Source organism: Gouania willdenowi, chromosome 21 (genome assembly GCF_900634775.1).
Source record: "Gouania willdenowi chromosome 21, fGouWil2.1, whole genome shotgun sequence".
Classification (NCBI taxonomy): domain Eukaryota; kingdom Metazoa; phylum Chordata; class Actinopteri; order Blenniiformes; family Gobiesocidae; genus Gouania; species Gouania willdenowi.
Window position 1 is genome coordinate 22907905 of NC_041064.1, and position 120363 is coordinate 23028267.

The 120363-nt window shown below is 41.4% G+C and overlaps 1 protein-coding gene and 2 pseudogenes across 3 annotated transcripts; 1 reads left to right on the forward strand and 2 right to left on the reverse strand.

Annotated features, from left to right (window-relative positions):
• Nucleotides 1–29393: 29393 nt before the first annotated feature.
• LOC114454640 (uncharacterized) lies at nt 29394–33178 on the reverse strand (annotated as a pseudogene).
• Nucleotides 33179–37530: 4352 nt separating this feature from the next.
• On the reverse strand, nt 37531–113337 carry LOC114455454 (beta-galactoside alpha-2,6-sialyltransferase 2-like). Of its 3 annotated transcripts, none has more exons than XM_028436699.1 (7): nt 113179–113337; nt 90212–90258; nt 89514–90128; nt 69828–69925; nt 66886–66987; nt 63875–64049; nt 37531–38575 (listed from the first exon to the last, which is right to left on the reverse strand). In XM_028436699.1, exons 1-7 carry the CDS (start codon nt 113223–113225, stop codon nt 38328–38330), a joined length of 1332 nt encoding a protein of 443 aa, XP_028292500.1. In that variant the 5' UTR covers nt 113226–113337; the 3' UTR covers nt 37531–38327. The 3 variants fall into 3 exon arrangements, with proteins under 3 accessions (XP_028292500.1, XP_028292501.1, XP_028292499.1); XM_028436700.1 differs by lacking the exon at nt 113179–113337 and adding an exon at nt 110772–110870 and having other exon boundaries at nt 63875–64004; XM_028436698.1 differs by lacking the exon at nt 113179–113337 and adding an exon at nt 110772–110870.
• LOC114455768 (uncharacterized) lies at nt 65488–65605 on the forward strand (annotated as a pseudogene).
• Nucleotides 113338–120363: the final 7026 nt, after the last annotated feature.

A 120363-nucleotide genomic window follows, 5' to 3' on the forward strand; every position in this document is an offset into this window, starting at 1 on the left:
GTTGATTAATACTAACATTAGGAGGCCATAGTGCAGTGAGAGCCGCTGGCATGGAGGTGAGGACATCAGTTTTAAAGTATGAATCAATGTTAAAACAGGCCAAAGCGATGTTAAAAAAGGTCAAATTTTTTTTGTATGTATTTTGATTATAAAAACAAAGTTTTGGTTCTTTTTTTGGTTAGAGTTCAGGTGACCACTGCTTGGGGTTGATGGGTCAATGACGTAAAAAGATTTCACAGCATGGTTTCCATTGATATTATGATGGAAATAAAAATACTTTGAAATTGTTCTGGCTCTGGCGTCTTGATCTTAAAGCTGGGGAAGAAATCGACCTCCTGATTAAATCACTGGGCCCAGAGTCAGTCAAACATGCGCGTCATATCAAAGCAGTGAATATAAGTAAGCCATCAGTCGCATTACAACTAATCTGGGACAGGCTAGAAGAGACCTATGGTTCACCAGAGGCCATAGAGGGTGCTCTCTTTGCAAAACTTGACCAGTTCCCCAGAATAGGACCAAAGGACCACCAAAAACTAAGAGAGCGATTTACTGTTGGAAATCAATTCAGCAATGCAAGAAGGATATTTGCATGAACTGTCCTATCTTGATACAGCAAGAGGCATTGCTTCAATCGTGGAAAAGCTGCCGTATGGACTACAGGACAGATGGATGATGGAAGGTTCACGCTACAAACAGGAATATAAAGTAACTTTTCCTTCCTTGACTTTTTTCTGCAGTTTATCAAACACAATTAAAGGCACGCAATGACCCAAGCTTTAATATCCAGTCACTATCCATTGGCGGAATAAAAAAGGACAGGTTTGGAGAGAACCACAGTATCAATCGCAGAACAGTTTCAGTGCATAAAACAAACGTAACAGCCGCACCCACTAATGAACCAGACAAATGGTGTCTTGTGCATAATTGACCACATGCACTACAACAATGCAGAGGTTTTAAGGAAAAACCACTTCAAGAAAAGAAAAGACTGCTAAAACAATACAATATCTGTTTTAAGTGCTGTGCGACATGTGGCTCGTAACTGTGAAGCAGCAGTTAAATGTTCTGAATGTGACTCTGACAAGCATCCTACTGCCCTGCATCCGTATACACCTTCCCTCCCTCCCAAGTCCTCCTTACCTCCAGCAGATTACGGTGGGGAGCAAGAAGATGGGCAGGAGGAAACAGTTGTTACAAGTTGCACTGAGGTATGTGGGGAGGGATTTTCAAGAAAGTCATGTTCTAAAATATGCCTGGTCAGCGTTTACCCAGCTAATGACCACAGCAAAAGCAATAGAGTGTATGCCATGCTAGACGATCAGAGTAACTTATCATTGTCACGCTCTGAGTTTTTCGATATGTTCAAAGTTAACAGCTTTGCAGCACCATACACCCTGCAGACCTGTTCTGGTGTAGGTCTCACAGCTGGTCGGAGAGCCTTTGGTTACGTCATATAGTCCATAGATGGCGCCCCTGCAATACAGCTACCAATGTTGATCGAGTGCAACATGATACCAAACAAAAGAGAGGAAATTCCCACTCCAGCCGCTGCACAAGGTCATCCTCACCTTGAACGTATTGCACACAAAATACCACCTCTAGATGACAGTGCTGAGATTTTGCTATTACTCGGAAGGGACATTCTAAGAGTGCATAAAGTTCGCAGTCAAATCAATGGCCCACACAATGCCCAATATGCACGGAGACTGGATCTCGGCTGGGTGATAGTTGGAGATGTATGCTTGGGCAGCACTCATAAGCCTTCAGAGGTCACCAGTCTAAAGACTCACATTCTAGAAAATGGTAGACCCACTCATTTTCCTCCTTCTGAACACCACTTCACTGTCAAATCAGAGACTAGTCTTCCAGAGCGACAGCTAGCTCTCAGTAGCACAAACAGTAAACAAAATACAGGCAATGTAAGCTTGGGAATGGATGTGTTCTGTCAGACTAAAAATGACAACAAGCTTGCACCTTCAATGGAGGATCTGTTATTCTTCAAGATTATGGACAATGAGTTCACACAAGATGATTCAAAGAGCTGGGTGGCCCCACTACCCTTTTGTGAGCCAAGGAAAATACTGCCAAACAACCGCCAGTATGCTGTTAGTTGCCTCAAGTCACTGCAATGCACACTCAGAAAAAGCCCAGAAATGCAGTCCCACCTCACAGACTTCATGCAAAAGATGATGGACAATGGACACGCTGAGCTTGCACCCCCAGTACAGGAAAAAAAAAAGAGTACTGGTATTTGCCCTTTTTTGGAGTCTACCATCCGCAGAAGCAATCACAGATAAGAGTGGTATTTGACTCCAACGCACAGTTTGAATGTATGTCACTTAATGACGTGTTGCTCTCAGGGCTTAACTTAACTTAAACAACAGTCTATTCGGTGTACTAGTGAGGTTTAGGAAGCATAAAGTTGCAATAACCGCAGACATTCAGCAGATGTTTTACTGCTTTCTGGTACGAGAGGACTGTTGGGATGTTTTGAGATTTGTGTGGCACAAAGACAATAACCCCAAAAATGAAATAGTGGACTACAGAATGCGCGTCCATGTCTTTGGCAATAGCCCCTCCCCTGCAGTAGCTACTTATGGATATAGGAGGGCTGCACAACAAGGTGAGGAAAATATGGGGCAGATGTGCGTCAGTTTGTTGACAGAGACTTTTATGTGGCTGACGCCTTGAAGTCTGTTCCCACTGAGCAAGACGCCATCAATCTAGTCAAAAGAACACAAGAGATGATAGCAGCCTCAAACCTCAGGCTCCTCAAAATAGCCTCAAACAAAGTTGAGGTGATGGATGCTTTTCCAGTAGAGCACCGTGCCAAAGATCTCCAGGATTTGGACCTGTTCAAGGACGACCTTCCTGATCAGCGGAGCCTTGGCATGAAATGGAATATAATGTCAGATTATTTCACCTTTTGCATCCCCCATACAGACAAACCCTACACACGCAGAGGGGTCCTTTCAACAGTAAACAGTGTATTTGACCCACTCGGGTTCCTGTCCCCAGTCATCATTCAAGGGAGACTCCTTTTGAGAAAACTTTCACTGCACACTACAGAGTGGGATTCAGCTCTGCCCGAAGACATGAGAGGGAAATGGGTAGAATGGTAACAGTCCCTACAATGCCTCAGTAATCTACAAATCCCACGCACGTACACAAACATCCCACTTTCTCAAGTCAAACGTGTAGAACTATGCATCTTTTCAGACGCGTCTATGAAAGCAATTTGTGCAGTTGCTTATATTAAAGTTACTGCTGCTGAAATTCTGACTACATTTCTGCAGAAGTCACGGCCATAATGAATGCCCGCCTGCTAGACTTTACATAGGGGCCTCTCATTTTCAGTGATCATGGAAAACTGAGAGAAATCACAGAATTAATTTCCTGTATATACCCTTAACTTGGATTATACCTTCCCTTACATGTTTTTCCAAAGAATATCACACATTTTCATCATATTTATCCACGTAAAGTGAATGGGTAAAATGTAGCAAATGTTTCAGAGAGAACAGATTTGCCAAAAACTGTGCCAAATCTAATGCTACAAAAACTTGCGAGGCCATTCAGCTCTGGAGCCTCATGTGGCTCGTTTACAATGGCTCTCTATAGCTTTAAAAAAGCTATTGAAATAAATAGTTGTTTTTTTTAAAGATGCTATTAATGATTAATGACAAATTAAATCAAGATTTAACAATGTGTTAACCTAAAATAAATTACGTTGCGCAATGACTCAGCACCTTCCTACTTCACCTCCTGCAACATCTACAGAACATCAACTTTCCTGCACCTGTGGCTAACCTTAAGTTTTTAATCCCTGGTAAGATAATTAAACCAACAAAAACACTATTCTGGAAGAAAATAGAAATTTAAATTGTGTGGGAACAGACTCATTTAACCACCAATGTGCTGGTTAAATATGCATGCTTTATGTGTGGCAAGAAATTAGCAATTAGCATGTGTTGACCGACATGATAGTGTGTTGTCAAATTCAAGCTACTTTTTGTAGCCTTTCAAATACATTAACTAAAGAAAATATTATTTATATAACATTGTGTTCATGTAAACTAAGATACATAAGAATTTGAAGATGCAAAATACTGTTTTATTTCTAGATGTAAATGTATTTTATTTTGAACTGTTTTTAAGTTTACATTTACATGATCAATATAAATCAAATTAAATCAAACATTATTTTATATAATTCTAACTGTATAGAATGTAATACACTGCATTGTCTTCATTGAGAAGGTATGTTTTGGGCTCCAGGTGAGATGAGGTTAAATGGCTCCTTTGAGAGTAAAGGTAGCAGACCACTGACCAGGGGAAGAGGGTTAGGAGACCCCACTATAAGAGCTGGACCCTCTGAATTCCATGGGGTGAAGCAGTGCAGATGCTAAGTTGGTTATGCTACTGTTAAGTTAATTCAAGTCCAGCATTTCTGCAAAATAAAAATAAAAAAAACAGAATACGTGTAACCTGTTGTTATGGTTTGCTGTTACTTTAAAACAAAATGTTATGTCTTTTTTTAAAATAAATGACCTGTTATTTCAGCCACTGCTTGTTGCAGAAAAACTTAATATTGACACTAAAACAAACCTGAAAACATTTAGCAAATATATCTATATAGTCATTGTCAATCTTTGTCAAATCACTGCTGTTCACCATTTGACCACCAGAGAGCAGCAAAACGAAGTGAATCACTCTTCAGCAAAGACTGAAGTCACATCCTCAGTCATCTTCATACATCAGTGTATTATAATAAATATTAATTTCAATAAGACAGTTCAGCACAAACCTCTCAGAAATGGTTGAAACATTAGTTGTTTGTTGAGGTGAAAGTAACTCATTACAAGTGCTCACGTTACTGTAGTTGAGTTGCTTTTATGGGTACTTTTTTTTCTAGAGGTGTCCCGATCCAATATCGATATTGGATATCGGTCTGTTATCAGCCTGAAAACGGATATCGGATTCCAATTTCCAATTTAATTTCTTTTTTTATATTCATTTATTATTTATTTGATTCATTTGTAGAAAACTGTAGACATTATGTTGAGGGTTAAAATTCATGTTACCAATTGGTAAATTATAAATGGGACAGTTTTTTTCATATATATAAAACAGTATTTGACCTTCTACTTAAGTACATTCTAAAATAATTTATTACATTTCTACACCAAATTTTTACTGAGTGATTTTTTTTTTTTTTTTAAATCATCAACGGACATTGTGTGAAACTACAAAAAATGAAATAACCAGATAACAATCAAATGCATCACATCATAGTTGACCAACCTGATTAAACATAATGCACCACGCCAAAACAGCATTGAATGGAGGTTATTTTCTTAGTTTTAGAGTTCATAAATGTAGCTATACTTAGAGCCTGTGACATTTTTTGATTTTTAATCAAATTCATTGGTGTTATTTTATTTAAAAAAAAAAGGATTGAGCATTTTGACAAAACTTTTATTTTATACAGATACCTTTGTGAAAAATAAATTTAGTTACAACTGTGCAATATATATATGTATATATATATATATATATATATATTTGGTCTCTTCCTTTTTATACATGAGATGTTTACTGAATATATATATGAACCCTAACCCTAACCCATATATATATATATATATATATATATATATATATATATATATATATATATATATATATATATATATATATATATATATGCAAAGTGTTTCTATTTGTCACATGACCACAGGTGTTTTAGATCACGTTACCTATATCTACTTTTCTCATAATTTTTCCAGTCCAGCACCCAGTCATCCTCAGGGATGTGCGTGCCTATGAACTTTTCATTAATACAAAAAATTAACATTGGGTTCAAAGTAGTAACTTTTATTTTGAGTACTATTGAAATGAGCTTGAAAAAGAAGTGGCTGCTCGAAAATGATATAAACTAATCCAACAAGCAATGCTGATATGTAATTAATTGAATGTTCAGACATACTCTTCAAACAGTTAAAACTAAAGTATATTGCAATCTTTAAAGTTTCTAAATAGACTGAGGGAAATTCCTAGGTTTTGCAAAGGACTGGACAATATGGTTGGTTCTGCCCTAACAAAGCTGTGATAAGCACTACCATTCTCCCTCCCCAAACTAACATATATAAAACAAGGACTAAAGAACGGTGGCTTGGTTTATTTCCTGGTATGAGTGAACAGGGAAGAAAGAGAACAACAGATGACGTCTCTAATGGGACAAAGTGATAGAAGATCATGATAACCACTTTTTCTATATACCGAGTGTAAGTCACCCTGTTCACCACAAGATGGGAGCAGCAGATCATCAAACTCTAAAGAACAAATTAATATAAATCTTAGTCTTTATAGAATAATGCCAATGCCAAATTTCCACAATAACACACCAGCAAACACAGTATATATACTGAGTGAGGCCCATATATGACCTTTTTGGAAATTGAGTGTAAAACAAATAAAAATGTTGGCATCTTTAAACTTTAATTATCAAGTCTTGTAAATGTTCAGGTATGTCTGAAGGTCATGCAAAAGTTATAACAAGTTCTCCGTGTCATGTCAAATCTTCAAACACTTTATTACCTCAGTTGTTTTGCTTGAAAGGATATTGTCAATGATCCAGCTCATGTAACAAATATTTTAATCTTTTCTTTTCAATTAATGAAAAAAAATCTATGACAATTTACAGAAATGTTCAATTTCCTCTTAAGTGTGGTGAACATCAAAAAAGTGTCTATTCTAGAAAAGACTCACTAACAACAACAGGCAGGTTTCAATCAACTTAATATTTAATAGTAGACTGTTGAATCCGTGTACCATTAGTTTATTCCTTTTTCATTATGTAAATAAAACATGAAAAACAAAAAAAAAACACTCATTATTTGATATTTGTTTCCAAAACCAAAATGAAAAAATGGAAAACGCCTTGTTTTTTTTTTTTTTTTTTGGCCAATCGGTAATGGAGAAAACGAATAAAGGCGTTCGTTTTCCATTTTTCATTTTCTGTACCAACGCAAATAAGCTTGAATTTGAGAAACAAGGCGTTTTAAGTTTTTTTCATTTTGGTTTTGGAAACAAATATCAAATAATGAGTGTTTTTTTCATTTTTCATGTTTTTGTTACATAATGAAAAATGAATGAACGAATGATACACGGATTCTGTGGCAGTCTATTTTCCACACTCTGTTACATTGTCGGTAACAATGGAATAACTAACACATTGTAATATGGAGCAGCCACTGTGAGCACAATGCTGTCAGTGCATACAGGAGGGATGGGTTCATTTTGTTGGGGCAGAATAATTAGTTATGCTTAATAATATAATTACTTATATATTTTAATCCTTAAGCCTTGGGGTGTAACTTTCCATTGTGTGACTTTCATGTCTTAAACCTTGCTGAGTCAAACTGCCTTGTCAAAAGCACACAATATCTCCCCAAAACAATAAACGCACAAGGACGCATAGGCACTCTGTGTGCGTACTCACATGCTCACACAGTCACATGTCACATAGCACACCCCATACACATTCATTCACACACACAAACACAAACGCACACTCCTCCGTCTCTAAGACAACCGACAGATAACAGAACTGGTTGTTTAGACCCAAAAGAACAAACTTTCTTTCTTTTTTTCACCCTCTGTCCTCACCTCCTCCCTCTGCCTCTGCCTCTGTCTCAATCTCGGGGGGGGAGGAGGGAGGGGGGAACTAAGGGGAGATATACGTGGCTTTAATATTGTGTCTCGTCACTCTGTCTTTGGATCGCCTGGCCAAGGGGGTCACCATTTTGTTTCCACTTTGTATTCTTTTATTTAGTTTAGAATAAACTATTTTTTATATAAAATCATCAATGCTTCTCCTGGACTCCATCATTCAACCAGAGCAATGAATCATGTCTTCAAATGAGGTCAACCGTAAATTCAGCCGTAACAATTGGCTATCACGAACAGGACCATCTTCTGTCCACCCCTCGGACAGAGACTGGATTACGAACCATCGGTTGAACCTCAAACACCAATTCGGACTAAGGTAAAGCTGCCTTTATAAACATATATATATAAATTTTCATTTACATATATATTCGCTCTGTGTTGATTTTTTTTGGAACCAGTCAAGCATTGTATTGATTTTCAGCTTTGAGCTTTGATTTTGATCCTCAGCTGTTCTGTGTTTTGACAGTGAATAGAATGCCATGAGAAGGGCTCAAATGGTTGAGGTTCTATGCTTTTTAATGCTGTAGGTTCTCTCTGGTTTTCTTCGGGCTCGGATATTTTGTTTAGGCATAAAATACGGCTGGTCATTATTTACTTTGTTTTGTTCGGACACCCACAGCCTGTGAGGTCCTGACCATAGATAGACGGGCAACCAAAGTTTCCAAAACATCCCAGCGGTGCCATGATCTGAGTTCACCTCTGTACCGAAAGATTAAAACCCCGAATCTAACCTAAATTGTGTTTCTGTGAATCAAACAGATGAACAACCCAATAAACAAATAATATATGCATACGCATATACAATCTTGGTATGATGTGAACTCAGATCATGCTTTCAGGCGAGTTTTCCTTTTTTTTTATCTTTGTTTTTATTTTGTTTAAACGTGGAATCAGATTTCTCCCTTTGGCTTGGCTTTAATGCTTTCATTTGGACGAGTGTCAGCTTTTGGCTTCTGTGCGCCTTGGTTTTTTTCTCTCGCAAAGCCACACACACACACACACACACACACACACACACACACACACACACACACACACACACACACACACACACACACACACACACACACACAAGACAGAGAGCGAGAGGGAAGCGCGCGCACGCACACGCACAGGCACGCGCACGCACAGAGAGCCACACCCAACAGAGAGAGAGAGAGAGGTGGCGCCCCTCACTGGCCAGTTTAGTGCACTACACACTTGTGACACAACATTGTGATTTCTCACCTTGCCCCCTGCCGATAGAATAGTGCCATTACACACAGACACTATTTTTATTTTTATTTTAAATTTTATTTTGATTTCATGTTTGATGGGTTCACTCTAAAATGAATATGAGCAACACACACTCAAACACACATACACAGATGAATACAGTATTTCATTTCATTTTATTTTATTTTAATATTACTGTTACCATCATTATCATTTTTTATTATTTAAATTGTTAGTTTCTGTTGGCTTTGTGGTTGCCCCCCTGAAGAAACGACATCTTCAATGAAAGAATGAAATCACCTTCAACTCTTATGCTAATGAAATGTCAACATCATTCAAAGGACCAAGCATCAGAAGGAAATGGACAATCAAATCACCTTTCAGGACTCAAGGACTCAACTCCCATTCAGCAAAGCAATGCTGAAATAACTCGCTCAGTCCCAAGTCAACTCTTCATCGTCTATGAATGGGCCGCATGGATTAACACATCCTGCCCCATCATCAAAGACTGAGAACCTGTGGGCGTCGGAGTGGACACTCCCCCACCAATGAGTTGCGAGTTAAACGCCACGACTACTGCCTGAACGATGGGCAGCAACTGCAGACTGGTCACACGTCTGATGGAATATCTTCACCAAAAAAGACACTGTTTCAAAAGCCACAAGGATACCAAGCCACAAGAAGTCCACCACAGCCTTTGGTGGTAGTGCTAAATCACTTTAGCCTTGAACTTTGGCATGGAGGGGGACAACTAGCAAATAGCCAACAAGCTTCTCCTTCGCACAATACTAACCCCTCTATCTTCTGACTGTGCACTAGATTATTTTGTTTTCGTTTATTCTCTCACACGCAGACAGACCAGACATACAGTCACACACCCACATTCATAACTATGAGAAACACAGGACCACCAGAACTTCACACAGAACCCTTCTGTTTGCCACATGAGATCAAGTGTGCCCATCATTTATCTTTGCTTTTATTCATTATGTTGCTCATTTATTTACACTGCTTTTGCCTTTATGAGAAAAGAACAAACAAAAGGGGAAGAAAATAGTGTTACTGATAAGGTTGTTTTTGTTTGCTTTTCTTTCATTTTATACTCTTGCTGAGGGAGGCCCCCACAATGCAAGATATGGTTACATCCGCTGAAGACAGAGCCCTCTGTTGCCTCAGCTTTTGGAGCTGAAGTTTTAATTTTTATTGGCCATGATTTTTTTTGAGCTCACACGTTTTTCTCCTTTGTTATTTCTGAACGATTCTTCTTTTTCTCTTTTGTTTTTACTCAATTTCAGGAAAATTGAGACAGAGATTGAGGACTGCAGCCTCAACCAAGTTTAAATTTTGACATTTTTTGACCGATACCCTCGTAAACAATCTGTACCTTACCCTTTTTTGAAGCTGCTTGCGACAGACAGTCTAGTTCAACATTCATTGTTTTCATTTTGCGCGCCTCCCCCTTACCGCGTCGGACTGTCTGGCCGGCCCAAAGCCACTCGACAGCAGGGGGGGGGGTACCAAATTTTTCCTGAGAAAAAATGTCCCATTAGTTGCTATGAGTACATAGGCAATTACTTTTCAAACAAGAAGTCCTGGTTTAATGTGCAGAAAAAGGATAAACCTTGCTAGGGAAAGCACTCTTCAGGGGATAGTGGTCCACCTGATTTGATACATGCTTGGTAACCGAATACCGTTCTGAACAAATTTCTATGTCCTCTTAGAATGAGGGTTATTAGAGGTTGCGTGCTCCGTTCAATCTTAGAGGTGCCCAATAAAGTCCTGACAGTTGAGTTTCCCTCAGGTTGCAGACCGAGGTTGAGTTTCCTGCCGATTCAGAGGTTTTTTTCTTAGACTTCTGGAGTTTATGGTGGTTGAGTTATTCCCAAGCTCTTATTTTTCAAGAGTGTAGGTTGAGTTTCCTGCCGATTCAGAGGTTTTTTCTTAGATTTCTGGAGTGTATGGTGGTTGAGTTATTCCCAAGCTCTTATTTTTCAAGAGTGTAGGTTGAGTTTCCTGCTGATTCAGAAATTTTCTTTTACATTTCTGGAGATGGACAGCGGTTGAGTTTCCCCCGCGGACCGGGGTTGAGTTTGAGTTTGTGCACGAGCGTGCGATTTCTGCCTGATCAGCAGCTAGTAGACTGTCAGTACTGCAAGGGACAATACTCTAAGTGTAGACTCCGCCAAGGCGGAAGTAAAAAGGAGCGTACCTTTTAGTAATCAGATGATACCAGTAAAAAGCAATTAATTAACACTAAAAGGTTGCCAAGCATGGGGGGGCAATAAGAGCTCATTGACCCCGAGAGAGGAGGTGGACTGGCTATCGCCGCTGGTGGGTTAGATGAGACCTATATTCTACTTAGACACTATGCAACAAAACCTTGTGAATGCATGGACGTGAAAATTGTGGCATGAACGTGTGCGGTGCATGAGTGACTGAATGATGACACGTTACGTATGCCTGAGAGAACCGCGTTGTGAGTGCGAATGTGCCGTGGACGTGTCATTGAGTGATTGACCGATGAATGGCTGTTTGACTACACATGTTCCTCTGTTTCACCTTCCTTTCCTCCTGGGTTTTGATGCACTAGATCTTCTCCCTGTTTTTGCCAATTATGTAGTGGGGTGTTCAGAAAACACTGCTGCTTGTTAAAAAAATTATGGTTTTAGGCCTTGGGCCTTCTAAAAAGTTACCAGGATTTAAAGGTTTTTTTTCTGGGTGTTTAAAAACACCAAACAACATTTTTTATATATGATACCACTTTCAGTGGAATGACTGGCTTTGACCTTGACTGACCTTACATGTTCAGTGTCCATGTTTTTTGTTGTTATATGTGTATACTCGTTGTGGTGTGCACTTGTCTATGTCTTCGTCTTAGTTGTTGTTATTGTGTAGCTTTTTCCAAAATACAGGTCGCTGGCTGTATACTCAAAGGAGACAAATCAGATCCAACTAAAGAAAAGAGATATTTTAAATTATTCATTTAAGTCTTAATGTTTTCCTCTCTTTCTGTTTCTGAGTGTTTCCTAACAGAAAATGCCACCGCCTTCTCGACTCCGATCCTACCTCTTCGCCGCCATGCCTGGTCACTGCTCTTATGATGAAGGATGAGAATTAAAGGGAAGTATTGTCCATAACTGTAACTGGGAAGCAAAGGGGAAATAGAAATAGACACGTGACAATATGACATATTGTGGATGTTCTAACATAATATCTATTCCAGAGACTACAGAGACTTCCAATCCAACTGCAAAAGTGGGGACAGATCTTCAAATTTCCAAAGGGAGCGTACAGTTGACCCTGGCTTTGACCTTTTAAGGCTGAGGAGGAGGAGGTCGAGGAGGTTGGAGGGCACAAAGGCAGGCGGACACAAGAGAGAGGAAAACGGAGACACATCCAAAATGATCAGATAAGTGATTTTCCAATGATATTTATCATATGGTTTTAAGAATCCAAATGTATTCTTATGTAAAAAAAGGGAAGGGAGGGACCAACGTCCCTCTGATTTTTGATTTATATTTTATCATAGGAAAATATACCTCAAACGCTCCAACCATTTTCTTCTTGTTCCAACAGCACTTAGCGTGCAAGACCATAAAACACCTTCAGTGGGTTTAGACACGTTTAAGGGAAAAATTAAGTGTTCTCAACATTGGGTTGGTGGCCCAATCTGGGTCGCCTGAGATTTAAAAAGGGTCCTCCTGAAATTCTTGATAATTGATTGAAATAAGAGATAGTTTAAAGTTAAGTAACTTCCAAGCATTTAAGGAAGCTCTCCAAACCGTGCTGGGGCTCGTCACCCCTACGAATGGGATAAATACAGAGAGCAAAAGACAATATGATTGTTCGACTCAACTTAACTTTAATTCTGTCTAACCTTAAAGGGCCAATAATCTTGCTAAACTCTGGTTCAGACACAGAATAGGAGACACTTTTGCCACCAATTGACCTTCAAAATTAAGTAAATTACATCTCAAATAATAATTATGAGGGAAATGAATGAAATAAATGAACTGACAAATTCAGCTCTATAAAAGAATTAGGCTATGTGAATAGGTGTGGAGTGTTAACATTATTCAGAATAAATAAAGGATAGAATCCCAATTGTATGTATTCATCTTGAGAAGACATGTAATCACACTCCACACTTCTCCGTCCGACTTGCATGCCCTTGTAAACAGTGGTTCTCAAATTGTTGCTTCTCACCAGGTAAGTAGATGTACCACAGATAATCACTGCAACTCCAGCTATGCTTCTCCTTACTCCAGGAAAAGAAAATCGAATTAATACTTCCTGCTTTTCTTTCAGCCTCATATTTTCCCACTCGCGTGCGAATGGGCTACAGAGCTAGCATGGCTAAAAGCTCACTAACCCACACCTAACCATTGTGTGATTGTGCAGCAGCACCTTTTAGGATCTGAAAAGCTCTCAGATCCTGACCTCTGACCTGTCTCTGCCTTCCTGGCCATACTAACTATTCATTTAGTTAGTTAACTAAACCTAACACCCATAAACTTTTATTTTATTTTATTTATTTATTTATTTATTTATTTATTTATTTATTTATTTATTTATTTAATTTATTTATTTATTTTTTATTTTATTTTATTTTATTTTATTTTATTTTATTTTATTTTATTTTATTTTATTTTATTTTATTTTATTTTATTTTGTTTTGTTTTGTTTTGGGTGAGTGTTTTTCCCCCCCACCCCCTTTTTCTGTCCAGGTACCAGCTAAAGCCTACCAGGTACCAGGTACCAGCTAAAGCCTCAGTAGTGGGATCGCGCCTGTGTTCAGGTACCAGCCAATCCCAAGAGTTCTGTTTCGGTGTTTTTCCCCCTCTTCTGTTCAGGTACCTTCCGATCCCAAGAGAGGTTGCCAGGTGTGTGGAGACTACCCTTCCTCAGACAACAACCAATCATCTACAACGCCGACCGGAAACGAACGACCCACACGGCAGTGAAGGTCGCGGAGCGAGCCACGTGGATTCACGCATCACACTCCAGGAAGGTGCCAACAACACCACTGATCGTGGAACCGCAGTAAGGAGCGTTTCCTCTTTTCTGGATTAGGAGCAGTGTTTTGAGGAGCCTTTGTTTGCCCTGAAAGTTGCAACGAAGGGCAGAAGAAAAGTCCCCGGGGTTACAAGCTAATCTTTCTAACGGGGCAAATGGTCTGTTGAAACCTTTGAAATCCAACCTTGAGGACATCGTGGGAGATCACAAGCATTTTCTCGCTGTGATGAAGAGGTCACGAGCCCCTCTGTTTATGCCCCAGGAGCAGGCTGGAATTATGCCACTATTCTGTCGTTTCATGTCACTCGTGTTCTGGTCATCGATTGGCACGATGGTCCTGTCCGCAAGTCCAGTACTCCTCTGGCTCCTGGCCTCCAAGGGGGCAATCGAGGACACTGGACTTGAACCAATGAATACAAGTGTTGTTCCTAATGAATGCTTCTTTTTACAGGGTGACGAATGCAAGCAGAAATAAACGTTGGATAAACGACATCGTCCTCCACAACACTTTAGCTGCGACCAATGTTCACGAACACCTGGTACCGATACGCGCACTATCAAGCTAAAAGTAGGGGCCTATCCAACTGTTTTTGTTCTTACATGCCTGTGTCATCAACACACCCCCGCTTAACCGCGATACCAATGGATGCTTCCGACTCCTTTTGTTATTTGTCTCACTCTAATTTCGGCATGGGGGACCCCAACCGTTGTTCTAAACCGCCAGTAAAAAAAACTGACTACACTACGCGATGACACATCTTCCGCTATGTATATAGATTACACGCGATCCACACTTTTTTCCCTTCTGTTTCGCCAGAAACGGAACTCGCAAACTAGGCCAGATTCCCGGTCATAATTGCAATTTTACTTAGTCCTGAATGCGACACCGCACATAATTCGCACACATGTGCCCACGTTCATACACCCGGGACTAATAGTTTAATTTAGCGAACGGTTTTGACTATGCTCAACTATTCCTCTTTTGTCACGAAGTAAATGCAAATCCCACACTCCTTTGGACTTTAATCCACACGACAATCTGGGGTACGGCTGCGCGTCGAAACCTTAGAATACAGGTTTAAGTCCTTTGTTAACGCTTAATGGTCCTACAAAGTAGAATGGTCCTAGACCTACAGACCGTGGCCAAAAGAGGCGTTTGCGCAATGGTAGGTGCATCTTGCCACGCGACGCCATGAACAAAGACCGCCACGTCCTGTAACCCTTCCGCCGCCGGAAGCCCAGCCTGAAGTGTTTATGATGAGTGTTTTTGATGTCTCAGATGATGACTCTGCTTACTGAGGACACCTACATATATTTTTGTTGCTGTGCCGTGCTGACATTTATACCATGTGTGTTTTTGCTACTAGTGATATATATTCCATATTCATTGATCACCAATGATGTTAGTTGCTAAGGATATTTGATTTTATTGTGCAGATGGTCTTGTCTCACGTAATATTCATTATGTGTTCATGAGGTTCTATGCCTTCTCCTCCTTTTTCTTGCTCCGACTTTGAGGGATGCCTGTGTCCCCTGGAAAAAATAATGCTTATATCCATAGTGTTATAACGGTGTCAATATCATTTGTCCTACGGACCATGAGGTTGCGCTAGAATTACACTAATTTTGATTAATGTTTTATGTGTTTTGGGCTGTGCTAAAGTTAAACAACTTACTAACTAATTTCGCTTTTTTTGTGTTGGACTTTGTCCAAAAAGAGTGGATTGTTGGGGCAGAATAATTAGTTATGCTTAATAATATAATTACTTATATATTTTAATCCTTAAGCCTTGGGGTGTAACTTTCCATTGTGTGACTTTCATGTCTTAAACCTTGCTGGGTCAAACTGCCTTGTCAAAAGCACACAATATCTCCCCAAAACAATAAACGCACAAGGACGCATAGGCACTCTGTGTGCGTACTCACATGCTCACACAGTCACATGTCACATAGCACACCCCATACACATTCATTCACACACACAAACACAAACGCACACTCCTCCGTCTCTAAGACAACCGACAGATAACAGAACTGGTTGTTTAGACCCAAAAGAACAAACTGTCTTTCTTTTTTTCACCCTCTGTCCTCACCTCCTCCCTCTGCCTCTGCCTCTGTCTCAATCTCGGGGGGGGAGGAGGGAGGGGGGAACTAAGGGGAGATATACGTGGCTTTAATATTGTGTCTCGTCACTCTGTCTTTGGATCGCCTGGCCAAGGGGGTCACCATTTTGTTTCCACTTTGTATTCTTTTATTTAGTTTAGAATAAACTATTTTTTATATAAAATCATCAATGCTTCTCCTGGACTCCATCATTCAACCAGAGCAATGAATCATGTCTTCAAATGAGGTCAACCGTAAATTCAGCCGTAACAATTTTTAGGGACAACCTCATTACATTAAAACTTGGAGTTGCTGAATTTACTGTGAAATTTAAAGAGGTTGTGCATGCTGTTACAGGCATTGGGGGTGCATGTGGGGGGGGTTCTGGTCAGCCAGCTGCCACTGATTTTGCCACATGATCAAGCTTGGCCAAAAGTCTAGTAATAACTCGCACATTGAAATGCAAAGGCACATAACCTACTCGGCACACACTCAACTGTGAAAACAATTAGCTTGACGAGTTAATAAGAGAGAGCCGCGCAAAACCAGAGCAAATGCTAATCAGTCCGAGAGCAAATGGAAGTTTGTTGGTCTAAGGAACTTAGCATCTGAATGGGGGCACAATCCAAGGCCAGGGAACACAAAGTCCCTTTTTCTCTAAAAGGGTGAAATGCATATTTTGGTTGGTAGCTTTAACTTTTGGTGCTGCATGGGTCTTGTGATCTCATATAGTTAACCCACTTTTTACTGCAGAATACATATTTATTTGGGTATTAAAGCAGAACTAAGTAACTTTTTCACCTTAATAAATCCTTCTCATAGTCCCTGTGAGGGTAATACAAGTGTTTATGGGGTGACTGGGGGGTCTTTCATCTCTCCCTGCTGTCTCTGGCCAGAAAACCGCACTTGCAACTTTCCTGCCTTTATGACCAGCCCCGTGGCTGCTCACGATTGTCTACAAATTAACTTTTCTGGAACGTATATCATGGCGGAGCCAGCAAAAAAAGGCAGAGAAGACCTTTGTCCGAGGAATGGAGTAACTCCACGCAGTGACAGCTCAGCAGCGGCATACAGCAATCACAAACACTGTCGTCGCGGCAACAGGCATGCACACACACACACTCACAACCCAGAGCTCCATCAGGCAGCACACACACAAATCTCCATCCATCCTCAGAGCCGCTTTGTCAGCAACACAAACAAACATCACACACATTTCCACACTCCCTTCCGTATTACTCCCACATTCATTTATTTTACTTGTCTCTCTTCCTCATACTGTTCACATGGTCAGATTCACTGCCTAAATCGCACCGAGTCCACCGCACTATATGTGTGAAAGCACCCTTAGTGTCACTGTTGTATTAGGATTTTTCAGTGATTGGTTGCTACCGTGGGAGAGCAAAGCTGTGCATGTAGCTGTGGGGGATGCAGAGTATTTACGGCAGTGACATAGCCAAAAGGGACCTTTAGGGGGAGCGCTAAGCGCAAGTTACTTAGTTCTGCTTTAAGTAGTGCTGTTGATTGATTCTAGTGCAAACTTTTCACATTTTAGTAAAAGTATTTTAATTTTGCATATTTAGTTGTAAAATGTCAGAGTCACTGGCCTCTAAGGTTTGAACGCTATTACTATTGACAGATTCTGGTGACCAACCAACGGCCACCGCTGGCCCCGCCCCTCCTATAAAAGCTTAAAGGAGGGAGGAGGGTTTCCTCCAATCACAGTTTTTAATGAACCAAATGTCATTTTACTGAGCGCCACATGGGTGTTAAGAATTCAATGGACACTATTCTCTTTGACTAAATTCAAAGGAGCATTATTCAACGTAAAAGTGGCATCAAAACAAAATGTTTGAATCTTATTCCATTTGTAATTGGACAAGTATACAGACGAACAAAGATAAAAAAAAAAATAAAAATAAAAAAAAACATAATCAGACATACATTTTTATCTATAGAACAATTACAACTGTTTAGGAACATTAGAGAAACCAGCCATGATGTAGTTTTGTGTCCCTGTACTGTTCTTGTTTTGTTGCCTTTGGTATGGTGGCCATTGTTTAATGCAATTGTTGATCACACTGACCATTAAAATTAGCACTCCCAATTAGACTATAGAACTGTTTATTGACCAAATGTTTTGTTGTCCAGTGCTTTTAACCAAATAAATGTCCCACATTGAAACTAGAGATGATTAGTTTATTTTCAGTGTGATTTTCTTACATTTTTGATTCATCGTTAAAATACCTTGATGTTTTTCTGGTCTTCTGTTATTATTTTTTAGAATGTTTTTATCTTGTAAACTGTTGTAGATTATTTTTAGATTGATATCTTTACATTTAAATATCCACAAAGCTGCTGCATTTGGATTTTTTTTTTCTCTTTGCACTACAAGGAAACCTAAAACTTAGGACACTTTATTGGACTTTTAAGATGTGTTTTTTAGATTGTCCTGTAGATTATTATTTTATCATTTACCCCAAATCCTGTGATTTTATTTTTTTGTTAAACCAAAATACTGCTGTGCACTTTATTTTGGGCAAAGAGCTGAAAACAGCTCTGCAGTGTAACCTGTTGGACAAGTTTAGTTAGTTTTTAAAATGTGAAAAATGAAAGGCTAAAAAAAGTGATATAAATTAGTATTTTGGCCAGCAATGTTCTAAACTTTTAATTTATATTTGAGATCACTACCTAATGTGCAGTTAAAACAACACGTTCGTATTGTTTTGATGATATTGTTCAATGTTTTACAATAAAATAAATTTGGAATTTTCATTGTGTATGCTCTTAAAAAAAAATCTGCATTGGCAAAAATCGGAATCGGCAGGTCAGGCTTTTAAAAAAATTGGTGATCGTGATCGGCCAGAAAATTGCAATCGATGCACCCCTAGTGCACCCCCAACTAGGCAAACCGAGCCACACATCTCTCTCTCTCTCCCTGTGTGTGTGTGTGTGTGTGTGTGTGCGTGTGTGTGTGTGCATGCGTGAAGTGAGACTTCTCCCGCGTAACGGCCACAGCTTATCGAAAAAGAGGGGTTACAGAGCAAAATATGGAACTATTTTGCTCATACAGCCGACAGTGAGGGCAGGCCAAAATATACAACAAAGCCCTTTTGTAAAGCCTGCTACCAGCTCACGCTGACCAAGGGAGAAAACCATATTATGGCAAAACAAATCGCTGTCCACCATCTGCAATTATTTAAAGAATTTAAAGAGTGACAGGTTCCCAAATGTGACAGACATGCCCTCAAGTACAACTTTGGTTGCATTTAATGACTTAATTAATCAGTCCCTCTGGAAAAAAAATGTTGCTTTGTGATTGATGGGGACAAATATATCTGATTTCAGTGTTCTCCTGGAGAGACAGCTGAATCTTTATTGTGAGTAAATGAGTAGTACACAGCCCCAGTTATCACGGCGCATCATCAACCCGGAAGTTGCTATTTTGGAGATAAGCAGCCGGTTTACAAACAGCACACGAACGAGCAAATCCCAATTTTTGAGAGGAAATGGTGAATTATTGCCGTGTTTTTGGCTGTACTAATCTGTCAGACTGTGAAAAACATGTGGAGTTTTATAGACTGCTAAAAGTTATAACAGATCAGGGAGAACAATGTCTGTATTTTATAGCCAGTAGTTCTACATCAGGAGAGCAGTGACATGAGACCGTTGTTCCACCAGTTGTTATTGGTGTTTATGCAAACACCCGTCTTATATTGAAATCCAGCTTCAGGTAGGGAGCGGACATTAGAAAGCAGGATCGAAGGAAGCAACATTCTCTGAGGATTAGCTTTTAGCTTGGTTGCTAGCCCCGCTCCTGCTTCTGATCACACCGCTGTTCGGAACCAAAACACATCAAGCCTAAAGACCCTCTTTCTAACAGGAATTAACCAAGGAGCCTGTTTCTTTATCACAAACTGTTTACAACATAACTTCCCCAGCAACTTTGAGGTGCATAGCTAACCCCCACTATGCGGCCTTTGAACCCAATGACGTAGCCAAAAAGACTGGCCCAACACTTTGAAGTGTTCAGTACGAACTCTTTTTACGACTCCACAAGGGGGAAGAACATCCGTCTTCTCCCTCCTTTACAAACAGATATCTTTGGGATGCTGTAAGAACTGTTCCACTGACCCCTGACCCCCTGTGGTGAGCTGTCACACAAGGACACTGCCCAGGCCTTCTCTGAGATGTGTCCCGTGAAGACGTGAGAACAAAGAAAATGTATTATGTTTGAAAAGTTATGAAAACATTATTGGAATGGTTTCTGCAGAAATTGAAATTATTATTGTCTGTCCTATTCCACTCTTTTCAGATAATTTTATATCCACAGAATGCTATTTTAAATGTTTCATCATTTAAAAAGTGCTTAAAATACCAGAAAACATCACAAAAGTTAGTTTAAGGTATCTACTGCAACCATATAATAAAGAAGAGGCATAACATGATGTTTATGAGTAATTACAAGTAAAATTCATTAACCAGTTCCTAAAGTAATACTAGGCTATTTTCCAGTCGTGTTTGGTATCAAACTCTTTCGTAATACATGATATTTCAAGATATGATGTTGAAAAGATTATTTGAATATGCTGAACTCATTATTATGGTTCATATGTAAATCTAGGAATCATCCCTCCTGTTTGTCATTGTCCCACATACACACACACACCCCAGACACACCCACAGGCATCCAGCTGAGATGCTGACAACTTTAAACCAATCAACAAAGCTTCCTCCTTGAGGCAAGTCTCAAAGATAATCTTTTAAAAGGAAGAAAACCGCCCAAAATTTCAGTTTTGGGACGCTGGCGTTTCATGCTCAACGCGTTTCCCTTCCCCACCTTTTCATTTATTTCATTTTATTTTTAGTTGAAACAGTTCAATTTTTGGAACCAACAGCTGCTTGGTTCGGACGAATCCAGCATCTAGTGACGTGCGTAACAGCCGAAAATGAAGCCCGGCCTGCGACCCATCGGGGTAAGCCACGAGCCATTCTCTAACCCAGCTGCGAAGGCCAGAACCGCCTGAATCGGCTGAAGGTGCTATACTCTGTTGAAACGCAACAGAACTCAACGGTGGCACGTCCCACTGCATTTCTCCAAACAGCACCTCCAGGTCCAACCCTGACATCATCTTCAAGGTACCTGAACAAACTCAGATCAGCAAACTTGATCCACAATAGATCACATACATACTTCCATAACTACGCACTTACACACACTCACAACATGTTCCACACACAGTTCATCTCATTCGTGTTTGTTCGTCTTCCCTGTCTGTCTTCCCCATTGTTTTATGAGCTCTCTTTATGATTTTATTCTTTGATTTTATGATCTTATTATTCCAATATGTATCCTGAATTTTTATTCAATATTTACATTTGGCCTATACCTCCCCCCCAAAAAAAAGAACAGCAGGCATTGTGTAAGTATGAAAGGAGTGATGTGTCCTAATAGTGATGTGTCGTAAGTGGTGCGACTCTTCAGTGATGAGTGTGAGGAAGGTGTGTTGTGACGATAGTCGTTTTACAAGAGGTAGTTGAACCCAGAAAGGATCATTCCATGAGGAATGGAAATTGATAGGTAAAAAAGTGATTTTATTACGGTATTGTTTTCCAAGTGTGATCAAATGTGACTATCGAGTTGTTTCTTTTGTCAAACGCATCTTAAATCACTTCAGTGTGTGTTTGAAGGTAAATTGAAAAGTAGCTCTTTCTCCGAGCAATATGAACTTCTGCCATGTTTGAAGAGAGTCATTTTCTTTCCAAATTTTGGGATGCCTGTTTTAAAAGACACAATTCAGATTTATGAATAAACGAAGGTCCGCACCACTGCATAGTTTGCTCCCAAATTCAGTTTTTAATAAAACACCAAAAGATGTGACGTTTCGGGCTGACCGCCCTTCATCAGACATAGGTTGTAACTATCCGGCACACCTGTTTTTATAGTGTACATGATTGGGCAGGGTGGTCACATGATACATTTCAGTGTAGGCGAGTGGTCATTTGTCTCGCATATATTTACAATTGTCATGTGTACTAACTATATACACTATATAAATATATACAAAAATATATACACTACTATATACAAATATATATCTATAGAAAATAGACTATGTATATTTAAACTTTTTTTGTACTAATTATAAATATAACATTCTTAAGATACAATTTTATATATATGATCATACAACAAGCCCAAGGTCTATGGATCATGCCCACCATGGTCCACCTTTCTTATTTCGTCTTTTTGGGGATGTCTAGAAAGTTGTAAAAATGTTCATTCTGCACCCGCCAGAGACGTCGTCTCAACTTCAGGCCATCACATCATTTCAACGTTGGTCTGCTCAGCAGACGTATTCCAGACAACCCAAAAAAGACAAAATAAGAAAGGTGGCCCATGGTGGGCTCAATCCGTAGACCTTTGGCTTTCAAGCGCACCTTATCTATTCAGCTACGGTAACACATGTATACCAGGAGATCTCAGCATGTCACATCAAATTAACACACATAGATAAACTACAGCATTGAAATACATTTTAATAACTCTGTTGCACTGTTGTGTTGCGAGTGTACTGCGAAGTGCAGCTGGTACACCTGCAATGACCGTGCGCACGACCTCCTCCGCCGGGAGAGAACCAGCCCTACATATCACCCAGGCAAGCATCGGTGAAGAGGTGGGTGGGATCGGCTGTGTGTGTCTCTGCTTGTGTATTGGTTGAGGTTCCAAGGGGCGGGGTCAATTAGTATATGTTCGAAACATTTAAGTTCAACATTTAGATTTAGATTTAACATTTAGATTTAAAATTTAGATTTTACATTTAACATTTAGATATAAGATTGAGCATTTAGATACAATATATAACATTTAGATTAAATATTTAGATATAGATTTAAACATTTAGATTTAACATATAATATTTACATTTAGATTTAAACATTTAGAGTTAGATTTAATATTTAGATTTAGCATTTAGATATAAGATTTAGCATTTTGATATGATGACATTCCAAGCCAACTCGACAGGACCCACAAGAATGCAAAGGTATACGGCAGAATTAGTGCTTTCCTCACTGCCCGCAGTTTTAACCGCTCCGTGGACCAATGCAGGCAGAAGTTGAAGAAACTCCGCTGCCTGCATAACAAATACAGAGATGGCTCACGGAGGTCTGGGTCTTCGGCCAATGTGGGAGAGCAGTTCTGGTGCTACGACGCTATTGAAGCAATCTTCGGCACCAGATTGAAATGCAGGAGAGGCACCACAGAGAGTTTATGAAGACCGAGGAAGTCCGTCACACCCAGACCTTGGCCAGCATGGACAATCAGTAGGAGAAGCTGCAACAGACTAATGAGATGTTCCAGGACGTTCTCAACTCAATGCGGCGACAGTTTTTGTCGTCCTCTTCTTCCGCTCGGAATCAAGACAGTGACTGTTGTTACCAAGAACTGTGATGTTTCTTTCCTGTGCGGCTGTTTCACATGACGAAAGCCAAATCAGAGTTTTTGTTGACGATGATGTCAGGCCGTCAACACAAACACTGGTCTGTTCACCCATTCAACCATGGAGTAGAAGCTGTGTGTGAACACCTGGAGCTGTATGACTCGGCCTATATACTGTAACCGGGACCAGACTAGGAAGGATTTGGCGTGGAGGAGAATCAGCGAGGAGGTGGTAGTAGCAGATAAAAGTTCTCTCTGTAGTATTCATCTTTGAAAGTCGGCACTGAGCTAGGATAGCATTAGCCGCTAATCACACCCGCTTTTTTCACTGGTGGTTTATGTTTATGAGAGAAGAAAAAGGAGCACAGCTCCTCGCTTCAGCAGGCAGTGAAACTCACCGAGTTGGATGTGTCGTTGGTGGGCAGTGCTTCGCTTCACGCGCTTACGATGCGTATTGGGGACATTTTTTTCATCCTGCGGACCCTGCGGTACGTTTTGTAGAGCAGATCCGTCCGGTGCCGCAGAACACGCATTCGGTGTGAACGCAGCATTTATCTGCGGAACCAAGTTGAGCTGGTGATCGCGTCCACTGAACAGTGCAAGAGGAGGGACAAGGGAGGGGGGATACCTGCTGTGAGCTTGGAACGGCCCGAGTTTCCAGTGTGAGTACACCCTTTAGTCTCTCCAATGTAAAGGTCTGTGCACTCCTCACTGTTTTAGACTGAATAGACAGCATCACTGTACTTTGTTTGTGTCTTGGTATTTTGTCCTGAGGGTGAACCAGTTTCTGTCTCAAAGTTTAAAAATACTGAATCAAGCCTCAAGTTGGTTAAACTGCATTCAACTCAGTTTTAATCTACTTATTCTTTGAAGATCCCTGCTAAATCTTGGTGAAAAATACTCATTAGAATTATATTAAGGAAGGACGTGTGTTCACTCGCTCCGATAACACGACCTTGGGAGATTAACAGCTTACAGCTGCAGCTGGACAGCCTGAGAAATAAAACTTGGGCCCAAGACGAAAAGAAAAATGGTAAAATAAAACGCATGCAGGCCCTACAGAACCTAATCCGGGTTTGGAAGAGGTCAAGGAGATGATACGAAACCTCAAAGACGATCTATCTGCACGGATCACAGCCGAGATAAAGTCGTTGGAAAAGACGCTGGAAAGATCACTGGAAAGCCTTCAAAGTGAAGTAAAGGTACTGGAACAACAGATTGTACAGAATGCTGAAGAGCTAAAACTGCTAAACGCGAGGGTTGAAGAGCTGGAACAAAAGGAAAGAGAGAAAGATGTCATCATTACAGGCCTAAAGATAGCACCCAGGAGACAGACAACGGAAGCGAGTGACGAAGACACAAAATCAATTGAACAACAGGTCATTGATTACTTGGAGTCGAAGGACATTGTCCTGAACCCTAACAACATCAACTCCTGCCAACTCTTGCCAAGGCGTAATGACACAAGAGCTGTAAAAATCACCTTCACGAATGTGAAATTTAAAGGAGAACTATTGAAGCAAGGCAAGAAATTGAAAGAAACGAAGGTTTTCATGAATGAACACCTGACAAAACAAAACGCAAGCATCGCATGGAAGGCACGCCAAATAAAAAAAGGAGGAAAAATTCTGAAGACGTGGACAAGGAACTGCAGGATTTATATCACACCACTGGGAGAAGAGAACGGAAAACCAATCTTCATCAAAACGATGGAAGACTTGGGAAAATACGAAGGATCCACCTAAACAACAACATTACTGATGGTAATCATGGACATGGACCCAGATCAATAACACTGGAAACAAGACTCAGACTGTGCTTACTTTTCGGACACTGAATTCAATGTGGCACTGTCAGAAACTTGGCTAAATGAACAAAAAGGTATGAACTTTACGATAAAAGGCATTATACATAAAAGATAACAATGAAATGGAGAATGTGTAACAGTAAAAATAACGAGACCAAAGGGAGAACATATTAATCTGTTGTTTGTCTCCTGATTGACAACATCCACCCAGAAACACATGCAAACACATGCAAAAAAAAAAAAAAAAAATACATTATATGAAAAATATCTTAAAGACAAAACATTGAAAACAGAACTACATCCTATGGAAATTACAACAAATACTACATAACAAATCACTGAAGATAATCTATTCTTCATATCCACTTCAAAGGCTAACGGGCCGAGCAAAGCGCCCTGATATCAATAATGAGACGGACTGGCCTGCACTGGCTTCGCAGACTGCAGCCTCAACATCAACTCCCTTGTCTGCCCAGGCACAAAAGTGGACATCTGCTAAAGGCAGGAGTATCACCAAGTCACAAACCCAGTTTCATGGAGAACTGGGTAATCGATTCGCCCCACTGCTGAATGACCTAGGATCTGGCTCTAATGAGGTCAACACACAACCTTCTGGAACTGCGAAGACTGAAAGTACTTCAGGAAAACAAAAGCGACATGGTAGGCCAAAGCAACAACCTCACACACTGATAGTGGGAGACGTTTCTGTTAAAGATGCTCAGAAGATGTTTAGCAGCAACGTGAAAGTGATCTGCTTACCTAATGACACAGTATCAGACCTGGCTGACAAAATCTTGCATATCGTTGGAGATTACCCACATTTGAAAAATGTGATTCATTTTGGGTTAAATGATTTAGCCAAGGAGGAGTCTGAGGTGTTAAAGCAGGATTTCACCCATCTGCTAAAAACTGTGAGCTGTTTACAGCCTAAAGTGTTCATCAGTGGCCCGATACCTCCAGTCCGCAAAGGAGATCTGAAATTCTCAAGGATTTACTCTTTGAATAAATTTCTGTCTTCGGCTTGTGCTGCCCTTTCACTAAATTTTATAGAAAATGTTCCTATTTTTTGGGAACGTCGTCATCTTTTTAGAGCAGATGGACTGTGTCTAAACAAGGCTGGAGTAAAACTCTTCACATCCAACTTGTTTTACTTCACCAGTCACACTGCTATCAGTTCTGATAAAGACAGAGGACATGTACCATCGGAGAACAAAACAACAAGGAAAGAACATGGAGTCGATGAGCTTCCAGCAAGAAATAAAAATCGCCAAAATGAAGTGGTCAACCCAACTCCCACATCTCAGGACCCACCTGCTTCACCCCAAAATTCACCTACTTCCACCTCATCCAGCTTCTCTCCTACCCCTGCCTTCTTGGATTTAACTGCCCAGATGAACGAGCTGGTTCTGGCTGGCACAAGACTGACACCCCACCCTTTACCCCACCATGGTCCCATCTTATCTCCTCTAAAGAACCAATCTGCACCACCCATCCCTCCTCGACAATACCAGGCCCAGGATCACTAAGCAATAGCTCTATTTTTAGGAACAAACAGAAAAAGTCAGGGCCTTATGGAGTTAATGCAGCTTCTTTAATTCCTGTGGTGACAGGTAACACAGGTAAAATTGTGAAATTAAAGAAAAGCAAAAAGCTTTATAGAAATAAAAATTTGACTCCTATAACATGTCATCCAAAAAGTCCACCAGTGTCTCCAGTAAAGTCTTTAAAATTAGCTCTTCTTAATGTTAGATCTCTTGTTAACAAGTCACTACTAATTAATTATATTATTTTGACACATCACTTGGACTTTTTATTTCTTAATGAAACGTGGTTGAATGATGGTATCAGTAATACTATTCTCAATGAAAGTGCACCACAAGACTTTATTTATTTAAATAAGTGTCGTACTTGCAGGAAAGGTGGTGGAGTTGCTGCCATTTTTAAATCAATATTTCAGTGCAAAGAAATAACATTTGGTGATTTTATCTCCTTTGAATATATGTCATTCTTACTGAAGGGTGATTCTGTTCTGTTTTTAGTCGTTTATAGACCCCCAAAATATTCTGGAGAATTCATGGATGAGTTTGCTGAACTGCTGTCAGTTGTATGCACTGAATACAACTTTTTAATAATAACAGGTGACTTAAATATTCATGTAGACAATAACATGGACAATACTGCCAAAGAACTGTATGCTTTAATGGATACTTTTGGTCTTACACAACATGTGACTGGTCCGACACACATTCAAGGTCACACTTTGGATCTGGTTATCTCTAAAGGTGTTGATATCTCTGCTGTTGATGTAAGAGACTTAGCTCTATCTGATCATTTCTGTCTTTTTTGACCTAGAGACTGTAACATCTGTTCCCCCTAGTTATGTGTGTTTAAAGAAAAGGTACATAAATGAGAACACAAGTGCACAGTTCATGGAAGCCATAGCAATGACACCAACATTGAGTGCTGAGACAGTTGATAATCTTCTGGATGAGTATAATAGAAAAGTCTGTAATGTCATAGATGTGGTGGCTCCAATCAAAACTAACAGAAAACCAAACACACAGAAAACACCTTGGAGGAGGACTGAGATAATGCAGAATTTGAAATCTGACTGTAGAAGAGCTGAGCGTAAATGGAGATCAACAAAACTCCAAATTCATCTAGAACTGTACAAAATAAGTCTGCGAAAATTCAATGATGGCTTGTTCAAAGCAAGGCAGCAATACTTTTCTGAAATTATTGCCAAAAATGTCAACAACTCTCGCACGTTGTTTTCTGTAATTGAAAAGCTCACAACCCTCCCAGATCAGATAGCCCCTGAATTACTGTCAGCTGGAAAATGCAATGAATTTGCTGTATATTTCAAGGAAAAAAATACAATCAATAAGGTCAAACATCAGAACAAACCAGCAAAATCACAAAAAGCTTGAACAGCTTCAACCACTGAGGGATGAGTCAACTACAATGTCAGAGTTTATTACAGTGAACCCAAAAACAATAGAGGAGACTGTTCAGGAGCTGAATCCATCAACGTGTTGCCTTGACACAATACCCTCAAACTTCTTTAAAACTGTTGTAAAGTCAATTGTCACTGATTTGTGTCAGATAATTAACTGCTCATTCCAATCAGGCACCGTACCAAAATCCCTGAAAGTAGCTGCTGTGAAACCTCTGTTAAAAAAGAGAACACTGGATGTCTCTATACTCTTCAACCAACTAAGTCAATTCTTAACATTCAACAAAATATTTGATAAATTTCAGTCAGGTTTTTGTTCTCATCACAGCACTGAAACTGCTCTTATCAAAGTGATCAATGACATAAGGTTGAACACTGATTCAGGAAAAGTATCTGTTCTCATTCTGTTGGATCTAAGTGCTGCATTTGACACCGTAGACCATACAATTTTGTTGCACAGATTGCAAACATGGGTTGGACTAAATGGAAAAGTAATGCAATGGTTTAAGTCATACTTGGAGGAGCGAAGCTATTTTGTAAGCATTGGAAACTTTGAATCTGACAGATTACCAATGTCCTGTGGGGTTCCTCAGGGATCTGTTCTTGGACCTCTTCTGTTTAGCCTTTATACGCTTCCTTTAGGACAAATTTTGCAGAACTGTAAGGTTGATTATCAGAGCTACGCAGATGACACACAACTATATCTATCACTGAACCCAGATGACTATGGTCCCATTGAGGTGTTGTGTGACTGTTTAGAAAAAGTAAACTGCTGGATGAGTAAAAACTTCCTTCAACTAAACCATGACAAGATGGAGGTGATTGTCTTTGGTAACAAGGAAAAGAGGACACTCTTGAGACACTCTTGAGACTCTGTAACTCCACACTGAGGATCCCACGGACCTGCAAGACAAAAGCCAGAAGGAGTACAGGAGCAAACACACAAGGGAAGAAGCAGACATAGAGGGAGTGTTAGAGAGAGAAATGGGACCCTCTCCGGTCCCTCTCTAACCTAAATGACCTCTCTCAACGCCCTCTCCAACCTCTCTCCAACCGAGCGTGCCAGACCCCCCCGGCAGTCTATGCCTATTGCATCTTAACTATGAGCTATGAGCTGGTTCCTAACTAAAAGCTTTACCAAAGAGGAATGTTTTGAGCCTAACCTTAAAGGTAGAGAGGGTGTCTGCCCCCCGAACCGTGGTTGGTAGATGGTTCCAGAGAAGTGGGGCCTGATAACTGAAAGCTCTTCCTCCTATACTACTTCTAGAGACAAATGGAACAACAAGTAGGCCAGCATTTTGAGAGCGTAGTGTTCTGAGGGGATTGTATGGCACTACAAGCTCCTTGAGATAGACTGGTTCCTGTCCATTTAGGGCTTTATAAGTGAGAAGAAGAATCTTGAATTCTATTCTATATTTTATGGGAAGCCAATGCAGAGAGGCTAATACAGTAGTAATGTGATCTCTTCTCCTAGTTTTAGTCAGTACACGTGCTGCAGCATTTTGAACCAGCTGAAGTGTCTTAAGCGACTTGCTTGGGCAGCCTACTAAAAGGGAATTACAATAATCCAGTCTGGAGGTAACAAAAGCATGGACTAGCTTTTCGGCGTCGCTCTGAGACAGGATAGATCTGATTTTAGCAATGTTACGGAGATGAAAGATGGCAGTTCTTGAAATTTTGTTTTATGTGAGAGTTGAAGGATAAATCCTGATCAAATAGAACCCCAAGGTTTCTGATGCTGCGTTCACACCAAACGCGGTTTCTGCGGGACCGTTCGCGTCTGTCGCGCGAAACCTTCCGCAAAAATGTTTCCCTATTTGCTTCATATTTGCGTCTGAAGCGAAGCTCCGCTCACCAGACTCCCAAACGGCGACAACCAGGCTCTGTTTGTTAACACCATCAACTATGGAGGACCCCCGTCAATTCACTGCTCCTAACCTCGGAAGGGGAAGAAACGTCGGCTTTCCTGGCTTCACCAGGTTAACCAGCGCCACATCCAACTCGGTGAGCTTCACTGACTGCTTCAGAAGCTACACCTGGATGATGACTGCTTCCAGCGGTACCTGTGGATGACCAGCGCCCGATTCGACGACCTGCTGGGTCGGATTGGCCCACGGATGTCCCGGCAGGATACCAACTACCGGAGCTCCATCTCTGCAGCCGAACGACTGTCTGTCTGTCTCCGGTAAGTTTCATAAGCAACCGAAGATACCATGATTCATTAGACACATCTCTCAAATACACAATAAGATAGATAGATACTATATTAATCCCAAGGGAATTTAAAAGCAGAATTATTAAAATTATTGTTTTCTGGAGATACCTATTCTGGGAGATAAGGCCTGCTTTATTATTGTCTTTATCATAAATATATTACAACTAAAATAAAAGTTAATCATTATAATAAATTATTTACTATTGTTATTTTTTGTCCTCTGGAGACCTATTCTGGAAGATGAGGCTTGTTTCATTAATATTTATTGTTTTTAACTCTTATTAATAAATCATTATTTATTTACTACTGTTAATTATTGTCATGGTAACACATTCTGGGAGATAAGGCCTGTTCTCTCTAATCTCTCCACCTTATATGCACACGTACACACACCCACATTATATATATCTGATTATCAATGATCTGAGCTTTTCTATGTTGATCACTGTGCAGGTATCTGGCCAAAGGTGACTCCTTCAGGACCACAGCTAACAGCTATGGACGAGAGGTCTTCACATCGTACTTCTCTACAGGAGCCGTTCCATGGCTAGACATATTGCACCAGCACACCCAAAACGACTATTTTAAGAGCCAACCACATACTTCTATAGAGCAAACTGCCTATTGTATTAACATGTGTATAATAAATATGGAAGAATGGGGAGAGAAACGTCTGTCAGCTTCATTTTTAACCAGAAAGAAATAATCACAGAAACCTCACCTCTGAAATTAATTTAAGGCATTAAAGGTCTCACAGAGAATCAATATGAGGAAACTATATATTCTTGTATGAACAAAATATATAACCTTGATGTGGTGTACACATAGCTGTTAAGATGCATTGATAGAAATTAAAAAGAAAGCAAAAGTACACTTCAAAATGTGTTTTTAATCAACAATTCTGAAAGAACACCATGTACATTAACATAATACCTCAATTTTAAACAAACTATTTACTTCAATATTATAATACTTACATAATAAACAAACTAGTATAAACAACTATTCACAATGTGGTTCCTGCCATGCAAAGAGTGCCGCCCACCCCAGCCCAATCCAAAACCTAATTAAAATTTTCCAAATTTAGTGTTACCGGATGATAATCAAGAAGTTTAAAACTTTGAAATTTAACGTTCCCTAAATTCTGGTGGCACTTTTTCCAGGATAGGAAGCAGGTCTCTGAAAAACATCTCATCCTCAGTCAGAGTTGGTGGTGAGGAGGTGGTCTCCTGAAGGTCTGTAGGATAAGCTGCTCCACCTCTCTTGGAAGGCCTTGGCTGGACCTCTTCTTTGCTCTTTTTCCTTAAAAATAAACAAACATTATATATATATATATATATATATATATATATATATAAAAGCTTATCAAGTCACTGTTACTTAAATAAGATCATAGATATATTTTAATTAAACATTAAATGAGGTAATGATCAACATTGTCATCACTGATATACCAAGCATTTATAGATACATTTTATTTATAACAGAATGCAAAACAACTTCATATCAGATGGTTTGGCTGCACTTGTTTCTGCAGGAGATGCTGCTGTAGCACCATCACCATCATCAGCATCTTCTCCTGCTCCCTGAGCACTATCTGTTCCCCCTCCCTGTCCTTCTCATCACTCATCTGATTGTTTACCTCTGAGTGACAGCAAACACAATATATGAAACACATTACTATAGATTTTAAATCACTATACTAGATTTAGATCCCCCCACTAGAAGAAGCCCTGTGATGCATAAAGGCCTGAATATTAACCTGGTATATATTTCTATATGTCTGCACTGATAAACAAACCTCCAGTCTCTGATGGTTGACCATACTCTGCGGTCCTGTCTTCCTCAACCCTCTACCCCATGTTGCTGCTTGTCTCAAACAAAGGGGTCGATGAAGGACATGACCACAGGGTATTTCCACCGTTTGGATGTTCCTGCAGCTGACCCACTACGCTTCTCCTGCCTTTTTTTTCCTCTCATAACCCATAAGTGAAAATAGCTGGTGTTAGCGGCTAATGCTATCCTCACTCACTGCCGACTTTCAAAGATGAAAACGACAGAGAGAACATTTACCTGCTGCTCCACCTCCTCGCTGATTCTCCTCCACACCAAATCCTTCCTTGTCCTGGTCCCGGTTAAAATAACAGGCCGTGTCATACAGCTCCCGGTGGTCACACACCGCTACGATTAGCTTCTCCTCAATGGTTGAACGGGTGAAAATACTGGTTTCCGTGTTGCCTGCCTGACGTCATTGCCAACAAGGACTCTGATTGGCCTTCGCTTTCCACGCGCGAAACAGTCCGCGCCGCCCCACCGGCGAATAATTCGCCTCCCAGCGCGTCTAAACCATTGACTTTGCATGTAATCTGTTCGCTTGTGCCGCAGAAACCGCGTTTGGTGTGAACGCAGCATAACAGTTGTGCTTCGTGCCAGAGTAATGCCATCTAGGGCAGTTAGGTTAGCATAGGTTTCTCTAAGGTGTCGTGGGCCCAGTACAATGACCTCAGTCTTGTCTGAGTTAAGAAGAAGAAAATTTTGGTCCATCCAGGCCCTAATGTCCTTTAGACAGGCCTCAAGTTTAGATAGCTGATTTGTCTCACCTGGCTTCATTGATACATACAGTTGGGTATCATCAGCATAGCAGTTAAAGTTAACAGAGTATTTTCTCATAACATTACCAAGGGGGAGCATATAGATACAGAAGAGGATTGGACCTAGCACAGAGCCCTGAGGAACCCCGTAGCTTACTTTAGTGTACACAGAAGACTTATTATTCACGTGTACAAACTGGTACCTATCAGATAGGTAGGACTTAAACCAGTTTAGGGCAGTCCCTGTGATTCCAAGTAATTCCTCTAATCTCTATAGTAGAATATAGTGATCTATAGTGTCAAAAGCTGCACTAAGATCTAATAAAACCAGCACTGAGAGTTGTCCTTCATCTGAAGCCCAGAGTAGATGATTAGTTACTCGAACAGGCTGTTATTTTGAAGGAAGTCACAGAGCTGAGCCGCCACAACTTTCTCAAGAATCTTTGAAATAAAAGGAAGATTAGATAAAGGCCTGTAGTTTGCTAAAGTGCTGGAATTAAGAGTAGGTTTTTTGAGAAGGGGTTTGATTACAGCTACTTTAAAGGACTGTGGCACGTAGCCTATTGATAGGGATATAATTATTGTCTCCAACAAAGATGGACAGACTAGGGGAACAACTTCTTTAAACAGCTTTGTTGGGATCGGATCTGAAAGGCAGGTCGATGGTTTGGAGGATGAAATAATAGAGTTAAGTTCCTGAAGTCCTATATGTGTGAAACAGTTTAGGTTAGGCCTATTTACATTTAATGGTACAGCAGGCCCAGGTGAAGGCAGGGAGTGGCTAATTTTATCTCTAATTTTATGAATTTTATCGTTAAAAAATGTCATAAAGTCCTCACAGCTGAGGGCTAGAGGAATCATGGGCTCAATAGAGCTCTGACTTTGTGTTAGCCTGGCTACAGTGCTGAAAAGGTACCTCGGATTATTTTTATTTTCTTCAATTAGTGAGGAGTAGTATGTAGATCGACTATGTCGTAAGGCTGTCATGTATTTACTATGGCTTTCTTGCCAGAGTATTCGTGACTCCTCTGTTTTATTGGAGCGCCACATTCTCTCTAATTTACGGGTTGTTTGTTTGAGTGTGCGAGTTTCAGAGCTAAACCACGGAGCTTTCCTCTGACGTTTAATAATTTTTTCCCTCAATGGGGCAATTGAGTCCAAGGTGGATTTTAGTAGACTAGCAGAGCGATCGACAAGCAGATCCAGTTGAGAGGGGTTATAGTTAATATCATAGTTATTTATTGGATGGTGCACTGAGTTTAAGGCAGCAGGAATGGCCTCTTTAAATTTAGCCACAGCACTATTGGACAGATTTCTACTCGTAACTATTTTATTGCACAGTGCGAGATCCTCTAAGATAATGTTAAAAGATATTAAAAACTGATCTGATAGCAGAGGATTTTCAGGGTAGACTTTTAGTTCATTAATATCAAGGCCATATGTTAGAACAAGATCAAGAGTATGATTTAAACGATGAGTAGCTTCATTAATAGTTTGAAAAAAGCCAACTGAGTCTATTAGGGACATAAAGGCTGAGCTCAGGCTATCACTATCTTTGTCAACATGGATATTAAAATCTCCTACTATCAGTATTTTATCAGAACTGAGGACTTAAGTTTGATATCAACTCAGAGGCGCAGCAATGCCCGCCCCCCAAGGGAAGGCCACAGCCATCCCACCAGCATCCCGGGCTGACAGGAGCCACCCGCGCCAAACCCAACGGGAGAGCAGGCACACTGCGAAAATGGAGGGGGGGGGGGAGGACGAGACAGGGGGACAGAGGGCAAGAGGAAAGAGTGGCAGAAAAACATGCAGGCCCCCAGCCCCAAGGGCCACCCAGACATGCACGGAGTTGGCAGGAGAGCAACACCAAACCGCCCAGGGACCACAAGAGCACCCGAAAGGGACGCACGCCCGAGCAGAGGCACCCAAAACACCCCAGCAACCCACCCAAGCCACCCAGGTCAAGGCCACCCCACAAGCCCATGGAGGTCCAGGACTACAGTTAGATCAGTGTGTTAGTAAAGAGTGGTGCTGGCAGTCACTTGCAGGCTAGTTCATCAGGCTAAAAACGAAAAATCAAGATTCAATGCATTTAGAAAAGGAGTCCAACGCTCCTCAAAGCAGGTTTTTTTTATTTTTTCTCAGAGCAGACGTCAAATTCACTGTCACCTCCGATGATTAAAGATGAGTCTGCAGATAGGTCCGATAACTCTGAAAAGACTCTGTGGAAGAATTCAGGGTCGTAATTATTGGGGGCGTAGAGGTGTAGAATTGTGAAACATTTATTATAGATTACCACTTTGATAATAATATATCTACCCTCTGGGTCTATGGTGGTGTTGATTATGTTAAAGAGTAACCTTTTGTTGAAAAGAACCGAGACTCCTCTTTGCCTGGAATTGAAACACAAATTAAATATCGTGTTAAAATTTGAGTCTGTCAGAGATTTTTCTTCTAATTTAAGTAAGTGAGTTTCTTGAAAGAAAGCAATGTCTGCATTTAATCTTGATACATAATCAAATATTTTAATCTTTTTAGCCTGTGAGCGAATACCACGCACATTCCAAGATGTTATTGTAAACTGAGACATGAAAAGGAGTGTGGTTTAGTCCATACGAATGTGAGCATAGCCAAGAGTCTGTGGGCATTTGTGCACAGCTGTGTCGTTAGAGATTTCGATGCAAGAAAAAAAGAGAATAAATACTTATCATGCGATACCACCACGGGGTAAGGGGCTGGGTTGAAAAGGTTAGTGAGAAGCACAAACATGCAACAGCAACACCCAGTACCAAAAGAACAAGACACGCAAGGGGTAATTATATAAAGTGTAGGAAGGGGGGGTATTGAGTGGATGTGGAAGAGTTGACATGGGGGTAGAGACTGTCCTGTGAGACTGTACGCGCCTATATTTGTTTTGCCAACATCTGTGCAAGCATATATACATACACACACACACACACACACACACACACACACACACGTATATATTTACACATATCCATGATTTTATTTTATTTCTCTTTTGAATTATTTCAGTTATTTTATATAAGCATATATATATATAGATACACACATACATACATTTTTAATTATTATTGTTTGTATTTAATTTTTTGTGTTTTTTTTATTTTGTTAATATACATATACATGTATAGATATACATACACACACATACATATATATATATATACAGACACACATTTTACCTTTCAAATAGTGCTACCTTGACTACACTATGAGTGGAGAATTATCCTTTGAATATTAACTCATAAATCTCCTGTTGTTGTTGTTTTTTTTTTCTTTGTTTGTTTGTGTTTTTTTGTTTTTGTTTTTTTTAAATGTTTTATTTTATTTTTCTTAGTAGAGCCATGGGGTGACATTAGAACAGCTGGCCATCAATGTAAAGCTTGTCTACGACCAGTTTGAAATTACGGTCTTTCTGTCAGTTTTCTTTGAAGATAGGATATAGGGTTTTTCTGCGTTAATTTATTTCTCGAGGGAACTGATCATTCATGCCGAATTGTGTACCTTTAAGTTCCCGACCTTTACTTTTAACCTGGATTTTCTGCTGAAAGTGTTCAAATTTGGCAATAATAGGGCGTGGGTGATTACCTCTGCGTGGACCGAGACGATGGACACGGTGAAAGGTGATGTTTTTCACGGTTTATGCCGGGATTTTAAGCGCAGACGATTTTCACCAGAGCCTCTGGGTCGTCGTTGGGGGTTTCTGGAATGGAGAATATTACGTTGTCTCGCATACTGCGAGATTGGATATCCAGGACTGTCTCATTAAGAAGCTTGTTTTAATTTTTCAGCTCTTTTACCTCCGAGGTCACCGCAGATAAAGCCAAATGGATATCTTGATTGACTTTTTGCAAGTCCTGAATTTGTTGGAATGCAAATTACAGGCTGGTTTTCATTTTCTGAAAATCTTGGTGCAGTAAATCAACCACACCCAGCCTCTTATTGATGGATTTTTTCGGCGTTTTGCTGACTTACCTGATGTGCTCGCGGCTTTCGGTCCGGTTTCCATTACGTACTCGGTGTAATATCGGTCGATGAACTCTTCGAGATCCTCCACTCTGGCTGATGAGAGGGCGCGTGGTCGGCTCTCGTTTGTGGCGTGGATTTAACGGTAAGAATCGTGTGAATATGTGCAGGTTGGTAGACTAGTCAAGGCAGCGAGCCGCCATGTTAAATTTTCACAGATTGTCACGTGACTCTCAGAACATCCCGCGTGACTTACCCCTCTCTACCTCCGTTAAAAAGCCTGTAATTTAAAAAAAAAATAAATAATTGTAATTAAACTTTGGTAATTGAGAACGTAATTGTAATTGACTCCATTGGGAATATAATAATAATTGTATGTAATCCTAATTCAGTTGTAATTGAATATGGATAATTGAAGATGTAATTGTAATTGAAAAATGTAAGTGACCCCAACCCTGGTTTCCAATGTCCATACTTTATTGTTTTTTCCATTTTTTTATTGTTTTTTAAAAGCTGTCTTACACACTGTTAGTATTGCATGTGTGTGAACAGTGGTAACATGGCAACCTGGGAAATTTAAGTTACATCTGTTCCAAGTACCCCATTTACTTTGAGCTGACAGTACCCAACCAAACACGTCAACAGGTGGCAATAAACTGGTTGTAGGTTGGTATACACAGGAGAGTAATCAACGTGTTTAGATTTTGCAGTAATAAAATCAAAATGGACTAAAAATGGACTAAAATTTTACATATGCAACATATGCTCCCCGTCATATGTAAACTTGGTAAGACTGTATGTTATATTTCAGACATTCAGCGTAAGTTAATCGATTATTTACAACCCTTTAAACCAGTACAAAATACTATAAAGACTCTTACCACTACAAACAGTGGAGTTATATTTACTACTGCAAAAGAACTGAGATTTGACCCAATCAAATCACACTCCATTAATTAAAAATCACCTGTTCCCATTGTGTTGCTTCCCCCACAGCTTGGGTGGCTCAGCTAAAGCACAGTTTCTTCTTCAGAGACTCTTCCTACTACCAGTCTCTAGTCAAGTAAACTATATTTATTCATTCTTTGATTAAAGACAAGCTCTATCATAAACCTCCATGTTGATCCCTCCCTGGAGGGCTATGGCTTATCTTCTTCAGGGTCTAATTTGATACTTCAGCCTCCTGCTTTGCAGGGGCTTTATTGCACCTCTCCCTTGGTCAACCGGAAAAGGCCTGAGTTTTTGGATTTCATGTCTCAGAAGTCACAGTTAAAGGTGCTGAAGCCCGGCAGAGTGGCACGCCCTTTCATCCGAAGGTCGCTCTCCAGGCCCGTGTTGATCAGCTGGATCAGGCTCTTCTCGAAGGTGATGGGATGGTAGCCGCCCGTTGTACATTCAATGTTGTGATACTTCTCAAAGTAGTGGCAAAGGCTCGTCTGCCTCGTGGAGGGAATGTATTCGTACACATGAACCTGCTCACAGAGCGCCATCATCAGGATGATTCCTGTAATGTGAGCAGAGACACAATTAGGACATTTTATGTTAACAGGGGCAACATTTTTCACATAAAATATTAAACTTTTGTGGTGTATCAGGGACGGTTTGTGTGCGGGTCTCTGGCCCAGTAAATACGCTCCTCAATAGTGTCTGTGCGCCTTGCTTTGAGTCTAATCATTTGCAGTCAATTATTTATTTTTTTATTTATTCAGTTAATTTCCGACATGGTTGCATTCACAGAAATTCATTTGACATTCAGAGCAAAATCACATCATTGTTTTTTTTTGTCCTTTTTCATGCCGGAAAGGGCGACGGAAAAAAGCATTATGCTTATCCAGATCCGTCCCCTAATTTGAACACAGATAATTTTACATCCAACCTCGTTTCTTCCCTTTTTTTTTTTTTTTTTTTTGTCCTTTTTTTTGTGATGTGTTCTCGTCTGCAGTCATTTTTCCTGTTGTTACTCCTCTTCACTGTCCTTTTCCTCCGTATTTCCTCGGGCTTTCTTTTCCAGTCGTTGTTTACGTTCCTCCAACTCTCCAAACGTGAAGTTCTTCTTCTTTCGGAGAACCTTCATATCCTCTGAAAGTCGCCTCAGCTTACGATCCATCCGGAGGGCACATGCACATACACATACCCCCATCATTAGCAGGCCAAAGATCATGACTCCTAGCAGATAGATGTCCTCCACATCTGGCTTCTCCCTCGTGCATCCATGACATATCCACCTGGGTATGTGTCCTTTGGACACGGTATTTCGTGCTGAAGCAATTGCCTCGTTGAGAAAATTTTGTCAATGGCGCTCAATGACCAGTTAATGAGTTCCATGTCGTCGCTGTAGCGTTCAATGAAGAGTTGACTTGAGATCTGTACGCATGTAGAAATGTACTCCTCGTTTTCTCCTTAAATTGTTTCAGATTATCGGACTGTTGTGTCTCTTCGTCAAGGCTGTTCTAGAGGTTCATGGCTCTATACACAGTACTATGTTTGCCAACGTTTGATATGACCCTGTTTGGTCTAAACACATTATTATGTCTGAATTCATAGGGATTTTGATTGTATGTGAAACGTTTTTGTATTCGATGTGGTAGTTTTTTTGATGCAGCCCTAAATGCGTGTATTTGTGTGTTGTAGTGTATTATTTCTTGCAGTTTTAGGTATTTTGACTTCTCAAATAAATTGTTTGTGTGTGCGTTGTGTGGTACTTTATGTAAAATTCTTATAGCTTTTTTTTGTTGTTTAAATAGTGGTTCAAGATACGTTTTGTAGTTATTACCCCATATTTCGGAGCAGTAATTTAAATGCGATGCTATGAGTGAAGAATAGATTGTTTTTAGTGATTTGGTATGTAGGATTTGTTGAAGCTCCCATAGGATGTAACTGCTTTTGGCAACTTTGTTTTTAACTATTTGTATATGTTTTTTCCAGGTCAGCTTGTCGTCCATCCACACTCCTAGTACCCTATATTCTTTTACTTCTTCTATTATTTCCATTTTTAGTTTCATTCTTATATCTACCGTTTTTTTTCTCTTTCCGAAATTAATGAATTTTGTTTTACTGACGTTTAGGGGTAGTTTATTTATATCTAACCAAGTTTGAATTTTTAATAGTTCCTCATTTGTTGACTCTATTAGAGTTTTAATGTCTTTGCCTGAGCATAGAATGGTTGTGTCATCTGCAAACAACGTTAGTTTGAGGCTATGTGAGACTTTGAAAATGTCGTTTATGTATAGAATGAACAGTTTTGGCCCTAAAATTGAACCCTGTGGAACACCACATTGTATAGTTTGGCATTTTGATATGTGTTCTTCAAAGTCAACATATTGTCTCCTATTTGTCATATAGCTTTTAATTAATTTTAAGGCGTTGTACTTTATTCCGTAATTTTGAAGTTTTTGTTCAAGAATATCATGATTAATTGTGTCAAAGGCTTTTTTTAGGTCCAGAAAAATTCCGAATACAAATAGTTTTTTTCTAATGCTTCTCTTATATTCTCCGTGATGTCAATTATAGCCATTGCTGTTGAACGTCCTTTTCTGAATCCATATTGTCCTTCATGTAGTATATTATTATCTTCTATAAATTTGTCGAGTCTGTTCATAAACAGTTTTTCCAGAATTTTTGATAATTGTGGTAATATTGATATAGGTCGATAATTAGTGAAATTCCATTTTTCTCCACCCTTGTAAATCGGTCTGATTTTTGCAATTTTCATCTTTTCTGGGAAAACACCATTCTTGAATGATAGATTACTTATATGTGTTAATGGCGGGGTTATTTCAGCTGTTATGGTTTTTATTAGACTCATAGTTAGATTATTAACGTCTCTGGATTTTTTTGAGGTACAGGTTGTGATTATTCTATCCACCTCTGCTTCTGTTACTTCTTCGAGTACAAGGTACTTATCAATGTCTTTCTTCTCATTGTCAAAATGGTTCCATTTAAGTGTTGGGTGTTTATTAATCCCTTTCTCCGTGTTTTTTCCAGTATTTATGAAAAAACTGTTGAGTTCTTGTGCTATTATGTTTTTATTGTATTCTTTTACATTGTTTATTATAAAATGGTCTGCATTTTTTTCTTTGCATTTGCGCATGGTTATGTTGTTTATTATTTCCCACAATTTTTTGTTTTTGTTTTTATTTTCTTTTAATTGCTTTTCATAATATTCTCTTTTTTTTCTCTTAGTAAATTATTAACTTTGTTTCTGTATTTTTTGTAACGTACTTCTGCTTTTAATGTTCTTTCTGTTATATATTTTTTATATAATATGTTTTTCTTTTTGCATACGTTGGCTATTTTCTTATTAATCCATGGTACGTTGTTTATTTTACTTTTGGTTGTTATTTGTTTCAAAGGGCAGCATTTATCGTATATTGTCGTTATTGTGTCTGTAAATGTGTCATATGCTGTATCTACATCTCCTTCCTTGAAGACAGTTTCCCACGTCTCTCTTTTTATCTGTTGTTTAAAGTTTTCTAGTTGTTTTTCTCCTTCCAGTCTTCTGTATGTCTGTGTGTTATGATTTTCACGGTTCTTCTTCTCTTTTGTGTTTAGTATCATAAATATTGGTAAATGATCAGAGATGTCATTTATTAATATACCACTCTTTACATCTGTGTTTTGTATGTTTGTGAAGATGTTGTCTATCAGTGTTGAGCTGTGTTTATTAATTCTGGTTGGTTTCGTTATGAGAGGTTTTAATCCATTTGTGTACATGTAATTAGTAAAGTCTTCAATGTGTGTATTTTTTAAAGGATTTAAAATGTTTATATTGAAGTCTCCACATATCAGTAATCTCTTATATTTAATTTCTTCTATCATTTTAGTTAGTTTCTCATTAAATATGTCTATTTTACAGTCAGGTGCACGATACAAACAACAGATTATTATCTTACGTCCCTCTGGACTTGTAATTTTCACTGTTATACATTCCATTACTTCTTCCACAGTTAAACTCAAAGACTCTATAATCTCCATCTCTATATTTTCTTTTATGAATAGTGCCACCCCTCCTCCTGGCTTGTGTAATCTGTTCTTATAGACAAATTTATATCCTTTTATCATAAAATCCATGCCTTTTTTTTCTGTCATCCAAGTTTCTGATAGTGATATTTTCCACTTTGAAGTCATTCTCTGTGTAGTAATGGCTGTTCGTGTATTGTTTCCAATGTGAAAAGTTGTTTGGGTCCACTTCGTCTACTTGATTAATCTCCCGTTGTTGATGTTGATGATGTTGTGGATGATTTTTAGCGATTCTGTCCATATCCATGATTTCTATCAGTGTTCTTGGCTTTTAGGTACCTCATTCGTATTTTTCCAGGTCTTCCATCCTTTGGAGTAGAACGGGTTTTCCATTTTCTCCTCCTAGGGGTGTAATGTAAATCCTGCAGCCTCTGGTCCAAGTTTTCACAATTTTCCCTCCTTTCTTCAGTTGGCGTGCTTTCCATGCGATACTTGCATTCTGCTTCGTCAGGTTCTCGTTCATAAACACCATCGTTCCCACAAGTTTTTTTCCTTGTTTCATTATTTCAGCTTTATATTTCACGTTGGTAAATGTAATTTTCACATCTCTGGTGTCTTTGCGTTTTGGCAGCAGCTGGCAGTAGTTGATGTTGTCAGGGTTCACTTCAATACCTTTCGAGTCCAGGTAATCAATCACCTGTTCTTCAATCGATTTTTCGTCTTCGATGGTCGGATCCTCTGTTTGTCTTGTTGCACTGGCGTAGCTCCTTGGCCTTATCTTTAGGCCCGTGATGATGACATCCTTTTCTCTTTCTTTTCTTTCCAAATCTTCAACCCTCGCATCCAACGTTTTTATCTTTTCAGCATTCTTTACATTTTCTTCTTTCAGTACCTTGACATCATTCTCCAGTATTTTCAATGATTTCTCCAGGGCATTCGTCATGTTCTCCATCTCCATTTTTGTTGGCATGTTCTGGGCCCAGTTTTCTCTCTCTTCAGATGCAGCTGGTCGCTGCTCGCTGGTAATCAAGGTCGCGTTATCAGACGGGAGTATAACATTCACGGAGCTCTGAAAAACACGTCCGCTCTCTTCCTTGGCTCAGGAAAAAAAAAAAAAAAAAAAAAAAAAAAAAAAAAAACCCTGAAAAAAGGGTCTCTTTTTTGAGAAAAAAGAAACACGCAGCTCAGAAAATTGATGGGTGGATAAAGAGACTTGCTTGTTATGGTTGTCTGGGGATGTTTCTTAATGCAGCACATAAAGGCCATGCAACAATAAGAGCTTTAAAGTAATGAAATAAAACATGTACATGTGGCAATATGCACCTATTCATCTTGGTTGCTACACGCCAATAATCAAGAAAGAAGAAGAGACAATAGCAAAAGCAGACAATATATAACAACAATCACTAAAGATTGCACTTACAGCAGTTCATTCTCAAGCAAACACTTGTCAGTGCTCAGCAGGACTTCAAACCTCTCTGAGAAAAAGACATAAATATTCTATGAAGAATAAGAGCTTGTCTGCTGCGGGAAGTTCAAACACTGATATGTTGCTAACCTAAAGTTCAATGAGTTTTCTTATATAATATGCAGAATTGTTCTTATGTTGGTACTTTTTCATAGTGTTCTTGTACCATTACAATCAATATTAGTGGATGAGACACACAAATCATTTAAGTTGATCAGTTTAGTAACTAAGGGCCACCAGCCCTGAATGTTGCCACACTTTTTAGGACAAATCATGTACATCTAACCAGGGGCGTCTCACTCATGGGGGATGCGGGGGATGTGACACCCGCACTTTCAAAAAAACAAAAATGCATCCCCCTCACTTTTTACAGAGGGATTCATTGTTGAAAATGTATTAGTCTGTTCCGAAAAGGTAAACAAAGAGTTAATGTGGCAAAAACAGAGTAAAAAGTGATTAAAATGGGCCAAAAGCAGTCAAGAGTGGCAAAAAAATTACAAAAAAGAGGAAACAGGTGGTATGTAATGGCAAAAGGTAGCATAAATGAGCAAATGTGGCTAAGAATAATGAAGAAGGGCAAAAATGCAAAAATGTGGAACAAAAAGAGGCAAAAATGTAATAATGTTATTTATTGGGCAAAAGGTAACTTATTTGGATGAAAAGTGGCAAAAATGGGTTAAAGAAGTGACAACAATTGGATAAAAGTGTCAAAAAGAACTTGCAAAAGTTGACAAAAAAATCATGAATAAATGCAATATTTATATGTGAAATATTATTTTAAATGTGCTCGGATCGGGCCAACCATGGTTTCAACGGATAGGTCTGGTCCCCCCGAGTCCGAATATGTGCTTGGTTTTTGGCTAGAGTCTGAACTGGGCGCGGAAAGTTGGTGATTTCCCCCTTGAATACGCAGTATTTTATTTTGAAAATAACCTGGATATTTTATTTTGTGTCTATGTACTACTTCATGTCCCACACAGGCTTATTTTTGTTGACTTGCTGCAGCACAGCTCCAGCATCCAGCAAAAATAGAAGTGCTGCGTATTTGCTGCAGAGGGCAGCAGCATGACTCAGCAGTGACAATGCCGTGCTGGAGCAGATTTGCATGCTGTGGAAATTGACACATTGACTTTAATGGAAACCTGTCAGTTGTGTTGCTGTTTTGCAGCAGTTGCGCATCCAGTGGAAATCCAGGGTGACAGAGAAAATCATCGCATAGATATCATATATAAAGGCTCGATGTCTCGTATCTCCAATGGAGTTGCACGTCCGCACTGGCGGCCATCTTGTCCCGGTCAGCTCGCTCACCCATAATATTTTGTCGTAGTGGTGCATGTACTTTTTAAATAACAATAACTTTTCAAACGTTTTAGTTTGTTACAACACTGCACTTATGGATAATTATGTTACACTTCTGTTGAATAGTTTTGGATGACCTACTTATTTTCCCATTGGACTTCAGATAGGTGCAATGAATACACACACACGTTATTAATATGTCAAATCAATATATGAGCTAGCAAAACTTGGCGTACAGACTGGCAACAGAAGATATATGTATACTTTTATTATAGGAATTTTACTGTGATAATTTTAATTATTACATGTTTAGTTTAAACAAGTATTAATTCAAAACATTGTACCATAGTTTTATTTCATAAATGTGACATTTTTTTGCAATAAAAAATATCCTTTTACAAATATACATCAAGAAATACTGCATGTTGAAATCCCAGAAAAAGACTACTGTGGAGGTACACATGGAGGACAGAGATAAGAAATGACCCAAAAAACATAGTGGAATCAATAAATATTATTTATTACATAAGGATACCTCACGTGATACTTTAAGAATAACCACATTAAAATAGTAGTAAAAAAAGTGTTTGATTATTGTGTCAAAAACAATCTTGCAATTCTATTATGTCAGCCCTACTGTTCCTTTGTGACAGGACCTGTATTGTACATACTTCCACTAAGTAACTAACGATTATCCTAAATATAGTCATAATATTGTTATATCTTACATGTGAAATGTGATCCAACAGAATGCTGAATTGAGCATCTGTAGGCTGCACAACCTTCACTTCAATCTTTACTCAGCATTTTGCTAAAGGAATCATAATGTAAGATGTTTTTTAACAAACTTTAACAAGTTAAAATCTGGTGGTCTCAGCCTTACACAACTATGCTGCATGATTAAGTCGTTTTTTGAAGAGAGAAGCTGCGATTTTAACATTTGAAAACATCCAGAATGGTAGCCACGTTAATAGTGTTTGTTAGAAAACAAACCGTATGCAAATCCGTCGAGATTTTAGCAAGATAAAAGTATTTACGCTAGGCAGATCACTCACCTTCCCTCTGGTTCCACAGACTTCGCCAGAGAGCTGCCCGGGTCAAGATGGCCGCCGGTGATGCCATGGCAGAATCAGCCGTCTATGTATTATCGCCCGTACATTCCGCGGTCAGGACCCCTTAGCGGCATCTTTTTCTCTCATTTAGTGAATCTTTGTTGTCGTTTTGTGTGTTGCTGGTAATAGTAAGTGTTTTTCTCTCTTAGTGCTTGTGTTTTTGGTGTCATTTTGTGTATTTTGTTTGTTGCCTTTTCTTTTTATTATTAAGTATATTTCTCTCTTATTTTGTGTTTTTGTTGTCATTTGGTGAGTTGCTGGTAATATTTAGTATGATTATCATTTTTACCTTAAAATAAAAATAATAAAACCCCTTATTTTTAATGCTTTCATTTTTCAATTTTCCACTCTCTCTCGCTCAAAGTTCCTCCTGGACAGGTCTTTGGACTGAGGGAGGAAACCAAGCTTAGGAAAAGTGAATGGTCTTTTTAATGACATGATAGGAGAAGTTATCCTTCTCCCTGTTTCAGTTTTATAGGTGTTTCCTGGTTACGTTTCACTGCAACCGCTGGTCATTGGAGAATGGCAACCTCTCAATAGCCTCCAAGACGACAGTGATTCATCTGAACCGCCGCGTCTACAGAAACACCGTGGCCTGCACTGCCCACATCTCCATGGACACACTCAACCAGGGCTTCAGCAACGTGGGCACCAAAAACACAACCCCACCCGAAGCCACACCCTGAGGCACGAGTGAACTGAGCTCCATGGCTACATTTGCAGCTGTGGAATGTGGTCTAAGCCTCGCAGCATTTAGTTACTCAATGTACCTGATGTGTGATCTTGTGTTCCTTGCAAGGAGAATCATTTTGTGTCCTCTGAGTTTCTAGGTGTTTTTTCCAGAAGCAGGCATCTCAAATGCAACTAGATACTTGTCTTTACACTGTAATATTCATTTGGACTTTACTTTTTTTACCAACTTAACTCATTCAGTGCCAGCCATTTTCAGAATTTCTACCCCCCTCAGTGCCACCCGTTTTAGAACATTTTGACTGATTTTTAAAATCCCACAGAATATTTTGTACTATGACCATTTGAATTCTGACACCAAATTTTGAAAGATTGAAGTCTCTACTTTCATCAACAAAAAAAAGTTGTTGCTTGTTTCGTTCTTCCGGAATCAGCAGTTGAATACAACAAGTTTTGCACAAATTGCCAGTTTCAGAGGAAAAAGTTGAGTTTTTTTTTTTTTGCTTTATTGAAAACTATAACATCTGAACATTGGTTTCCTTCTAAAAAAAAAAAAAAAACAACACTGATGTAACAGTGTCAATTATATATGCATGTAAACTATTTTGTTATAATTACACAAAATCTGTCATCTTAAGTTTATTTTATTTTATTAGTTCATACCTGACCAGTTGGGCCTCCAAATCAGTATGTGGAACCTTAATTTATGTGTGTATCCCCACTTTCAGTTTTTAATGTAGCACTTCCGCCTATGTCTTGTTTTCCCGCGCCTTTACCTCTTCCCTTTTGTTTACAATCTCCGTGTGAGAGGTAAGCGGCTTTGCTGTCCAGATAAAAATATCTTTATTAGTTATGTTTCCTAGTTAGTTGGCTGAATTAAACCTGTTCTAAAGTGCTTCCGATGTACTGTAACACATGTTTATGTCATTTGTTTTGTATAGGGGCATGTTTATGGGGAAAACTGACTGGAGGATTTGTGTGTGTGTTTCTGCTGCTGTCAGAATAAAATATCTCTAAACACAACACAGAGTCTCGACCGGTTACACTGAGACAAAGCTTAACATTGTTATTATTTTGCTATCTGTGTTGCTTACTGTAATTTGTTGCTTACTGTAATTTGTATATTTGCTCCCCCGCGTCCATCACACAGACGTAACTTTCTCTTCCTCCCGACACACAGAGATGATCCGTTTAACCCAGTTAGTTGATCGTTCTCTCTCACCATCGCCACACTCTCAATAGTCCACTTGGGTCCACACATGTTCTGGTCGAGTGTGTGCGTTGCTGTGAGCTGGTGAGAACTTCAGCATCAGCTCTCATAGCACCATTTTCTGTTTCGCAAACTCCTTTCCTCTCCTTCTGAGCTCTGCCCATCACGGGTGATCTCTCATCTGCTACCACCTACACGTCATCTATTATTTTGCTATCTGGTTCACAGTTGAATGCTACTGTATTCTGTATCTGCCCCCCCCTTTGTTCTTTTGTCAAGAATGAGCGCTCATCAGAGGCTACACCTTACAGGCGCCTTCCGGGTTCTCATGAATGCTTATCCAATCACAGGACGGTAGATGTCAACTTCAGAGTAAGACCTCTGAGGTGGCCTAGGTGTTGCAGACTCAAGAGCTGAATGGCTATTGCTACTGACTGTGAGAGTGAATAGAGCATATACTCACATATTGAGTAATGAGTAGCTAGTTAACATGGCATAGATTGTTCATTGGAATTTTTATAGCATAGACTGGGCATGTCTTAACTGCTCCAGGGGCCCCGCCCATAATCAAGGCATTTTATCATTTTCCCTCCAAGAGACAGGTCAGGAGAAAGAAGTGGTTTAGTTACTCATTAAAAATACTTAAATGACGTGTCAAAATATACTAATCTGCGATTCCCTGATTTTTTTTTAATTATGAAAAAAATATTGAACAAATTAACAATTAAATTTGAGTTTGCAGGTGAATCAAATGGCTCTGCATCACGGCCAGTGACATAAATCTCATGACGCAAAAAATAAATCATGATATTTGTTGCCAACCCTTTTAACAGTCAATTTTTATCGATTTTATCAATTCGTTGTTGCAGCCTTTGTAGAAACTAATGTAAACTGCACCAAAATCAACGACTTGTAGTCAAAACCTGCTGAACATGGCTGCTCTCTGAAGATTGTACTTTGAGATATAAAATCGTGCAAAAAAATTCTATAAATGTTGTAAAGAAAAGTTAAAATATTTTGTTTTGTGGAAATACTTTAAATTATGATTAATGTTAAATATGTTACTAGTACAGGTACCCTTTAAATTCATGAACCTGTTTTTATTGTTTTTGCTTTCCTGCAAGTAGCACATTCACTTAAAAAAAACAAAAAAACAACGCAACTAAAAAAGTCCTTCATACTGCTGTTATAAAAGAAGAAGAGAAAAAGAGATAGTTTATTTTTTCTTTAAAGCAGTTTTGTTTCGCCTGTCAAAGAGTGCCAAAGAGACATTTGTCTACAGTTGAAGAGATGATCGAAGGAATTGATACAACGTACTTCTCTGGAATAAAGAAGATTCCACAGAGATCTGAAATAAAGCAAACAATCTGGACGTGTTCATGGCATGATTGATTGAGAAGACTGCTGAGTCAAATGCACTTTGTGACACTTTGACTGGAGCTCACCTGACATAAGAATCAGAGCATGTTGGAGCTGTAGAGAAATGCTATAAATGTTGACTGACTTCTATTGTATTTTTTTGGATACATTTATTTTGATTAAACATTGTTGTGACCAAGAAAAACTGACTGCAGATGGATTGGGCAAAAAAATAAAAATAATTCAGGTTTCCCTTTGTTTACATTTTTGATACAAATATTTAAAAAAACAACACACCGTTTAGCGATTAAAAGCAATGTAATAAGAAAAGAGCTGCAATCTATCTATATACTGTCACTATATGTTGGTTTATATTTCCAAAAGTATTACTTACAATTAAATTTATTAAATACATTTCATAATTTAATAGTTAATTGAAGAAGTGCACAGTACAAAAACTAAAAGAGCTGAAAATCATGACACTATATTATAAAGCACATTTCATTTCACAGATAAAAAAATGTGCTTGTCATTTTAGAAAACAATTAAATACATTAATTTTGTAAGCTTCCTGGGATTCTACCAGCATGCACTGTAACGCTTAGTTTTTGCAGTTTTAGCTCAGTTTGAAAACTGTGTGCAGTTATTCATGTGATGGTGAAGGATGCTACCCAGAGGGTTGTCATTGGTAGACTATAAGAAGAACAATCATTCAAAAAAGAAAAAAATATCAAGAAAAGAAATAAAGGAAACAGACAGAAGAAGAAGAAATAAAAACACTGAGGACTTCACACTGCAACCTCCTTGTAAGTCAAGGTTGCTGATTTCAGCCCAAGAGGCCCTAAACTTTCAGTGGAGAGATTGCACGTTCTCTCTGATCTTACATATTTGTTCTAATGATTAAATAAATGACCATAAGGAAGTGAGATTTCACTGCTTTCTGGTATTCAGTTATGAAATGTCGTGGTGTTACAGAATAATAAGCAGTGTTTGGAATAACGGCGTTTAAAATAACGGCGTTAGGTAACAGCGTTTGTTTTTCAGTAACGGGGTAATCTAACTAATTACTTTTTATGCCGTTACAACGCCGTTATTGTTACTGAACGCGAAATGCAGTGCGTTGCATGCATTGATTGAATAAACTGTGATCCGAAAGCATCTCCGGCTTCTTACACAGCTGTTGTGAGGAGGTGGGTCAAAAACAAGGTGAGCGATCATGATTGGCTAAGGCGGCGTCATGTTCCATGGTAGCCAATCAGAGCCAGTGTTTTTACACATGTGCCAGCACAAGGAAGTGGGTTAAAAACGAGGTAAGCCAATCAGAGACAGTGTTTTGACACTGTGCCAGCAGCCCAGCACATGCGCCACACACACACTACAGATTTGATGGAGCAGCAGAGATGGCGAGCGTGGAGGAGTCGGATGAAAACTTGGCATTTTTAAGGTGGCGTTACAAACATTACTTCAAATTAATTATGGTCAAAGGTGAGAACGTGCAGGTGAAGTGTACATTATGTCCAGGAGAGAAGACTTTGTCCACATCCGTTGTAAGTAACTCAAATTTAATGAAGCACCTCACGACAACACACGCATCTACAAAGCTAGTAGCCAAAAACACCGATTCCTCAACCACAGATGATAGCGCGCCATCCACGAGCAAAGAAGGACACGGAGCAAAGTCGCCCAAGCAGCAAAAGCTGGATCTTTCTGCCTCACAGTCACAACAACAAAAGGCTATGACACAGGCTGAAGTCCACCGTATGATAGGCAGGTATGTGGTTAAATGTATGTTGCCATTATAGACGGTGGAGAATGATTCATTTCGAGCCATTATTGCTAAAATACCAAAGAAAGCAGGGGCGTGTACGCCATGCACAAAGACGTTTGCAAAATACCTAAGTGTTGAGTACTCCAAAATGAACACAGAGCTTAAAAAGAGTTTTGAAGAGTTAGAATTTTTGTCTACAACTGCAGATATTTGGACTGCGCACAACTGCAGTTACCTCGGTGTGACCGCCCACTGGTTAGATCCACACAGCTTATGCTACGTTCACACCAAACGCGTTTTCTGCGGGACCGTTCGCGTCTGTCGCGCGAAACCTTCCGCAGGATTCGCGGGATCAAAAAATGTTTCCCTATTCGCTTCATTCGCGTCTGAAGCGAAGCTCCGCCCACCAGACTCCCAAACGGCGACAACCAGGCTCTGTTTGTTTCCACCATCAACTATGGCGGACCTCCGTTAATTCACTGCTCCTAACCTCGGAAGGAACGTCGGCTTTCCTGGCTTCACCAGGTTAACCAGCGACACATCCAACTCGGTGAGCTTCACTGCCTGCTTCAGAAGCTACGCCTGGATGATGACTGTTTCCAGCGGTACCCGTGGATGACCAGCGCCCGATTCGACGACCTGCTGGGTCGGATTGGCCCACGGATGTCCCGGCAGGACACCAACTACCGGAGTTCCATCTCTGCAGCCGAACGACTGTCTGTCTGTCTCCGGTAAGTTTCATAAGCAACCGAAGATGCCATGATTCATCAGACACATCTCTCAAATACACAATAAAGATAGATACTATATTAATCCCTGCTTTATTGTTTTTTATCATAAATATATTACAACTAAAATAAAAGTTAATCATTATAATAAATTATTTACTATTGTTATTTTTTGTCCTCTGGAGATCTATTCTGGAAGATGAGGCTTGTTTCATTAATATTTATTGTTTTTAACTCTTATTAATAAATCATTATTTATTTACTACTGTTAATTATTGTCATCTGGCAGATAAGGCCTGTTCTTTCTAATCTCTCCACCTTTTATGCACACGTACACACCCACATTATATACAGGTATATCTGATTATCAATGATCTGAGCTTTTCTATGTTGTTCACTGTGCAGGTACCTGACCACAGGTGACTCCTTCAGGACCACAGCTAACAGCTATGGACGAGAGGTCTTCACATCGTACTTGTCTGCAGGAGCCGTTCCATGGCTAGACATATTCCACCAGAACACCCAAAACGACTATTTTAAGAGCCAACCACATACTTCTATAGAGCAAACTGCCTATTGTATTAACATGTGTATAATAAATATGGAAGAATGAGAAGAGAAACGTCTGTCAGCTTCATTTTTAACCAGATAGAAATAATCCAAGAAACCTCACCTCTGAAATTAATTTAAGGCATTAAAAGTCTCACACAGAATCAATATGAGGAAACTATATATTCTTGTATGAACAAAATATATAACCTTGATGTGGTGTACACATAGCTGTTAAGATGCATTGATAGAAATTAAAAAGAAAGCAAAAGTACACTTTAAAATGTGTTTTTAATCAACAATTCTGAAAGAACACCATGTACATTAACATAATACCTCAATTTTAAACAAACTGTTTACTTCAATATTATAAAACTTACATAATAAACAAACTAGTATAAAAAAACTATTCACAATGTGGTTCCTGCCATGCAAAGAGTGCCGCCCATCCAGCCCAATCCAAAACCTAATTAAAATATTCCAAATTTAGTGTTACCGGATGATAATCAAGAAGTTTAAAACTTTGAAATTTAACGTTCCATAAATTCTGGTGGCACTTTTTGCAGGATAGGAAGCAGGTCTCTGAAAAACATCTCATCCTCAGTCAGAGCTGGTGGTGAGGAGGTGGTCTCCTGAAGGTCTGTAGGATAAGCTGCTCCACCTCTCTTGGAGAGCCTTGGCTGGACCTCTTCTGTGCTCTTTTTCCTTAAAAATAAACAAACATTATATATATACATATAAAATAGCTTATCAAGTCACTGTTACTTAAATAAGATCATAGATATATTTTAATTAAACATTAAATGAGGTAATGATCAACATTGTCATCGCTGATATACCAAGCATTTATAGATACATTTTATTTATAACAGAATGCAAAACAACTTCTGTCATGTTCATATCAGATGGTTTGGCTGCACTTGTTTCTGCAGGAGATGCTGCTGCAGCATCATTATCATCATCATCATCTTCTCCTGCTCCCTGAGCACTATCTGTTCCCCCTCCCTGTCCTTCTCCATCACTCATCTGATTGTTTACCTCTGAGTGACAGCAAACAATATATGAAACACATTACTATACATTTTAAATCACTATACTAGATTTAGATCCCCCACTAGAAGAAGCCCTGTGATACATAAAGGCCTGAATATTAACCTGGTATATATTTCTATATGTCTGCACTGATAAACAAACCTCCAGTCTCTGATGGTTGACCATACTCTGTGGTCCTATCTTCCTCAACCCTCTGCCCCATGTTGCTGCTTGTCTCTCGCGGTGAAACAAAGGGGTCTATGAAGGACATGACCACAGGGTATTTCCACCGTTTAGATGTTCCTGCAGCTGACCCACCACGGTTCTACTGACTTTTTTTTCCTCTCATAACCCATAAGTGAAAATAGCTGGTGTTAGCGGCTAATGCTATCATTAGCTAATGCTATCCTCACTCACTGCCGATTTTCAAAGATGAAAACTACAGAGAGAACATTTACCTGCTGCTCCACCTCCTCGCTGATTCTCCTCCACGCCAAATCCTTCCTGGTCCCGGTTAAAATAACAGGCTCCCGGTGGTCACACACCGCTACGATTAGCTTCTCCTCAATGGTTGAACGGGTGAAAATACTGGTTTCCGTGTTGCCTGCCTGACGTCATTGCCAACAAGGACTCTGATTGGCTTTCGCGCCTGCGCGTCACGCGAAACTGCCGCTGGAGTTCAATATTTTCAACTCAAGCGAACGGCGAACAACGCGAAAATCGGGAGCGCGCTTGCCGCAGCATTCGCGTTCAACGCGCGAAACAGTTCGCGCCGCCCCACCGGCGAATAATTCGCCTCCCAGCGCGTCTAAACCATTGACTTTGCATGTAATGTGTTCGCTTGTGCCGCAGAAGCCGCGTTTGGTGTGAACGTAGCATTAGAGCGAAAGAAAGCAGCCTTGGCCTGCAGACATTTTAAGGGCCGTTATACGTATGACAGCATTGCTACTGAACTGGACAAAATCCATTCATCCTTTGGTATTTCTAACAAAATCACAGCTACTGTCACAGACAATGGTTCAAATTTTGTGAAAGCCTTTAAAGTTTACCACCCTGTTCAGGGTGATGACTCTGAGGAGGATGAGGATGACTCTGAGGAGGATGAGGATGAGGACGATGAGACTTTTGTTGACCTTCATGATGCCTTACAAGACATAAATGTGGAAGAGGGTATGGAAGTGGATGTTGTGACTTTACCACCACATCACAGATGTGCATCGCACACAGCAAACCTTATTTCATGCTCTGATGTAAACAAGTGGCTACTTTCAAGGCCAGACATAAAAGCTGTATACAGAAGTGCCACCTCCAAATGCACAGCTTTGTGGAATAAAGCCAGCCGTTCCACAGTGGCTGCAGAGATAGTGGATGAAGTCCTTGAAAGGAAGCTTTTTGTGCCGTGCACAACCAGATGGAACTCCTTTTATGATGCTGTTGCTCCTGTCTGTGAATTCCCAATTGCTGAGCTGAACACCATTTCCTACAATTTTGGGGTGAAGGCCATCACAGATCGGGAATACCAGTTCCTCAGAGAATACTGCACAGTAGCACTTGACATTCTTCAAGGTGAAGACAACCGTTACTATGGCACCCTCCTACCCACACTGGAGACCTTGATCTCCAAGACCCTGGACTTGAATAGTGGCCTCCAAATCCTTGGTGACCTTCCAGAGGCTGATGTCGAGGCAAAAGCTAGTTTTTCTTTCAAATACATTGAATACATGAATTACGTATTAAGTATGAATTATGGAATTAAAATAAAATGAAATGTTTATCTCTTCTCATTGTGTATGTGTGTGTGTGTGTGTGTGTGTGTGAGTTTCATTTCAGGAAATCAAAACCAGATTCTCAGAGGTGCTGGAAAGCAAGGCTGCCATCTTGGCTGCGGTGACACAGCCCAGATTTAAACTGCGTTGGCAAGAAAGAAAGGGCAACGCCAAGGCAAGTCTGCTGGCGGAGTGCCAGAAATGTGCCCAAGATGAAGATCAGCTAACAGGTAGCAACGCACCAATGCACAACCTCAGCACCAACTCAGCCATAGAGGATGAATTCTTTTCCTTTGAGGATGAGGAGGACACCTCTGCTTCTGTGGAAAGCCAAGTTGCTGACTATTTAAAATCAGGAGCACAAGGGATGGACATTCTTAACGGATTCCCACTAATAAAGAAAATGTCACTAAAATACAATGCAGCCGATCCATCCAGTGCCCCCGTAGAGAGACCATTTAGCCTGGGGAAGCTGGTCTTCACCCCAAAGAGGAACAGACTGACCAACAAGAAGTTTGAAATGCTGCTGCTTCTTAGATACAACCAGTGGTTTGAAGGGAAGGATAGTTAGGCTACATGGGTTAGTCGGATACATGACTGATACATATGAGTGTTTTATAAGGAGTGTTTGGATGGAAGTTTAATATTTAGGAGCTTAAATTCAATCTTTAAAAGCACTCCATCTTGTTAAACTGTTAACTTTCTTAATAGAGATACATAAATACAGCAGCCTGTGTCTTCCAGCCTATTTATCTCAGGTTGGTAGAGTTATATAATGAATTAAGAATAAGACTAGCTAAACACTTTTTTGTTGTTTAAATATTTACTTTTGTTGTGAACAAAATACTTGCAAGTACAGGTTTTTTTTACTTGACGAGTTGTCTCAGGTTGTGAGAGTTTGATTTAATTTGCTATAAAGTAAAATGCACTGTTTACTTTTCAAGAATATACTTGAAGTGCAGGATAAGCCTCTTGCTGTCTGTTGATGTGCAACAAATATCAAAGGTTTTGTGTAAGCACCTATCTGTTTTACTCATTTCAACTGACTTGTGAAAACTACTAATAAATCTGAATTCTTTGACATATAGCAACTTTTTTTTAACAGTAACGCAAATAGTTACTTTCCTTGGTAATGAGTTACTTTTATTATAGAGTAATTCAATTACTAACTCAATTACTTTTTAGAACAAGTGGTGAGTAACTATAACTAATTACTTTTTTAAAATAACGTTCCCAACACTGATAATAAGACAACATCCTTTTTTCAGGACATGAACATAGACAAGCATATATCTAGCATTTATAATTCCACTTTTTTCAAGAAGGATCAAAAGTACTCATTGATAGAGTTCTGTTAGGAGGCAAGGCAAACTTATTTGTATGTCACATTTCATACACAAGGTAATTCAATGTGCTTTATATGATTAAAAAAATTAAAGTAAAAACAGTTTAAGATTTAAATAACAAGAAAATCAGCAATAAAAAAAACATTAATTCAACAAGAACGATTAAAAAATCTCTCTCTCAATCATATGCAGTAGAGAAAAAAAGTGTCTTTAACTTTGATTTAACAATGTTCACATTGGATGCTGACTTCAGCTCTGCTGGCAGTTTGTTCCACTTCTTTGCAGCATAACAACTAAAAGCAGCATCACCATGTTTACTGTGAACTCTGGGCTCCACTATCTGATCTGTGTCCATAGATCTGAGAGACCTGCTGGGTTCATACCTGACTAACATGTCACTGATGTATTGTGGACAAAACCCATTCACAGATTCATACACCAGCAGCAGAACTTTAAAGTCTATTCTGAGGCTGTCTGGGAGCCAGTGTAAATACTTTAAAACTGGAGTAATGTGTTCTGACCTCTTTGTTCTGGTTAAGACCTCAGCTGCAGCGTTCTGAACCAGCTGTAGATGTTTGATGCTCTTTTGGGGGATTCCTGTCAGAAGACCATTACAATAGTCCAGTCTGCTGGAGACAAAAGCATGGACCAGTTTCTCCTGATCTTTCTGAGCCATTAAACCTTTCACTCTGGAGATGTTCTTTAGGTGGTAGAAGATGTTTTTGTGATAGATTTGATCTGACTGCTGAATGTAAGATCTGAGTCAATCAGAACACCAAGGTTTTGTACTTGGTCTTTAGCTTTTAAAGATCGAGAGTCAAGGTACTCGCTGACAGCACTCCTCTTTTCCTTGTTACCAAAGACAATCACCTCCATCATGTCATGATTTACTTGAAGCAGAACAGATAATGGAGCCCAGAGTTCACAGCAAACACGGTGATTCTGCTTTTAGTTGTTATGCTGCAAAGAAGTGGAACAAACTTCTAGCAGAGCTGAAGTCAGCATCTAATGTTAAATCCAAGGTAAAGGCTCTCTTTTTCTCAACTGCGTATGACTGAGAGAGACTTTTTTTATCATATTATTGACGATTTTAATGTTCTTATTGATTTTTAATCTGTTAAATGTTTTCTGTTGCACTTTTTACTCATGTAAAACACATTGAAATGCCTTGTGTATGAAATGTGCTATACAAATAAATTTGCCTTGCCCGAATAATGTAAATACAGCAGCCTGGATTTCCTAGAAAATAATTACATTTGGTGGTATTATTATATACAAGAATACATCATCAGTCTAACTAACCAGTCTTGCTGGTTGTCACTCAAACTCACAACACTGGCTGGGATCGATAAAATGTGATAATCATTTTATGGCTGATATCGGACCTATATCCGATATCATTATCGGATTGGGACACCCCTAGTATGAAAGCACTTCAAGTTCACAGATCTTGCAGTTCTTGAAATGCTCCCACACATATACATATACTGTATATAAAGTGTGATATACCATTCTGAGCACTAATGCTCCCAGGATCGTCTCAGCGGCGTGGAAACTAACTTACCTGGAGAGTGAATTTGCGTGAATTTGTGAGATCTTGAGATTCCCGTTCAATGATGCTGCCAGTATGCAGCACTTTAACTTTGAGAAAACACTTAACATCTTTGGGGTCAATATATTTTAAAAATAAAATAAAATAGGCTATACTGTATTTCCAAAACTATTTCAAAACAATTAAATTATTCCATGACTTTTAAAGCCTGGAAAATAGTTTTTTAAAATTCCATAACTTTTTCAGGAATTTCATGACAGTGTGGACCCCCGCATATGCTTAATCTTTTTTCTTTGTAAATACATTAGCACCAATGTATTTACAAAGCTGCCAACATTGCGCTTTTCCCAAAAAAAACTGCCTAATTGAAAGTGTAGTGTCACTGTGAATCACTGTATGCCACAACCACACAAAACAACCTACCCCTCCCACAGTCCACCACAGTTCTATGTCCCTTATTTCAGGCATGTTCCTATCTGGTTGCTATAGCAACATTTCCAGCTGACACAATACAAGTATCTGTATTGAGACATCATTAAACCTTTAAAATTAGATACATTTACATAATGGGGACAATTCAGACAAGAAGGAGTCACAGCAGCCACAGACACCAACTGGAGAATGCCACAGTGATGTGAATGGGATAACGAGGAGAACCAAAACAGCAGCGTGGACTCAGAAACCGGCAGCTGATGACCACATACTGTAAAATAAACATATCAATAAATCAAGAACTAATCTTAAAAGAACAAATACAAGTTTGGGCTGAAATTGAACTTACAACCCGGCTGTCAGGTTGAGTAATCGCGCTGCAGGAGGAGGTAAACATACGGCTCAGACTCCACAAAGGAGGGCTGAAAAAGAGTTTTAAATTAACTTCTCCAGACGATCCTCCGCTCCCCATAAGGCAGACAATCCAGCGCCCTACCTGCAGGATTAGTACTGCGCACACACACGAGCTCCGGGAAGCAGCTCCGCTCCCAGCCACACCACTACAACGGAGGAAAACCGGGGTAAACACAGCGCCCCAAGGATCAAAAACAGTGCATGCATACCTTGCTATGCACGCAGCTCCGCACCGGCACAGCGTCAGATTCCCCGCACACACACACGTCAACTCCGTGAAGGAGGAAGAGGGAGACAGAAGAAGAGGCCAGCTGGGTGCGTTTATATGCAGTGCACTAATTACTGAATGGCTGCACTGCCCCTCTGTGGTAGGGAGAGTAACTCCCTCTTGCCACATACCGGTAATAGGAATGCAGGAAAAACACTTCTATGCCTTTGATTACGGAACTCCACATCCCACAATGCAATGTGGAAAACTTTTACAAAACTGTCAATAAGAGTGTGTGCAATGGAGATTAAAAACAAACTTGTGAGCATCAATTTCAACCTTTCATGTCTTTTCTTTGGGCAAATGATCTTCAATGTGTTATTCTATGAAGCCTTCACTATGTCTTTATTTGATCCGAGCAGCTTTAAAATACAACTCAACAAATGTTGTGGATTGGCCTAGTGACTCAGTCTGCAAGAAAATACTATGAATTTGTTGTGATATGACAGCTAAAATCACTACACTGAGGCAAAACGAAAAAAAAAGTGGTTAAATTTTAAGTTTCTGGGTGTTTAAATAACAACAGGTTTCTCTGAAAAATGTTTCCCTTTTTAAAAAAAAAACAAGTGAAGATGAAGTATCAAGAAAAATGATGTGTTTAAAAGAAAAGGCTGAGTGTGTCTGGAGATGACAGCTAACTTAATAAACACATAAAAAGACAACCGTGGACATTGACATTCTATTCATTCCTTCAGGTGCTGGAGGGATCACAACCATTTAGATCACTAGAATAAAGCTAACACAGCTGTTAAACTTGATAATACTTTATTTTGTGTTTATCATCTTGGGAACACAGATGGCTCCCAAGCCAAAAAGTTTGACCAGTGAATTCAAGTGACAAAGTCAATGCATGCCTGGAATCCATTAAACTGGTGTGGTGGCAAAATTAATAAATTATATTCACTCATATATTTTACTCCATTAAATATATGTCTGCCTAGAGATGTAACTTTCCATCACTCTCTGTCTGTCTGGGAAGGTCAGAAACTCTCACGTGCCTCACTCCAGATAACGCAGTTGCTGACTCGAGGTCAAACATCACAATACACACACACACACACACTCACACACACACACACACCTACGTACCTCCTACGCATGTGATTATCATATGCGATACCGATGATGCCGAACTCATGAGACTATCTGACCCCCTTCCTTCTCTTTCCTCCGGGGTGGGGTTTTTGGGTCTGTATAGTATTGTGCTGAAAAACGTTTCCTGCCCAGTCTTGTCGTGTATCTCCGGCCGGCCGGACAGATTCATCTCTGTCCACTCTGCTTTGTACTCATTTTTATTTAGTTTAGAATAAATCCGTTATTTATTTTTTTAAGTCTGGTTCTTATCATTCATCAACGCAGAGAATCTGTCAAAACTTAAAGCCAAGGCAAGCATAAATTTGGCCCTGACACTGGCAAAAAAGGGAAAACAAATGGATAAGAAAATTGTTGTGGAAAAAAAAAAAGCATGTTGGGATTTAAAGTAATGGCCTAGATGAGCTTCAGTCAGCTCCTGCTGAAATGTGCTGCTCGGTAATGCAAATCTGCATGCTGATAGTGCCATTGTGCACACTGAAGATAAAACACATTCCAGTAGGGTTCAGTTTGTGCATGTCTTTTTTTTTTTTAAAGGATTTTTTGGGCTCTAGTGGCCTTTATATGACAGTTGCTTGACAGGTAAGGGATCAGAGAGAGCAGGGAATGACATGCAGCAAAGGGTCCCAGGCCGGGAATCGAACCTGGACCGGCTGCAGGTGAGGAAATACAGCCCCCATTCATGGGGCGGGCGCTCAACCCACTGAGCTAAACACCACCCCAGTTTGTGCATGTCTGTGTGTTTGTAGTACCCCCCGGTGCCAAATTGTAACGGTTCCTACTATAGTAGATATTCTACACGACGATACAACCATGGATTACACAACTACCGGTGCCAGTTTCTGCTACATAGTGGCTGCCTCTACTCTCAACCTGGCTTCTCACTGCACAGTCTAAGCTTACTGCACGCTATTCACTTGAAAACACACCAAACTTCTGCAACCAAACGCCACAGCTGCTGAATGATTGGCTGTTTACCTGTTACTGGTGACGTCCGGGGATATGATAGGCTGTTTCTGCACGCTGGGTCCGCCTGTCTGTTAGCTGAATGGCTGTTCGTGTGTTTCTGCCGGCAGAACGAACTCCATGAAGACAGCTTCGATAGAAACTTGCTTCAAAACAAACAACAAGCTAAAGTTCTCTCTCGCCTGGACTCGCGCACGGCTTACCATCATTAACACGGAACAACACATGGCAGAAGCACCGGCCCGAGCGGCGAGTCTGCCATGCCGGCGTCGTCGCCAGTGGCATCACTAATTTTGCTCAAAAAACCAAACTCCAAAAGTCCCATTTGGAACTATTTTGGTTTTAAATGAGGCAGAGACGGTAAAGCAATAGGAGATCCACTCTGCAGGCTCTGCCACCAAGGTAATGGAGCCAAAGGATAGAACACTTTTTTTGTTTGTTTTTTTCAGCACGGACTCCGAGGGATCTTTTTTTATTTATTTATTTATTTTATTTACAGAGATATTTACAATGTACCAACAATATTTACAATTTATACACACACAAAGGAGGGATCACATCCAAACTAATAAAACACCAGTGATGTCACCCAGAAAATGCATACAAATATAGTTTCCTCAGGGAATCAGTTCCTATTTATTGTATTTTATCCTCCATGATTTATTATGTTGGAGAAGAAGCATTATTGTCAAATTGTCAACATGTTTTTTTTTTTTTTTTGTTTAAAAGAGTGGATTCGTTATCCTAAGTTGATTATTTATATTAGTTAAACATAAATTGATGTGCAAAGGAAACTGAATGATTTTTTTTTTTTTATTTCAACCATATAAATTCTATCTTCATTTATTCGATTTTTATTGCTTATTCGCTTTTGTTCATGCACCAAACAACACTATAAGTACAGTGCATACGGAAAGTATTCATAGCGCTTCGCTTTTCCCACATTTCATCATGTTACAGCCTTATTCCAAAAGGGATTAAATTCACTTTTTTTCTTAAAATTCTACACATAATACCCCATAATGACAAATTAAAAATGTTTGTTTGAGATTTTTTGCAAATTTATTAAAAATAAAAAACGAAGAAATCATTTGTACATAAGTATTCACAGCCTTTGAGATCAAGCTCAAAATTGAGCTGCGGTGCATTCTGTTTCCACTGATCATCCTTGAGATGTTTCTACAGCCTAATTGGAGTCCACCTGTGGTAAATTCAGTTGATTATACATGATTTGGAAAGGCACACACCTGTCCCACAGTTAACAATGTATGTCAGGACCACAAAACAAGCATGAAGTCGAAGGAATTGTCTGTAGACCTCCGAGACAGGATTGTCTCAAGGCACAGGTCTGGGGAAGGGTACAGAAAAAATTCTGCTGCTTTAAAGGTCCCAATGAGCACAGTGGCCTCCATCATCCATAAATGGAAGAAATTTGGAACCACCAGGACTCTTCCTAGAGCTGGCCGTCCCTCTAAACTGAGTCATCAGGGAAGAAGGGCTTTAGTGAGGGAGGTGACTAACAACCCGATGGTCACTCTGACAGAGCTCCAGGGTTCCTCTGTGGAGAGAGGAGAACCTTCAAGCAGGACGACCATCGCTGCAGCACTCCACCAATTAGGCCTGTATGGTAGAGTGGGCAGACGGAAGCCACTCCTTAATAAAAGGCACATGGCAGCCTGCCTGGAGTTTGCCAAAAGGCACCTGAAAGACTCTCAGACCATGAGAAACAAAATTCTCTGGTCTGATGAGACAAAGATTGAACTATTTGGCGTGAATGCCAAGCGTTATGTTTGGTGGACACCAGGCACCGCTCATCACCTGGCCAATACCATTCCTACAGTGAAGCATGGTGGTGGCAGCATCATGCTGTGGGGATGTTTTTCAGCAGCAGGAACCAGTAGACTAGTCAAGATTAAGGGAAAAATGAATGAAGTAATGTATAGAAACATCCTGAAAGAAAACCTGGTCCAGAGCGCTCTTGACCTCAGACTGGGGCGACGGTTTATCTTTCAACAGGACAACAACCCTAAACACACAGCCAAGATATCGAAGGAGCGGCATCAGGACAACTCTGTAAATGTCCTAGAGTGGCCCAGCCACAGCCCAGACTTGAATCCCATTGAACATCTCTGGAGGGATCTGAAAATGGCTGTGCACCGACGCTCCCCATCCAACCTGATGGAGCTCGAGAGGTTCTGTAAAGAGGAATGGGCCAAAGTGGCCACAGATAGGTGTGCCAAGCTTGTGGCTTTATATTCCAAAAGACTTGAGGCCGTAATTGCTGCCAAAGGTGCCATACCAAAGTACTGAGCAAAGGCTGTGAATACTTATGTACATGTTATATTTTCATTCTTTATTTCTAATAAATTTGCAAACATTTAAAAAAAAATGTTTTTCATGTTGTCAAGGGGTATTTTGTGTAGAATTTTGAGGGAAAAATGAATTGAATCATTTTTGGAATAAGGCTGTAACATGATGAAATGTGGGAAAAGCGAAGCACTGTGAAAACTTTCCGTATGCACTGTAATTAATAAGTATTTCTAACTTGTACAAATACATTGCAGTTCATAGAAATAGTAATAAAAAAAGGCTTTAGTATCGCGGCATTACCTGGAACCATGATACTTGGTCTGGTATAGTATCGTGATTACTCATTTTGGTATCGTGACAACTCACCTGTACCATATCAGAACCATGACCACAACCGTGTCAATCAAATAGAAAGATAAGACGGTTGCTGCAGAAGCACTGTGTGCTCTATGTAAGGAGGTATATGTTCATGCATGTACTCACCCATGAAGCCAGTTGAAGTAGGATGTGGTTGGATGTTCACCTCAAAGTTGCTCTGAACCAAATCCCACACTTGCCATATGTAACTGGGATGGAGGATGTAGGAGGGCTGCTCAGGATGTAGCTTGCGGTGCTTGACATATGGATCAAACACATTGAATTCAGGAGCAGCATACCACTGAGTGAATAAACAGAGACAGAGGGAAGGAAAACAGTAGGGGGTTGAATTTTGTGATTTTGACATTTTTTTTTTACTAGTACAGTGCCCGTCGAAAGTATGTATTCATGGTGAGCTTAAGTAGAGTTGTCAATTATGGCCAGATGAGCATGTGTTTGAAGGTTGGATGTACAAAGAGGTGTATATACTTTGTACTCTGTAGTGTTATACAGGGGTATATTTGCAGGAGCAACGTAAAATAGAGTGTGCAATTTCCCTGGTTAAATTCTATGAGACTAGCTCATGATGAATTGATAAATAAAGTTTGTACCAATTCGGCGGTTTACTATAGGTAGTGATGTGTATTAAAGCATTTAACATGTGATATTAAAGGTTTATAGTCCTTTTTTGAATAAAGAATTGACTCCAGGCATAATGCATATGAGTAAACTGTAGGTTAAACAAGAGGCCCTTTTTAAGCAATAACACCATGACTAATTCCACAGGAATTTTGGTGCAGTATGGTAAAGATGGAAAACAGGCATGTGGAATGTTTATCCAACTAGTTACTTGTGATTTTGAGGCCTGGGAAGACATAGAATGATTCCAGATGTAATACTTGTTTTCCACAAGTCTGTGTATTACTGTGCCTCTTTTTTCCTTTACATCAAACCAGAACTGAGTTGACTTCTTATATGGTGATGAGCTAATGTTAAAGACATACCCCAAAGATATATACGCCTTGGCTTTCCCCGAGCAGTTCAGAGTTTTGCTTTTCTCTTTCGGGTTCAGAGTTATGCAACGATCCGGCCAGCATGCTCTCGGCAAGTCACATTTTTTGTTAGTTGTCCAGGACATTGATTGTATTAATGAACTGCATATTATGTACAAGTCATTTGTCCCGAAGACTTTTTCCTACACCACCTTTTTTGTCATCACCATCCACACCACAAGAAACAACAGTAGAATCTGATACAAAACATACATTTGTACAATTAAAAGTATTTATTTGGTATTTCGAAAAGGAATAATTTATTTTTCAAAAAAACATGATTATAATACGCATTGCAAATAAATAACAGTTAGCCCATTGTAGTGTGATTCTGGAGTCATTTTGTGTATTTTTTGTGTAAATATTTAGTTTTGTGTATTTTGAGTCATTTTCATATTTTTGTTGTCGTTTGGTCTATTTTTCTGTAATGTATGTTTTTCGAAGCCTTCTTGTATATTTTTGTAGTAGCAAGATAGCTAGCAGAAGAATGGCTCTTTCTACAGCAGAATACAGCAGTCCTCTCCAAAAGATTACTGAACTGGAGACTACAGTGTGAGGAATACAAGTAAACATTGAGGTTAATAAACTCTGTAGACATGATAACGTTACAACTGTGTCACAGTTTCAAAACAGCAGAGTGGATAAAGCTAACTCGCTACCTGCCCGTGCTAACAAAGCTATCAGACCTAATGTGGCCATACCAGCCTGTCATTGCCCGATCCCGTTAGATCTCGGAAGCTAAGCAGGTCTGGGCCTGGTTAGTAGTTGGATGGGAGACCACTGAGAATTCCAGCTGCCACAGTGAGGTGGCAGTCACCCTAGTGGTATTTGTCATTGTGTCCTTGGTAGGTATGAAACGATTAATTGTAAGGCAGTTAAAAATCGATTCAATCATTCATCACGGTTGATATCGATTTTCTGAAAATAGAATCGCAGTACTTTTTTTAACCAGCAGAGGGCGCTATCCACAAGTGTAGGCGGCGGGCGGAGTCTGCTAATACTTTCTTTCTGGCTGCCTTCTACTCTTAAATAAGTTAATAAATGATTCATTACCCCTTAAGCACCGAAAGAATATCTGTAATATTACTTGAATATCTGTAAAAGTCATGTTTTTTATTAGCTCTGTCTGCTAGCATAGCATCTCTTCTTCACTGCAAGTTATCTGCATGCCAACCGACCACTGTGTTACCAGCGCCCTCTGCTGGTCCAAACAAATATGACGTAAATCAGTGCAATCACGGTTTTTTTTTTTTTTTTAAAGTCCAATTGTTAAGGCACAAAATACATTTTCAGTTGCACTTGTAAAAGAAAAAGAACTATTATGCAGTTTTGCATTGTTTATTATAGAACCAGAATTTAAATTAATAGGCTTCATTTTCATTTGTATTATTCCTTTATTTATTTCATTCAAGATTTATTTTTAGTTAAATTGCATTGTTTTGAATTGTTTATCAAGGAATTATTTTGACAATGAAAAATAAAAGGAAAATAGTACAGCATTTTCTAGTTTTTTTTCCCAAAAAAAAAATTTGTCTACAGTCCCATTTTGTAAAATAAATCGTGAGAGAATCGTATCGTGAACCCAGTATCGTGAATCAAATCGTATCGGGAGTTGAGTGAATCGTTACATCCCTAGTCCTTGGGCAACTTTACTTAACGGGCGAAGAGGCATCTATGTGTATGATATCTGTGTGTGCATCCACATGTTTCACACAAGTTATGCTTGCTTAGGTATAATTTTATTGTTTTAATGTTTGAAATGGGAGATTTTACACAGTCATTTGTCACTAATGTGCAAATGACTCCATTTCGATTTAATTTGCAGTTTTCCGGCATCACCACTACGTGTTAACAAAAGCATAAATTACAATAGAAACTTGCCAACACAAAGATGGTGCAAAGCACACACTTTAGCACTCACATGTCACTCTTGATACACCCAACTTTGGCATGTGCCACTCTTTTCTGCATATGCCTCCCTTGTTCATGAGGCTCCAACCCTCACTCCCCGTGAGAACCAGTTCACCTGGCCCAGTGACCAATGTATTGTGAATGATGGTATTGGATACTTTGTATGATACATACCTTGTGTAGGTCTCTATTGTAAGGTGGAGGGTCGAAGGCCACCAGAGTTACATTCTTGAAGATAGAGTTAGTCGGAAATGAAAATTTAGGTTGCGTCAATACCTGTAAAGGGAAAACAAGTTGAAGTTGGAAATGTGATTTGATATGATTCGACAAAAGAACTGCCAGCCACCGGGGTGGGAGAGCTCACTTCTAATCTGACAAGTTAGAAAATGTTCTAACAAACACAAGCACTTAAGCAAAAATATGTTCTCTTATCTTGGAGATAGACCTGCTTATAACATATTTACAAAGTGTGCTCAGCACAAAAACATCACAAAATCTATCTTTTGTATGTATTATGAATAAAAAAAAACGTTTTGGTTGTTTTTTTTGGTTAGAGTTCAGGTGACCGCTGCCTGGGGTTGATGGGTCGATGAAGTAAAAGGATTTCACTGCATGGTTTGCATTGACATTATGATGGAAATAGAAATACTGTGAACAGGACTATAATGTAACTAAAATATGGCAGAACATACATTTGAATAGATTTAGAGTAATTTTCAAGAATTTTTCAAAATGGCAGTCATGGCCAGAGAGTCGCACCACATGATATTTTGACACTTTGAATAACAGAATAAATTACAGAAGTAATATTTTATGTGAAGTGCATATATACTAAATTACTACATATTTGGTATCTTTTTATGCATTTAAACCTTTTTTTAACTAAAAGAAATGCAGTTGGAAAGAATTTTTTGGTGCCACGCCATTGAGCCATGTATGCATCACACTGTGCACAATGTGCTTGCTAGTGCATTTGTTTATCATTTAGAGTGACCTGTGTCCAAAACTCACAGCAAGAATGTCCATGAGACTATGACAAGTCTGACTTGTAAAGCGAAGGCAAGGCTGAATTATTCATCAATTAATAATCACCTGAACAATTAAATGTGAGTCTGGGACACTCGGATGGACTATGCTTCTATCCTGTTCTGTTTGCCCTTCTGCTCACTAACCCCAACCAGTCGAAGGCTGTCACCTCTGAACCTGGTTCCGCTGGAGATTTTTTCCTTTAAAAAAGAGGGAGTTGTTTCTTCCCACTGTTGCTAAATGCTTGCTCATATGGATCTTGTTGGGTTCTTTCTTTTTCACGATGGACTTTATATTTTGTTCAGTGCTTTCAGATTACTTTGTTGTATTTTGCGCTATATATATTTATACATATATATATATTTATACATATATATATATTTAAAAATAAATAAATAAATAAAGTTGAATTGAATTGAATTTAATTGAATTGATCTGCATCATTACAACCATGTTGTAATGATGCAGATGTGACCATAGTGCGCCAGCTGCAATGCAACAGAAATTATATCAGACACCGTAGAGTTAAAAACAGTATGTTCTTTGGTTATCCTTACTCTTAACAGCAGCTAATCAACTGATCAATTAATAAAGAAAATATACCTCCACACGACAGACTCATGGACCTTTTCCTTTAACATGATGTAATCCAATATGTGGTTTCCATGGAGATTAAATGGGTCAATTATGAGCATAATTTGCTTCAAAAAGTTGTTCTAATTCATTTTGGTTAAAAAGCAAATAAAATGTTTACATAAGAGACTATAAAATCATATAAGACTATAAAATCATATAAAATCAGTTCTTTGCCACGGCAACATTCTGAACATTGTGATCTGCTGCTTGTGACACGACACACTATCCTTCCTAAAACTCTCAAACATGAAAGGTAGAGACTGCAATCCTGTTAAGAAATGCTTATTACTGGGTGAAATGTTGCTTCTATCCTGAGAGTAGGCAATACATTTTGTATATATAAAAAAAAAGAACAAAAAGAATCAGACCTCTGTAGTAACTGGAATCCTGTAAAAACTCTAACCATTATCTGTCAGTGGAAAGAACCAATCAAATGCCTTCATGTCTCATCCTGCCCTGATTTGTTATTTTAATATCAGATATGCATTCAAGCTTGTGGGGTGTGGCATTGGACGGAACCTTGATGGAAAAAATGAGATAGAGCTTAGAGGAGATCTTGCTAGCTGTCAACATTGTGGACTGCATCTTTAACTAGCCTGAAACACATCAGTGTTAGAAGTGAACCAGGGCTATACAGAGCACAACCTGCAGCAGAAGCCTTACTGTATGTAAAACCTTTGCTAAACAAAAGAACAGCTGCATCAGGCTGTGAATGCAACATACACTCAAGAGCTGAACGATTAATTGCATTTGCAAAATTATTGCAACAACATAAAACGTGATTTTCTAATCGCAAAGGTTGCAATTTCATTTAATTCTTTATTATTATTGTTTTTTTCTTGTCCTGTCTTGTACTGTCCTGTTAAGTTCAAAGAGTGTTTAGGAAGTGCAGTCCACATGTTTACATGTTTCATGAAAGTGTTGTAATCTGTGCTTTAAAATGTATATTTTATATTTATTTAAAGTTTAAATAAATCTGAAATTGTTTATTATGAAACAGATTGATGTATTGCTTGTGTTCATTGAAAAATACATGACAAGAGGACCTTGAAAAATGAATCGCATATTAAATCGCAATCACAATATTGAGGAAAAAAGAAGAAGCCTTAATTTATCACAAATGAAAAACCTTTGCTGAACAAAATAACAGCTGCATCAGGCTGTGAATGCAACATACACACCACAAAAAATCAATCTGATGTAACCAAATGTAACCAAAGCTACTACATTTAAGCTCAATAAATGGAGAGAAACAGGCATCTGGTTGAAAGTATTATTGCTCTTCATTGCATCATGATACATTGATTTCAACAACAAAATTATCATCAACTCATATTGTGACTAGTGATGGTTTACAATTGTAGAGCCAGCACTAATATATAGATCTGTATGTACTTTGCTCTACCACTGTATCTGTATATAACTCTTCATCATTATGTACTATTCAGTCTTACCAGCGAGTTCATGAGGCGGATGGTGGTTTTGCTCCCCACGTCTCTCTCATAATTTTTTGTGGGTGCTGAGTTGAAGCGTAAAACTGCATCGTGAGAATCTAAAAAGCAAACAGAATACAAATGACACTTGATGCATATGATTGTGTAGCAAAAAAAAGCTAAATTGAGAGTTGAAAAATCTACAGTTCCTCCTGGTTTTTTAAATTAGTAGGCAAACAAAAGTCATGCAACTCACTGCTGTCATTGTTGTTGTTGGAAATCATTGCTCTAATAAATCAAGGAAGTTCTGCGTGTGTGCGTGCATGTGTGCATGCGTGTGTGCTGAAACTTTTTTGACTGCTTTCACATAGGTTGAGTGTGTGCATGCATTATTTTGGACTTATTTGGTGTTGCAAAACATTTATTTAAATTTTATTTAGCCTGGACAGCACATTCATGTTTATCCAGATATGAAACCTATTCAGCTTTTGACCTCAGTGTGAGGGGGCGCTAGTGCACCAATCTGTTCATTTACAACCTCTAATATTTTTTTTTTCTTTGTCTGCACATGCTGTCAAAGGTCAACACTACAAAAAATTTAATCTTTTTAAGACAGCAATGCATGTTTTGTTATTGCAATTAAATAAATGAATTTATTTTATTGCATAATTGTGACCATCACCAGCCCTCCATAAGGAAGGGTAAGAAACATTTTATTTTATGGAGGATATAGAAAGAGAGGGCAGTGTTACACCTAGTTGAGGGGATGAGGGGGTGGGGGAGGTGGAACTGAAAAGGAAGGAAAGACTCAAGGTAGGAAATGGAAAGGGTGGGGTTGATTATTTTAGAGTGAGAGTAAGGAGATAAGTTGTAGTTGTGCATATTGTGCTTGTTGTGTTGTGTAATCAAGCCAGTCTGGTGACAAGTGTGAGGATTAGGTATAATGGTGGTGGCTGTGGACAGAGAGAAGGAGTAAGTGGTAATACCTAAAACAGGTATTTGGGATCAACGTGTCAAAAGTTAAGCCCAGTACCAGTTTTATCCCACAGCCCAAGGCATGCCAGTGCATTGTAGACCAATGTATGTGCAAAAACCACTACTGCAAACTCAAGCGCCGCCCAGGGCCCGAAGATGCAGCCAGGCCAGCAGAAAGAGCGGAGGCCAAAAAGCCCCAGGCCACCTACCCCGCCAGAACCGGCCCAGATAGCCGGCCAAGCCCGCCGGACCCAAAGAGCCCCCCCCCCAGATTGGAAACCCTCAGAGACGAGCTCCCGGGTGAAGCCTCCCAGCTCACGATCCGGCCACAGGGACGCGCCGAGCAGCACAGCCGGAGACCCATCCCGCGGCATCCCCTGAACAATGCTGGCTCCACGAAGCACGGCTGCACACCCCACCCCCAAGTCGCAGCCGGGCCCCAGCCACATTCCCCAGTGGTCCAGGGGGCGAGTGGCCCGCCCCACCACAACAGGGAGTGGCCGAGCAGGAAAGAAGCCCGCGCCCGCACCAGGGCCAGCACTTGCCCGCATGGCACCAGGATACAACACCCTCCACAGTAAGGTGGCCCCCGCTCCCCCGACAAGAGAGATTGCCACCATGCCAGCCAAGGACCGGCGAATCCAAGCACCTCCAGCCAGGTGCCACCGCCCCACACCAATGTCACCAGCAAAGCCACCCCCACACACACAGAGGCCACCCCCAATTACCCACACACCGACCCGAGACACCCCCCCGACGCCAGCACAGCATGAAGGACAGCGGGCCCCAGGTCACCATTCCCACCCTGCCCAAGGCAGTGCGGCGCCACACCGAGCTGCGGCCAGTTCCTAAGCAGACGGCAGGAGAGCGTGCCTCAAGACGCCTATCCCAAAGACTCACCCATGCCGTGGCACGTCGCCCACGGGGGCCCGGCGCACTCAGCCAGCAGACCAACCACTCCCAACGTGGATCCGCCAGGCCAGGAACCACAGGTCGTGCCCCCACACGCCCACCGAGCATGACCCCAGGTTAGGACCCAGCAAGGGCAAGGCCCCACAGCACCTCCCCCGACGCCGCCCACGCGGTCCCCCAAGCGAGCCCCGGAGGGGGCCCGACTCGGCCCACTGCACCAGCGACATCTTAGGAGAAGGTGCTCCCCAGGGAAAAAGCCAAAGCGCCCAGGCGAGCCAGCAGAGCAACCCACAGCAGCACCCCAACACCTCTAATTAATATTCAGTAGAAGAAGACTCCACAAAAGAAGGTAAATATTAAAAACGTTTTGTACTGCTGAAAGCTATTTAAAAATGTTGCAAAACATTTATTTTCATTTTGTTTTGAGATTACGGCTCCCAATTTTGATCACATCGTGGTACTTCTGGGTCAGTTTTCTTTTTCTCTCAAGTCTCACGCGTTGGGCGTTTTCCTTTGCCATATTGTTTTTTTGTTGCCATTGTAGTGTGATTCTGGAGTCATTTTGTGCATTTTTTTAATGCAGTTTTGTGCTTTTCTGTTGTCATTTTGTGTATAGATATTTTGTTTTGTGTATTTTTAGTCATTTTCATATTTTTGGTGTATTTTTCTGTAATGTATGTTTTTTAGAGTCATTTTGTATATTTTTGTGCATTTCTGATGTCGTTTTGTGTACTTTTTGTATAAATATTGTTCAGTTTTTTGTTTCATTTTACTCATTTAGTATATTTTTATTATAAATACCTTATGTGTGGTGAGGGCGCGTGTGCGTGTGCGTGTTCCCGTGAAATGTTTGAGACACTGATAACCAAACTCTACAGCCATTGTAGCGTCAATCAGAAGTAACAAAACTTCGCAAAACAAAATGCAAAGTTCCAAACTACATGAGTGAGTGAGTAAATTATAGAGCATTATCTACAATTCAGCTGTCTTTTTTTCTTTTTTTAAACAAAAATCATTGTTTACCTTTGAACCGAGTGGTCAGAGCTTGGCTTCCATGCGCGGCACCACAGAGAATCTACGGTTTTCCAGATGGAGTATTGAATGGGTTGACTTCATTACCGACTCTCGTGAAACAGCACGTTAGTGAGCAATTACACGGACAGTTATATGGTTTAAACAATGGGAAAATTGTCTGCAAAAGAATCACCAGTGGCTGACGGTTTCAAATGATCTATTCAGAGAGCTCCCGTGTTTGAGACACTAACGATAGCAGAAAGTAGAGTCCGTGACCCGCGATTTAAAGGAAGTTTGGGATCACAGGAATCATTTTAAATAACCATGAAATAACAACTTAAATAACTTTTAGCAGTAGAACGTTTTTAATATTGACCTTTTTTTTTAAATTCAAACAAACTGCGACACAGTGACGTCATGAACCCTGAACCGGGAGTACCGAGAGTGACGTAATCCTAAAATTAATGTTTTTCAACACCAAATGACTCTAAAATAACGCATGCACAGCACTCGTGGTATTTGGAAGCCATTGACAAATTTTCAGTTTGAACACACACCTCTCCACACACACACGCGCGCACACAGAACATTCTTGCTTTTATAGGTAGATAGATAGATAGATAGATAGATAGATAGATAGATAGATAGATAGATAGATAGATAGATAGATAGATAGATAGATATACATGACATCATTGTAAATATGAACAGCTGCTAACTTTTAAAAAGTATCCATTTTAATTCCTTGCTGGGAGATTGTAAGTTTACAATAAGCAGACTTGATATCAGTCATTTTACATCCATTATATTTGAATTACACCACAAATGTAAAAGTGCAAAAAAAAAAAGAAATGGAACTGTACAGAACAAACGAAACTGAAGACATGGAGAAGTTCAGAGAAAATTGGCAGATGAGAGAAGACAGCTCCACCACAGTCTGGAACAAATGTGTAGCATATAAAAGAAAACAGACACTTTTAAAAAGGGGTAAATTGTATTTCCCTAAAATACATCAGCCATTTAATGTTGTAAGCACTGGGTCCCACTTTAATATATTTTCTTATTTTTCTTTGAGTTACTTTTTTGTTTTTGCTTGTCTGTGTATTTTTGTAGCCATTTGCCATTATTTTATTCTTAAGAATTATACTTGAATCTTTACCTACTATTTAAGAATATCTATATGATGACTGAGGGCCTTTTCCTGATATTCAGTATGATGCTTAAATACAAATGCAAAACCAATGTTTTCAATATCTATTCAAAACTGTTCTATTTTATTACTCTTTTTAGCTTTTTTGGTATGAATTAGGATTCAGATGTATCTGTACATGTAAAGCTATGTTTGTGTCGGTATTGCATTTGAAATTTAAGTCATATTTGTTAATATCTAGTCAGACTTTACATAGGGGCCTCTCATTTTCAGTGATCATGGAAAATGGATAGAAATCACAGAATTAATTTCCTGTATTTACCCTTAACTTGGATTATACCTTCCCTTACATGTTTTTCTAAAGAATATCACATATTTTCATCATATTTATCCATGTAAAGAGAGTAGGTAAAATGTAGCAAATGTTTCGGAGAGAAAATGACAGATTTGTCTTAAATTGTGCTAAATCTAATGCTGAACTCAACTCAACTCTATTTATATAATGCAAATTACAACAACGTCATCTCGCGAACCATTGATCAGTCCATCCGAGTGTTCCAGACCAGTTGAGCTGCGAACCGCCAATCAGGAACCACCAGCTCCAGCATCAAGACACCCGAAACAGAAAAGAGAGCCCTCGGAGGCAGAGGCATAGCTTGCCATTAGGCAAGGCAGGCAGCTGCCTGGGGCCCCCCGAGGGCCAACAAATTTGACACAAAGAGCCCAAATATGACAAGTTTCAGTGGCAATTTGCTGTCGCAAATTCCCTGACTGGGCCCCCTCAGCTGAGCCAAATGTGCACCTCTCCCACCTGTGTCTCAGTGAGGGAGCAGCTCGTGCAGGCTGCATCTACTGTATAACTAAATTATATTTCTTTTTGTTCCCTTTTTTACTCAGGATCACAAAGAAGATTTCTTCAATAGTGCACAGGAAGATATGGAAGACCTGATCACCGGTTGTGCACAAACCAAGTCTCGAAAACGCCACTGCTCGAGCCAATGTAGCATTTGTAGTTAAATCCAATGTTTCACTTTTTTGTCTTTATTACTTAACCTAATTTTTATTGCATATGTATCATGTTTAATTGTTGTTGGTTTTTTTCCTCTAAAGTTGTGCACATGGGGAAATATTTGGTGCCACTGCAGACAATGCACTTTGTTAACTTGTGTACAATTTTATTACTTTTTGTTATTCTATACTTTTGTAGGCACATTTGACTGTTTTGTTTTAATATTGGGTTTGTAAATGTAATTGCATTTTTATACTGCACATTTAATGTTTACACCTTTTAAAAATAAATTGATGTGCACTTCTGGATGTTGTGTGCCAACTATGACACATGCAAACACCAACGACTTGAAAAAGGTGACAACAAAACTCATTATAAGGGGGTCTGGGGGGGTCGTCACCCAGATAATTTTTTTTAATTTTAACACACAAATTAAGCAATCTGGAACACTCTAAATAGTACAATACGGCAAAATACACTATTTTCTTCAAGCCTAAAAACATTTAATTACACCACTTAAGTTTTGGTTCGTGAAAAATTACTATATATATATTTGATATAAAAGTCCCTAAAATTTGCAAAATATTAACTACAATATTTAAAAAAAAAAAAAAATTTACTGCCATTTTTTAATTTAAAGTTAGGTAATTCTGTTGTGACATATTCCCCAACTGCACTCCATTGCTTAATACATTTGACATCAACATTAGTAAACAGTTTAAACCCATTGGATAATTGTAGGTGCGTTTCCTAATTAATACACTACTGTCTCATTCTAACCGTTATGAGATAGCCAATGAGCTACAAGCTGCAACAAGCTGATCTTCAATACAATTATTGATCATTTCAGCAAGAATATCCCATTGTTTCCTATGAGCAGCTGACACTGAGACGTTGCGCAGGGACCGTCAACAAAGTGCAACCACCAACACAATAAATATTGAATATTCAAAATGTCTATGGTATGGTCTTTATTTGGTCATACTACAACTCTTATTTAGCTAAATCACCTTTTGTATATTTTTGATTACTAGTACAGTGCCCATCGGAAGTATGCATTCATATGGGAGCATAAGGCGTATAAATGGGGGTGCAAAATGTGGGTGCAATGTTCCTGGTTTAATTCTATGGGACATGTGCATGATAAATGTGTTTGTTTTTTTGTTTTGTTTTTTTACTCACTTTTATATTTTTTTGTTTGGTGTATTTTCCTGTAATTTCCTGTATTTTTGTATCTTTCTGTTGTGTTTTTGTGCATTTTTTGTATAATTATTGTTTTTGGTGCCATTGTAGTGTGATTCAGGAGTCATTTTGTGTATTTTTTGTGTAAATATTTAGTTTTGTGTATTTTTTGTATAAATATTTAGTTTTGTGTATTTTGAGCCATTTTCATATTTATGTTGTATTTTTCTGTAGGGTGTGTTTTTTGAATTCATCATTATGTGTATCAGTTGTCATTTTGTGTATTTTTTGTATTAATATTGTTTCATTTTTTTTTTTATTTTACTCATTGAGTATATTTTATTATAAATATTGTGTGCCTGTGTGTGTGTGTGTGTGTGTGTGTGTGTGTGTGTGTGTGTGTGTGTGTGTGTGTGTGTGTGTGTGTGTGTGTGTGTGTGTGCGTGTGTGTCTACATCCATCTCCTCCTTGCGTTATCTCTCACACACACACACACACACACGCACTTAATCCAATGCAGGTTGTTAAGAGAGACACGGAAGTACCACAAAAAATAAATGCGCATCAGCCGTGTGTGTGTGTGTGTGTGTGTGTGTGTGTGTGTGTGTGTGTGTGTGTCCATCTGACTATATTATCTCCATCTCTTTCAGTTTCGCTTTTGATGAACATCCAATGCACAGTGGACACGCCCCTCCCTGGACATTAAAACCATGAGCTGATCCAGTTTCCATCATCTGGTCTAGACCCATCAGTTCCACAGACAACAGACATAATAAAGCTCAACATGAGACCGTGGGATGCACTTATTAAGTGTATATTAAATTATTATTTAATGTTCTGTAATTTTATTTTCTGGGAGATGTTTTTCATTGTTTCACTTATTTAGAGACTTAAGGAAGAATTATTTGATTGTTTCAAGGACAGATTGTTATAATGCATAATAAAAGTGATTGACTTGAGTCACCACTAATTTCAGATTCTTGGTATAAAGAAACTGCAACAGGACAACAATGATGTGCAGTAATGTTGTCCTCATACAATAATAATAACAACAACCACTGCACACGCCACCAGAAAAATGTCCAGTGAATATTTTACAAATAAAAGAAAAGTTCACTGATGGTGACATTGAGGTAATGTGTGACAGAGATATCAAAAGTTGTTATTTTGAGAAGAGTCATATTTATGATTAAAGGTTATGATTGTATTATATTATAAAGTTTAGAATTATCTGGCTCGGCTTTCTTTCTTTCTGTTCACAGCATGACCTTATATTTAGTTCTAAAAAATGTGTTTATGGCTAATTTTACTGATTATTGTTTCACATCATTCTGCATGTGCATTATATACAGTATAAATATGTTGATTTAACCAACTGTTAGAGAAACAATTTCATTAAATACAAAGGAAACAACATGCAAACAGAAAAACCAAGGTAGAAATAGTGTAATTAAATTGTAAAATTAGTGAGTTGTTGAAAAGTGCTGAGATGCAGCGGAGGGTCTTCTTCTGCAGAGACGTGATGGCGAGGGGTCCGAGTACAACCCGGAATTCTTGCTATTCCACACCAGATGTGTGCTGTTGGAGTGCCTCCTTCCACAGTGGTGGCCGGCGGTTGCTCACGTGCCAGTGGGGGGCATTGCCCCACGGCTTGCGCTGTCCAGTGAGTGGCGGGGCCTGGGCTGCTGTCCTCCCACCGGCTAGGGCTGTGCGGGATGGGGGGCGTCCTTGGGGGTTTGGGGGGCTGCTCGGCCGTGAAGGGGTGGCCTGGGGCTCCTTGGCCCCCACTCTTTCTGCTGGCCTGGCTGCATCTTCCGGCCCAGGAAGGCGCCTGGGTTTGCAGTAGTGGTTTTTGCACATACATTGGTCTACGATGCACTGGCATGCCTTGGGCTGTGGGATAAAACTCGTACTGTGCTTAACCTGAGACACGTTGATCCCAAATACCTGCTTTAGGTATTACCACTCACTCCTTCCCTCTGTCCACTGCCACCACCATTATACCCAAGCTTCACACTTATCACCAGACTGGCTTGATTACACAACACAATAAGCACACGTCTTACTTTAAAATAACCAAATCTTCCCCACCCTTTCCATTTCCTGCCTTGAGTCTCTCCTCCCTGTTCCCTTCCTCCTCCGCCTCCCCCACCACCCCCTCACCTAGGTGTAATACTGCCCTCTCTTTTTATATCCTCCATTAAATAAAATGTTTCTTGCCCTTCCTTAGAGAGGGCTGGTGATGGTCACAATTATGTAATAAAATAAAATTCATTTATTTAATTGCAATAACAAAACATGATTGCACTTCTTTTAGTGTTGACCTATGACAGCATTTGCAGATGAGGTAAAAAAAAAAAACAGACACAAGGGATATATCAATGTTGCTGCAAAGTAGAACAGCTAGGACCCCATCCCGGCTAGTTGTATGAGCCTTATTGAGGTAGTGGTATCCGGGTAGGCAGGCCTCATTGAGGGATGAGAATGTCCCAGGTTGCTGCCATGTCTCTGTAAGACAGAGAATGTCTATCCCCTTATCCAGGATGTGGTCATTTATTAATCCAAGTTTATTTCACAGGGAAAGCACAGTCAGCTGTTCAACTGTTATGTGAGATTTAGAGTCCAGTTTATTGAGAGTGTGGTAAGGATGACCGGCAGCGGAGGGGACAGACAGACTCGAGAGTAGAAATACGTTTCAAGCTTTTTCTATTTATTTTTCTTCCTTGTCAGGTGCAATATATTTACAGTGAAACCCCCAAAACAGAAAACCAAAAACTTGAGCAAAACAAAAAGAAAAGGGCATTGAGATGCCAGGCTATATTTTTGCAAATCCTGAACATGGTCTTTACCCTCTGTTTGTTGCCATCAGTTTTAACAGGTCTGCTCACTCAGGGTCCTCCTTTAGCAACTGAGGCTGTGCTTCCTTTATAGGCAGCCTCTAACTGTAACTCCTCCCACAGACAAACCAAACCCCATCTAAAATCAATTAACTCAATAACAAACTAAATAATCATACAAGCAACACACAAAACAACAAACCTTAATTACTCAATCATACAGAATAACTTCATGTAAATTAATTCACCTTAAATGTTTTTAAAATCCATAACAAACAAAAATTACATAAACACCCCTGTACAAATGGTTTGACCCAACACCAGCCCACCAAACACCCCTATTTACATGAGTTGGGTTAGTCCCTCTGGTTTCCTGAAAATGGAAGTGCTCCTGTGACCATGGTGGTGAGTTAGCTGCTAAACAACAACCCCATATGCTGGTAGGCCTTTCCCTGCATAGATGCTGAGGTCAGTAACTAACTGTGGTTATAGTGTGAGCGTCACGGCTCACTCCGTGACATTTCCCCCCCCTTCTCGAGATGCCCCCTGTGGCACTCTGGAGAGAAAGTCTGCAGTGCAATTCAATTTCCCAGAACGGTACAACACCTGAAAGTCAAAAGGCTGTATAGCCAAGAACCACCTGGTTATACGTGCATTTGTGTCTCTCATACGCCCCAACCATGACAGTGCCTTGTGGTCCGTTTCCAACACAAACTTACGACCCATCAAGTAATACCTGAAAGAGTCCAAGGACCACTTGATTGCCAGGCACTCCTTCTCAATGGTGGAGTAGTTACACTCCCTTGGTAGGAGTTTGCGACTAATATAAGCCACAGGGCGTAGCTGTCCATGGCTCACCTGCAGCAGCACAGCGCCCAAGCCTCGCTCTGATGCATCCGTCTGAAGTGTAAATGTCTCATCAAAGTTGGGACTGATCAGCACCGGCTCCTGGCATAAAGAGTTTTTTAGGGCCCAAAAGGCTGTTTCACAGTCCTCAGTCCAAATAACCTTGTTGGGCTGCTTCTTCCGTGTCAGTTCAGTCAGTACCAGCGCTACTTCTGAAAAGTTTGGGATGAAGCGTCTATACCAACCCACCAACCCCAAAAACGAGCGTACCTGCTTCTTGGTGGTAGGTCGATCTGCAGACATGATGGCTTCCACCTTGCCCACTTGAGGCCGGATGACACCCCGACCCAATATGTAGCCGAGGTAAGAAGTCTCTTCCTTTGCCAAGGTGCACTTATTGGGGTGAATCGTCAGGCCTGCCTCTTTTATCAAAGACAGGATATGACCCAGGTGACGTAAATGTTCCTCCCAGCTGGTACTGTACACAACAATATCATCCAAGTAGGCAGCTGCAAAGCCCTCCGTCCCCCCGAGGACTCTGCCCATTAACCGCTGGAAGGTAGCGGGTGCCCCATGCAATCCAAAAGGAAGTACAGTGAACTGGAAATGCCCAAATGGTGTCCTAAAAGCTGTCAGCTCTTTACTGTCCTCCGCCAATGGCACCTGCCAGTACCCTTTGCATAAGTCCAGCGTGCTCAGGTACTTTGTTTTGCCGAGGCGCTCGACCAGATCATCCACCCTCGGCATGGGGTAGGGGTCAAACTTTGCCTGGGTGTTGACCATCCTGAAGTCCAGGCAAAAGCGCAGGCCTCCATCCTTTTTTGGGACCAGAATGATGGGACTGCTCCACTCACTACTTGAGGGCTCAATTACCCCCAACTCCTGCATCATGTCGAGTTCCCCCTTCAATATTGGAAGAAGACGTTCAGGAACTCTGTAGCATGGCTGTCGAACTGGCCCCCGGTCCGTCAGCACAACGCGGTGCTCCACCAGCGTTGTCCTTCCTGGCCGCTCCATGAAGAGATCATCAGGCAGGATGTTGTGAAGCTCACTCCGCTGAGCATCTGGCAGGTGACTCAGGTCTAGCTCCGTCCTCCCTTCCTGGCCCGGCAGGTACTGCTCACTGCAATCATCCTCTTCCTGGACCGCCCGGATCAGCATTGCTACTGATGTGGCTGCAGGCTCCGGTCTCTCATTCCACACCTTCAGCATGTTGACATGGAACACCTGGTGCTGCTTCCGACGATCAGGCATATCAATTTCATAAGTCACTGGCCCCATTTTCCTTGATACGACGTACGGACCCTGCCATTTTGCAAGTAATTTGTTGTCAGAGCTGGGCAGCAACAGCAGCACTCGATCACCTGGCTGGAATGTGCGGGAACGGGCTGCACGGTCGTACCAAGACTGCTGCTTCTTCTGGGCCTCCCGCAGGTTCTGCTGTGCCAGTCCTGCTGCTGTTGAGAGCTTCTCCCTCATCTTCATCACAAAGGAGATGACATCCATCTTGTTCGGCATCTCTCCCTCCCAAGATTCTCTGAGGACGTCCAGTGGCCCACGAACATGATGTGCGTACAGGAGCTCAAACGGTGAGAAGCCTGTGGATGCCTGCGGAACTTCTCTGTATGCAAACATCAGGTATGGCAACCACTGGTCCCAGTCTTTAGCATTCTCTGAAACAAACTTCTTGAGCATGCTGATCAGAGTCTGATTGAACCTTTCGACAAGTCCGTCGGTCTGTGGGTGGTATGGGGTCGTTCTGATGCGTTTGATACCTAAGAGGTTGTAAACCTGCCTGAGAGTGCGACTCATGAAGTTTGGGCCTTGATCTGTTAACACCTCCCGGGGAATACCCACTCTTGAAAAGAACTGGAGCATAGCAGTGGCAACATGTTTTGCCGTTATGTCACGTAAGGGGAAAGTCTCTGGGTATCTCGTGGCATAATCACAAATTACCAAAATAAATCTATTCCCCGCCTTACTCCTCTCCAAGGGACCCACTATGTCCACCCCAATTCTCTCAAATGAAGTGTCTAAAACTGGTAGGGGAATCAAAGGGGCTGGAGCAAGAGCTTTCCCACCTGTCTTCTGGCATTGGGGACAAGACTTGCAAAAGTTTTTAACATCCTCATACAGGCCTGGCCAATGGAACCTCTTGCTGATTCTTTGTAAAGTCTTCATGCAATCTAGATGGCCCGCCCATGGGATTGAGTGTCCAAGTTCTAAAACTTCATGTCTATTCTTTTTAGGAACAATCAGTTGGAGACCTTCTTCACTCTTCCGATATAAAAGATTGTTCTCCACTACATATTTATCCCTGCCCAGCAAAGAATAATTATCTGAACTATCTGCAGTTCTCTTAAAGCAAGGGACAAGTGTGGCATCCTGACGTTGTTCCTCTGCTAAGTCTGTACTGAACACTAACTCTATGTCAGTTATATCTGGGTGTGTCGCATCAGTGTTTGGCTGCATGTTAGCATGCTCTACCATCTCACCAACATCCTTCCTGCGCCTCTCACAGCGCGTCTCCCTTGGCTGTCTAGACTCAACTGGGACATCAGCCTCAAAGTAAGGCAATTCTGAGAGGTGTGATTGCTGTTCTGTTTTAGCTTGGGCTCTGGTAACTACACCACACCAAGCAGTGTTACCCACCAACTCTGGTAATAAGGGAAAGTCTTGCCCTAACAGCACTGGATAGGGTAACTTTGGCACCACTCCCACTCTTAGAAGAAAGGTCTGGACACTAACTCTCACATACACATCTGCCGTATCGTACTCTGTCCTATCACCATGCACACAGCAAACTTCAACAGTTTCACCAAAATTACATTCCTTGGGAGAAATTATCTCTGCTTCAACCAATGACTGAGAACATCCTGTGTCTATGAGGGCTGTAACTGGTTTACCATTAAGTTCTATGGTGATGATGGGATCTTTAAGTTGGCAGATTTTTAGGGGTGGGGAGGGGCTGGGCACATAGCAGAGATTACTATATTTTGACTTTCGAAGAGGGCAAGCTGGACTCTTGTGACCTTCCCTGCCACACTCAAAACAGACTAAGGGTTTGGGCCTGTTCAGGGAGGGGGGTGGAGCTTTGCTTTTATGACTAAATCTAGCATCAGAGCCATCCCTACCAACACCATCAGACTTACCCCAGGCCTGCTTGTCGATCACCCCAGCGTAGCGATAGGTCCTTTGGCCCCTGTGCGCCGCCACAAAGTTTTCCACCAGCTTGGCTGCCTCTGCTGCTGTCGCTGGACTGTGCTCTTTCACCCAGATCTTTAATTCAGGATAGAGGACACGCAGATACTGTTCCAGCACCATCTTCTCCATCAGGCCTTCTTTAGTGCACTGCTCGAACCTGGTCCATTTGCAGAAGAGGTCTTTGAGGCGAATGTAAAGTTCTTGTGGTGTCTCTGTTGGGCTGGTCTCCATGGCACGGAACTGTAGGCGATAAGTCTCTGAGTTTATTTCGTACTTTTTCAGCACAGCTTCTTTGAGCAGGTCATAATCTGTTGTGCTGTCTGGGTCCATAGCCACAAATGCACTGCGTGCTTTGCCTGTCAGCAGCGGAATCAAGTGAATGGCCCACTCTTCCTTCGGCCACTCATACACCCCTGCGAGGCGCTCATAAGTGGTCAAGTAGTGCTCAATATTGTCAGAGTCCTCAAGCTTGGCCATCTTTAGCTCGTAGGCCCGACCCCTGGGGTTAACTGCTGACGGCTCTGGCGTTGTGGGGCGGGATGGAGGTGGTTGAGGTGTCCTTGCTCTCTCTCTGGTCGCTTCCAAGTCCAATTGTAGCTGAACCACCTGGTGGTTGAGAACCTGGAACTGTTTGGCTTGTCTGGTTGACTCCTTCTCCATCCGCTCATCTCTGGCTCGCTGGACCTCCATGAAAGACTCAAACATTTTTCCAAGGTGACTAAGTGCTTCACCTGCAGTTGGTTGCCCACTGACCACTGTCACCTCAGCAGCGCTCTCTTCAGGTCTTTTCTTCCTGGTCTCCATTTTTTTTTTTTTTCTTTCTCTATTATTGCCTGTCCTTCTTCAGTCCACCTCCTTCATCCCACTTCTGACACCAAATGTGGTAAGGAAGACCGGCAGCGGAGGGGACAGACAGACTCGAGAGTAGAAATACGTTTCAAGCTTTTTCTATTTATTTTTCTTCCTTGTCAGGTGCAATATATTTACAGTGAAACCCCCAAAACAGAAAACCAAAAACTTGAGCAAAACAAAAAGAAAAGGGCATTGAGATGCCAGGCTATATTTTTGCAAATCCTGAACATGGTCTTTACCCTCTGTTTGTTGCCATCAGTTTTAACAGGTCTGCTCACTCAGGGTCCTCCTTTAGCAACTGAGGCTGTGCTTCCTTTATAGGCAGCCTCTAACTGTAACTCCTCCCACAGACAAACCAAACCCCATCTAAAATCAATTAACTCAATAACAAACTAAATAATCATACAAGCAACACACAAAACAACAAACCTTAATTACTCAATCATACAGAATAACTTCATGTAAATTAATTCACCTTAAATGTTTTTAAAATCCATAACAAACAAAAATTACACAAACACCCCTGTACAAATGGTTTGACCCAACACCAGCCCACCAAACACCCCTATTTACATGAGTTGGGTTAGTCCCTCTGGTTTCCTGAAAATGGAAGTGCTCCTGTGACCATGGTGGTGAGTTAGCTGCTAAACAACAACCCCATATGCTGGTAGGCCTTTCCCTGCATAGATGCTGAGGTCAGTAACTAACTGTGGTTATAGTGTGAGCGTCACGGCTCACTCCGTGACAGAGAGGGCGGAGAGCACTGCAATCCACTCCAGGTTTTCCAGTGTACACCCAGCACTATCTGTGATAGGAGTAGCGGCGCTCTGATGACGCAGACGGTGACGCGTCTGTTGTGTGACGGGACGCGATGCCGACCAGAGGGATTTGATGGAGCTGTGTAACCGATTCTATAATTTAATGGACCAAATTAAAGCTGAACGATTAACCCTAATCGCATCGATATTAAGGTTTTCACTACTGCTATAACGTGACCTCAGAAGCTGAGGTTTTGTCTTCCGTCTTCATTATTTGAGTGAGATATACTGTATGTTCACCAATCAGAAATGCGGAGAATCGCCTTCCTGGGCTGCCGGCCAATCAGATATGGTTAGAGGACACAAGCTTGTATGCACTGCAGCAAGTCTCAGTTACCCCTCAGTTGAGGGGTTGAGTGTAACAACAACTACACTAGGGCCCTATAAAATTCACGTTAACGAAATCACAAAATCGATCAATGAAAACGAAATCTACCATTGAACGCGGAAATGGACAGAATCGGGTTGAAACCTTGAGGAAAAGGAAATTTTCTTATGATGAAATGTTTCGGGGACCACTTATTATGGTGCAACGCCTGCTCCCTTCTTGTCCTGGAAGCTTCAAACACAGTCTATACTGCCAAAAAACTATGCAAATCATCACTGACTCCTAAATCAAAGCCGCCCAGTGCCTGCTTAACTGTGTCTGTGCAGCTCCATTTCTTTCTCATGAACCGCTGCATCGCTCCATGAAAACATGAGTCAGCTTTAATCAGCTTCACCTGCTCAGAGCATTTAAACAACATCTAATCAGAACTGCAGAAGATATGTGGATAAAGTTGTTCTATTGTTGTGGAGGAGACCATCGATGTTAGGATTGTAGACTCTGAAACATCGTAGGTTAATGATAACTTCTGATACTTTGTCCATTAATGCCTGTTTAAACCTCAATGTCTGGAATTATCATTTTTGGGAACGTTACTTTAAAAAAGTAATTAGTTATCGTTACTCACTACTTGTTCCAAAAAGTAACTGAGTTAGAGACTGAATTTCTCTATAATAAATCAGGATGTCATCAGGATAATTTAAAGGTTAGTTTAAATTGAGTTGATCAAAACTTAATCAATAAACCTGCTCAGATTCAGTAAACCATTAAATTAATGCTGCTCTCATAAATATACAGTATGACATAAATAATTAAAAAGGAGCAGAACAATCCATGTCAGTACAACTTATACAGTATATACCTTATAATTGTATCTCACTCATTATTTTAAATTACATTTTTGTTTAATTTTTGTTTTCTTTTTATTAGTATTTATTTTGTTTCCTCACATGAGTTAAATGAGTTAATATTTTAGCCTGAATGTGGCGTTAACTAGAAATTGCATTTAAGTTTTAAGATGGGAAGTTTCTCTGAGAAATTGGACATGTGGATGAAGACGAAATCAGTGAGCTAACATTCCAACTTTTTTGCTCATAACAACTGCTGCTCATTTTGATTCATTTTTCAAATCTTTTACTAAATGAAAAACATTTAAAAAAATAAAAATAAATATACAGTTGCAAGAAAAAGTATGGGAACCCTTTGGGGTTAATTTAATTTCTGTATAAATTGTTAATAAAATGTTTTTTGATCTTTTTCAAGTCACATCAATAGACAAACACAATTTGCTTTAACAGATACTGCATGAACAATTCTATGTTTTTAATGAACTAAACATGTAAACATTCACAGTGCAGGTGTAAAATTATGTGAAGCCCTGGGCTAATGACTTCTCCAAGAGCTCATTGGAGCCAGGAGTCAGCTCAACTGGAGGCCAATCATGGAAGGAGATTGGATGTGTTGGTTAAAGCTGCTCTGTCCTAGAAAACACACCCCAGCTTTAGGTTTGCTGTTCTCAAGAAACATTGACTGATGTGAACCATGCCTCACACTAAAGAGCTCTCAGAGATGTACGATCAAGATTTGTTGACTTGCATTAAGCTGGAAAGGATGACAAAAGTATCTCTAAAAGCGTTCATGTGTTCACTGTAAGACCGACTGTCTAAAAATGGAGAAAGTTCAGCACTGTTGCTACTCTCTCTAGATGTGGTTGTCCTGTAAAGACGAGTGGAAGAGCACAGCACAGAATGCTCAATGAGATGAAGAAGAACCCGAGAGTATCATCTGAAGACTTACATAAATCTATGGCACATGCTAACATTTGTGTTGACAAAGCTACAATAAGTAAAACAGTGAACAAGAATGGCGGTCATGGGACAACACCAAGGACTAAGCCACTGCTGTTCACTAAAAAAATCATTGCTGCACGTTTGAAGTCTACAAAAAAGCTCCTGGATGTTCCACAACACACAAAATATTTTGTGGATGGATGAAACCAAAATTGAGTTGTTTGGAAGGAACACACAATGCAATGTGTGGGGAAAAAAAGGCAATGCACACTAACATCAAAATCTCCTCCTGTTTGGCGCCTCGGGATGATGCTGTTTACTGGGGGGGCGGCGTTAGCTGTTCCGATGGTTGAGGTTGCTTTCGGCCGCCTGGTGGGTATGTCCTGCCATCTGCGGACTGGTGGGTGGGTCCGGGGCATCTTTGGCTGGGGGCTGCTGTCCCGCGCTGGATGTGTGCCGTTGGGGTGCCTCCGTCCCCGCGGTGGGGGTCGCCGGTTGCTCGCGGGCCGGCGGGGGGCGCTGCCCTGTGGCTTGCGCTGTCCGGGGGGCGGCGGGCCCTGGGCTGCTGGCCTTGTGCCGTCTGGGGCTGTGCGGTCCTGCTGGGCTGTGGCCGGGACCTGGGCTGGGGTGGGGGGCGCGTCCCGGGGGGCTTGGCCCGGGGGCTTGCCCTTGGGGGGTCCTGGTCCCTGGGGGTGCTCCTGGGGCCCGGGGTGCTTGGCCGGCTGGCCGGGCCGGTCCTGGCGGGGGTCTTCTGGGGCGGGTGGCGCGTGCCGCGCCCTTGCATACCTTCTGGTGCGGCCCCTGCTTGGGCAGTCCCCCGTGAGGCAGAGTGTCGGGGTTAAATTAGGGGGCCACATCCCGGCGGGGCGGTCTGGCTTGGCCTCTGGAGGGGGCCCTGGCTTTAAAGAACTGAAGCTCGTGGCGCGGGCGGCATCAGCACCTGGGGCGCCCGGGGGGGCTAGGTTGGGGTGCCTGGGGACTCCCAGCGGCCCCCTGGTACCTTATGCGGCTTGGGGTGTGGTCGTTCGCCCTGGGCGGGCTGCTCCTGGTGCTGCATCCGTTCCGGGTCCTCCTGGCCTGGGGTCGGGTCCTTGCTGGCTCTGGGCTCACCGGCGGGGGCCCGCCGGCTGCCCGTTCGGCGTGGCTCTGGTCGTCTGCTGGGCGTGGGCTTTGGCTCCTCCGCTGGGGTCTCGGGCGGGGGGCTCTCTGGGCCCTCCCCTCGGGGGGCTGGGCGCGGGGGTGTGGGTGGTGGTGGGGGGGTGGGGGGCTTGGGGGCCTGGGGGTTGGGGGTTGGAGTCGGTGGCGTGGTGCGCTGGGTCCTTGGCTCCTTGGGGGCTTTTCGGGTGTGTATGGGGGGGGCAATGGCAGCCTCTCGGCTTGGGACCTTGGGGGCGTTCGGGGGGCTGCTTGGCCGTGGGGTGGTCGCCGGGGGCCCCTAGATCTCTCGCTCTTTCTGCTGGCCCGACTGCTTCTTCGGGCCCGGGGGCGGCTTATGGGTTTTGCAGTAGCGGCTCTTGGAATCACATTTGTCATGGACGCACTGGCCTCGGGCTGTGGGATAACACTCATACTGGGCTCAACCATAGACACGTTGTTCCCAAATACCTGTTTTATGTAACTTCCACTCACTTCCTCCTCTGCTCACAGCCACCATCATTATTCCTAAGCCGCACACTGGTCACCAGACTGGCTTGATAACACAACAATAAGCACAATATACACAACCACAATTTCACATCACATCACTTGAAACTTATTGATTATTCCCCACCCATTCGTTTTCCTATCTTGTATCCCTCCTCCCTGTTAACTCCCCCCCCCCCACCCCCCTCACCCTGGTGTAACACTGCCCTCTCTTTTTTACATCCTCCCTTTAATAAAGTATTTACCCTTCCCTAGGGAGGGCTGGTGATGGTCACAATTATGCAATGAAATAAATTCATTTATTTAATTGCAATAATAAAATATGCATTGCTGTTAAAAGATTGCACTAAAAAAAAAAAAAAAAATCTCCTCCTAACTGTGAAATATGGTGGCAGAGCCATCATGGTTTAGGACTGCTTTGCTGCCTTAGGTCCTGGACGAAAAGCTGTTGTTGATGGAAAAATGAATTACCAAGTTTATCAAGATATTTTGCAGGAAAAGTTAAAACCATCTGTCTAACAACTGAAGCTCAACAAAGACCAAAAGCAACATCAGAAAGGCTTCCACAGAAAAAATCTATGCCTTCTGCAGTGGTTCAGTCGGGGACCTGACCTGATCCTGAGCTGTGGCATGATCTCAAGAGCGCAATTCACATGAGTTCCATTTCCATTCTTGTGTGAACGGAAACAGTTTTTCTAAAGAGGAATGGTCCAGTACTTTTCCTAACCATTTTGCAGGTCTAATCTGCCACTATAAAAAACGTTTGGTTGATGTTACTGCTGCCAAAGTAGGGTCAACCAGTTTTTAAAACATTCACATACTTTTTCCACCTGCACTGTGAATGTTTACATCTTGAGCTCAATAAAACATGAAAACACATATTTTTTTTCTGCAGCATTTGGTTAAGCAGACTGAATTTTTCTATTGCTGTGACTTAGATAAAGATCAATACACATTTTATGACCAATTGAAGCAGAAATCTAACTAATCCCAAAGGGTTCAAACACTTTTTCTTGCACATGTAAATGTAGTTCATGTAGTATCTAGTCTTGCATTGAATCAGTTGTTTATTGCAGCCCGATTCACCACATACTGCAGTTAAGTATCCTGAACACTTAGGGGAATATATTTAATAAGCAAACTACTCACCAATCTCTTTGCCAAGTCCAGATCCCAGAATGGCTCCAGCACTAGAGACCACGGCGCAGGTCTTGAAGTTGCTCTGGTTTTGCTTCCTGAAGAGTTGATCAAAAGAAATTGTTGGCACCACTTTAGCCCAGCCGAGCGAGGAGAATGGTTCTTCTTGTCCATCCAGCATCTTTAGCTGCACCTCGGTTTTCATCTGGCACAGCAGCTCCTTTGCACTCTGACCCTTCCGCAGTTTCCCCTGGAATAATATCTTGTATTTGTTGGACTTCCAAAAGCTTTTCAAAGTATTCTTTAGTGATTCGTTTAGAATAATTGTTGATGCTTGACCTCTCCACGGCTGCTGCAACACGGAGTTTGGTTTGAAAGTTTGACTGCCGTAGACAGCGTCTGGGGCGCTGTTTGGGTTGGGGATCACTTTGTGACGGTTCTCCAGGTTTGACGAATATGTCATGTGTTTATTCACTTGGACATTCAGAAAGCTGGAGATAAAAGCAATTAAAATCGGAACCCAGAGCAGGCTTCCCACCAGCATCAGCCTCTTCCATTGCCTTACACTGGACATTATCATCTCTCCAATCCACATTGACAACAAAGCCCACCGACTGGAGATCAGGGCTGCAAAAGAGAGCTCAGGGTCAGACATGGCAAAATATTCCCCACCTCTGCACACTAACAACACACAGACCTCCACAGCTCACCTGGACTGATAGTCCTACGTTCTTCTGCCCAGTTGGTGGCCAAAAAGCTGCAAAATGGAGAGTGGACATCAGAGTGATTACAGATAAGCGGTTTGCTTTAAAACACACATTATGCATCATCTTTCCATAATGGTCCATTTTTATTAATTCTATAGGTAAAAAAAATACTTAAGATGTACATAATTGTCATTTTGCCTCGAGTGACTAAATCTCTATATCATCGGCTATATCGAATCTGACGATATTTAGCATTTTCTGCAATTAATGTAATCGGCTGTAATGTCTCAATCCGCCGATCCGATCAATGACGTCTCTGTCCTGTTGAAATTTTTTGTAGACGCTCCCATTGCCACTGTTTTATCCATCTCATTTACTCGATGTTCCACACCACCGACATGTTTGCTCTACATGACCGGGCTTTATTGTACAAGCATTTCAATCGCATTCGTGCACATAGGTGAAAACCTATGTGAAAATGAACTTATAGCTCAATAGTTTTACACCTGTAATGATTTTCGGCGGAGGTTTGGCAAATTCTCGGTCTGTGTTGCATTTTAAAAAGCTCAGCCATACCTTCGACTGCTTACTATCAGCCATGTTTACTGAACCCGCAGCTACTGACGTCATTATGTTCTTGTGTGTGCAATGTTGTGTTCAGGCCCTGCATGGGAATTTGCCAACTCTTCAACTCCTTCACAGTCACCAGGTTGTGTTTAGGTACCGAAACATGGTACCTATTGGAGATTGTTGCTTCTCCTGTGTGTGTGACAAAGATTGCTGGAACACCTCATCCACCCAGTTGCTCCGGTTAGAGAGAGAAACGAGGATACAGAGTTCAGTCTTAGCCTTTTATATGCCACAGTATGGAAACAGTACTGAATTATCCAGCAGTACACTGATGTACAAGATTAATGATGATTCGTGATGGTATTCTGTAAATAATAAGACAGAAAAACAGATATAAATGAAAAACGGGCCGACCGGAAGTGACACGGCCGATTAGCTTAGCATTAGCGCTGGTAACAGAAACATACATTAAACAACTAAACGGTGCGCTATCCGTGAGATTCACAACACTAAACAACTGCTTAAACATGCTTACAGTGAACCAAACTTACTTCTTTCATGAACGCATCACATTTAAAGCAGACGACACATCGGCCGGCCGAACCCTCGCGGGGTGTAGTGGGAAATACTGTAAACCACACATTCAGTGGTCAGGACCCCTTCGCGGCCTGAACACAACGGTGAAAACAGTAGCTGCCCGCTTAGGTGCCTGAACATAAAAAACACCGTAATCCCAAACAAAACATAGGAAATTTATAACAGCCGCCCCCAGAATAGCATGACTATTATGTAAGAACACCTAAATTTCCTAAACTGCTACAGAAGTCCCCGAGCCAGTACAGTCATCCAGAATGGCTGGAAGCTGGACCAGACGTGCAACTGGTCGCAGGTAAGTCTTAGCCCCAACCTGGACCTCGGCAGAACGGATACATCCATCGGTACCTGCATTCAGCTTCACTACTCTCCCGACAGGCCAGCAAGCTCGCGGTAGCTGAGGATCAACCACCATCACCACAGTGTCCTGGGCAATATTGTCTGCAGGTTGGTGCCACTTCTGGCGTACTTGGAGAGTTGGAAGGTAGCTACGAAGAAACCTCGCCCAGAAGTGATCCACCATCACTTGGCAGTGGCGCCAACGCCTCCTTGTGAGTGTGTCCGCGGCATAGGTGACTTGTGGTAGAGAGGCATCTCGCCGCCCCATCAGCAACATACTTGGCGTCACGGGATCTAGGTCTGCCACATCTGAAGAAACATATCCCAATGGTTTTGCATTAAGGATGCCTTCCACTTCGATCAGGAACGTCAGTAGGACCTCCTCCTGGAGGGGCTGTGTGCCGATGACCACTTGCAACGCCTGCTTGACAGACCGTATCTCCCGCTCCCATGCGCCACCAAAATGAGGTGAGGCTGGTGGATTGAACTTGAACTTTATCCGGTGCTTTGCAAGACTTTCTTGGAGTCGTGGCTCCATGGCTTCAAAGGCTTCACTCAGCTCTCTCTCTGCACCCCGGAAGTTTGTCCCTTGATCGGAGAGAATCTCTGCAGGTGTTCCCCGACGAGCGATAAACCTCCTGAGGGCTAAGAGGAAGGAGTATGCATCTAGGCTTGCCAGTAGATCGAGATGGACACAACGTGTCGTGTGGCACTTGAAGATGACTCCCCAACGTTTCTCGCTGCGCCGTCCAACCTTAACGATGTACGGCCCAAAACAATCCACCCCAGTAGAGAAGAATGGAGGTTTAAGGACACGCAGGCGAGCAGGAGGTAGGTCGGCCATCTTCGGCGCGACTGGCTTCCCTCTCCACTTCCTACATTCAGTGCAAAATCTCTGATGGTGCTTGATGGCCTGCCTCCCCCGCAGGATCCAGTACTGACGTCTGATCTCGGCAAAGACCCTGTCAGACCCTGGATGGAGTAGGCGTTCGTCGAAATCCCGGATGAGAAGCTTTGTCACTGCATGATGAGGATCAAGGACGACTGGATGGATTTCAGCAGAGCAGGAGTCGTCCATCTGTCGGAAGCGTCCACCCACACGGATGAGGCCTGTCGTATGATCCATCTCAGGTGAAAGCATACTGAGCTTACTGCTTGGTGATACTGGTTTCGCTGCCCTGAGACACTTCATCTCTTCCGGAAAGCAGTCCGCTTGGCTGGCCTGGAGCAGAAGGGTCTCAGCATCCCAAGGTTCAGGCTGCTGTGAGGAGGGATCCATTACTGCCTCTTGAGTGGCTTTGACCACATCGGTCCAACTGCTGAATTTTGTGACATCTGGTAGTTGAAGTTTTGGGTCTGTGTGTGTCAGTCCACAGAAGATATTGTGCTTTAGCTCGGAACCGTCTTCTAATCCTGTAGAGGAAGGAAGCAATGGCCAGCTGTCAGGGGAATCGCGCAGAAACTTGGGTCCTTGAATCCATCTATTTGATGTCGCCAGCTCAGCCAAAGTCTTGCCGCGTGTGAGATCATCGGCCGGGTTGTTTGCCGTATCAACGTACCGCCAGGTGTGCATAGCCGTCAGCTCTTGAATCTCAGAGACCCTTGTACCCACAAAGACTTTGAACCTGCATGACTCGGATGTCATCCAGGTCAAAACAGTAGTTGAATCTGTCCATAGAAAGGTCTGGGTTATGGTAAGGGTGAGCTCTTGATGGATGAGGGCGGACAGCTGGGCTCCGGTCAAGGCTGCACAGAGCTCTAGGCGTGGCATCGACTGCTGACGTTTTGGGGCCACCCTGGACCTTGCCATCACAAATGAGACGTGAACTGCTTCATCAACCTTTGTAGTGAGATAAGCAACCGAGCCATATGCCTGTTCGGATGCATCGCAGAAGACGTGTAGAGTGTATTCTTTGGTCTCAGTGGCGAACTCTGGTGGTGCGTAGGTTCGTGGTAAGGTGATGTTTGCAAGCTCAGGAAGTTCCCGTTCCCAGCTAGACCAGGCATCAACTATATCGGGTGGAAGGTTTGGGTCATCCCAGCCTCTCCTTTTTGCCCACAGTCTCTGAATGAGGACTTTGGCCCTCGTCGTGTATGGTATAATGACTCCAAGCGGATCATACTGACGGGCGAGGACTTTGTATATGTGCCGCATAGTGAGGGTCTCGTTTTCCATGGTCTTGGACCGGTAGCCAAGTTGATCATTTGGACAGTGCCACCGCAACCCTAGAGCTGGCTCCTGAGGGTCAGTCTGCTTCTCGGCTAGCCAAAGTTCTGCGCTATCTGATCTGGCTGTGGATGGTAGATGAGAGACGACAGTTGGAACATTGCTTGCCCACTGCCTGATTTCGAACCCCCCTGAGGCCAGACACCGCCTCAATTTATCAACAAGGAGTTTAGCTGCTTCGGGAGAGGGTAAGCTCTGCAGACAGTTGTCTACGTAGAAGGACTTCTCCAGAGACTGCATGATGTCCTCGTTTCCTTCTACTTGGTCCTTGACATGTTTCTGAAGCGCGAATGTCGCACAGCAGGGACTACTTGTTGTGCCAAATGGCAAGACCTGCCATTGGTAGACCTCCGGCTCTTTTTCTTGTTGCAAGTTCCTCCAGATGAACCTCATCAGAGGCTGCTCTTCTGGAAGAAGACGAACCTGGTGGAACATCGCACGAATGTCTCCACTGACTGCCACTGCATACTGCCGAAATCGTAGGAGGACGCCTATGAGCGATGGTCCGAGGGTTGGACCCGGGAGGAGCTGGTCATTGAGTGAGAGACCTTTGTAGGTGAAGGAACAGTCAAACACCAAACGATCCTTTCCGTTGTGATGGATAAGGTGATGGGGAATGAACCATGACTCTTTGGAACTGTACACCTCCTCTGCTGAAAGTTTAATGACGCATCCTCCATTGATCAGCTTCTTAATCTCGGCTTCATGCACTTTAGCCCTAGCTGGGTGCTTCATCAGTCGTCGTTCGGTGCTACGGAGCATGGGAATGACTGCGTCCACAGTGGCCTTTAGTGGTGGGGCATCCTTAATACGTAGTAGAGGTGTAGCATATCGGAAAATGTCACCAACCTTTACTCTTTGAGTTTTTTTCTCTAGGATGTTCACGGCCTCATGATCCAGACGGGACCGCACTGCTAACCGCTCACTCCGAAATGGTAGAACATCAAGCTGCCATAGACGTTCGACATGTCGATAAAGTTCATCTGCCACTGGCTTGAGAGTGGTGAAGTAACATGAGGAGGTTTGAGACCCAAGACCATCGGGACCCTGAAGAACCCAACCGAGAGCTGTGTGAACTGCCGCAGGCCCACCTCTGGGGCCAAACCTGACGGGCTCTCTGGAGGTGATCAGGTGGGTGCAGTCTGACCCCAGTAGCAGTAGTGGCTGTGCTCTGCTGAAGCCCTGCAGTTGGATGTCTCTCAGGTGTCGATAGCGTCTCTGAAGTGTAGAAATTGGATAAGTCTGCTCCGACAGAGCGAGCCGGTTAGAAGTGAAGGCACCCTTAATCAGATGTCGTTCTGTGGGCCGGGTCAGGGGGGCCACATGAAAGTCCACCGAAGACCCCGTGAGGCAGGTTACGTCCTGGCGTATTGTCCGGAGGGCTAGTGACTCAGTCTCACCTTTAAGTCCCAAGTGTTTGACAGCTCCCGGCAATATAATAGTGCGTTCGGCTTCATCGTCCAAGATTGCATAGGTCTGGATCGACTTACTCCCATTGCTGATGATGATTGGTGCTACCTTGAGATACACCTTCCCACCTTTGACGGAGTTGGAGAATGAAGTGCGATCCTTTGGTGTAATGAGGTAGACGTGGGGACTTTGATTGGCGATGGTGTGAAGTACTCTGAGGTGAATCTCTTGGCACTGGCTGCATGCTTTCTTTAAGGTGCAGGCATCTTGTTTGTGGTTAGTTCGACCACAGTGGCGACATCGCTTGCCGTCAATGATCCACCTTTCGATCTCCTCCGGCGAGCGCTGGACGATGTCTGGACACTGTGAGAGGTAATGCTCGGTACTCTTGCAGTATAGACACATCCTCTTCCACTTCTGCTGCTTAGTCCCTGGTCGGCTGTCCTCTGTAGACTGGCGGTGGTCAGGTTTAGGCTTATCTGAACCATGATAGACTGCAATGGGCTGGTTGCGAGACCTGAAGGGGGTCGCTGGCTTATCTGCTTTAGTTGGTTGCACTCCATCAGTTCGATATCGCTGCGCCATCTTCGCCGACAGCCGTTGAGCTTCAGCCTTTACTTTGAGCCAATCCGCAAGGTCCCGTAGATCGTGTGGGTTGAGACGATTGGTGTGTAACCGGCCTTGGACTTGTAGGTGCTCCACGAACCCATCTCTCAAATGTTTAGGGAGCTTACTTAGAAGCCGATCGACGTGCCCAGTCGACATCACCTCCATCCCATTGGCCCCCTCTAGCGATGTCAGCATCCCGACGAGCAGGTCAACACGAAGGGCGAAGCTTTGGAAGGTTTTAGAGTCTCCAGATTTGACGTCAGGGGAATTTAATATTGCTGCAATCTCACTTTGGGCGAGTTGATGTGGCTGTCCGTATTGGCGTTGAAGGGCCTGCATAGCAGCAGTGTAGGGCTGTGCATAGTGCCTGCAGGCCTGAGCTATTAACTTAGCCTCGTCCAGCACCAAGTGTTCCATGAGCACCCGATATTTGTAGTGCTCAGAGAGTTCAGTGTGCGGATTAAGTAGATACTCCAATGCCATCTTGAGATCAGCAAACTCTCTCTCGCTATCGTGGACCAGTTTAGGGAGTTCAGGTACTGGAACTGGCTGCCTTGGATGCTGTGGAGATAATGTATACTGAGGCTGAACAGTATACTGCTCCTGTAAGACTTGTGCAGGCTGATGAATTGCTGGAGCAGGCGGCTGAGACATCAACTGATAGACTGGCTGAGTCTGTAGAGGTGGCTGAGGCTGATGCAGTAACTGTGGTGGGTAGCTCAGTTGATACACTGGTGGATGATGGGCTGGTTGTGCAGAAGTGATGGACAGGGGCTGATGCACAGCCACAGCTGGTGATTGGTGGGTAGCATACTGAGCCGCTTGAGGCAGGTAAGTTGGTGGCAGCACGGCTGGAGGAGGCTGTGGTGTCGATGGCAGCACGGCTGGAGGAGGCTGATATGTTGGATATGTGAGTGTCGCTGGTACAGGCTGGTATTGAATCTGTATGACTGCAGGTATATTGCTGTGTGCAGTACTCACACATGATGTTGGAGGCTGGTTTGGCGAGTAGATTAGCTGGTACACAGGTGCTGCGGACATGGGTGGACTCGCGTGGCTGACGACCGGTGTTGCTTGGAGACTCGTCTGTGGAGGGCTCGTGCTTGTTGTTGTGAGGAGCAGAGGCCTTGGAAATCCAGATGGCATTGATGATGTTAATGTTGCTGGAAGAGACTGCGTTAGCATGTAGCTCTCCCCCCTTCTGCTTGGTGCATAAGTCAGAGTTGCCTGTGACTGGAATGTTGTTTGTAGCGGTGATGCTACGGGCAGATTACCTTGGCTCTGAATCGGGGATCTAAGCTCGGGATAAGCTAGGCCATAAGGTGTCGGAGGGCCACTGCCGTCGACGCTGAAGATGCTCTCTGTTAGGTTCTGACTTTGGCAGCTCTGTTGAGACGGCGTTGGAGACTGGGGGCCTACACAGACAGTTAGCAGACCAGGCTGGAGATTAGCATTAGATGTTGTGTCCCATTGTCTTACCCCATCGACTGCCCCGACCACAGGAGGACAGGAGTTACGCCCGAGCGCAGTGTGGAGCTGGTCATCTTTCACAGGAGACTCTGTCTGCTGGTGGGGTGACTGCAGCGGTTGTGCGCTGGCGCTGTAGCTGACGTTGTGGCTCGAGGCAGTATAAGGCATTAGGGCTGGTGGTAAGCTGAACTGGTAGCCTTGTAGGTGTGTTGAAATCTGTCGTAATCTTCCTCCTCCAAGATGTCCATTTTCAGATGCTGCTGTTCTCTGTGTATCCATAGCGCTGTAGTGGGTGAAGTATCCGGCTCGAAGGACCAATATTGGAGATTGTTGCTTCTCCTGTGTGTGTGACAAAGATTGCTGGAACACCTCATCCACCCAGTTGCTCCGGTTAGAGAGAGAAACGAGGATACAGAGTTCAGTCTTAGCCTTTTATATGCCACAGTATGGAAACAGTACTGAGCAGTACACTGATGTACAAGATTAATGATGATGCGTGATGGTATTCTGTAAATAATAAGACAGAAAAACAGATATAAATGAAAAACGGGCCGACCGGAAGTGACACGGCCGATTAGCTTAGCATTAGCGCTGGTAACAGAAACATACATTAAACAACTAAACGGTGCGCTATCCGTGAGATTCACAACACTAAACAACTGCTTAAACATGCTTACAGTGAACCAAACTTACTTCTTTCATGAACGCATCACATTTAAAGCAGACGACACATCGGCCGGCCGAACCCTCGCGGGGTGTAGTGGGAAATACTGTAAACCACACATTCAGTGGTCAGGACCCCTTCGCAGCCTGAACACAACGGTGAAAACAATAGCTGCCCGCTTAGGTGCCTGAACATAAAAAACACCGTAATCCCAAACAAAACATAGGAAATTTATAACAGTACCGTTTAATTTTACGTGAATCGGTACCAGGTAGTACCTAAGGAATTTAGTCGGCAGGGCCGGCCCCTGGTATAGGCAGTTTAGGCAAATGCTAGTGGTGCCGGTCATCGTAGGGGGTGCCAAAAAATAAAAAAATTGAAATAAATGAATAATTTTTGTGCAGAGCATAAATAAAAAAATATCTGTCCAAGTACCATTAAAATTTAATCAAGCCCTGATTGAGATTCAAATTGTGCAAAATAAATTAGCTTAAAGCAATCAATTATGGTTACAATTTTGTGACAACTTCAGCCAAATTTTTATTTATTTTTAAAAAATACATATTTATAAATGTATCACACATTTACATATGCAGTCTGTCAGTTTTAGAAAGCCACTGCTGCGCTTCATAAATCTCAGCCACAGAAAACAATATTACACTTTTACAGGGCTCATTTTCACTTCCATTGTGGCTTAAACGGACAGAGTTACATCAGAATCAGAATCAGAATCAGAATCAGCTTTATTGACCAGGTACAGTTTAGAACAATACGAGGAATTTGACTTGGTAGTTGCAGTGAAAGAAGACACATCAACACACCGGGGCAGCCTTTTGCGGCGCCCACATATTTAGGTGAAAAAGGGATCAACAACAGGAGGAGAGGAGGGGTGAGGGGAAAAAAAACTGCCAGTTTGAAACTGATTTCCCTAAACAGAGAAAACAGTGTGAAACCAGGAAAAAAAACCGCCTCTGCAAACATAAATGTAAGCATGACACAGTCAAACAACTCGAGACAAGGCATGTGGGAAGGGTTGGGTGGGAGGTTGGCTGGGGGAGGGGGTCAGGTGGGAAGAACACCAGGATTCCAGCCGTTTGGGGACATGGGCGTGCTGCCAATGGGCGCTGCAACCACGCCTCCATGCAGCTGTGGATGGGAGGTGGGGAAAGATGGCCAACGAGGCATTTGAAGTTGAAGACCTGTAGCTGCGATACTGACAACCAGATGACGTGTGGAAAAGTTCAGCATCAACAGTTCCAGGTGGGAATGTAGGGAAGGAGCGGGGGGAGGGAGTGGGGGTAAGAGCCGCCGTCTGCAGAAACTTCCTGGTGATAAGAGTTGAGACAACCTTGGCTTTAGCCTTGGCTAGCTGGGGAGCCGAAAGGGAGATAAGCAATGTGATTTGATACAGGCTATGTCAATTTCCAATAGCCTTCTGTCCTGGGTCTCTCTGCTGTAATCCAATGAATGGCCTAGTTTCCACTTCCAAGCCGGGTCTCCAACTTCTCCCAGTTGTTATCCATAACGCGTAGACGATCCAAAAGCAGCTCTTGCTTGCTTTTGATATCGATCAACACATGAGTCTGAGTGTTCAGAGCCCTGCTACATCCTTCAGAAATCACTGGCAGCTTTTCCAAAACAGTCGCCAGCGTAGTACGGACTTTTCGATAGATTAGGAAGCCACCAGCTCCGATCAGCAGCATGCCTACTATCATTATTCCAATCATGTAGATGTCCTCCACGTCTTCCACGGAAAGGATGGACAGACACACAACTCGCCACTTGTTCCAAGGGTCAAGGGTGTATCCAGCCGCAAACGTCCCGCTTGGACATGCGGGTTCACCACCCCCGGTTCTTTTCGTCGAAAAAATCTGATCGATAGCACTGAGAGACCAACTAATTAATTCCATTATTCCGGTTTTGGATGAGTTACAGAGAGAGGCTCTTGTTAGGCTCACAAGACCAGACAAAGCAGCAGCTGGGAGAGATAAGAAAGGAAGGGAGGGAGAAACAGAGAGTGCGACTGTCCTCGTCGAGAGAAGCAAGAAATGAGATTACATGCCGAGATTACATCCAGACATAAAAAGAGCAGCAGAAAAGCAGCACAGTTTCACCGGAAATCCAGAGCAGCATCAAACCAGCATCGTTACACACACTATTGGTTTACACATTATACCAGAGTAAAAATATCTGAGCTGGTAAATATTGTCACTTTGTGCACTAATCCTGGCAACAACAAACATTATCAAAAGCTTATTCTTGAAGGAAAGAAAAAAGTCTCTGGAGACACCAAAAACATGTGATATTTAAGTGGGGTCACGACCCAAAAAAGTTGGGAACCACTGATGTAATGTCATATACAATGTAGCCCTACAGTGAATTTTGTCTCTGAATTTTACCTATCCTGTTGAGGAATAATATATAATAATAATAATCTAAAAAAATAATAATCTGTAACCATGGGTTGTCTCACATCGGCTAATGTGTAATTTGTAGCAATGCATGGAGGCTCCTGACTGCTGGTCGATTTTTATTCTATTTTCCCATTTTTATTTTTTATTCATGTACCCCCTCTGACAATTTGCGTACCACTGGGGGTACCCGTACTATCCATTAGTGTTGTGTTCAAGACCACACTATTCGAGACCAAGACTTGCCCGAGACCAGAATGCACCGAGACCAAGACAAGACCAAGACTTCCGGGAGTCAAGACCAAGACCATAAATATTTTTTTTTTTTAAATTGAAAAAAATATATAAACAAATAAAATTATGACAAGGTTCGACAGTTAAACAACACTCTCTCTTTAAATTTAGTTTCTTTTAAATACATTTGACGGAGAAAAAAGGTGCCTGCAAAAGGACCCAGAGGCGGAGTAAATGCATCCCCGTACTGCATGTACAGGGTGTAATATCACTAGTTTATCATTTTACCTGTTGTTAGAGCTACTATCTTTACCAGGGAACAACTATTTATTCCTGGTGATTGTTTTCTGGAGTTTTACTGGGCTTTTTACACACACACACACAAACACACACACACACACACACACACACACACACACACACACACACACACACACACAAACACACACACACACACACACAAACACACACACACACACACAAACACACGCACACACACACGCACGCACGCACGCACGCACACACACACACACACACAAACACACACACACACACACGCACGCACACACACACACACACAAACACACACAAACACACGCACGCACACACACACACACAAACACACACACACACACACACGCACGCACGCACACACACACACACACACACAAACACACACACACAAACACACATACACACACAAACACACACACACGCACGCACACACACACACACACACACACACACACACACACACACACACACACGTCACTCAGTCACATTAAGGAAGGTTGTGGTCATTATACTGGGTGGATTAAAGAATGAATAAAGGATTGTTTTATCCAGTTCTTCTCCTTCTTATCATCACGTTATAAAAAACTTTAAAAATAGCAGGAATTACTGCTGGTCTTGAGGGAAAATCCCTAGTCCGAGACAAGACCGAGTCAAAATGCTTCCGAGACCGGTCTCGACTAGAACAACACTACTACCCGTACCCCACTTTGGGAACCTAGGCTCTAGTACAATCATACAGTTTATCTTTGGGCTTCACTCTCAAAGTTACAAATCTTGCTCACATGTTTAGGAGGAATTAAATGTGTGGCTTTTTTCTTTTTTCATTTCAGATGTGATTGATCCACTGAAGCAGAGGATGAATGCTGCATCTTCCAGTGGGAGAAGAACCATCACTGCTGTGTTACACATGGATCAAAGTTTCCTCTCAGGCTGTGGTTAATAAAAATAAAACACTTTATCATCTGCTTCAGTTCATTTGGGGCCAACATTGTTGAATTGATTGATCACTCCCATTTGACACTACACAGATATACAGTATATGTATGAATGAAGTGCTTCAAGTAGAGAAAATAAGATACAAAAGCATTAAGGAAATTAGTGTTTTTCTTCTTTTTTCAACGTAATATCTTTATGTAGGTCAAACATTGTTTTGAGTTGTACATGTGAGTGGCATATATAACATTTTGTCAACTAGACTGTCCATGCTGTGGTTATTTGGAGGGATGGGGGTTCATGTTTGGACAGACTGTTAAGGAGGGCTGATCTGTGGTGGACACAGAGCTGGACTCTCTAGTGGCAGAATGACAGACCGTGGAGAAGACTCCATCCATCCTGGAGACGACAAAGCCCCCACTGCATTGGACCATGATCACACAGAACAGCTGTTTAGTCTCTCAGCTGCTCCACAAACACTCAGGAAGTATTTTTATCCCCGTGGACATAAAAATACATCTGATCAATGTCTGACAGAGGGACATGATCACATTCAATATTCACTGCATATTCTTATCTTACTGCTGTATGTAACCTTACTGGTGGTGTTACTTTCAGGGTAAGTAACTAAGGATATTTTCTGCATCTGTAAGGAAGAGGAAATGCTGAAAAACTCTAATAAAACCATTTTCAAGTCAATGTTCTCTGCATTTGGCGTACATCCATCGTATGAATGTAGTATGTGAGTGACTGTTGGTGGTGGTCAGAGGGACCGATGGTTCATTATGGCAGCCTCACTTCTGTCAGTCTGCCCCAGGGCAGCTGTGGCTACAATAGTAGCTTACCACCACTAATTGTGGAGTGAAAGAATGATGCACATCAATGTAAAGTGCTTTGAGTGTCTATGAAAAGCACTAAATAAAATCCAATGCATTGTTATTGTTATTATAATTATTATTAATAACCACTGGTATCGGAGCAAATCCTTAATATCTTCATATTTTTACTCGCTTTCAAAGTAAAAATTGATAAACGGATGAATATCCAGCACTGTGGATGACGCCATTGGGATGAACTCTGACCCAGAAACAGTCTTTGTTACTCACAGTGCGAGACAATAAGCAACTCGCAGTGCGAGACAATAAGTATCTCACACTATAAGATAATTAACTCACACTATAAGATAATTAACTTGCACTACGAGATAAATAAATCGCAGTGCGAGATAGAATTTTTTTTTTATCCATGTCACCGCTAGGGCTCTGTACCATTCTATAGCATACTCAAATAACTATGCTACCGAAAATTGTTTAGAAAATGCAGCAAATATTAAAATAAATAAATAATTAAAAGATATTTATTTCTGTAGCATCATGACGCTTTGATTTCGCCTCTGTCTGCTCCTAGCTTGTCTGACACACCCATGAACACTCCCGCTTCAGTACGTCATTACAATACGCAAGAAAATGCTGTTTACTTCTGTTTTTCTGTGCGCTGTATTTAGCTACTTTCTACATTTTGACATTGCAACAATACATTAGAATGATTATCAAAGTGAGGAATGCTAACGTATGGACGGAGGAGAAGTGATCGCTCCTCTCTCTCCCCTGGTATGGTGAGTGGATAGTGCCAGAGCTATCCCTAACCTGCCGAAGGAGAAGGAGCAACATCGCCTGCCTGACCGTGTGGATTTTTGAATGGGAGTGAATGAGAGAGACCAGCGGCGACATGGAGGAGAGCTCATGGTGACGGTATTAAGACAACGTGTACCGACAGTAACGGCGTATGTAAGAATTATTTAAAAACCTATACTTCTGAAACGTACGCCGTCGCCACCAAAGGTCCGTCCTCTTGTACGCCATCATCAATGTGTTTTTTGAGTGAATTCAAGTCTTACATACTTTATATGCAGTGACAAGCTGTGACCACTAGGGTTGGGTAGGCAGGGCGTTACAAATCGGGACCACCAATGTCAACACCAATGACAATTTCATATGTTTTTGCTGGCAAGTGTTAATTCAATTCAACTTTATTTGTATAAAGCAATTTACAACAAAGTCATCTCAATGCGCCTATCAAAATATAAAATTCATAATAAGGCATTGCGCCGTGGCTTGAGCTGTCCGGTGGGGTGCTGGGCCTGGGCTGCTGTTCTTGCACAGTCTGGGGCTGTGCGGTCTTGCTGGGTTGTGGCCTGTTCGTGGGCTGGGGTGGGGGGGCGCCCCCCCCCGGGGGTTTGGCCCGGGGGCTCGCTCTTGGGGGTTCCCTGTATCGGCGGGGGTGCCCCTGGGGACCGGCCGGCTGGCTGGGCCGGTCCTGGCGAGGGTCTTCCGGGGCTGGTGGTGCGGGCAGTGCCCTGCCATGCCCCCGGGTGGCCCCGGCTTGGGCGGCGCTCTGTGAACCGGGCTCTGCGGTGTGGCTGGGCCCTTTGCTGTCTAGGGCTCATTGCGCGGGCAGCATCAAGGAAAGGCAATCTGGCACGCTCTGGGGTGCTTGGTCAGTGCACCTGGTGGCCGGCGGGGCAGCTTGCAGCAACCCCTTGGTGCCCTCAGCGACTGTGGGTGTGGTCGGCGTCCCTGGGGGCGCTGCTCTCGGTGCTGCTTCTGTTCTGGGTCCTTCTGGCCTGGGGTCCGGTCCCTGCTGGCTCTGGGCCCGCCGCCTGCTCGTTTGGCGCGGCTCTGGCCGTCTGCTGGGAGTGGGCCTTGGCTCCTCTGCTGGGGTCTCGGGCTGGGGGCTCTCTGGGCCCTCCCCTCGGAGGTTGGGTGCTTGGGTGTGGGTGGGTGGGGGGGGGCGGGATGCTGGCGGGGGGCCTTAAGCTTGGGGGTTGGGGTCGGTGGCGAGATGCGCTGGGTGCTCAGCTGCTCGGGGCTTCCTCGGATGTGTGTGTGGGGGCGGTGGCTGCCTCTTAGCCTGGGATCTTGGGGGTGTCTGGGGGGTTGCTCGGCCGTGGGGGGGTGGCCTGGGGCTCCCTGGCCCCCACTCTTTCTGCTGGCCTGGCTACATCTGCGGGCTCGGGGAAGTTCCTGGGTTTGCGGTAACGGTTTTTGCACATATACCGGTATACGATGCACTGGCACACCTTGGGATGTGGGATAAAACTCATACTGGGCTTAACTTTAGACACATTAATCCCAAATACCTTTAGGTACTACCACTCACTCATTCCCCCTGTCCACAGCCACCACCATTATAGCTAAGCTTCACACTTGTCACTATACTGGCTGGATTACACAACATAATAAGCACAATATATTCTACAACTTCACATCTCACCCTCACTGTATAACAATCTATTCTTCCCCACCCTTTTTTATTTCCTATCTTGAGTTTCTCCTCCCTGATCCCTTTCCACTCTACCTCCCCCTCCTCTTAGGTGTAACACAGCTCTCCTTTTTATATCCTCCCTATAACAAAATATTTCTTACCCTTCCTTAGGGAGGGCTGGTGATGGTCACAATTAACAAATGCAATAACAATAATGCAATAACAAAACATGCATTGCTGTCTCATAATGATTGCACTTCTTGTAGTGTTGACCTTTGACAGCATGTGCAGACAAGGAGAAAAAAAAAAAAAGAATTTGTTTCTGTAACATGATCATTTTCAGGGAAATGCGGATAAACTTGGACTGAAATGTGTTTTTCTCTCTCAGAGGTTGTTCAACTTGTCCTATTTAATGAGGTATGCACGCCTTTCTGATGCAGAACTTGATGAAGTGGTTCGGCAGTTGATTGGTGAAAATGAAGAGATGGGAGCTAATGCCGTCTGGGCCAGACTGTCTTCCATGGGTGTTCGAGTCCAGAGAATGACAGTGAGAGAGAGTTTGATTCGAGTAAATCCAGCTGGAGCCACACAGAGCATTGTCTCACCGATTGCACCAAAGAACCTATAGTGTTGCAGATCCCAACTCGCTGTGGCACATTGATGGGAACCACAAGCTTATCAGGTAGGCTGATGAAAAATTAATTTCCGTGAGACTAAACACTCAACCAACTTGATAATTTACACAGTTCTACAGTGCAAGCATATTGACTGACTTTTGTGAGTGAATATGCTGCATTCAAACGTAAAAAAGTATTGGCAGTACTGGTGTGAGCAACTTATGGATCTGATTGACTATGATAACATCAGAATAAACAAGCATAGATCCTGCAAAGATTTATGTTACGACACAAGTTAATTTTCATTTTTTTTGTAGAGTGTTTTCCCAGTCTATTGAACTGTAAACAGATTTGATAAATTCAGATCTACTTTGTTATGTAACTTGTAATTATGAGAAGATGTTTGCTGTGTCTGTTTTGTATAACAATACTGATTCATTGACATTACAGTACATAGAAAATTGTACTTTGACTGCACCCCTACATTTTTTGCAGGAGCAAGCATTAAAACCCTTAAGTTATTAATGTTATCCTAACACAGAATCCAAAGAACAGATTTTTGTTTATTTTTTAGGTGGAGAATGGTGATCCATGGTTGTGTTTTTGCAGGCTTCAGACAATAACAGAAGTGGCATAGTGTTTGATCAGTTTGTTCAAGCCACTGCTAGGTACGGGCTACTGTCTCAAATAATGTGTGACTACGGGGGCGAAACAATACTGTCAGCTTGTTCATGGACATATACCGTGGATCAGAAAGTTGAAGTGCCATACGGGGCAGAAGTGTGCATAAACAGCGGATAGAGAGGCTTTGGGGAGATCTTTGGCGGGGTATGACTAATGTGTACCACCAGCTTTTCTCCTTCCTTGAAAATGATGGAATCATTGACTGTACAAATGAGCTGCACTTGTGGGCATTGCATTATGTTTACCTGCCACTGATTAACTGGGACCTGGAGGTTTTCAGGGACCAATGGAACAACAATGGAACAACCAACAACTTGTATTAACAAAGAGGATAAACTTACTGAAGTAAAGAAAAATAACTAAAACATTTGTTTTGTCATGATAATTTGCGTAACCGTGTTGCGTGAGGAAGATTGAGACATTCAAATAAAGCTGACAATATAAAAAAAAATTGAAAAGTAGAAGATATGACTTAACTTTTCTCTACCCATGCCAGATGCAAATAAAAATATGTTCTGCTAATAAAGTAGTTTATTAAGCTTGTGCAGCTTCAGCAGTATTCACCATGTGCTTTTTTGTTATAAAAGGGTAAACGTGTATAAGCCATAATATATACGTGAGTATATATAATACAGTATATATATAATATGGCAGTATGTATATGGTCAAAAGAGGAGAAAATATAAAAACAATATAAAGTGACGTTAACAGTGCTTCCCACCCCAAGATTAAATCTGGACATTGTTATCAACCATCACTTCCAAATACAGATATTAATTGCAGTTACTACTGCCATAAAAATGTTTTAATGTTTCTAATGATGTTAAATTACAGTTGGATGAATGGTGTTAAAGCTAGAATGCCAACTATAGTGGAGAAAAATGAGGCAATTTTATCCTGATAAAATTAATTAATAACTAAAAAAATAATACTATATATAATAAACAAAATAATAACTAATAAAGTTCTGAAACTGCAACCCAAATGTTTCATTTTTATAAGCTACACATTAAAGGAAGAAAACGACAAAGAAATTAAAAGTTCCTTGTTAAATAGTGGAAACCCCCTCAGGCTTACAAAAAAGGTTTAACCCAACTGCTCAGGAGCCAATGGGAACACATGTTCAAACTGGACAAGTGGCCAAAGGGCTGAAAATCACGTGAATTTAACATGTCGTCGATGTGTATGGAAAGTTATGGAAAGCCATCAATGTCAAAAACACGTGAAACACACGTAGAACACACGTAAACAAAGCGTGAAAAATTGACGTGTTTTTTACGTGTATTTTACGTGTGTTTTACGTGTTAAATTCACGTGTTTTTGACCTTGATGGCTTTCCATACATTCACAGTAACGCCTCCTCAATACGAGTCAATGGAGGGTCGCTGGGCGCAGTTTACCTGCGTCCAGAGACACTGCGACTGTGCAGAGTTGAATGCAGCATTTACACAACACCACCTCCCGCCATGGGAGGGGCTGACGTCACAGTCGATCGTCATAAAGTGGCTTTGACAGGTGAAGCCGTGGGATGTTAGAAGGAGAAAGAAAATGAAGAAAGGGAAATTAAAAAAATTCTGCTTCCTTCCTACCTGCTGACTCGGCATGGATAAAGATAGGTAGGAGCCATTTAAAGCAATTTTCAGAGAAGGTAAAGAAACATGAACGAACTAGGAACAAACTACATTTGATGATTTCAAATCTTGAATATGTCCATATTTTGTAAACTAGGTCTTAAATTATATATTTACCACTTCATTTTTCACCTCTGTTTTTATCTAATTACTTGTTAAACTAACTAAAACTGGGGAAAAAAAGGTAAAATCTGAAAAACAAAATTAAAAAACAAAACAAATTAAATTTCAAGAAGAAACCCTGTCACACACTCACTCTATAGTATATACCAGAGTTTCTCAAATTGGGGTACGTGTACCCCTAAGGGTACGGAATGGCACTAAAGGGGGTACTTAAGAGAGAGAGAGAAGGAAAATTACAAATGAAAGTATTAAAAATATAATGTTTAATTATTTAGTTCAAAATGATACTACTAAATATTACCAACAATTCACAAAATGACACTAAAAACACCAAATAAGAGAAAAATATGCTGAATAATAAAAAGAACAGACAACCATCAACAAAATCTGCAAAATGACACCAAAAACACACACTAAGAGAGAAAAATACTTATTATTACCAGCAACACACAAAACGACAACAAAGACACATTGCTACAAATTACACAAACATAACAGAGAAACATTCAAAATGACATAAGAAACAGACTGAGATGGAATAATTTAAATAATACCAACCACATACAAAAACAAAATACACAAAATGAAACCAGAAACACACACATTGACACAGAAAACCCACAAAATGATGATAGAAATGATATTGATTAGAACACTAACTGAAAAAACAAAGATCATTCTCCTGGTCCCATATCAGGAGGGAGATGACCATAAATGATAAAAACTATAGAAATAAATCTATTCATGAGGCACTAAATACTGTTTCATTCCTCTCATTTACAAAATGAGATTCTTTAAAATGTGTGTTGTCACTCCTTAATTCCATCATTATGATACATAGTTTTTTCATAGTATTCTGTGCAAAATGTAGTAGTTGGACAAAAGGGGGTACTTGGATTCAGAAATGAGAAAAAGGGGGTACTTGAGCCAAAAAAGTTTGAGCCCAAAAAGTTTGAGAACCACTGTAATATACTACTACTATATACTATATTTGTTCTTACTTGTTTATGGGTTCAATGACAATAAATGTGGTTTGTTTTAAAGAAATTCTGTGAGTGCAATTACCCTTACTTATTTGTTTATAGCTACACAAAACCTGGGTTTGGTGTACTGTACATCTATTTTGGAGTTGTAGCCCCCCTGAAGAAAAATGCACCAGCCGCCACTGTTTTAGTGAAAGCTTGGCAGGCAGGTACATGTGGGATGGACTGGTGGACATGCATTTAGAAGCGATCCACCCCCCATACACACGGGCACACGCATGCACGCACGCACACACACACACACACACACACACACACACACACACACACGTTGATGGCTCTGAAGAAGTAGTCCTCTACATCGCATTGTTTTGTAGTGTCAGTGTACTTATTAATCAGTGATTTGCAGTCAGGGTAGGCAAGGTAGGCAGTGCCTACCCAAGGGTGAATTGATATTTTGATTATTTGTTTTAATCACAATATAATTATGAATTATTTATTTTTCCATTTCCAATAGCCTACAGTACCTATAAGTTTGAAAGTGTCCGCATTTTGTGCGTTTCATAGCCCAAAGTACTAAACAGCGCTATTTCCTGGAACAGCTGCACAGTCTCATTCTACTGTAAGGCAGAGGGAGTCCACGCCCCCTCCCAATGGCACGTTGCTCCTCTGCCTCCGTTCCCATTGCATGTTTTTACGTGTTTGCGCATGCGCAGTCAGGTCCCCAAGATGAAAACCATTGACGTCCAAAGGCAGCGTAGAGAGCTGCCTTTGGACGTATCCGCGCTATGCTAAATGCCGTACGAAGTTCACAGTACATTAGTGAATCGATGTCATGTGACCGCTGCTGCTACATTCTCTAGCTCGTGGGCGGGATAACACTACAGGCAGGATGACATCACTAGAGATGATAGAGAAACTTTTTTTGAGGAAAAATAACAGTTTTTAAAAGATAGGAGACCAACACCTGAGTTACCAGACCTTCAGCAAAGGAAAGGTCATAAAATGTTTCATACTTTTCACAGTGAATGGTACGAAAGGAAGGATTGGCTTTGTGTATGCTCACTGAAGCTGTTCCGAGTAGTTGTTGTTGTTTCATTTTCTCCGTGTTTCTGTGTTACCAACACATGCGCTGCTGTGTCATGAGATATATCTTGTTGGGAGAGTATGGGGCTATATTAAATAATTGTTTATGTTTCTTTAATGGTGTTTTAAATGTTGATTTTGTTAGATGGCTAAATGCATCTTCATGTGGATCTTGTTGGGTTTTTTCTTTCTTATTATGAATTTTATATTTTGATAAGCGCATTGAGATGACTTTGTTGGAAATTGCTTTATACAAATAAATTTGATTTGAATTTAATTAACACTTGACAGCAGAAACATATGAAATTGTCATTGGTGGTCTCCATTTGCAACGTCCCTACCCAACCCTACTGGTCACGGCATGTCACTGTTATTAATCCACTTTCAGAGTAGCCCAATCGACATGCAGATATCTCTCACCTGTTTGCTGTGACTTCAGTTGTTTTGACGGAGCTGCGTGCTGGAAGCGGGGAGTTCATCTACCTCTTGTAAAATGACTATCGTCACAACACACCTTCCTCACACTTATCACAGAAGAGTCACACCACTTACGACACATCACTATTAGGACACACCACTCCTTTAATACTGGCATGATGCCTAACATTCTGCTATTAATTTTTTTTTAGGGGAAGTTATAAGCCAGCTATTCCAGTTTGTCATTGTAGACTCCTGAATAGGAAAAAAAGTGGAAAAAAACTTATATTATACACTACGCTAAACTGTTAAAAAAAAAAAAAAAAAGGGATTCCACCTCATATAAAATGACTATCATCAACAGCTTCCTGAAGCCATTCATAGGAAGCAGCCTAAATGAATATCAGCCAGTGCAGAGGCAGTTTTTGATATGGGCAACATGGGCAGCCGCCCAGGGCAGCATCCTCTAGGGGGCGGCATGAGAAAAAAATAAAAATAAAGTCAATACTTTTATATAGCGCTGCTGCGCTGACTGAGCGCCAATCCTCATATTATGAGGATGTCGAGGTGTGTTTCTGTGTTGAGATTACAAGTTAACTTCAGCAGCTGCTGAAGCCTGTTTTCAAACTGTGGCGGGGTTCGATTTTCGTTCAAAAAGAAGAACCACGACCATCCATATGGCAAGTCGACTTTCATTTATTTTTCCAAAAATGGTGCCGGTGCTCAATATTTACAGTTGAACACAAATATTTACATCAAGAGAAGAAAAAAACACAACCTGTTCCCAGCTCTACTTCCAGCTGAGAGGCATTCAGAAATGTTCAGGTACATTGCTCCCACATGCACCTCCAGAGAAAGACTGCCCTCTATGCAGCTTCCTACACTGCTTTTAACAGGTTAGCCCCTCCCATGGGTGTGGTTTAAATTAAACCAAAAACAATTATTAAGGAATACAAACAAAAACAATATTCACATCCTTTTCAAATGATAACTGATTTTCTAATAAACAAATGCATTTTTCAAATCACATCCTAAATTAATCCCCATATAAATGCAAAATAACCCCTGATCACATGATCTCCCACCCTGCGCTACTGCCTTACATAATCCCTTAGTTAACTCCGCCCCACACAAACATACAGCACTTCAGAGTCACACTGCTAGCAATCAGAGATTGATGCCGAACGCATTTAGAGTCTTTGTTGACGATGACGTCAGGCCGTCAACAAGGACACCGGTCTGTTCACCCATTCAAGTATGGAGTAGAAGCTGTGTGTGAATTCGGAATTAAAAATGGAATAAACCAGCCACCTATTTCAGTGAAATTTACGGTTACCTCGTCTTTGACTTGAAAACACACTCTGTGGTGATAAATGATGAAGACCAGACAGGAGAGATAATGAAGTAATAAAAAATGATTTAATCTAAACTAAATAAAAAAGGTACAAAGCGGGATAGACAAAGCAGTGGTCTCCTCTGGCCAGAGGAGAGGGCGCGAAGAAGAAGAAGGGCCCAAAAGTTCCTTTCACACACATTTATACCCCCCTGTCCCACCTTCCCCCTTCCACAGACAACAAAGAAGAGACCAGGGGGGGAAGGTCAGTCTGCCGGAGGTGACACCTCCGATGTCGGGGTGAAAGTTAGATGTGTGTGGGTGTGTGAGTGAGTCTGTGTGTATGTGAGTGTGTGTGTATGTGTATGTGTATGTGTGTGTGTGTGTGTGTGTGTATGTGATGTCTGGGGTGGGTTTGGACGTGCTCTGGCCTAAACTGAGGCCAACTGACATTCCTTTAGAGAAGCTGTATCATGGGAGTATGGGCCCACTGACTTTGCAGGAGGAGGAAAAGACATCAGACAGGCGTGGAAAGTTACAAATTGGGGTATTAAGTTGAATGAGATCAAAAAGCAAATATATGAGTATACATAATTAATCAATTTTGCCACCACACACCTATTTCGGATTAAAGTTTAATTCAAAATTAAAGATTTAAGCATGCAAGATATTTTTGCCCTTTATTTAAGATCTTAGTAAATTCGCCCCCAATAGGTGCACAGGATCCTGTAAATGCAAATACAATATGAACTCCATGGAGTGAGGAAAATAACTTTTCTACCGAGGCATTACAGGCAGTGGTGCTTGTGCTCCCCAAGCCACATTCATTACATCAAGAGATAAAAAGAGTAACAGAAAAGCAGCACAGTTTCACCGATAATCCAGAGCAGCATCAAACCAGCATCTTTACACCTGCTATTGTTCACATAATTTAATATAATCAAGAAGTCAGTGAAGTTGCATCGCTCACACGGAAAAGTTAAGAAAGCTCGACAGAATGCTTCATTACATCTCTGTTTGCAGTAGAACTTGTGAGGCTTTAAAAGCAGGCCGTTTAAAGAAAAAAGACTGACTTACCTTTTTTGATGTTTAAGGGAAATAAGAAAAAAGGAGGGGGGGAACATATAAAATCCGCTCTGCTAAACTGTTCAAAAATACAGGGTTTCCACCTCATGTAAAATGAGAATCATCAACACTAACCGGAAGATCTTCATACTGTAAAAGCGTCACACCTGTCTCAGGTTATAATAGAACACTGACATGGCAATTACATTTCCAGTGTCTCATAGTAGACTCCTCCTGTCTACTATTTTTACAAACATCAGTTAAGAAGTCCTGTGGTCACGTCATGCATCAAGTACTAAAAGACACGTATGTCACACTGAGCCTAAATGTTAATTTTAAAAAAAAAAGGCATTAATTCACAATAGTTCAGTAGAGCGTGTAAAATCCTTATTCAAGGGGAAATTAAAACAAAACTAGTTGTTCATTTTTTCTAGAAATGATTGGCTCTGCTGGTTTATAGAGGCTGTACGAATCCTCATGGTCTGCGACGTCATGTGTTGACATTCTGCCTGCACCAGCTCGAATAAATACGACATAAGTTGCAGGATATTATATTTGATTTGCAGTTATAGCTGTTCATCAGTCTTTGGAATATATTTTTTTAAATTGTATATTTTGTTGAATTGTTTATCATTCAATACTTGTTCTGACGACTTTGAGTATTACAGCTGACAACTACCCTAATATACAAAAAACAGAAAATTCAACTACCACTAATAGTAATGAAACTAAATACTAAATAAAAAAACAAATACAAACTAATTGAATTTAAAAACAAAATTCAAAGCAAAATACAGAACATTGCTCTCCAGGATGTGTTCAAAACAAGACAGCCAAAAGAAACAAAAAAGAAAGCAACACATTTTACATCAAAAGAAACCCCACAAAAGGATACAATAGGCTATCAATAGACGAGCACAAAGAAAGATATAGACAAAGACTGAAGAGCAAAATAAAAATCAAAGTTAAAATGAAAAGTAGCAGGTGTAACAACTGTTCATTTAAAGGGGCAAAGAGCAAGATTGGAGAAAAAATAAACATTCAATTTAAGTTTTTTTTAATTCAATTAAATTCAGCTCAACTTTTTCTGTATAGCGCAAATTGCAACAAATTAATCTCAATGCGCTTATCAAAATATAAAATTCATAATAAGAAAGAACAACATTCACACAACATTTAGCGACTGGGAAGAAACAACTACATCCCTTTTAACAGGAATAAATCTCCAGTAGAACCATGTTCAGAGGTGGCAGCCATCTGCCTCGACTGGTTGGGGTTAGTGAACAGAAAGACCAATAAAACAGGAAAGAGAAATAGAACATCAGAGTGGAGGCTAGATCAGGCCCAAAAAATCCAGCCCAAACTCAACCGGGCCCGCGGGCATAAAGCCCGACCCGACTCGAGCCCGACCCATTAACTTAAATTGTAGGCCCAAGCCCGAAGCAAACCAGATGTACTGTAAACTATTACTTCATTTAACGTATTGCTGCTGGTAAATTAGTAGCGTGGTGCTTCGCTCAGCGATTGGGGAGAGAGGGGAGCATGCACACAGGCTTTAATGGAGGTCGTAGCAACACACCAAAAATAAACGATCAAAGAAAAAGAACTGTCGTACACCGTCATACACTCACACAACCGTGGGAACAGAATTGTTCACTTTTTTCCCTGCTTAGGCCCGCCCTTTCCCCAGCCAAACAACACTTAGAACATGTAAACAAAGACACACATTGGCAGAGACAGCTGCACGTAACCATGATGCCTTCTTGGCCATGGTAAATCTCAACATCAGTTAACCACTGAATACACACAAGTGGAACATAACCAGAACATAGAACCCAGTCCGTTACAGTATGCAGACCAGACCGGGCGGCCCGTGCGTGGAGCGCACACCTGACTGAAGCACACGATCATATTTCTTCCCTGCGCTCCAGCAGCAAGTGAGGAATGAGCAAATAATATTCCGTGAATGTGAACGCTGAAAAACAAAACGCAACACAACGCTGTCAATGTCCCGTCCCACTACGAGGAGAAACCACTTAAGAAATGATACCACAACAATATAGAAGTGTTTTTGTGTTTATCATAAATAATATAAATGTAATAGAAAAAAATTAATTAAACCTCAGCCCGGCCCGAAAGCTGAGCGGGAAAATGAGGCCCGAACTCGGGTTGGGCTCGGGTTAGGGCCAAGAATCTAAACTCTACATCAGAGTGTCTCAGACTAGTTGAGCCGTGATCTCCTATTGCTTTACTGTCTCTGCCTCGTTTAAAGCTAAAATAGTTCCAAATGGGACTTTTGGAGTTGGTTTTTTTGAGCAAAATTGGTGCTTCTGCCATGTGTTGTCTCATGTTTGTGACTGTAAGCCGTGCACGAGTCCAGGCGAGAGAGAACTTTAGCTTGTTTTTGGTTTTGAAGCGAGTTTCTGTCAAAGCGGAGCTGTCTTCATGGAGTTCATTCTGCTGGCAGAAACACACGTACAGCCAATCAGCTAACATACAGGCGGACAGCCTATCGTATGACCATGCCCCACCATCACCAGTAACAGGCAAACAGCCAATCATTCAGCAGCTGTGGAGTTCCATTGCAGTGGTTGCCAAGTTGGTCTGTTTCAAGTGAATAGCGTGCAGTGATCTTAGACTGTGCAGTGAGAAGCTGGGATGAGAGTAGAGGCAGCCGCTATGTAGCGGAAACTGGCAAAGGTCGTATTGCCCCTTGGTGCTTTCTTGGGTGTGTTTGTGGGGGGCAGTGGTTGCCTTTGGGCTTGGGGTCTTAGGGGCGTCTGGAGGGCAGCTCGGCCGTGGGGGGGTTGCCTGAGCTACCTGGCCCCCGCTCTTTCTGCTAGCCTGGCTGCATCTTCTGGTCCGGGGCAGCACTTGGATTTGCAGTAGCGGTTCTTGCACATACATCGGTCTACGATGCACTAGCATGCCTTGGACTGTGGGATAAAACTTGTACTGGGCTTAACTTTAGACACGTTGATCCCAAATACCTGTTGTAGGTATTACCACTCACTCCTTCCCTCTGTCCACAGCCACCACCATTATAACTAAGTTTCACACTTATCATCAGACTGGCTTGATTACACAACACAATAAGCACTATATGCACAACTACAACTTCACATCTCACACTCACTTTACAATAATCAACTTTCCCCCCCCTTCTCCTTGTAATGAAGTGTTTCTTACCCTTACTTAGGGATGGCTGGTGATGGTCACAATTATGCAATAAAATAAATGTATTTATTTAATTGCAACAAAACATGCATTGCTGTCTTAAAAAGATTGCACTTCTTGTAGTGTTGCCCTTTGACAGCATGTGCAGACAAGGTAAAAAAATAAATAAATAAAGTTTTGAACTTTGAGAGTGTTTAAACAAGAGAGAAATGTGGTTTTACAGCCTTAAACATGTATAATAATAGTAAATAAAGCTGACTACTTCGCAGATATCACTCATTGCGGGTTATTTTTAGAACATAACCTCCGCGATAAACGATTGACAACTGTATTCTTAAAATTGTCCTCTGCTCCATTCTCCTTGCCCAGGGGATCACAGCTCTCACTCTGCATTCTTGCCGGTGCCGTCAGGTCCCGTCGGGGTTTGGTCGGGTATCCATCCTCCATCCACAGTATCACCTGTGCTCCGGTTATAAACAAACATTTGATGCGCGCCTTTGCGGTGGCTTGAAAAAAAGGGATTCCACCTCGTATAAAATGACTATCATCAACATCTTCCTGAAGCTATTCATAGGTAGCAGCCTAAATGACTATCGGCCAGTGCAGAGGCAGTTTTTGATATGGGCAACATGGGCAGCCGCCCAGGGCGGCATCATCTAGGGAGCGGCTTGAGAAAAAAATAAAATAAAATCAACACTTTTTTATAGCGCTGCTGGGCTGACTGAGCGCCCATGCATCCTCATAAATCATGAGGATGTCGAGGTGTGTTTTTGTGTTTAAAACACTTTTTGCAGGCAAATATTTAGCAAATCAGCTCAAACACAACAAAGAAAATTATTCTATAACAGCAATTTCTGACAATTCAGGTCAAACTTTAAACTTACCTCAGGACATTAATAAGGTTTTTCATGATTATTATCAAAATCTATACTCATCTAACTTGAACCCTGACCATGAAGATATTAAAACCTTCATTAATAACCTACCACGGCTCACCATAGAGCAGAAAACCACCTTAGACTCACCATTAACCTTACAAGAACTACAAAATGCTTTGGATAGCATGTCAACAGGCAAAGCACCAGGTCCAGATGGGTTCCCTGCCGAATTCTTAAAACATTTCTGGTCAATACTGGCTCCGTTTTTTTTCAGAGTAGTAACAGAGATTAACAATAAAGGTTACGTAGGAGGTCACATGAATACAGCTAACATTAAATTATTACTTAAAGCAGACAAAAACCCCATGTTACCCTCAAGCTACCGTCCCATTTCACTTATTAACACAGACCTAAAAATAATTTCCAAAGCACTCACTTCTTGGCTAGAGAAAGTACTACAGTCAATTATATACCGAGACCAGACAGGATTTATTAAAAATAGACACTCCACAGACAATGTTAGAAGGCTGTTTAATTTGATCAACACGGCACAGAACTCTAAAAAGAAAACAATAATCTTGTCACTCGATGCAGAAAAAGCATTCGATAGCGTCAACTGGTCATTCCTCCTTGCTGTCCTTGGCAAATTTGGCTTTGGAGAATCATTCATACTATGGATCTCCACCCTATACTCTAAACCTAAGGCCTCAGTAACCACAAACAAAATAACATCCCAAAGCTTCACACTGCAGAGGGGAACCAGACAAGGTTGTCCACTCTCACCTTTGCTTTTTGCAATATTTGTTGAACCTCTCGCAGCAGCTGTTCGTCAGAACTCTGTTATTAAAGGAATCCACTCATCCATCTCAGAACACAAAATAAATCTTTATGCGGATGATATATTACTCTATTTGGAACAACCCCAATCCTCATTAGAAGAATTATTTAAACTAATAAACAGCTTCTCTAAACTATCAAACTATTCCATTAACTGGTCAAAATTATCAATCCTCCCTTTAACAAAAAATTAATGGAACCCAGTAAGCCAAAACCCACAATACCCCTCCCCCACAAACACAATTAAATATCTAGGCTTCAATATATCACTAAACCGCACGGGGCGACGCCTACATCCTGGGTCGCTAGGTGACGGGGTGCTGCCGTGGGTCGCGCCGCCTGCCTGTCTGGGCGCCTTGGCTTTGTTCCCTTCAGCGCACCGTCGCCGTGGATATCGCTAGCGTGGTACCCCTTCCCCCTTTGGCTCACTTGGGGGACCGCGTGGGCCGGTGTGCCGCGCTTGACGGAGGTGGGGTGGGGTCTTGCCCTTGCCCCCCCTGGAGTTGTGCTGGGTGGGATTGTGGGGGCGCGGCATGTGGTTCTTGCCCTGGTGGATCCACGTCAGGGATGGTTGGTCTGTTGGTTTGGGTGCGCCGGGCCCCGTGGGCGCTGTTCTGGGGCAAAGGTTGGGGTGGGGCGGGAGGCCTGGGGCCCGCCGTCCTCTGGACTGTGCTGGCGTCGGGGGGGTGTCTCATGTGACCTGTTTGCATTCGTGTTCGTTTCTGTAAATGCATTCACCTGACACTTCCCAGCCACCGTAGATAGATGGGACATGTGCATGACTTCATCATCACTTTTACATTTTTTTGTTTGGTGTATTTTTCTCTAATGTATGTTTTTTGGAGTCATGTGTATTTGTGTATCTTTCTGCTGTCTTTTTGTGCATAAATGTTTGCTGTTTTTTTGTTTTTTTCTGTCTTTATAGTATAGGATAGATAATTGCTCAGTAACGCACTGCTTCACTAAAGTCGGTATTGAAGTCAACCCGTTCAATACTCCATCTGGAAAACTGCGGATTCTCTGTGGTGCCGCACATAAAAGCTAATCTCTGACCACTCGGTTCTAAGGTAAACAAAATTTTTAGTTTTTTTAAAAAAAGACAGCCAAATTGTAGATAATACTTTAATTTACTTACTCACTCGTAGTTTTGAGCTTTTCCTTTCTTTTTGCGCATAAACAATATTTATGCAAAAAGTACACAAATTGACTCCAGAGGGTTATGGTTAGACACTACAATGGCAACCAAAAACTTAATTGGAACTGAAAAAAATGCCAGGTCACATAATTGTAATTTAACATAGAAAATTTACGACATAATTGTAATGAAAAATGTAATTGACCCCAACCCTGCATCAGACACAATCAAATAATGTGTTTTATTGGCCAGAACTCAGTATTTCTGATGTAGGCTATTATTAATATATCTATGTATGTATATAATACTTTTTTTTTTAAATATCGACTTAAATGCAATGTTTCTGCAGCAAAAATAAATGATTCATATTGTACCTGTTCAGTTTGTGGCACAGTTGACATGTAAACATAAAAAGAAATCATCCCATGTGGAAATAAATTTCTGGTCGTATTTCCGGCCCAAGTTCCTCATTTTAAAACCATCTGCCTCTCTGAGCTGCACAAAGTTTCTGACTGATATGAGAGGATTCAGAAAATATGAGACGCTTGCAGTGGTGAGGATGTTACATAATACAGAAAGAGTCCTGCAAAGAGCCACCCATGAGCGCGCCAATTCTATTGAGGGGGTTCCATTACATTCAGTAAAGATTTACCTAAACATCAGACAGAAGGAGGCTGGTGGTTACTGAGCTGCCGATAAAAATAGACTGTACACCCAAAACAATATTTTAGTCTTTTGTGGCTTTTAACTCACTCAGTACCATTGATGAGATAACGCGTCATTTGCGTTTTTTCACAGGGATTACTATAGGTGACATGTAGGATGAGAGATCATCCGTGCTCAGCAAACGTGTGTGCAGACTGACGAGAGAGAAAGTTGGAGGAACGCCAAAATACAGTAAGAAATCCATTCAACTCTGACCCAGATAGATAAATAATAATAATTTTGCCATCAAAAGCCAGTCTGTGTTTTTTTTTTTGTTGTTTTATATAAGGAAACAATGTTCAGATGTTAGAGTTGTCACTAAAGCAAAAAAAAAAGCTTTAAAGTCACTGACAGGGTTTTTTTTACAAAAAGGCTTTTTTCTCAGCTTTTTGCTCTGAAACTGAAGATTTGTGTAAAACTTGCTCTATTCAAGGGCTGATTACAAAAGAATGAAACGAGCCAGAA

What these genes read in the sequence shown, in the direction of transcription:
- LOC114455454 (XM_028436698.1), bottom strand. Translation starts at nt 110,830, where the DNA reads ATGAACTCCCCGCTTCCAGCACGCAGCTCCGTCAAAACAACTGAAGTC. An exon ending in ACTGAAGTCACAGCAAACAG is followed by an intron (nt 90,259 to 110,771) that starts GTGAGAGATATC and finishes TCCATTTTGCAG; the next exon opens with CTTTTTGGCCACCAACTGGG. An exon ending in TACTTCAACTGGCTTCATGG is followed by an intron (nt 38,576 to 63,874) that starts GTGAGTACATGC and finishes CTCACATTACAG; the next exon opens with GAATCATCCTGATGATGGCG.